Source organism: Plectropomus leopardus, chromosome 10 (genome assembly GCF_026936395.1).
Source record: "Plectropomus leopardus strain MGB_pleo_1.0 chromosome 10, ASM2693639v1, whole genome shotgun sequence".
Taxonomy (NCBI): domain Eukaryota; kingdom Metazoa; phylum Chordata; class Actinopteri; order Perciformes; family Serranidae; genus Plectropomus; species Plectropomus leopardus.
Genome location: NC_142185.1, coordinates 20,959,680 through 21,072,152, shown reverse-complemented (window position 1 = coordinate 21,072,152; position 112,473 = coordinate 20,959,680). Strand labels below are relative to the sequence as shown.

The following is a 112,473-nucleotide window of genomic DNA, read 5'->3' as shown; positions in this document are numbered from 1 at the left end:
GCCACACTTGTTTAGTTCCCCAGTGTGTGTTTATTAAAAGCAAAGTTACAGTTTGAACATGAAATATCTTGTCTTTGTACTGTTTCAGTTAAAATATGTCACTATATGTATTTGTTTTAGACAATGCCCCTGCATTTTTGGAATATATATATATATATATATATGTGTATATGTATAGTTTAAGATACACCTTGTAGCCTGTCTGTGCATCTGGCACCAATTCACCAATTTAGCTAAAACCCCTAAATGACTGTGATTCCAAGGTGTATGAAAATATGTCATTTAAATGCAATAGTTGATTTAAGCATATTGTGGCAGTGTGTATGTTAACTCCTCATCTCAACACGTTTAGCAGAAATTATTTCTAAGTGACCAGAAAAAAGAAAAAAAAAACACCACAAATTGTGTCAGCAAATACCTCACAGCAAGTTTTATTTATACATCCAAAAACAAAAGATCAAATTTCTCACACTATATACAGATATTACATACAGTGTTTGTACACATATTACATAATTTGTACACAAGAAAAATATACATAAAAATGTAAACCTTTGTATACAAAAAATACCTTAGACAAATTAAACAAGGACCGATAACAAAAGGTGACTAGATTAGCTCATCCTATCTTTAAAAACAGTAATACAGTACATTCAATGAGTATAGGAATTTGTCAGCCATCTCTGAATTCAAGCAGTTAAATGTGCCTACAGTACGAGCCCTGTTAATTTTGTTCTACGTGGTTTTTGGGAGAGTAAACTGGTGCCGTGACTAATCTCATGCTATGTGGATACAGCAGTAATGCCTTGCAAACATTTTCATCCAACTTTTTTTGTTGTTTTTAAACTTTTCGGGGCACTGTGTTTATCACTATTATAGTTACAACACTGCAGTCACTGAGAAGCCCAGTTGTCTCTGGTGGAGCTACGGGTTTACACTTCATTTTGTGTTTTCTCTTTGGAAGGGAGAGACAGAACTGGGCCTTCTCACAGCTGGAAATGGGAGAGGGGGGTTCTGGTGCAGGCTCAGAGCTGGTAATGATGGCAGCTGTTCACTTAATGAGCGTCCAAGCAAATATAAAAAAAAAAAAAGAAAAAAAAAAAAAAAAAAGGCAAGACAGACACGGGACATGTGAAACACCACCGGCCTCATCCACTCCTGTGCAAATCTATGTTGAAAAACAACATACTGTAATCTGTTTTTCTCCACATAATGAAATGAAATGAAATGGCGATGCATATATTCCTATGTTCATATACCACCAAGAATCAAGCCAGTGACCATAATCTAGTATTATTATAACGCTCTCACACAAAAGTTTGCCGCCCCATGCAAATCTCAAGACTTCTTCCTGGAGTTTAATAGCTATCAAAAATACTCTCCATCATATTTAAAAAACTGACGGCATACAAACATTGATCCCTTTGACTTACAATCATTTTGATAGCCATTAAAAAACAAGAGACTCATTCTACAAGACACAGGTTCCACTGAATACATTGCAAATAACAATTTCAATCCATTGCTACTCAATAATTCACCAACAAACCCCAAGATAGAGACTCGCTACTCTATATACCTAATACTCAACAATGTCTGACAATCTGTCAAATGTCTAATAATATCTATCAAAAGCCATGGTTGTACTGCCGTATGAGTCGGTCACAGACAGGAGGAGCTCTCGTGTGTTTCTCGTTTTCTCTAAATTAAAAATCAGACCCCAGGTGTGCAGCTTAAAATGACTTTATAAGTGAGTTTTAGAGTAAAACAGACACTGATCATTAAAATGAGTATACATTTAAATTACCACCTAAGCTCTCTCTGGGTAGCAGGGCTGGGTATCATTGAAAAAGTAAATTACCAGTACCGAGAGTACGTCTTTCAACACCCATAATGTGAACAGAGCGGCGTGTAGTTTAGCCAAACATTTGAACGTTTTTATGGCATTTCGTCAAGCACGATGCAGTCAACTCCCCACGTAACAGACTATTTAGGTTTTAGCTGTTGCTGCGGGAGTGTGAGCTCTGTAACCAGGGACTGTAATGTGAGTCTGCCTGGCTGCACACACACAGTAACATGACCACTTGTTAGCATCACAGGGCTAACGAGACATCTGTAAAATCAGTGGATACTTTTTTTTTTAAGTACCTACAAACCCCCTAGAAAATGAATTTATGAACACACCCTCCGGTCCCCCTTCTTAAAAAGAGGGACCAACACCCCGGTCTGCCAGTCCAGAGGCACTGCCCCCGATGTCCACGCAATGTTGCAGAGTCGTGTCAGCACTGTTAGTCCGAACCTCATTTCTTCAAAAGTCCATTAATGCTAAAAATAACCTCTTATTGCACCAAAGTCCCTTTCTCCGAAAATACAAGCACCCTGCAGTTAGACAACCCAATCACAACAGAAAATGTTAGCATTGTACATTTCTGTTAACCACAAATACATTATTTTGTAGCAGAAATAATGCTGTAGTGAATGTTTGGTTGAATTTAGGCACAAAAAACCACTTGGGTTAAAAGGTTACGTTTCCGCTTAAAACAATGTGCAATGTGTATTTTCAGAGGAACAGGACTTTTGAGCAATGGGATTTGTTTTTGTGACAATGGGCTGTTGAAGAAATGACATTTCAGTCCAATGCGACATTTTTCAGACGTTTGGGACTTCGAAATTTTGGCCAGTCGGAACAATGTCATGGTAATCTGGGATTAAACACCAGGCGCGAAAATGAATGCAGGAATCGTTTTATTGGAGACATTTCAATACTATTCGGTACTGGATTATTTCAGTCCTTAAAGGTATCGCGCACTGATACCCAGCCCTACTTGGTAGTCTGTCCATGACGTCTGATAGTGGGTTTCCTTGGAGTCCTGACACTGATTCTGCCTGACATATAAGTCACTTGTGACCATTGTGTATGTGGACCAGAGAGCACCTTTGAGAGTAGACACTTAAAGTCCCTGGATTACGCCATCATCGCCCCAACCATTAACACTGAAACTCATTTATTAGCCTTAAAAATCCACTCAGTGTGACCCCAGAGAAGAAGTTAGGCTGACCTGATCACTGATCTCTATAGTTCTGCGTGAAACTGCTGTAACATAAAAAATAAAAAGTTTACAACAGTTTATAGAGGCCAAAATATATTCCTGATCCAGCCTGGATTCAACAAGTGAAGCTACATGTAATGAGACCAATAAAATACCTTACAATGCTAGAGTTAGGTTAATGTGTTTATTGCTTTAAGAAACTATATTTACCTTCAAGTGTCTACTAGGCCACTCAGAGTCCCACAACCAATGGTGAGGTCAGAGATTTTGACGTCTGAGCAAACCGATAAATGAGCACATATACAGTATACACAATATAAAAACAGCTGTTTAAAAGTATTTTGGTAAATTTTATATGACTGTGAAATCTGACTCGGTAAGATTCTATATCATGATAACAGTTAAATAGCTTTGAAACATAATGGGTCACAAATATCACAACCTGTACTCTTTGTTTTTCAGAGGGTGACAGAAGCAGTGTATGAAACAGGTGGGAAATTAAAAAAAATTGCAATGGCTATCTGAGCAAGGCAGGGTACAGTTGATCATTTAAAGACAGGACTTTAACTGGCAAAGCAAACAAACCGACCACTGATTGAGGCTTCTACGTCAATGAGTTCTGAGCACTGTGACAGATTAATCTCTGCGAAGGTCCGTCCGCCAATTTTCACCCGTTTATTTCATCACAAAATCCGACTGTTACCCCCTGCTGACGAAACCACAAGGCATCAAACAAGTGGACTCACACTGACTTAGAATCCCAGAGACCGCCTGGCTACAGAATAAAAACGAAAATAGAAACTACTGAGGAAAATCTGAGGCTGTGCAAATTCATTATCAAATAGTGCACTATTACCACATTGCACACATGTAGCAGATGAAGAGGGATCATCAATCAGGAGCCAGCCGGCTGGATTGTAAGTGACTGTGAGTCCACTGACCGTCATGCAGCCGCTGCAGGCCGACTGCTCTCATTTACTTTGCGTGAAGGGTGGTGTGGCGCTGTTGGCACTTGCAGCGGTGGCACTAACTATGGAAAAGCCAGCGGGGGGTGCTGTGGAGCTGTGGCTAGGCTGCACGTCTTTCGGGATGCCACTATGGGAGGCCAATTGATGGCCAAAGGCCGCACTGAACTGTGGGAGCTGTTGTTTGGGCTGTGTGGAGGTCAGAAGATCATGTGAGGAGGATGGGAGGGAGGACGAGGGGGCGGAGGAAGTCGTTAAACCTGTCAAGCCACTTTGGGGCATCGCTGAGAGCGCAGCCATAGGCTGCAGCGTCACAGAGTGGGTGGTGGCTGGCGGCGTGGACAGAGACGTTGATATGAGATGACTTTCTGATCCTATGAGATTGCCAAACTGCGTCGGGTCCGTGAGGGGGAGGGGGATATTGTTCCATGATGAGCGCGGGGGTCCTGGTGCCCCGCTGAGAGGGACCTCCAGCAGCAGAGGAGTGTCTGTCTGGAAGGAGCTGGCGTGGGGAGAGGATATGTGGTCGCTGTACGGGGATGGCACATGCTCACTGCTGTAGTGGCTGCCTTGAGGAGATGACGTGGGTGCATCCGACTTGGCCATGACGTGGGACGTGTGTGTCCGGGAAAACGTTCGCTCTGTTATGGAGGTCTGAGTGAGCAGGGAGGTGGTGGCCGGGGCTACTGTGGAGGAGGATGAGGTCAGGTTAGAGCACGATGTCTGGGGCTGGTTCGCAGGTTGAGATGGCGGTGAGGGGGGAAAGTGACTCCCCGTGGACTGCAGTAGATTGTCCTCCAGCTCGAGGCTGGTGAAGTTCTCTGTGGGGATGCGGCTGTTGAGCAGGTCCCCCATACCCCCCGGCTGGACCGGACCAGGGAACACAGTCATGGCTCTGTGGTCCACTCCTTCAGACGGGGCCAGGTCGCCCATGGAGGTCAGGCACACCAAAGAGTCTGGGTAGGAGCCCATCGCCTGCAGCGCACGCACCAGCTCCTCGGCCTCCTCCGTGGTGGGCAACAAATCCCCGTTCTTACCTACAAATACACACAAATTTATCATTATAAGCCCTTATTACACAGAGATCACACTTTAGGGCCACTACAAAGTCCCTTCTTTATGTCTAATTTGCAATTTTACACAGAGCCAAACAACGACGGCATCATTTCTGTCCAGTGTCTGTCCGGCGAATGATCTCATCCTCTGCTCAGAGGATGTTTTCCCTAATTTGCGGACATTATGACCGCTATACTTTACCCGTCCTGCCGGCTGTGCTGTTTATACAGACACCATTCCTGCCTTGATCAGACAGTGTAAAAGTAGCTATAGAATCACAGACAAGGGGAAGTTTGTAAGCTCATAAAATAATACACAAAAAGAGTGACCTTTAATACAACCTTCAAACAAGTCAAAATCCTGCAGGTCATCAGGTAGTCTGGGTAACACATCGATAAAATCCTCCTGGTTTAGCTCCAGGTCATTTGGAATGTCTGCCATTTCATTGGTGATGTCGTCAGGAAGCTCCTCTGTGCTCAGGTCTGGAGTCGAAGGGCTCCTGCCACAAAGACGAGATAACAGAGCTTAGTGAAGAAACGCTCCAGCTGAGTAGGAGCTGTTCAAACACGTGCAACATGAGAGCCTGTGAATAAGGGAATTTCCTGACCAGTGTTCCAGCAGCTAAAGGCGAGGTAGATTTAAGACTTTTTAAGATTTCCCATCAAAAGTTTAAGACCAACTTTCTTATAACCAAAATTGGAGATGGACAATTTTATTTTGCCCAAATGTTTAAATTATTTAACAAAAAAAAATAAAGATGTTCCAAATTACTTTGAGATTTTACAATACAACACCAAAAAAATTCCCAAAACCCTGGTTCATAAAATCCTACTTCCCATGTCTAAGCATTTATAAGGCTTTGAAGAGATTAATTTAAGTCAGTTTAATACCAATTAAGACCTTATTTTTAAATTAATGAATTCAGTGCCTTTTGAGACTTCTTAAGGATCTGCAGGAACCTTGCCTGATACTTGATCCCTCACACTACATTTCTAAGTCAACAGTGTAGAGACCTGATGCTGGCCTGTGAGGGCATCGCTAGGCTTGTAGAAGGCATTCCCAGGTTCCCCTGTGGTAACGCTGGAGGGATGGGTTTCTGAGGCCTCCGTGGGCCTCTCCTCCTCTTTTTCTTGTGTTTTTTGGTGAGCGCCGGTGGTTTGGTCTTTTTACGTGGCTTTCGTTGTTGCTGCTGCTGGTGCTGCACTCGTCGGTTACCATCCCCTCGCAGGAAGTTATCCTGTGTGTTTTGTATGGGAGAGCACTGACTCATCAGAACATTAGCCCATATGAAATCAAATGAAGCAGTCACAAACAATGAAAAGGACATTAAAGAGAAGGTTTGGGATTTTTTTGAAATAGCTTACATGCTTCCTTGCCAAGTTATATGAGGAAAGTGACATCTCTTACATGTCTGTATGCATAATATGAAGCTATTGCCAGCAACCAGGTAGCTTAGCTTAGCTTAGCTTAGCACAAAGAATAAAAACAAGGGTAAATAGCAAGCCTGACTCTGTCCACATGCAGCAGGTTATATCTCCTTTGTTGATCCACTTAAAAAGAAATCCCCACTTAAAATGGGTTATGTTGATGGACTGTTTTTGTTCAGGATCAGTAATTTCTCTGCTGGTTGTCGGGCAACTGGATACAAGCCACAACTTGTTAGTGAGCTTTACAGGTGCTGGTTGGTGGATACTGTTACTTTTGGACAGAGCCAGGCTAGCTGTTTCCCCTTGTTTCCAGTCTTTGTGCCTACTATTTTCAAAATGTTGAAAGTGTCCTTTGAATATTGAACTCACCATTTTTTTGGCATGCTCTTCACAGAGTGGTGTCTGGTGCGTAATATCAAACACGGGGATGGAGCACTGCTGACCATCTGCAAATTTGGCTGTGCAACTTGCAAAGAGCTGCTGGGAACGATTCAACAGAATGTCTGCAGAGAACAATGAAGGAAATAACACAACGCACCAGACAGAGTGCATTTGATCATGGTAAGCTATCATTACAGGATACTGTACATCACAGTATGTGATTTAAAAAAAACCCAACATATTTGCAAATTAGAAAACAGATTTAAAGCCACTCTTCTGTACTTGTAGCGACCAGCTTCACAATCAGTGATGTGGTGGAAAGGATACGCTGAAAGCAGTGTCGAGTGAAGGGCAGAGCCCTGTTGTTGCAGGCCTGGCCCTTTGTGCTGCCAGTGCAGGTCCCCGTATCTGTGTTCTGCTGCCTGGCTGGAGCCTCGCTGTAGAGACACACAGACACAGGACTGACCAAACAGCAATAACACTGACACACACCACATTTGTTGTTTTTTGTAAAATAAAATAATTATAAAATGCCATTTGAAATGAAATTTAAAACCAACTTTATGATAACCAACACTGAAGGAAAAAAAACATGAACCATCATTATTGACTAATGGTTAGGGGAAATTTTGCCTAAATGTTTTTGTAACATAAAGCATGACTTTTTTGTCCCAAAATCCCACTTCAAATGTCTTAAGAGTTTTTAAGACTTTTGAAAGACTGATTTAAGACATTTTCATAACAACAATTAAAGCCTTGTCTTTAGATTAAGTCATTCAATGCCTTTAAAGACTTTTCTATATATCTGCAGGGAACCCTGTTTATTAGTGTTAGTCCTGAGAACTAAGAAAAACTGACCAATATGACACTTGTGAGATTACCTTGAAGAGCTTCGAGAGGCACCGCGTAACTCCTGGATGAGCTGCCCTGCACAATCGGGGTTGTTGCTGGCAGCGTGCAGCAAGGCTTTGCGGAAGGCATAGCGGTATCTCTTTTGGCGGATACTCGCCCTCTCCTGCCTGCACATGTGCTTGTATTTCTCCTGGAGGTACGAGCAAAGCCGAAGTAGCCGTGTTCTCCGTGAGGAACCGCTGTCATCTTCCAACCTATTTAGAAAACAATCAATGGCAGTCATGACGAAAGGCGTCATCCTGTCAAAGTTTTATACTGTGGGGTTAAGTTTTTTGGATACTGACCCATTCTGTGGTCTCCAAGAGCTCTGGAAAGGAACAAATGTCTCTGGCTCCTCCTCTTCATCATCCGCACTATCTTCTGACCAGTCCAGTCCTGGAAGAGAACTTGTTAGAGCAGTTCATCTATCTCAGCAAATCTCAACTACTATCCTATCGTAAGCAATCCCTAAATACTGCACATGAATTTGTAAGTAAGGTAAATGTATTTAAATGAAGCACCTAGATGAGGAAAGAGGTCTCCGTGCTCCTGGTGTCTCTTGGCACAGAGCTGCACCAGATGTTGCAACCTGGCCAGGCAGCTGGCAGAAGGTGAGAAGGCAGCGGGACGCATGACAACCATGTGCCGCTGATTGTTACTGCCACTGTCCTTGCAACTGACAGGCAAGTGAGAAGCAGTGAAAGGCATTTTCCTGCTGAGTGATGGCCCAGAAGGTTGCACTGGACTGGGTGCTGCATTAGGAGGCATCCCTGGAGGCAGAAAGTTGACCGTCTGAGGTGGTGGTGGATTGCATAATAAACCCTGCTGCTGTCCTGGGAAGATGAAAGAAGTCACGCTGGAGTGCTGGGGCGGCTGGAGGAGACCTGACTGCTGCCGTGGGAGATGGGTGTTGAGCGGCGAAGAGGGATGGACACGGGGGGCAGGGGAGGGACTAAAGTGCTCAGGGGGTGGCTGGAAGAGGTCCGTGTCATGGCAGAGTTTCTGGTTGAGCACCAGCCGACTCTGTAGTTTCTTCTTGATGGCGCTGCCCTTCCGAGGCACACCCACCTCCTCCCCATCTGTGTCGTCCTCATAAAAGGCAAAAGGGTCTAGTAGTTCCCCATCGGGGAGGGGTAACAGGCGTGTACAGGGAGGAGATGGCGGAAGTTCATCTAGACCATTGGGAGCTTTTAGAGCTAGAGAGGGCACAGTTATGTTGAGAGCCACTGACTCCAGGTGAGCCCGTGAGCGCATTTCCTCCAAAGCGTCATGTTTCTTTTTCCGTTCCTTCTTGGGGATAAAGCCCAGAACCTGCAGGTGGCTGTTACAGTATCTAAAAAACAAGAACACATCCTCAGCATACTGTGCACTGCATTATGTTTTCTGCACAGCATAGCGAAATATGCTACACATGCACATAGTCATACACACCTGCGGTCCTCAGACTTGGGGATAGGGTTGGTACAGCGCTGGCTGTTGTACTTGGCCACATATTCACATTGCTTGAAGGGGGCCGTCTTATCCTCCAGAACGTGCCGGATACAGAAAGCATAGCCGTTTAGCCTGCGCTGTTTGCAGAGCTTTGGGCTGTACGAGCACAAGGGCTTATTGTCCACCTCTGAGAAGTGTATGTGTTTGCCTTCATACATCACGTGACTCTTGTTCTTGACAACATCAGCTGACGGGATAAAATCAGGGGAAACCAAGAGTTACATCACTAACACTTCATACTGAGGAGGTAACCATGCATGCACATGAGGCAGGGAAATAGTCACTGCTATGACAGGTGACTGTTTAAGTGGCTATTAGCTAATGTAGGTATTTGGAGAAAATCAATATTCAGAAAGCCTATATGCAATATTTTTTGGTGTCATGTTAAAAAGTAAATGACATTCCAAGATTGAATTCATGATTGCTTTTTTGTTAAACTACTATTTGGCTGTCTATTTTGAAAAATGTTAATACTTAGGGACTGTTCATTACTAGAAACGGTGTGGAGATATGTCAAATACTTTTTTAAGCACTGCGGAAGGACTTGTGATTTTTTTATTTCGGCTTAGGGGAGGGATACACAACTTTAAATGGCTGTATTTTGTATTTATTGTAAATACCCACTGAGCCTCAAATCCAGGTGGTAGGTTTAAAAAAACATGCTTTATTTAAGAATCACCAAAATTTAACCAACTATCATAGCCAGAAATTGTTGGATCTTCAAATTTCTACGATGCTTAAACACAATGTGCATACTATAGACTTCTCTTAAAAATCACTTGATTCTATGTCTTATTTAAAGTAGTTCTAAAAATAAACAGTGCACAAACCAGATCCTGTGAAAAACATTACATTTGGTGCCACTGCATGCATAGCAAAAGTGAAAATCCGAGGCTTTTTTACCTATGGCAAATAATATGTTTATTTGTGATGGTGGGAGGGTAATGCATTTTCCCCTGGTCAATAATCGAGGCTCAAAGAAAAAAATATTTGCAGCTTTTAGGAAGGTCAACATTAAAAAAAATAAATTAAAAAAAAGTCAGACCAGAGCTACCCCGCTACTCTGATGATTAAAGTGCAGGCCCTTATTTGAGAAAAATTTAGTCAAGACTAAATGTGCTTTTAACTAGCTGCTTTTACACCTTATCATTTTGAAAATATCTCTTTGTGAAAAGGGTGGAAAACAGAATAGCTATTTTTATAAAACAGTTCATTCAACCACCTGTCAAACTTGCACATACAATATGATATGATGGTGGTAAAACAGTATATTGCATGACAGCGGTTGGCATGACAAAGTTAAAAGCTAGAAAACAGTCACTCGCCAGTGTGTAGGCATCATTTCAAAACTAGCTGTACACTTAAATAACCCCCCCAAAAAAGCCACCGTTCCCAGCTGCAAAAGAAACGCGAACGTTTTTTAATGTGACGCTTCATAGTAAACAAACACATAACCGGGTGCTCAGGGAAACGTTATATCATAATACACTGTAACGATATTTGTAGCGTTAGCTGCCCAGCTTCAGTAGTAGCTTAGCCGCTACATTTAACTTTAATCGTGTATTTTAAAAATATTTTTTAAAGCGCTACGGTACTGACAACAAAGGTATATGTTGGAAGCACAGGGACGGTTTGGATAAGAGTCATTTACAGGAGCCAGAGTAAACATTAACAACTTTAGATGTGGAGAACCGGACAGGCAGCAAACGGTAACTAACTAGCGTAACTACCGTTGGAGCCCGAGGAGCTAGCCTGCCAACATTAGCTTGGAGCCGATGGACAGACATGAAACTTTACGATGTAAAAGTATAAACGCATGTTCGTGTAACAACCTAAAGTGCCCTGGTCCACAATACAAAAATATATCCATGCTCAAGCAGAAATACATTTTATCAAATTAAAGCAGTCACGGAAAGTCCAATTTGCTAGTTAGCCAACTAGCTATCGAAAGCTAAAAACACAAATTGGTAGGCGGTAGCTAACCAGGAAACGGAAACATCAGCAAATGGCAACACTGTAAAATGCCTATTTTCAGATAAGTTTCAATAAGGAAAAAGAGAGCGTAATCACACTTCACAGGGAATAACTGGGCCCAACCGTGGGGTTTATGTGTGTTAAAACGCGATACATTTAGAGCCAAATATTTTCAAACAAAGGGTCTACATACGAGGCTTAAGGCCTATCCCCGAAGGCCTCCGTTAATAATCGATATGAATTATAGCCACTTTCGTTACATAATGTGACAATAGCAGGCCACGGGATTTGAGACTATCAACATTGCACAATTCCCCATACCTACTTAAGCGACTGAGTCAATTGGTAAGTTCACAAGTTATAAAATAAATGAGTCATCAATAGGAGGCCTATTAGCCCGGATAGCACAGCGGCCTCTAGTCGAATGTCTGGCTGCTGGAAGTCTGTGCAAAACGGTACACTCAGAAATCGACACCGAGGCTGTATACGATTTCGCTTACCTTGAATTGGTATGGGCTGTGTAAGGTATTCGCTCCAGATAGACGGCCGAAATGTCTATTAGAATCGGCTAGGCTATTTGTGCATCGATATTCGAGACAGGATAATAACAGTGATCTTCATCGAGCTCGGTATATCTTGATATAAGGATGCATTTAAATATAGGCTATCCAGAGCAAATTACAAGCAGTAGGCAGGCTGAGGATTTTTGTTGGATCCACAGCAGACTCCTCACAGCACCACTACAGGCACTGCGGGGACATGACAACAATCCGTTCAACAACAACAACCTCTCCTACCATATTGGAAATTCAACTTTGTTAAAAGCCCCTACAGTGAGAATTGTCATGTTAATCTCTTTATGACCGAAATCGCAGTTTGTGTGAATGTCAGTGCCGTTTGCATTTTTCACATTTAAAACATTTGCGTTCAATCGTATTGACTGAGAGGTCCTGCAAAGTGTGCACAGTGTAAAATCCACCTGGACCCCGGCTATCGTCCTCCATATGAATGAGTTAACAGCCCTGCTGCCACTGTTGCCGGCTGTTCACTGATGATGGCCCACGTGCCAGGCAGATACAGGAGCTCGAGGCTGGAAAAGTTTGCTCATTTCACACAAACAAGGACAATGTCATCCATGTCACCAGTGCGTATTTTTGATACTTCTGCAATTTTTAATAAGAGCTCAAACTTAAATTTGCAAGATTCATTAGACTTGCTACAGGAAACTACTCACATCACACAAATAGATAAACTTTTCAAACTGTAATCCATATATCTTTAGGAAAATATATCTTAACACTTTTAATTTTACAAGAAGACAAAATACTAGATTTACTAGGGTTTTTTAACCTTTGGTCACAACAACCTAACAGGAGAAAAGAAACTGCCAGGAGTGCATCTTTGGAGATTTGATCAACCCTAAGTTCACATATTCACTCTGCAAATAGCACATACATGTTTCTGCAGGTTAGTAAAGTAGTTAGGTCCACAATGTGCATAGATGATGAGGCATCTACTTAGAATAAAACAGTGCAAATAAATACATTTCTAGGAATGTGCAAATAATATTGTGCGTATAACTTTTTTTTTTCTTCCAAGGACTGGATGGCTATTCACTGTGCTTTAACATATGGCCGGCTCGTCCACAGCTTGTGCTCCCTCTTTGACAGCTTTCACACACTTTGCCATCGTCTGGGAGGCTCGGCTTATTGGATCTGTGAGTAAAGATTGAAAGCAAATTTTAAATCTGCACACCTTATTTAGTGTAAGACTAACATTAACATTATAATGGCTCCAACTGGAAAATTAATTAAAATTGTATTGCTCACAAATATAATGCTGCCATTGCATGAATGGATTTAAAAACCTAATGTTCCAAGTGAAACAATGGTGTTGTTCAGTCTGGTGTTGCAACAGCATTATTTTTCAGGGATAAATATGTCACTTTGTGTTATCATGTGGGTGTGAAACACCAACACAGAGATAACATGGTAATATTTGAGACAGCATGCTGCTTAATTTTTGGTTTTCAGTTAAATTTGACCACCTCTTATCAGCTTCAAACTAACAGGTATTTTGTCCATGTCAAATTCAGAAAAGTACTGCTACAAATTAATTTCTATCACATTTAGCTGTAAATATAAATTGTGATGCTTGTTTTCACTATTATTTTTGGCAAAAAACTCAACACACAGGGTATCTCTTATGAGTGAAATTGCAATAAAATTTACTGAACACATACTATGCTCTTAATGAGATGACATATTTTGAATTCAATTGCCCCATGACCTCATTGCCATTTTCAATGTGATTCCTTCAGCTGCAGTGCTCTAAGATGTTTTTGTTCTCTCTTACTGTACAATAACAATTAGCTGTCTAAATGTTCATGCCATTCTGAAATAAGGGTAATAACATCTGTATCTAAATATAGTACGATAGCTGCATTTAAAAGGAAGCTTTTATTCCTATATTAATAAAAGTAAGAGCTCTATCAGAATACAAATGACAACATGTGAAAAACATTTAATCAGGGTTTCTGTAGCTTTAGGCAAGTTAGAATTAAGACTTTTTAAATGTCACCAGGGATGAAATTTTAGTCCAATTTTGAAAATACTGATTTAAGACATTTTGATACCAATTAAGGCTATATTTTTATATTAATGAATTCAATGCCTTTTAAGACTTTTTAAGGACCCACTGGAATCCTGTCAATTCAAATAAAAAACTCTGGTTCTACACTGCACCCGTTAGGAATTGGAAAAAAAACAAAATTATATGTGACATATAAACACAACAATTACAGCGTGTTGCAAGTGGGTTTCCTTCATAACAACAGAAGTGACAAAACACTTTCTTCAATAGGAGTCACAATAGTGAACACCACTAAATCTTTGTTCAACTTGATATTGTTATTGGAAGAAACCTTCCTCTGATGACTGACATGTATACAAGACACCTTAACTGATTAATTTATTCAGTGATAATTTAACACTTTTGTGGGAATTTGGATTTATTTCATTCGGGGGAAAAATAGCTCATGCAGCTGCAGCTAATAAAGTCAAATAATAGCACATTGCTAATTACATGCAGCTATAACAGCTTTAAAGTATTATTTAAAGTATTATTAGCATTTTCCCTTCTGACACTAACAATGATTATATTAACTTATATTAACATTAAAGAACTGATGCAAAATAGCTGTGTTTCTTGGAGGATTTTGGGATAAAAAATAACATGTAGACTAAATTAGTGAGAGGAGTATTAGAGTATTACTGACCCACCTGTCATATAGAAGTCCTTCACAGTAAGCTGTGGAGGGACTAAAGGTTCAGTAAGGACAGCCTGATTCATTGCCTGAAAGAGATGAGGACAGCACAAAGCAGATAAACCAACTGAATAAAGTAACATTTAAAAAATGCTCTTTTCGTGCCTCCCCTACAATCATCTAAAACACGTGCTGAAGGAAGATAACTGCTGACCTTAGACAGTTCATTAGCCTGCTTAAAGAAGTTGGCCTCCTCAACGTCATCATATCGCACCAGATTTGGGGAAACCTCTGCCAGTCTGTCACGCACTTCATCAAGGGTGTCATATGGCAAAGTCACTCCAGCAAGCTTAAAAAAAATACACAACATTTAGTCCTATTTCTCATTATTTATAATAACATGACAAACTTTTATTGTAGTTCACCTCAGATATGGCTCTGATGATCTTCCAGTCCTCCCTCGCCATGCCTGGGGGAGTCACGGCCACTTTGGTCTGCTGGGCACGGCCCTCAGTGTTCACATAGGTGCTACATTTCTCAGTATACGCAGCTCCAGGAAGTATGATGTCAGCCATTGGTGCGCCAACATCACCATGGTGACCTGGGCAGTTATGGCACAGAAAATTTAAATTTAATGAAAAGTCTGATGCCACTTCGAATAGATTCTGCAAGTCTCTACTGGAGAGATAAATACTATTTTTACCAAAGATATTCCCTTATGTGATATTTTGATGATTGTCGAACACTTTGTGCATTGTATCGATGCACCTTCATTCATTTAGGTTTCTTTACTCAGGTATTTCTTTGTCACTATTCTGTACATGCAAAAAAATATCAGAAATTACACTGCCTCTCTCATATGCCATACATAAATTAGCCCTGATGTAAATGAAAGAGCTTCTGCTGCTGTGCAGTAAAATAGCTGACCTTGATAAATTATGAAGCTGTCCTTGGGGAGATCTTGGCGAGTGATGCAGCCGGCATCAGCTCCAAGCAGAAACAGAACTTTGGGTGGGTTCTTCCTGATAGCCTCCACTCCTGGCTTGTACCCAAGATCGAGCGCAGCCACTTGACTGGCAACTCTAAAGACATGGGCAGAACAGCACACAAATTGCAGTAAACATCCCTCTTGAAACTCCTCCCATTACTGAAAGCTCCCCCTCTTTTTTAAGAGTATGACCTGTGAAGCACATTGAGAACCTTCCAGGTTTCCTCTGCGCCACTGCTGACACGAGCGTTCTGAGCAATCGTTGACACAGCGGCCATTATCGCAGCCCCATCCTCTCTCTGCAGGCAACTGCTTCCAACCACAACAACAGGATGCTTTGCTTTAGCCAAGACCTTCAAGAGGAGATAAAAGACACAAAGTTGGGAGGAGACATTCAAGTCAACTGGCAACATTCACTGCACCACTGAGGGGCGTATGCACAGAGTAGATTGTCGTGGCTGATGGCACCATGAATTGTGCATTACTTGCTGCTGTTATCTGCCCCATCTCAAGGTCCAATTCACGAAAGATATTCTGCTAATGATATCGCAGCACAAACATGCCCTAAAAAGTTTTGCAGCCGCCTGCAGTTAGTCCTTTTTTATTTTTTGCATCTGGTTTCAACACTCTGAGAACGCTAGTAATGTCATTTTAACTGCATGTGGTTGTAAGCGATGATTTTTGTGAATAGGACTGTTTTTCCAATGAAGTTTATTTCCATAAAAGGGCACATTTTTCACCGAATCTATGCATAAAGTCTCATTCAAATACATGCAAATAGTACATTAGCACCGATCTGGTATTTGCTTGGAAACACAGGTAGGGGTGCTTTACACCCTCTGCAGGTGCTTTGAGAGTTAGACAGTGACTTTTTGTCTCATTTGTTCAGGTTTAGTGGCTGGGCAATTCTTTTGTGAATTCACACCCAAGAGTGTTCAGTGTTACCTGGCAGAATGGGTGAGATCCTGATGCAATTTCTTGAAGAATGGTGGCAGACTCCCCAAGGTGGTCATATGTGTAACTTAGGTCCACTTTCATCCCCACAAGAGCCACTTGCAACTCGTTGTGAAGCCAACTGAACCAGAGATACCAAGATCATTAACGAACTTGCATTTTTGTTGTACATAACTCAGATTTACTAGCTCAACATTGAGATAATGTATTTAGAGCATTTAACCTACCCTTTTCTGATTCGTGCATTGAACAGGGGCGCTTCATAGCGCGGGTTAGTGCCAATCAGTAGCAGCAGGTCAGCTTCTTCAATACCAGCGATTCCAGTGTTTAGAAGATAGTTTGAGCGAAGGTCCGATCTACAGAAGCCAAGGTAGAAACATAAACTTTAAGGGCAGCTCTTTTATTTTGTTGTTGTTTTATATCGTTCTGTAGCTTCCCAGTAGTGTTCTTTTTGTAATCAAATGCGAATATATGAATTTGTATGTTGTGTGTGGATGGTGTAGCATCAAACAGCTATTTTTCTGGTGGCTTTGAAGAGGGCAGAAATGGATATATAACGGCATCACTCCCAGGTTGGAAAGGGCTGTATGACTGCAGGTAAATCTGAAAAAAATATTCTAAGTATAGCATACACTAAAACTGATATTGAGTTTTATTTTTAGGTTTTCCTTTCTGAGGTGGATGAAATATGTTTTGTTGCCGCTCCCACCCACAGCAACCAGATTCCTTTGACAAAAAAAGTGATTTTTAATCGAAGAGAACACGAGGAGTTACTGGTATGCCACTTCCTGTGTGTGTTAGTTTGTGTCATTGTGTGACTTTCTGAACTAAATTAATGTGTTGTCCACAATGCTACATTACTTAGCTTCTGTGCTACATTACTTAGCTTCTGTGCCACATTACTCCTGTAATTACTCCTATTAGCTCTATAAATGTGTTTATACAGTGTAAATGCAGTGTGTGGCTAACACTGTCCTTACTCTCTATGTGAAGATCAGAAAATGGCATATGTGGGTGTTGAGAGGGCATTAGTAACCTGTGTCACTGCTTTATGCTCGCTGCTGAGCGGAAGTTTCCATTTGATAAACAGGGAAAAGAACACAGATGGACCTGTCCTTTAACATCAGGGCAAGTTCAGCTGGCTTTGTCCCATCCTCAGTTTTACTCTCTCTGTGGCCTTACCCAGCTCCAGCTATTGGGAACATCTCCTCGGTGCACAGGTTTTCACTATTTAAATGGTTCAGCAAGTCTTTCAAGGAGATGAGAGCCTCTGCATCCACCAAGCCTCCGACAACAGCAGCTACATGATTTCCTTCGACTCCTTGCAACTGTAAAAAAACAAAAACAGATCATACTGAGGACAGCCTAATTTGGCACAACGAATTACAAATTATCATATACTGTTGAAAAAATGTCATTTTATCTTTAATACATACTACTCCAGCAACTCGAGTCAGCGCATCTTCCCAGGTTGTTGTAACCAACTGCCCAGACTCATTTTTCACCATAGGCTGAGTAAGCCTCTGCCTTTTGAGTCCATCATACGCAAACCTGTCAGGACAGAAGGAAGAGTTCAGCAATGATGCAAACATCATACACAAACCTGTCTGTGGAGTAAACTCTGCATGATTAGAAACAAACCTGGTTTTGTCTGAGATCCACTCCTCATTAATGTCCTCATTAAGACGAGGCAGGATTCGCATCACCTCACCCCCACGAGTGCTCACCACAATGTTACTACCCACAGCATCCAGAACATCAATGGACTCTGTCTTCCTGCAGAAAAACAAGAAAGAATAGATGAGGATAAAGACGTATCTTTCAAACTAAAACGGCGATCAAAATGTAGAGCAAAATCCAAAAAACCTGGTCTCCCAAGGGCGAGCAGTGAATGCATATGGTTTAGAGGTGAGGGCCCCCACTGGGCATATATCAATAACATTTCCAGATAACTCAGACATGAACATCTTCTCCACATAGGTCCCAATCTGTAGGTCATTGCCCCTGCCAGTGGTGCCCAGGTCCTCCACACCTGCAATCTCACTGGCAAAGCTGTAGAAGCAAAAAAAAAAAAGGCATTTCTTTTCATAATCTAATTTTACACTGCAACTTAACTAATTCTAGAAATTAACTCACCGCACACAGCGAGTGCACTGGATGCAACGAGTCATGATGGTTTTAATGAGAGGGCCAATGTTTTTGTCTTCCACAGCTCTTTTGCCCTCTGTGAAGCGGGTCCTGTCACTGCCAAACTGCATGGACTGGTCCTTCAGACAGAAAAGGTATTCACTCATATTAGTTAACTTAAATTATAAATGATAAAGAATGTCTGCCATATGCTCAATCAAGTCTATGAATGACACATCTATTGTACACTGGCTGTGATGACCTCTTACCTGTAGGTCACATTCTCCCCCCTGATCACAAATTGGACAGTCTAATGGGTGGTTAGCCAATAAGAACTCCATCACACCCTCTCTGTGTAAAATCAAAGAAAAGTATTATTATTATGCCTGACTTATCATGTAACATCAGTTGAAAAAGGACCACAGACAACTTGCAGAACAATATTAAAGGTCCAATGTAGCATTTACTGTAGTGTCACCTAACAGTAAGGTTGCAGGACTGAAAATTCTCCCATGTACCAAGTATGTAGGAGAACAGTAATGCAAACATAGTTCTCAATATTAAATGCTAAATTTCCCAGGGATGCACAATATTGGATTTTTTGCCGATATTCCATATGTTGACCGCTCATTTGGCCAATATCAATAACCCCCCCCAATTTATCATCAGGTTCCTTCTTTAGTGAAACTGACATATTATGCATACTCTAATTGTGATGGCCCACCAGCAGATGGAGACATAAAATAAAATGCTTTTTAATGCATGTATTATTCATTCATTGAGCAAAATAAATAAAAGCATGTTTGCCGATACCAATGACATACCAATATTATTGTGCATCCTTAATATCTACCAATAGACTCCCGTAAATCCTACACATTGGACCTTTACTCTCAACAAGTGAGTTTGATCATACCTGGCCTTTCTTGTTTTGTCAGAGTTGGTCAAAATGTTCCAGCCCTTCATGACTGGCATAGCGCACGCTGCCACTGGCTACGAGATGAATGAAGAAATGATAACTAATTATTTAAAGAAGGCATAGTCTTGTCTCTGTTAAACTAGACAAATACATACTAAAAAAACATATTTGCTACCAAAACAGAAACAAAGCAAACACATATACAGCCTAAAACATACCTTGGGAACTTTCTCTATCTCCACAAGACACATGCGACAGTTTCCAGCAACTGACAGGCGCTCATGGTAGCAGAAGCGAGGAATCTGCATTCCTACCTTCTCACATGCCTGTGACGAAATTGAGTCACAGTGTTAAATCTGATATTATGGGTCAAAATTTCAAGAATTTTTTTTCTAATATGGCTGCATGCATGAATTGAGCATAATACCTGCAAAACAGTGGTTCCTGGCTCCACCATGACAGGTTTCCCATCCACAAACACCTCCAGGAGGTTGCTGGCAGGTGCAGTTGCTGTTGCTGCAGTGCGAGCTTCAAGCACACAAAGGAAACATTTTTAGGCAAACTCTTCCTTTCATTCAAGTAATGTAACTTTTAATGGAGAAACAGCTGCATAATGTATCATGATCTATATTACATTATATTACAATGAATCCCTGGTAGTCCATAGTACCGTAAATCTTCAAATATAAGCCTAGCCCCAATTAGACACACCTTTTACAAGCCAGGTGTGGCAACACATTTTGACAAATAAATGTCTGTCTCAAGTCGAGACCCAGTTGCCATGCAGTTAATGTTTTATAGAAGTTCTTTGGATGTATAAAACCGGGTTGTTAGCTACCCCCCAGAGATAACATTAGTTAGCTGATTAGATCACACATACAAATATGTATATATCTTATATCTTATATATGTATATATACTTATACTTATACTTATATATACTTTTGTCAATATGGACATGCTACTCGCAATGTTAGCCTAGTAAGATTTTCCACATAGTTAATTTTACTGAAACCATGAGCACCAAAGAAGACAGTATTACTGGCATAATGAAAAAGAGAGAAAAAAAAAGATTAGTCTATGTAGATGTCTATATTTTAAAAAGCAAAGGAAAAATGTCAAGTGAACTATAATAATTCTATATTTAAAATTATTTTATAGAATCATCATAATGTTGAAGCTTTTTACAGTTGATTTCTCGCTTTGGATGTTTTTGTTTTACTATCTCTTTTTTGGGTGCAAATTTTCTGGTAATTTTTTTGCCCTTTTCATTGATTTTTTGCTAACTTCTGGGTCATTTCTTTTTTTTCTTCCCATATTTTGGGGGAAATATATTGATTGTATTTCCCATCTTTGCTGAGCAACAGTTTTGTGCAAAAGGGGTTAAGAGTCCGTCTCGTATAGAAACCTTACCCAAATATAACTCTGTTGAGTTCAATGGTTTCAGCAAATAAAAGCCCGGGCTATTAACTGAAGTTTTACGGTTATAACATATGATTGCCGCTGACTACTAATTGGTTAAATTGGGGCAGCAACGGTCTGGCACCAGATGTGGTAGCTGGCAAATCTGACTGTAATCCTGCCTATAATCCATCAGTGGAAAAAAGTTACAAGGGTACCGGAGCTTGCACACAACAAACAACAAAAACATAGGTGTTCTGCCTAAATACAAGGCACACATTGTAACGCAACCAAAGCACGATCAACTAATCAGCGGATGAAGAGGCATATTGTTACCATTGTTAGTTGCAGCCGCACCCCCTTTAGTAATTGCTGCTGGAAAGAGGCTCCGGCTCACAACAGGCAAACGCAACATGCTGCAAGAGAGGCAACATCACGTGTAAGGTCTTCTGGTTAACACATTTCGCAAGTGTCGATAAAAGATATTCAAAGTTGTTTGCTGGTTTAAACCCTGGAAAACCATTAAAGCTCCCACGCGACTAGCAAAAGAAAACAGAAGTACCAATGTTGGCTTGTGATTTAATGCAGGGGCTGTCACTCAAAGCAGCTAAATGATGCTGCGACATATTACAAAGAAACGTGTAAGTAACATTGACGAGGCTCTGCTGATTAAAGTACATGCCCTAGTAATTTGCCGAATCATCAAACTGTAATGTTAGGTAACGTTTGCCTGGCTAAGTGTGCCAAGCTAACGTTAGCAAACACTGATACAAGTTAGCGTTAGCTGAGTGCGTTAGCTCGCGACATCACCATCATAACATTGCGTCAATAATAAACATCAACTGCAAGCGCGTGAACAGTATTAAAGCGTTTGTTACGTTGCTCCAAACTAACAAATGTAGCAAACAATGCTACAAACAAGCTAACGTAACATGTAATGTCAACCTTATTACCGCTGACAAACTTTACCAGTTTATTCAGTTCTATGGAGCCGTTTATAACGCTAGTTAAGCAGTTGTATACGGAGTATAAATTGTCAACATAGCTAATAATATTTCATAAAGACAACAGTGACCAGTTGCTTACCTTGCCAATAGCCTGCTCGTCCTCATGAGACTGCCTGCGACGCAGATTGCGCACTGTCTTGTTATTCTGCTGCGTCACGGATTAAGTAATCCTGTTCACCATAATCCAAGGTTTCTTTTCTGTAAATACTGACAAATTTAATCGCGCATGTATACAGAACTTGCCATGACAGTGATTTAAACCCTCTCTTTAACAGATGCTCATCATATCCACACCAATTTGTGACTGTGGTGAAGTGACACAGTGGCAGCATTCAGACTTTATCTAATGTGGGTGAGTCGTTTTTCAGCCTGTGAGAACACGCTGTAAAGAGCATATAAGGGACTGTTCGTTATTTATGAGAGGGAAAGGAGTGGTGCTGAATGGGGAAGGCATTTCAAATATTTTTTTAAGGGCTGGGGATGGAGTTAATGTTTTCTGATCTGGCTTTGGGGAGTAACATTCAACTTTAAATGGTTTTATTTTGCAGTGGTGGAGTACCTGAAAGCCAGATTGTAAAAGTACAGATTTCTTACCAGAAAATGAACTTGGTATGCCATAAGTTAGTCACCTGTTACAATATTATTTAAGTAAAAGTTTTAAAATATCAGTTTTTCGTTGTACTTAAGTATCAAAAGTAATTTTATTATATTTAACGTTCTTAAGCATTGAAAGTAAAAGTACAAGTAAATGCTGTTAATAAAAAAACAAGCAGTAGAATTCTGAGGATTATGAAGTTTATTTTTTCATAACATACACCACCTTAAAATGTATTGTACATTACATTTGAAGAAAAAAAGGTCTTTTTACAACTTTAAGGATTTTAGAACAAAATAGTTTTTCCTTCCCTCCCATTCCTTTATTTGTCAGTCCATCCCCTCCTCCCTTCCTTCCCTGCTTTGTAGTAAGTAACAAAGATGCATAGGGGAAATAGTGGAGAAAAAGTTAATTACTGCAACAAAGTATTATTACTTTGTTACATTACACCACTGCTATTTTGCATTATTTTACATACTTCAGAACTCCAACACCCATGGTAGGTTTGAAAATCAGATTTTCTTTAAAAACTCTCAAAAATGACACAATTTGTAATAGACAGAAACTGTGACATATGGTTATTTATTGAGCAGGGATGGTCATGCATTTCCATTTTTGCATTTTCCAGCAGTGTTTCCCACACATTCATTTATTTGTGACTGCCTGCCACAAGCAAAACATCTGTCGCCATTCATTTTATATTTTATATTGTTGGAATATATACACTCTTCGCTGATGCATTGCATCACACTTGGAGCACAGTGCAACTCAAGATACAGACGGCGCAGTGAAAGTGAAACTTATTTGTTAATTGCACTGGTTCTAAAAGTTTGCATTCACTTGCCTCTGCCGCAGCTGCCTCTCTCATCCATCATTCTGATCTGATCCACTCTGATCAGATCAACAGAATAATCATCCTCTCTGCAGCTCAAACTTAACAAACTGGTGTGCAGCTGAGGGAAAGTCAAAACTCATGAAGAGTTCCACCTGCGCTGTGGGGACACAGAATAAAAAGGACGCACTCAAAAAATGGAAAGTTTGTTGATCCCCCATCCCCCTACTGTAATGAGTAAAGTACAGTCGCTAAATGAAAATATGGAGGGTCCTCGTGATTCGCCCATAAAGTGCCATGAGGTCGTACTGATTGTAGTTGTTAGAGAGGGGTAAAATGTTTGCTTCGTTTCCGTATCTTTAGTTATTCCAGGGATTCAAACCAGCAATCTTCTAGTCACAGGCAGGATGGTATCTTTCACAGTGATGTAATCCTTTCAAGACAGAGTTCACCAGAAATAAATAACAGGAAATGGCTTGTAAACAGATCCTCAGGGAATGGAAGGAAATGCACATCTGGATTTGCGTCAGGCTTGTGTATACCGATTTCCACCTGGAAATTCTAGTGTGTCCAGGAAACATCAAAGCCTACTTTTAAATGACAGACTCATCTGACATTAAGTCAAACAATATAAAGAAAGTATTCAAACAAAGAACAGCAGGTGTTCAGAGGAAGACATTTATTTAGAAATATGACATTTACTTTTAATATATTAGATTAAAACATTTATACAACTTTCAGCTACTTTAAAAATCTTACAATACATTAATAAGTAACTAGCAGCTAGTATACAAGTATAAATACGCTAATGTTTAGGTAACACTTTACTTGGATAGTTGGCCTGCAGATGGTTTATGGAGTATGTGTAACATTATTTTTATTTATATTTATTATTTATTTATTTATATATTTATATTTAACATCATTATCAAAAACTTATTATTTGAGTTTCAACAATTCAACTGATTTACTTTACTCTGTAAATGTTATGCTGATTAGCTATAGCCGAGAGTATATAAGAGTATATTTACCACCAGAGGCCCCATGATACCATATAAAGTCAAGACATTACTGTGATTTGAAATGTTTTGCGATAAGATACATTGTAATGTATTACAATTCGTTATCTTTTTTCAACTGCACATTATATACTATATTTTTTTTAAATTATTTTTTGGGGCTTATATTGCCTTTAATGGACAGGACAGTTTAAGCGTGAAAGGGGGAGAGAGAGAGAGAGGGCGACATGCAGTAAAAGGTCAAGGCCGGAATCAAACCCATGACCGCTGCGGTGAGGACACAGCCTCTGTATATGGGGCGCTGCTCTATCCACTGAGCCACCAGGCGCCCCACTTCAGCCATTTTTATTGCAGCAAAATGTATCTAGTCGACTAAAAAAGCAATTCATTTTTTTATTTTAGCAGGTTTCCAAAGGTTTAATTTGTAAAAGTAATATATATAATTTATATAAATAAAAATATTGATTCTTGGCGTCCACGTATCAGTACAACATTGCCATGCAAAATATTATGATACTATGCTTTATCAATTTTATCCCACCCCAAAAGTACATTTGACAGTTAACGAACATGTCTACATAGTCTCAGAATAATGTAGTTGAATTCGGAATATTCTCTCAACCTATGCAGCAAACGTTGCGTAAATCGTTCAACTGTATTATTTTGAGAATATGTTGGGAATTTTCACATATTCTCAGTAGATAAACATCAACAGACAAAGCATAACATTTAAATTGTTACATCTCAACCAATATGTTTATGAAATGCTACAAATATTCTATAAACCATGTGAAGGTGGCCTCTAAATAAAGTGGTACCTAGTGTTAGACTACATATAGATTTATGCAGTATATCTCATCTCTAAGAAACCAAAGATGCCCTGCTTCAGGAGTACAACTATAAAAAAAAATTAAAAACAAAAACAGCAATAAATGAAATGCATTTGATATGAGGCTGCAACTAATGATTACTTTCATTACTGATTAATATGCCAGTTTTCTTCTTGGTCTATAGCCTGACAGAAAACAGCAAAACAAATTCAAACTGCTTGCTTTGTCCAAGCAACAGTCCACAACCCAAAAATATTCAGTGTACTAGCATGGAAGATGAATATATTCAAGCAGCAAATTCTCACAATTGAGAGCCTGTAACAAGAGAATACTTTGTTTCTTTATATTATTTAAATGATTAGTTGATTATCAAAATACTTGCAGATTAATTTTCTGTTGCTCAACCAATCAGCTGTTTCAGATCTGATTTCATCTCACCTTTCTCTGCAAATCACTTATTATGCAAATTAAAAACAATTGGAAAGGTCTGACTCCATGTGCACGATAGACACACTTGAACTCAGCTTTTCCATCGAGAGTTATTATGCCTAACTCTGTCCAAATGAAACAAAACTGGAAAATCTTAACACTACAGCTGGAAAGAACAGCTTCGGTAATCGTCCACATTTACTCTAAAGCAATAGCCAGTCTTACCCTGGTTAATGTTTTTCATAGACGACGACTACGGTCTGAGGATGGTTGTAATCATAGAGTCGACAACTCCACGGGCTCCTCTGGCACACTGTCCTGTTGAACTTCGGGCAAAGACTCCATCTCAGTGGCAGAGATTGACTGGCTTAGCTCTCTCAGTGAACTCTTAGTAATGTCCAGGCATGCACGCTTCAGTATACGCCGCACCTTTTTGCCCAGGAGCATATACAGGAGAGGGTTAATGCAGCTGTTAAAAAAGCCTAAGCTGGTGGCGAGAGGGAAGCCAGCTTTCAGTATGCTGTGAAGGTACAGTGAGGAATGTATAGATAACTCCATCAAGCTGAAAGCATGAAAAGGTGCCCAGCATAAAAAGAAGGCGAGAATTACAGCAGAGACCGTTTTGGAGAAACTGGACAGCCGAACCGAACCACCAGATTGATTCACTTTGATTGTCAGAAGTATACCAGTCACACATATGGCGGTAAAAGGCAAAAGAAAGCCCACAGTGGTTCGAATCACCACTATCATAATGTGTCTCATGGCAGCCGTATGTCCGTCCTGTGTGTGGAAATTGTTGAAGCACACAACCTTGTCGTGTAGACGCATGGTGTCTCGAAAAATCAGCGCGGGGCAGCTCGTGATGGCAGCAAGCACCCATATACAACCACATACACACCAGGCCCTCTGTATGGTGCGATACTTCTGAGACCAGTTGAGGTGGACTAGAGAAACATATCTGTCTATGCTGAGCACGGTGAGAAACAGGACACTGGCGTACATGTTCATCACAGACACAAATGAGTTAATCTTACACATGACCACACCAAAGTCCCAGTGGAAGTCCCGCAGGATGTAATCTATGTAGAAAGGGAGGAAAAGCACAAACACAAAGTCCGCCATGGCGAGATTGAGCAGCCAAGTACTGTTGACTGTCTTTTTGCTTTTAAATGCCGTCACCCAGATGACAGTTCCATTTCCAATCAGACCGAGGACGAAGGAAATAATGTAGATGACCACTGAGATGATGTGCATAGTTTCCTTCTGTCTGTGTTCTACTTTTAGTTCCTCCAGGTCGCCGTACTCCAGGTAGTATTCGTAAGTGTAGTTTCCATAGTCCTCGCCGGAGTCGCCCATTGTTGCACGGATGTAACCTCTGTGGTGAAGCAATCTGTGGGAAGGAAAAGTACATGATAAGATGCATTCCAATCCGTAAACACAGACATTCCCAAGCTTTATAATCAACCTGTCGCCTCCTCACACTCTCTGTGATTATTGCTATTCCCCAGAAGAATACTGTTGTCTGTCCTGTCCCTCTTTCTGATCATCCAGTTCCTGCGTTGGAGCTGAGACTGGGTGTGTCCTGAGTAACCCTGGAACTTAGTGTCAGCATGCCTTTGGATAAACAATGTGGATAGTGAGATGCCCCAGAGATGAGGCAGAAAAAGGCCACATAGTATGATTCATAGTTATTGTTCGCAATTGTTGCATAATTCCCAAGGTTATTACAGTCCAGTCAGTTGGGTGAAAGGTTATTTTTTCACATATCACCAATATCTGTATCTTCATAAAGGCCAGAAAGAGTTCATGGCCACTGCAAATTTCACTCATGTCAGATTAAAAAAAAATTCACCATAATTATTTGGTGTCTAAGAATGAATGGGAAGCTTGTGTGTTGAATGTTTTAGGACTGGCACTGTGAGTAAACAATACAATGAAAAGTAATTTTTAAACTACTGGAACAACTGTAAGAACATGAATTCAATCCTAATCTCAAAGAGAAATAAAGGAAAAGACATAAAGTGTATGCCAAATCATTGCAGTCATCAAAAGAAATAAATAGAATATGTCCTTTAGTAATTACAAATCTTATGGATGTGTTAATATTTTAGTAAACAGTAGAGAAACTTGAACTACAAAGACTAGAAACTAAATGGACAAAATGCTGAATGCAAAATCAATGCTATATTGAGCTATGCTCCATGTTATAAATAAAAAGAAGTACAATGTGTCCTTAAAAATAAGGGCTGTGTAAGGACTGTATTTACATAAAAATCTCAGTTAAGAGCTGACTACTAGACCTGGCATGAAACTGTATGCCAAACCATCGCAGTTGATAAATACATAAGTTCTTAGAAATTAGAAAGCATATGCAGATATTGATAGCCTAAACAAAAGAGAAACTTGTAGCCTAATACAAAGACTAGAAGCTAAATGGACAAAATGCTAAATGCAAAATCAGTGCAAATAACAAACAAAAAAAGTAGAACATGTACTATAAAAATAAGGCCTATATAAGGACTATATATATATATATAAAATATTAGTTAAAAGTTCAAAAACATTAATAACATTATATGAGAGAAATCCAACCTGTTGAGTCGGAAATAACAGTTCATAGTATAGTGAGTGCCACATATACACTATTGGCATACTAATGGGATTGACATGAAGGGGTTTTCCAGTTTAGATTTAAAGAAGAGAGTGCATCGCCTACCTAAAAGTCCAGCGCTCCTTTTTTTAATCACTGTTTGGATCGGAAAACACCGACAGCCCCCGGATGACCGTGACCGCTAACTTTTAGCCGTTTAGCTCCGTTTTGCTGGGCCTTGTCCGTAACTTCCCCAATCGGCTGCAAACCTCTTTGTGCGGCATGTGTAGTCTTTCCGTGAGTCCATCCAAACTCCGCTCCGTGACACTGTGTGCAGAGGAGCTGAGATGTGCAGTGGGCGCGCCTGGCTGACGCGTCAAACATGGACCACAGAATGAAGAAAAGTTATTGGTCACCCGCACTGAAGAATGCTTTCATTCAGAGGAGCTGCGGCTGCTTCTCATAACAGCAAAGTAAAGCCTCAGCTCACGTTTTTCCCCCTCAGTGAATGAACGGAAAAGTTTTGAATGCTGCGGATTTTTTTGAATCGCACAGATTGCTTTAGTCAGTGGGAATGGTCAACTGTTTATTTGGGGCTGTCATCTGCGTTTTCCTTCTGCATTTGTTTTCTTCTTACAAGGCATTTAACGCCTTAATTTAACACCTAGTTGATTGGTGCTCATTAAAAGAGAATAAGCTTGTGGCAGGCATTCACAGTGTGCATCTGGACGTGCAGGCAGGCTTATTACACTGTGAAAAAGGTTGCTTAAACAACTTAGGAGATCCAGTGGTATTTCAACCCTATCTCCAGACATAATATTGATGTTGGACGATTCTGCAAAAGCCGTATTGTGTGCTCTGCCAACAGTTTTGAAATTACATTTATTCCCACAGTATCAGCACATGGCAGCTACAGCACAGTTTAGGCATGGTTACAGTGATCAGAGTTTCTTTTTACATTGTAAGGCAAGTTAGATTTAAGACTTGTAAAGACTTTTTTAATGTCTCTCTGAATGAAATTTAACACCAGTTTTACAAAAACTGAAATGAAGGAAACATGAACTCACATAAATTACTCAGAGTTAGGGACAATTTTGCAGAAATGCTGTTACATAAGTAAATTTAAATAGAAAATATAACAGTCCAAACTGATAGTGTGGGTCACAGTCAGAATCCATCATCCTCGTAAAAAAAATTAAAAAAAAAAAATGAAGCCTCAAACCCTAGCAGAGATAACCCTGATGTCATCACCACAGTCTTTTTTTCTCAGACTCTACAGCTCCTTCAGAGCAACAGAAAACTGTTTTCAAAGGCTGAGTTGCACTCTGATGACAAGTTAACTAATGTTCATGTGTAAAATCATTGAAGTACCACTTTAAATCTTTTATTTCTAATAATAATTAATAATAATCTAATATTTTTATTTCTAATAATACCTATGCATGGCAGAATGATTGAGGTACGTTTAACAATTTAGTAACGGACTTCTGTAGTATTATCCGGGAGGAAGAAATAACAGAAGTGGATGCAACAGAGGCCGAGATATCTTGACTTTTAGGACCTATAGTGTCAGTCAAGATCCCAAACAGATCCAACACTTCCTATAATGCAGCATTCTGCTGAAATTCATTGTACTTGGTACTCGCACAAAAAAAGAGAGATCTGTCTCCGACACAGACAAGTGCAATGGAACAATTGCTCAAGACGGTCTTCAAAGTCAGAAACATGTTTGAGATTCGTCTAGTACAAGTTTGCCAACATAAACACACCTGACGTCAGAGCGGCATGGCGGTGCACAGTATTACAGTGGTGTCCATGTTTTCCAGAGTAGATGCACTGGGATGCGTTTAGATCACAAGTCGGAAATACTGACTTTGTCTTTTCTGCCTTAATCACAAATTAGAGCGAAAAATAGAGATGAAAGTCTTTATCAGTGCCACCAGCCTGCTCTTATTAGGTTTGAACTTGCAGTTTTCAACAAACTTACTGCTGTCCTGGCACCTCTTCAGTCACTGCTGATGTCACAGACACCCAATAAGGACAAAACACCTGCTGTAACATCACTGAAGGAGCCATAGGCTGAGCATTTTTTAACTCGCTGTCCTGTGTGATTCAGGATTCTGGATTTATCTTGTGGAGAAAGTAAATCACATTTAAACCCAGTGACATTGCTTTCCACAGGTCAGACACTTCAGGTAAGATAGCACTAAATTTTACTACAGAAATTTTAATAAGCTGACCTTTGTTGAAAAGAAATTAGTTACTATTAAATTGGTCAAATTTAATAGGAACAAAACTTTTCAACCTGATGCAGGTTGAGCGAACAAAGTCTTGCATTGTTCATGTGGGCTCTGCTGCTTACTCATTCCTTTTTGTTTCAGACAGCCTTGTCTTGATATCCAGCGACCCAAAATGACCATCTCATTCCTCTGTGGACCATTCAGCCCTGAGGGGGGAGCTGTCACATCCTCCTAGAGCTGTGTGTGTGAATGTGTGTGTGTGTGTGTGTGTGTGTGTGTGTGTGTGTGTGTGTTTGCTTGCAGTCTGCAATCTGCATAGCCAACCTACAAGTCACGCCATGCACTCGTAATAGTTCATAGCCCATGTCGCACAGTCTGCCTTGAAGATACTATGCTATCTCAGAAGCAGACTATAGGGCACATTACACGTCCCCACTGGGACTTTAAACTTGAGGAAACTTAAAGTAGCACTTGTCATCACTCTTTAAAACCAGCATTTATGATTTTCCTCACATAGCATCTCAACAAGCTTGGTTCAGATTGCATTTAATTTTACTTGGTTAACTGTGGCATAAAATCACTTTATACCCATGTGTGACACTGACATAGTACCTCAGGATTTTAGTACCTCAAGTTTTATTGACCGGTCAAAGCATCTTTTTGGAATGCTATTGCAAAGACAGTTTTGATCAGTCAACATGCTTGCTGTTGCTCTATTTATTTATAAAATAGTTATTTTTTTGGGGGGGGGGGCTTGACCATCTTAAAGTGGCTAGCTTGGTCAAGTTTTTTTCAGCAGGGTTATTTTTTTTTAAATAATTGATATTGTTTTTACAGAATTGTAGTGCAATCATTTGAAAAACAAAACATTGACAAAATAATCTCGTTAATTCAGAAAAAACGGCGTTTTTGTCTTTAGTGAATACATTATGCTTTCTTAGTTTTTCTCTTAATCATAACAACAACAACAACAACAACAACAACAACAAAATCTCTCCTTTGTGTGATCGTCATTTCAGTGTCACCGGGTCATTTCCTGATGTGATCACACAGCCATGTCGTGGAGGTCACCTGTGTAGGCTTCCTGTTGTCCAGGAGGGAGGAAGGACATGTTTTTTTTTTTTTTTTTTGCTCGCCGAGGAGGAGTCTGCTGGTTGACTTCCAGTAGCTGCCTGGCCACCGCCTTCTTTCTGCTCCCCTCCCCTCCCATCATCCTGCTCACCCTCCTCCTCCTCCTCAGCCGCTACTGCAGCAGCATCCCGGTGCCTCCTGGATCCATGAAGACAGCCCCCCTTCACGGCACGTCCCCCGCCACGATGGGCCGCGAGCTATATACTGCGTTGTTGTGTTGATATTGAGATATTTCAGTTATCAAATATGAATCATGCATTTGATATTTCTGGCCACTTTGCTCGTCAGCATCCTTTCGCCTTGGCTTCATCCATCACTAGCGTCATCCGGTAGGTATCGCACTAGCCTGCTGCCTTCTTTTTTATGGCACTTATGTCTGATTAAATACACCTTTCACTTTATGTTTAATCCAAAATAGTATCTGGCGATGCACTGCAGGTGCACATCATCGCGTTTTTTAACCCCCCGAACGACATTTGATTTAATATGCGGCGTATTCAGCGTGATGGTGCATGAAGCAGACTACAGCATCTTTTGTTCTGCTTATAAAAAATAGTGCTTTTTATTATGTATAAGTGTGATATTTGAATTAACAGTTGCTGGGACTCTTTTCATTTAAAGTGCATGATATTATCTGCCAGAGGCTGTTTGGATGATATTGCATAATTCACACTGTATTTATCTTTATGGTGCAGAGTTTTTCAGTTTGGCAATAGCCACATCAAAAGTGCCTTTTGGTGAAATGTATCTACTCATGTTCTGTATTTTAAACTGGTCATACAAGGTTGTCAGTGTACAAGGACATGTAACCAATCTCTCTGAAGTGTGTCCTCAAGAATCGCAGTGAAGCCACTTGCCTCAGTATTATCAATGCGTTTCATGAATAAAGGATGACAGTTGGCTGTGTACGTGTGTGTTTATGTGTGTGTCAGTTTTTTCATGTCTGTGCGTTGGGAATTGTCTTGCAGATTCTCAAGGAGTGGGGGACAAGGTTGAGAGGGACGCAGTGCCAGCCCTGCTGAAGCAACAGGCAACTGCAGCACCTGCCATAGACAATACAACACAGCATGCAGCAGAGCATGTGATCACCTACCCCTCGCGGTTGATCTACTACCTAAACGAGGACTCGGAGAGTACTTACCATGATCTGGACACCCGGGCCAAGAATCAGGCCACAGAGGGGCAGGTAAGCCAGCAGCTGAGGAGGATGGGTGAGGGAGATTGATAATAGCATGTAGTGAGAAGTTATTTCCTAGAAGTACGCTTGTGATCAATAGCGAAGTGTTTAGTCTCTTAAAAACATGCTGTGTGGTTGAGGCTTTGAAGTCCAGATTATGGCTCGTATTTAACCTTAACCCTGTTTACTGTATTAGACAAAGCAAAGACACACATCACTCACAACACATTAACAGATTTGCTTTAAGAACTGGAATCATGCCAAAGCGACCATGCTGAAGGGAGCCTTTCTTCCAGTATACCCACTGTGCATTACCATCTGCCATTTATCAGCCACATCTGTTATTTGTGCTCTAGAGGATGTTGAAGGTGGACTCTGGAGGATGTTATGTTCATAGATGGCTATAATCGTATTCTTTAAAATGCTTTTTTCTCCATCACAGGCGGTCCACCTCGCCCAAGCCAGTTTCCAGTTAGAGGCGTTTGGCTCCAGATTTGTTCTGGATCTATCTTTGAACAGGTAGGTTCCTCTCATCTCATCTGATTACACTAATTCATTTTAGCTAAAGCAATTGAATTTATACAAAGTAGGGCTGGGTATTGTTTAAGAAATTATGATACAAGTATTAATACCAACACCCTTAAAGTGATACCAATATAGTGCTCAATTTGATTACCTAAATGGAGTTGTGTATTGTATAGCCATACTGTTGAATGTTTTGGTGGCACCTCAGCACACTGAAGTTTAGGCGTGTCGGGCGTGACGTTTAGCACAACAGCGTCTGCCTCTAGTGTGACAAATAACATTTGTGTTGTCATCCCTTTCTTAACAATAACAACTGCATCACATGGCTAGGCAGCTTTATTTGTAGAGGACATTTCACACAACAGGGCAGTTCAGTGTTTTATAGAATATAACAGTCATGTACTGTCCCTGTTATGTGGCGGCTGACCTCGTCCTCTGCACACAGGGTAAGGAGGTCATAGACCTCATTGTTTTCCTGGTTTTAGTATATTAAAATGCATAGACATTTTCAACTGCTGTTCTTCTTCTTTAAGTTAGCTGTTAATTGCTGCTAGCTGCTTTTTAAATCCTCCACGGTGGGTTGCACACATAACGCATTCAAAATGTCCCATTCCTCCCACCTATGTTTCCATCCTGCAGGTTTTAGTAAGATTTTGCTGTTGTTACTACCTACAATGCTGTCTCCAAGGCAAGACAGCTGTGTTCTCCCATTCTGCAGTCGTACCTTTTATAGAGAACAACGAGGCAGCATAATGGCGCGATATTTCTACCAAAATAGGTAGTGTAAAAGGGGTACGAAAAAACTGACTGTCAGCACATGAATATGTCCTTTGTAGAAGCTTTTAATTCTGGGCCTGTGACAGCAACACGACAAACGCGTTTCAACCAACAGTCTTCATCAGCGTCGTGCTGACATTTATGTGAGCTGACAGTCAGTTTTTTCGTATATTACTTTTTGAGTCGTGCACCTGAAAAAGTTTTTCAGTTGCGGTTAAGAGTGTGCTCCTTTTTTCTGTGCAGTGTAGAAGGGACTACAATGACGGGGATAAATGTTAGCATCACACGGGTAACACCTCGTTCCCTCATAGCTTTGTGTACGTATGCAAGTCAAGAGAGAGAACCTCCATGATCTGTGATATGTTTATGACACTTTACCCTGTTTTCCCAGTCTAAAATTTGCCTCTGGAATGTTGAAAAAAATGTACTTATGTGTACTTAAATGTACTACTTTTTATCCATCCATATAAAGTAAGTAAGCTACTGTGGTTATTAAAGGAAAGCTCCAAATAGATCCCTCTTCTTTTAGCTGTATGGCTGCTACAGGGAGCTACTTTTTGTATTTACTACCAGTCAAACTCAGAGACAAGATTGTGAAATGATTCACTTCCCAAATCTCTGCAACAGAGGTGGGGAATGCAATGTTTGCACAACTCATAGAGCCACATAAGCCACATTTAGCAGAAATACACTAGTTTGGAAGAAACGTAATTTCCCTTTAATTAAAGCAAACTTTATGGATAAACTTCCAGTTAGAGGGATCTTGTTGTTTCTGCTGTCAAGGTTGTGTTGAAAGTGTGAAGATTCATCTGGGGTTTGTAGAGAAGCTGCGTAAACCTCCCTGTCACAACACATCCACACAGTCTTTCTCTAGATGCAGATATTATAGAAAAAAAATACTTTAAGTGTACTGTACATTATAGGAAAGCATCAAAGGAAGGATCTGATTCAGGGTTTTATTTTTATAATGCAGTGCTGTTCAGTGGTACTAATTTAAATGTCCAGTGTGGAGGATTTAGAGGCAGAAATGGTATCTAATATTCATTACTATGTTGTCATAAGTTAAAATCACCTGAAAAAAAATGCTGTGTTTTTGTTACCATAGCTTGAACCACTTATATCTACATTCGGAGCAGCTCCTCTCTCAAGGAGTCCGCCATATTTTTTACAGTATCCTAGAGCGGACAAATCAAAAGCCCCTTTTACACTGCCTGTTCTATGCAAGTATATTGCACCGTTATGCTGCCTCGTCATTCTGTATAAAAGGTTCAGTTGAAGTTATCTTGCCTTAAAAACCACCACGGGAGGTAGTAACAGCGCAGAAACAGTGTCTGTGTAGAAGGGACAGCTGGCAGGACAGGACCATGGGCAGGATGGGTGGGACGTTTTGCTGACGTGTTACGTGTGCAACACACCACGGGAAATTTAAGAAACAATTAGCAGCAGTTTGAGGCTAGCACAAAGAGGTAGAACAGCCACTGTAAATGTCTGCAAAAATGGAAAACAATGAGATTTGGGAGCTCCTATCTCTCCGAGCAGAGGACAAGATCAGCTGTCATATAACATGGATTGGTAAATGATTGTTATTAACATGTTATGCCATTGTTATTGTTTAGAAATCCCTGCTCATGCATGTGCTATATTTCACACTATAGGCCGACACTGTTGTGCTAAACGTCATGTCCGTCATGCCTCTTGTGGTGCTGCATGCTATCTAAAGATGATGCCAGCATTATTTGGTTCTATGTAAAAAAGCATATAAAGAAGGGACTCTATAGGGGCCCTGTAGTCATGATCTCTGTGTGAAAATGGCTAAACAGTCGGTTAAGATAGAGCCATTCTTGTTTTCATGTTGCCCACCGTAGTTCTCCTACACGCTTGGCACACAGGAGAAGTTTCAGTTTTGCAACCTCACTGCTAGATGCCACTAAATCCTACACACTGGACCTTTAAGCTGTAATATGTTGGAAAAGTTTCACAAGAATAGAAATTAAATGAATATTTGATTATAGAAAGACACGAAAAACACGCTCAGTGAGTAAACAAGTACAGAAGCAGCATCAAATCCCAAACAGGATCAAAAGCAGTTTGAGTCTCAAAAAACGTTGAACTGGTGTGTCGACAGATTTTGTGACATGACGCAAAGCAGAAGTTGAGTAAGGCTGAATAAAAATGAATTTTACCTCAGCATCATTTAGTTGTATGACTAAATAAACCATCAACGCCCTCACAGTGGAGGTCTGGCTTAGGGCATCAAAATGACCATAAACTGCAAGATACTCACTCTCTGAGCAAGTGATATCTGTCATAGCTGAAACCAAACTGACAACACTTGTGTTTCCTGTCTGCAGATGACTGTTTTTGTAAAGGATATGTGCTATTATATGTCAGATCAGTGATTAATGCAGCGTCAGTCAGCGATAATGTAATCAGGGAAAGTGTAATTGAATAGGTCAGCGCACTAGTTTCCAGAATCCTCCAAGTGCTAAAAGCGGTCTTTGTTCAGCTGCCAGACTACACACAAACTGTTTAAGAAAATGACTTGGAAAGCATGCAGTCTCTAGTTTTAATAAGGTTTGATTGGTTTGCATCAGAATCAGCAGAGAGACAGTCACTCTGCGGTCTGCGATCACATTCAGAGACACGAGGCTCCAGACACTCAATGATATTGATTTACTCCTTTCACAAAGTCGCCATTCTACATGTGTGAAGGCTTAATGTGCATGTGTACAAGGACTTAAAAGTGCGGATTGAATTCCAGGTCCCTTAAAGCGATTTAAAGTTGGATTCTGTCATAAAATATTGTAATTTTATATTCTCTGCATAGCTGAGTTTATGTTCGATGTTAACAGACTGACGTGGATTTTCAGTCTATTTGCTGGTTTTCAGTCCCTGGTTACTTCAGAGAGGGGGATTCCATCAGTTTAGCAAAAAAAAAATAATTATAGAAAGCTTTTACCAGGTTGGTTAAAGATATTTTTATTTACTTTGATAGCTAGATAATGAATTGAAATAACACCGGATGCTCCTCTGTGATTGTAGTAAGTGTGAGCATCACCTCAATGTCACTCTGGAAACCTACAAAGGGCAGATTTCATCAGCTAAATCCACTGAATATTGTGTCTTAGTGTGCAAATGTACAAGGTCAAATAATACAGGAGACACTCCAGGAGTTCTGAATTTACTATTTAGCTCTATTGTGTAAGACCACATATCTGACTATATTTACTAAAGAGTTGATGCCTCGTGCCATGGTTTTTATGATAACTAACAAATGAGTGCCCCAAAAATGACATAAAGTTACATATGTTAGGTTTAGGCAAGTAAAGTTCATATTTTAGGTTTAGGCATGTAACGTTTGGTATGCTATATTTAGGGAGGTAAAGTTACAAAGGTGAGGTTTAGGCAAGTAAAATTATATATGTTAAATTTAGGAAAAGAAACATGGTAATGGCATACCTTAATTAACTCAAATCTGTTTGACCTGTCAACCAATCGAACCGGCCTCCATATGCAGAGTTTCGCTCTTCACTCTGCTTAACTTCAGTCAGCTCAGTCAGTTGTTGTGTGATCTCAGTCTTCCACATTACATGGGTTTTACATGAATTTCTGGCTCATGATTGGGTGTGTTATATGAACTGTCTTGCATTACTTTTTGAAGGTATTCAAACCAGCAGTGCCTGAAAACACCCTGTGCGAGCGAGTCTTCCTCTGCCATGAAATCTTTATTTTTTCTGTTTTTTTATTTACTCTGCTCTAAATAGAAAATATTCAGTATTTTCATTGTATGAAAATGGAAAAAAGCAGAGGTGAATATTGTCTTGTTGACGTGTTTTGTGTACTGGTATTGTTTGTGGCATAATGTCAAGAGACAGACACTTGCACTCTCATCTCGTCATTCTCATCTCACACGATCTAACATCCTGTTTAAACGCAGTTGTCCTGCACATAATCAGACATTGAGGAATCACCACATAACACAACAGCAGCAGAGAGGAAAGCGTGACCTTGATTCCCAGCTGTTTGCTTGTACCGTAGGTTATCTGTGAGATACATGAGCTAACTTCCGTGTGTGCCGTTTTTCTTTTGTGTGGGAACAGGGGTTTGAATTCTGCTTGGTGTTGTAGCTGCAACAGTACTGATCTAAATATAGATAGGTCTGCAACCTGCCAATGGGTGCTACTTTATCTGCTCACCTTTAACTGTACCTCAGACTGCATACCAAAGGAGACGTATTTTTTGCTACTGAAAGTTGATATAAAACATGCATTGGCAGAACTGAATAGTGAGTGAGAAATGTGAATATGTTTAGAGCTGCTTCTCCAGAGCATCCATGTTGTTATACTTAATATCTCTGTTAAGGATGGGTGACATGGAGAAAATCAATTATCACAATATTTTTGACCAAACACCTTGATATTGTGACATTACTGTAGAGCTGACTATTGGTGCTTTCATAAAATATTTACACAATAAGACTTTTCATAAATAACCCAGAAGCCAGAACTAAGTTTTTATGAGATGCTGAACCAAAAAACTGAGCTTTTAAGAAAACAAAAGTGGATGCAAAAGTTAGGGATCAGCAGAGTGAATGAGGGCAAACTGTTGGATCCTGACAGTGAGCATCAAATATTTTTCTAATTTGACCTGACAAACTGAGGAGGTTGAGCCTAGCTATTGCTTTTCCTTACTGGGAGACATAAGGTGCTTAAATATATTTGACTTGCTGATATCTTATGTTTTTAGCTAGCTACAGGCATTTTGTTAGTGTTTAAGCCCTTGTTGGCATATTGTGGTCCCATCAGGCACCCCAGCCTTTACAGCCTTGTTGTGGTGGCGACGTTAAATCATGCGACCACAGTGTAGTTCTTTTATAGCCTAAGGTTAGCTTTTCTTCTGGTGATTGCATTTAGGCTTCAAAAATCCTGAATGTTGTGTTTATTTGTGGAGATTATCTCACTGAGCAAAGCATGTAAGTATCATAAAGTTTTGTTCACCACAGAGCACATTTTCTGCTATAATCCAAAATCTAATTGAAATATTTCATAGTATTTTTTTGATGAGGGAACTAGAATCACTGGGGCACTGTATTTGTATTGTACGGCAACACTTTACGTCATAAAGGGTTATCCCATTTCATTGGGCAACATTTTAACCACTGTCCCTTGTAATACTTTTCTGAGGTGCAAGGAAGCGCTCATAACAAGCGTAGAGGTAAAATGTGATCAGGCCTAAGCAGGTAGAGGTAAAAATATAACAGAACAATTTGGTATGTTTAGATTATCAATCATTTTACTGTAATGCAGCCTTTAAAACCAGGACAAGACAACACCTATGATATCCAAAATCTAAGACAACATCTTGTCTCATATCACAGTATCGATATGATATATTTATTAGCCCTTATTTCAATGTGTTATAGGGACACACAGTAATGACAAGTGTCACTAAAAGATTCAGAGCTTCATTTGATCTGGCGCCAGACGGAAGAACCTCCTGCAGTTTTTTTTGGTCCTCCCTTTCTGCCTCGCCTCTGTCTCGCTTCCCTGCTGCTGCATTGTGGCACTCAGTCTCCTGTGAACTGAGAGACCTCAGGACAAGACTCCCTTCTCATGGTCTCCACACACTTTCACAGCTCACACACATACACATACACACACACATCATTACACTCACAGTGCCTTTACCCCTCCATGCTCTGCAGTGCTGCCCACACACACACACACACACTCTCATACAAACACAAATACACTCTTACTCGTGTGGCGTTCTCTCCTCGCCCTGCCTCATCTGTCACGCTATTAATAGCCCCTCACTCAGGAATCTCTCACAGAAGCCGCTCATGCCTCAACTCTCCCCTCATAATGGTGCACTTCCGGCTCACATGCCGCTGAGCATCACTCAGAAATGTCATGCTGCTGGTGTTAGGAGACTTCCATCTTTTTTTTCTGCTGCGATGCCACTACATGACAGAGGGGAGGATGCTTTTTTTCTTATTTGCAAGGTTATTTGGGAAAAAAAAGCGCCATTGTTGCAGAAAGTCTCTTGAAGTCAGCTGTCAGCTAACAGATTGAGTGTGTGAAACGGTTGAGGGACGCTGACTCAGATAGCGGGAACTGCCGGAAAGACCGTTGTGTTCAAGGTGAAGCCGAAGCCTCGCAATCAGTTATCACATTAGGGCTTCATTGGCAGCTTTTAGGCAACATTAGTTGTTTCTGTTCCTGTTATGTATGCTGTTTCTCAACTACTGATCTAATTTTGGGAGATTTGAGGAAGAGCAATGTTCTGTGCACGAACTTTGTGTAAAATTCAGTTTCAGAATGATGGTTTCAGATCTTTTGTCTTGCTTTGATAAGTAAAGGCCACTTTGCAAAATTAGCATCTCTTTTTGACAGTATTTATTGGAGTAAATGCGTCATCATTTTTCCTGAGGGCAGACATTTAACATATCCGCTGCACTTTTCAGATGCCACAGGAGTGTTTGTGCAGGCTAATCCAGGCACAGTGGTGATGAGTGTTCTTGTTTATCTGCCAACCAAAGCACCACTCACCGCTAGTTAAAAACCACAATATGTGAGTCAGAGAAAGCAAAGGCAGACAGACTTTTGTTTTGTGCATCACATCCGTCCACCCTAACCAACTGCAATGTTTTTTTTTAAATCATTTTTTACAGTGACTTGCTGTCTTCAGATTATGTCGAGATCCACTACGAGGCGGGCAAACCTGTTCTGTCAAAGGTAAAAAATGTTACAGTGCATGCAATCTTTCCTGTTTTTGGTCTTTCCTTCAGCTGCTGCCTTTATTTTGTACAGTCACGCAGGTTGTGAAGGAAGAGGCCCACAAATATGTTTTGTCTCAACTTTAGGAAATAGCTTTTGAAATAAAAGATGGAAACAGATGTGAGTTCCTGCATAATGAGTTTGCTCATCGTCTTTTATCATCAAATCTTCAGTAAATCGGTATTCAAATTAACACTGCAACCCTGCCATCCAGATAAGTGCAGCCAGAAAATCTTCTCAAGAACAAAATGTACAAGACAGACAGATAGACAGACAGATAGATAGATAGATAGATAGATAGATAGATAGATAGATAGATAGATAGATAGATAGATAGATAGATAGATAGATAGATAGATAGATAGATAGATAGATAGATAGATAGATAGATAGATAGATAGATAGATGAGAATGAGAGAGGAGATAGAGAGAGGGAGGAGAAAACTGGTTGGGAATGAGAGCTGGTTCCTGCTGCTGCTGCTGCTGCTGCTGCTGCTGCTGCTGCTGCTGATTCAGGCAGAGGGCTGGGCTGGGCATACTGTAGCTGAATCAGCAGGGTTTTGCACTCCTGCAGCCTCCTGCTGGAGCTCTGGTCACGTGATGGGGGAGAGAAAGCCCTCTGCAGTATGAGTGCAGCGTGGGATGGGTGAAGTAAGAGAGAGCGAGAGACGGGGGGGGGGGGTGAATGTCCTCTGCTCACCCTGGATCTGACAGCTGAGTCACAGATAGTGCCGGGACCCACTTTGCGATTTTATAACTTCACATCTTAACAAGCAAAGACCCCCCTGCAGAGAGGCGTTGCAAACGTACCAAACTGGCATCTGTGAAACAAGCTGTTGCCTCCTCTGAGATGTTGGAAAATTCATAATAATTAAGTAAAAAATATGACACATTCACAGTGTAATGGCGAATCTGAGGCATCATCTGTCAGTGTGTGCTGCCTGTAATGCTGCATTCGTAATGGCTAAGGGTTTGCTGTGATGCTGCAATAGCACTGTGTCTTCTCCCCTCAGGGCGGTGAGCACTGTTACTACCATGGCCAGGTGAGAGGGAACGATAACTCCCATGTGGCCTTATCTACCTGCAACGGGCTGCAGTAAGTGAACAGCAGAGTTGTGTGTAATTCTTGCTGTGTTCAGAATATTTCTAGATACACGCGTCTCTGCTCCTCAGCTCCTATTGACTCAATATTGACTGCCTTCTCTCTCTTCTCTACTCTCTCTGCCTGGCAGCGGGATGTTTGACGATGGAGTGTATGTGTATCTAATTGAGCCCTTACAACAGACTCATTCAATCGTAAGTTATTCCTGTCACAGAGAACCAAAATATGTATCACACAAAGGTTTCACCTCCACCTCACATGCACCACACCCTCTGCTGTTTGCTGCTCTTTGGATTTTCAGCTGAGGATATCCTCATCACTCCAAGGACTTTCACTTTCCTGTTTTTAAAGGAAGGAGATGAGACACTGAAGCTCTGTTAACAATGTAACTGAGCACATTAGCTGATGTACTAGTGCACTCATTTTGGACGTTTTGTAAAGGTTTACTTGATTTTAAAGAAACATTCTTGCAATACTTGATATTTATACTAAGCATGTTAATTCCAGTTTGTCGAGCTGAAAGTGGTAATATAAAAAGGACAGTTTCTATAAAATCAAAAATACAGATTTTCCCTCATGCCTGTGGTGCTGTTTAGCAGTCTAGATTGTATTGTTGTGAGTTTTCAGAGATATCGGCTGTTAAGATGTCTACCTTCTCTCCAATATAATGGATATAGATGGCACTCGGAAAAAAAAAGATAAATACATTTCAAAAACTCAACAGCAAGTCTCATTACAGAAATCATGACCCGGTTATTTAGGATAATCCACAGACCTTGTGAGCAGTTTAATGTTGGAACTATTTTCTTTCTATCAAACTACAACTGTCAGAAAAATGAGATGCACCATCCACTAATGGTTGAGAGGCTTGTGACAGAAAGAGATGTAAACATTAACAGCATCGTTAGCTGAGTGTTGCTAAGTGAGCTAGCAGTAGATGCAGGCTTCCTTCTGGTTAGTTATATGATTGTTTTATATCTCTCTTTAAAAAAACAACAATTTGCTGTTTTACACATTTGTGTATTTACATACAATACGTTTGAATATTTACACAGGTACATTTGATATTTTCAGGGATGCTGTTGTATATAACTTAGATATTTATATATTTTTATACTTTTTTTTTTAGATAAGCAACATTGCATATAACACACTGTGATTTTTTATCTTTATTATACATTACATACAGTTTCTATTGCTTTATCAGTATGATTTGGGTTCCTTTATGAAATTATTTTAGCTTTTGTGCTTCATTTTTTAGATGTGTATGTTTTATGTTTAGCTGGATTCTGTCGTTGTGTTTGATTGTGAATGTAGCTGCCGTGTAAAGTAATTCCCTTTAAGGATCAACAAAGTATCTATTTGAGCTATCTACAGGGCTGTTCTGTGCAGACTATGTCTTGGTCAGGAGCAGTGACTTCCTGGAGCTTGTCATCACCTTGAGGATTTCCAGGCAACTAACAGGAAGTCATTGTGACAAGCCAAAAAATAGCCCGGCCCATTTTCACACTTTCTTTTTTATATGGATTTTGTAAATGAGATACAATTTGGTGAGCGTTAGAACTACTGACAGGTGGATTTTGTTGACTTCAACCAGGCTGGCTGTTTCTCTGTGTTTCCAGTCTTAATGCAAAGCTAAACTAACCAGCTGCTGGCTGTAACTTCATATTCGCATAAGACCACCATAGAAGTGGCATAAACCTGCACAATCTGTTGACATTTGTTTGCTTCTGCAGGACACAGCTGCAAGGCCTCACAAACTAAGAAGAGCAGCCTCCATTCAGTGGAACAATGATTCAGAGGAACAGGGTGAGTGTTTCCATCTCTGTCATCCATCATCTTACATAAAACTTCCTCCATCAGTCCTCCACCTCTGACCACAGCCACACCTTTCTTGACTCTGACATGACCTTCCACTAGTGTGTGTTCACCACAAGGCACGCAAGCATGGCTGCAAGTAGTAGTTCCTGGAATTATAGAAATAAAGCTAAAAGGGGAGCCCCACCTAAATTAAGAACACCAATTTGTTATTTCCATGGAAGAGGAAGGTTTGATCAATTGTAATCAAGAGTTACTGTCTCTCAAAGCCAGAAATGATCAGTAAGTCTCAAACTTGCTATGTCATATGGTATTAAGTCTGGGGGAGACTGATTTTATAACCAAATGAGCTTTATTCTATAGCCAAATGAGCTTTATTCTAATGTAGCGTTCTCGGTTTTAAAACAGAAAATGTACCTATATACCAAGAACATTTCCCTGACTGCTTTCAGTGTCATCTAAAAAATCTTTGCCAATTCATCATTTATGGAGCAGCTCCCGAAGTTATACCCCATGACATCACAAATTAATTTTTTTATTCATCATTTCACTGTAGATTTTGTTTTTGGAAATATTTGCTCATGTTTATTAATATTTTTGGGCTCTCTTAAACCACGAGAATAACATTTATGAGTTTTGAAAATTGGCATAGTTCCCCTTTAAAGAAAACTTTAATTCAGTGGCTGTTACAGGATAACATTTTATATAATTTAATTTGAATAGGTCAGAAAGTGAAAACACCTGAGGTACTGACTGGAATGAATTGTACAGTGTAAGACACTGATGTTATTTAACTTTATTTTCATAAAGCACAAGATGTTTTGCTCCCACTACCATTTTGCCATGTTTAATGTCTGTCCTCTAGTCTAGCATACTCACTGTAATTAAACACAGTACTTAATGGGAAATTCAGAGAATCTATTTTGGATTTTCTGTATAAAAACACGAGAAAAACGCCCTCCCTGTTGGCCTGAACTCATTAAAGAGGCAAACCCAGTTGTAAATATGTGTATTAAAGTGTCACTGTTTCCTCAGTTGAGGAGGAGGAGCAGCTCCTCTCTGAGCTCGATGACTTGTCCTGGCTGAGGCGCAGGAAAAAGCGAGCAGTAAGTCTCTGATCTCACCCATCACTGAAGTAATGCAACAAACTTTAGTTCACCCACCCTTTAATTGTCACACAATACATTCAATCACTTTGCAATAATGTGCATGGTCAAAGTCTAACTGTTGGTTTTTATTTTGCAGATGCCTCGCAGTATATTTGAGGAGATGAAGTATCTGGAGATCATGATTGTCAGTGACCACAGTATGGTATGTAACCGGCCTTTTCTCATGTATTATGTAAAAATAACTCATTCATATTTCATACTTATTCTGCTTTTGTCCCCACAAGAGGGAGCAGTGCCACTGAATGCTGCATACTTAAGTGAGCACCATCAAATCACTGCAGCATATACTTCTTTATTCTTCTTTCTTTGTGCTTGCAGTTTAAACGACACAAGACCAAGCAGCAAACAAGGAATTTTGCAAAGTCTGTCGTGAATTTTGTTGACGCTGTAAGTAAACTCTTTAGTTAACCTGTGTTTGTTTTTATACATTAACTTCAGAATTTACACACATGCAGTGAATTGGTTTTTTTTATTAGCCGCTCTAGCTGTGTGGCTCAAGGAATGGCAGTGTTGGTTGGTTTACCACACTGGTTCAGTCAGAAAAAATTCAACTGCACCAGCAGGTTCTTCATTAAAAAAAGAGAAATAAATGATCCTATTATATTTTTTCTCTTTTCAGTGGTATCGAAAAAAGTATAAAGTTGTTGTTTTTTATTTTAGCAATAATAATTTAATTTAATTTAATTTAATTTAATTTAAAAGGGACGTAGCATATCAATGAATATTAGTATAAAATACAAACGTAAATATGCCAGAGTTATTAGGACTGCTTATTTATATCTGTAGTCCCTTGGCAGGTAACAGACAATAGAAAGAAACCAACACAACAATTCATACAAAGGACAAAAGTGTATTAGCAGTCTTGTCTATGTGCAAAGTGCACATTTATATAGCACCCTTCTAAACACAATTGCAAACTGCCTTTCAATCAAACTAAACACTTTTAAAACCCAAGAAGAATACAGCAAGCTAAAATGTCATGTAACCCAAGTGAAAGATAAAATACAAGAAGGACAAAACTAAAATAAACATAATAAACGAGAATTAAAATTAGAAAGATAGCAATAAAATCAACAGCTCAGATAAAATCAGGATATGCTTTCCAATAAAAGCACATTTTTAAGAGCGTATTAAACAAACACACTGACTCAAACAGCCTTATATCTTCAAGCAGGTCTTTCCAGATCCTTGGGGCCCTGATTTTAAAAGCTCTATTTCCTTTCGGCTCTAACCTGGTCTCTGGAACAGACAAAAGTCTTCTGCCTGAGGCTCTCAAACCACACAAAGTTTTAAACAAATTCTGGTATTTTGACATTGCTTACAAATATGTCCTTACAGTGTGTGTCCTTCGACATATTATTTAGTAAGACACAGCTGCAGACCTCCTCATTTCATAATGGAGTAAAAGCCAGAGTCGACTCTGTAGTTCTCTCATTGTTAGTCTTTATTTTATTGTGCTCTGTGTTCTCGTGACGTGCATTAACAATCCCCTGTTCCTCCTTTTTCCCAGTGTGCTGCATCCCTTTATCATCTGTCCTCTTCAGGCAGCATGGATTTAAATTCATACCCAGTGTTGTTCTCCTCTCCCTGTGCTGTCTCTCTCTCTTTCTCTGCCTTTCTTTATTCCTCCCATTCACTGCGCGCTTCAATGGCAGATCTTCAAAGAGCAGCTACATACACGTGTGGTGCTGGTTGCTGTGGAGGTATGGACAGAGAAGGATCAGATCCCAGTCAGTGTGAGGCCGCTTGAGATGCTGCGGGATTTCTCCAAGTACCGACAGCAGAGCATCAAGCACCATGCCGACACCGTGCACCTCTTCTCGTAAGTTTATTTATAACAACAAGATCTCTCCGTCACCTTTGGTACATCTCTTTATGGAAGTTTATCCAAGACATAAGATTCATTTGCAGTTGTTTAAAATAATAATTGGCCAACAATATAAACATAGTTTTTAATCTTTCAGAGTAGTTTTAGTTTAGTTAGTTTTCAAAATACAGTAATTGTTATAACTGTTATTGTTACAAACTCTGAAATCAGTGTGCCATCATATTTGAGCCAACTTTGTCATCACTTTGATGTCACTTTTTACTTTTTATACTGTAAAACTGAAATGTTGTCCTTCCCTGAAAAAGTTAGTGAGTTTCAAGTGTTCAAGAAAGCAAACATTAACCCCCAGTCTCCCCTGTTATTTAAACTGTCCAACTATGTTCAAGTTAATTTTAATATAACAGTTACATAACTCCATGTAAAATGTAGGTGGCTTCTAGCATTTTTTCCCATTTTATTTATCTTCCTTTCCACCAGATGCCTTTGTTCTGTCATTAGTGTATGATTTTTTTTAACCTCCACACCGGCAATAGCTGTGGCTGGAGACATGTTTTTTTTCCAGGCTGTCCCTCACCGTCTTTTAAATGCAATATCTAAAGAAGGCCTTGAGGGAATTTCTTCAGATTTGGCACAAACATTCACTGGGACTCAAGAATGAACTGATCAGAAAATGGTGGTCGAAGGTCAAAGGTCAAGGTCACTGTGACCTCACAAAACATGTTTTGCCATAATTCAAGAATCCACACAGTATTTATGACAGAATTTTTCACAAATAGGATAAAATTATAAAGTGATTACATTTTATATTTAAAAGGTCAAGGGTCAACTGCACTTGCCATAATGGTCTACAAAAAACACTTCATGGCCATTATTCAGTGTCATAACTCAGGAACAGATGAGGAGATGTTTGGTTAGGTACTGAATTTGTGACACTAATCTTGGGTGCCTACTTTGCTGATTGTATAGATTTTCTCTGCTGCCGGTGGGAAGATGTTTGTGAAGCATCCATGTTTTCACAGACATGGATGTAAACTGTAACTGCAACTTGAGTGATGCACAGAGGCAAACAACCGCATGGTGGTAATTCTAGTTTGTCTCTGTACTGTGTAATCATGGCCTGGAGTCAATACAAATATGACCCTGTATTTTCACTCTCGAGACCCACAGTGCATGGGCTGGATCCAATACAGATAACTGCTGTATAAAATAAGTAACCAAGATGTTAGTTTGGCATCACTTTTATGCAGCCTAATTCATGCTTTGCCCTTGCTCTCAAAGTATTCTCTCAGTCTGTGTAAGAAAAACAACACAGTGTCTTCAGGAGAGGATATTTACTTGTGTTGGGCTCACTTTTTGACTCATCTAATCTGCTGTGATGTTTTTATCTTTCATTCCTTGTTCATTATGTCTGCCTCTTTATCTTCCATCACTCTTGTAGAAATGTGACCTTCCACTACCGCAGAAGCAGCGTAGCATACTTCGGAGGCATGTGTTCTATCAGCCGAGGAGTCGGAGTCAATGAGGTCAGATTTGCTGTCAAACACTGAGTGTCAGTCCGTATCACAGAGAGTTGCAGCAGGTGAATAATCCCCACTCTCTGCTGTGTCCGCAGTACGGCACCACCTGGTCCATGTCAGCGTCTCTGTCCCAGAGCCTGGCACAGAACCTGGGCATACAGTGGGACCCGGCATCCAAGAGAAGTATACATGAAACACACATTGTTATCTCTCAGAGAGTATAAGTGGATTTAAAGAGGGCAAAAAGGCAAAATCTCAATGTTCAGATCGCTCAAATCACAAAAAAACATATATGTCCACTTATCTCCATTGTATCTCACCATGCAAATGGTTTTACTTTTATTGTAAGACATTTTGTATCTGTCAAATGAATGTGATGTAATTTTCTGGGGTTTTGAGATACAGTGCTCTGAGACTTCACCTTTTCTTTTCTAATATTTTTAACATTTGGTAGAAAAATAGTTCTCAGTAAAACTCTCCACAGAGAAGTCCATGGTTCAACCATATTAAAAGAATACCTCACCCACAAAATGACCATCTTTATATCAGTTAATCACACACTGTTACATTGAATTTGTGAATAATCTTTGTTTTTCTTGTATGCTTCAGTATTGAACAAAGAATAAAAAGACTGAGAACATTCTTGATTAATTGAAGTCATAGGGGACCATGTACTGAGCATATGACTTGATAAGTGAGACTTGGATTATACTGGACGAGTTTGGGGGAGTTTGTAAACAGATATTTTGATATAGTGTTGCTGTTTTTAAATGTGGTCCACTATGACTCCATCACGATCAAAATTTTCTCAATAAATTTAAAGCTATACCATGCAAGATTGTCAATTACTGTTTGTTAATGCGCTTGCCAGGAAAAGGGACAGTGTTTCGCCTCACTATATTAGCATTTTTTGGCATTCCTGTTACTTACGGTCTGTCACCTGGTTGCAACTTTTTATTAAGCCTCAACTTCATCTGAGTGCTGTGGAAGTGCTTGCACATAAATATCCTGAACACTGACAATTAGAAGAAAATCAGAAAATACAGGGAGAGTGCTGAGTCTCTGTAGACAAATACAAATACAATGTAAATTGTCATTTTGTGGGTGAAGTATTTATTTAATCTGAGACATAGAAGTTAACAAAGGATGTTTCTTTTGAATTTTTTGCTTTGAGCATCAGAAATTCCATTAGCCTCCACTGCACTGTCATGACAGATTAAATCATTAACTTCAGCAAATAAACCAAAACTACTGGCATGGTCAGGTACCTCTAGGCATAAGTAGGATAAGATGTTGTTATGTGTTTTGGGTCTTAATAATATTTCAAAAGCCTGAATCAAAGAATGTAATTTTATCCGCAATCTACATCTTAAAAAAGTAGGGTTGTCTTGGATTTGAGGTTCAGACACTTACATGTCTTAATCATTTAAAGCAGCAGATGGCGCCTAAAAAACAAAAACATGTCTTTTGACTGGACCAAACTGTCATTTGTCAACTCTCATCTATGAAGTCCAGAAGTGACAGATGGAGAGATGAACTGATTGTCTTGGAGAAACATGGTCAGGCTCGAGACGGATGATTTGTGCCATTAGTTTGAGGATCACAGTGCTTAATGAGCCAAAGTCAGAGCTGAACAGCTGGCATGTTTGAAGCTCAGCCATCACAGAGATTCTTTTTATGGTCCCGAAACTGGACAAGCTTGACAGTAGATTGTGATTATGTTGGTGAAAAATGAAATTATTCAAGTGAAAGCTAATGAAATCAGGTTTAAATCCAGTAATTAATGCTAATTCTCCTTGAAATGATAAATAAATAAATGATCAAATTCCCAGTAAATTACCGGGATAACTTTTAAGGCACTGCTGGCAATTTTCACACACTTGGGGACATTTCTGTCTTGCACTTTTTTTGCACATGCCATAGCAATGCTAGACTATATGAGGCAAGAGGACAGTCCAGCAGATGGCAGTAATTCAACACTTTTGATTTAACCGCTATAAAACCCAACAGAAGAAGGAGATGGGACAAGGCCAGATGTAAAATTTTTAGTCTGGTGATAGTGTTCTCTTATTTTATTTAATATTCAACAAGTATGTGAGCAACAGTGGCATCAATCATAAGCTGTAAACATGTTGCTGATTGAAATACGTCATCAGTGGAGTCTTGTGATTTGTTCACCTGCACCATGTAAAAGCGCCCTTTATCAGATTGACTTAAACCCTCACATGCTCTTACCTGAAATGTCACTGCTTTCTATTCACAACACAGCCAAACCAGAATTTTTCCTGAAATGTTACTAGGTTTTGTCGTGAGTAACTGGCGGTACAGATTTTCCTGAATGTCAATCTCTGCTCCCATTCACACATGACTCCATTCAGGAAATGTTACTGAATATTTCAGGGATGGACTGCATGTGTGAAAGGTGCTTATTACATTCTGTTTTATGTTTATTCTGGTCTCTCACGGTTTGTTTCTGTGGTTTTTCTGCCCTCTCTTCCCTGTTTGCAGAGGAATGCGGTTGTGTTGACTCGTGGACTGGCTGCATAATGGAGGACACTGGGTAATGTCCAAAATACCTCTGAAACACACACACACACACACACACACACACACACACACACACAGGTTATTGTTTGCCTTTTCATGCTTTTATTATAGTGCAGTTACAGAATGACAGGAGAGGAGGAGAGAGAATGGGGAACACAGGCAGCAAGGGGCCACAAGCCAGAATTGAACATGGGCCGCTGTTAAGGATTCAGCCTACATGGGGCAGACGCTCTTGTCACTGAGCTAGAGGCCGCCCCAATGTTCTGTTCTGACCTAGGCTTGGGTGGTAATTAATATTTCATACTTTCATACCTTCCTGAAATTTCGCAGGGGTGCACGGTGTATGACAATATATGTGTACAGGGGTATAGATATACGGCACTAACCCCACCCCATCCCATCCCGAAGGCGAGTGTGCTATTTCCTTTCAGCTTTTCTCACTAAAAAACAACACAATTGAAACCCACAAAATGTTAAGAAAAGTAATATTCTCACACCCATTTTCCTTATTAACTGAGAAATATAACTGTACGCCTTTTGAATTCAACTTTCTCTCTGTCACAGAAGACTAATGAGGCTTAATTGCCTTGTTAACTCATCATAAAAACACACTTCATTCAAACTGGACAGAAACAAAATAAAAGACACCCAAACCGTCTTGGTTTCTCTTGCTAGTAAATTATTTAGTAAGTCCACTGTTCCAACAATTACCAGCTCCAGTTTGGTTGAAATGAATGCTTAACTCACCAAGTTAAAAAACATGCCATGAGTCCTCATAGTCTCTCTCTGCCACTGCTGGCCACCGGCTTTTTACAGTCCTGTAACTTATTCTTCACCACAAAGTGTCGCGATTTCTTTCAGCTCAGCTGCCTGTTCCACCAGTAGAGACCAGAGACAGAGCTCTGGTGGTGCGTGCTGTGCACTACATACAATAAGTTAAATAGAGGAGTGCCTGAGTTTATGACGGCATTTAAAAACATACCTCAGAATTTCTAAATACCCTAGTATACAGTAATATCATTATACCGCCCAAGCCTATTTTGATCTGACTGATATTTCAGAATCTCTGCCTGGTGTCGACCCTTTTGCTCAGCAGTATTGCACAATTTTTTTTACACAAACTCAAATAAAAAGGTGTCATCAACCAAACATGGCACCAGGCAGTGTTTTAATCAATGTGTCCATCCTCACTGGTCAGCAATCACCTGGTATTCTCTCTGTTTAGGGTCCAACACCCACGCAGATTCTCCAAATGCAGCATCTCAGACTACAAGGAGTTCCTCCTGAAAGGTGGAGGCTCCTGTCTGTTTAACAGGCCAACCAAGGTGAGACGCTCACAACTCTGCCCCCCAGTTGTCATGAATCACACACCTCTGCTCCATCCTTTACACTCTCCTGTCTCCTTCTGTTAGCTGTTTGAGTTAACAGATTGCGGTAATGGATTTGTGGAGGTGGGAGAAGAATGCGACTGCGGAGCGAGAGCGGTGAGTTTCTTCTAGTTGAGAATGTCAGGTATGTTTCTTGTCGCCTGTTTGTTCAGGTGTATGATGCTCTTTTCCCTTGTTATTTTTTTAGGAGTGCTATAAGGAATGCTGCAAGAAGTGTTCCCTCGCCAATGGGGCGCACTGCAGTGATGGCCCGTGCTGCAATAACACATGTCTGGTATGAGTTTTATCTTTCCCAAAGATGACCTGTTATGCTCATTTTCACTTTCATACTAGGACATATTAACATGGTTTGATGGTCAAAAACACTTTATTTTCTTCAAACTGTCTGCGCTGGAACACCTGTATTCACTCTCTGTCTGAAACTCTCTGTTTCAGTCCCTGTCTCTTTAAGCCCCCGTCCCGTAAAAAATCCCAGTCTGCTCTTACTGGTTAACATTTTCAGGTCCTCCACATTGCAGATGGCCATTGACTGAAACAGAGAATAGAGTGAAAAATCCCCAATGAAAGCTTCTAGACACAACTGCATGTGTTCCAGCAGGAATACGTTTTGAAATCAGGGAGAAATATACAACATCAACGACCCAGAATACGAGTTTCCCTGAGCAGTGCACTTACAGCCAGTGATTGACTGTTTTGGAGAATAAAAGTTTGAATGTGAAAAATCCCCAATTAAGGTTCTAAACACAACTGGACATGCTTCAGCAGTTATAAGAACCAAACTTTAGTAGAAATAAACGACATTGGCAAATTAACAGAAAGTAGCATGCAGCTTTATGTAGCAACATAGGATATGTAATGTAAACACTTGCAAAGCGTGCCTGGAGCAAATGACCAGAAAAAACCCATACAGTATGCAGCACAGTCGGAAGCCTCACAGTTTACCTCATTATTTTAAAACTTTGGTCGTGTTTAAGATGAATATCCGTCATTGTTATATTAAATTTAATACCAAAAAATGGAAAAGCATAACAGGTCCCCTGTAAAGCAACTTTTATTTTGTCGATTTTGCTTCCCTTGCAGACAAAAGCAATAGTGTTTCCAAGAACCAAGACTGCATTTCTCATGAGCATGCATTTATTTTCGAAGCAATTGAAAGAAAGATGTGTTCTCTTTCACAAATCAAATAGACATATTACATGCCTATCAATGAGGAAGAGGGACAATTCAGAATCAGTTTTGAGGGCTTTCAGATAACACAGTTCTCTCCATCTGTTGACTTATCAGCCAAGGTTGACTCGTGTTTTTGCCGTGCTCTACCAATGTTCCTCTGTGCTCTTTTTATTCATGTTATGTTTTTGGCCATAACCACATAATGTAACTTTAAAAAATAAGATTCTCTACAGAAAAATCCCCTTCTGCCTCCTTTTAACTGGTTATCGTGCTATTCGCTGGGAAAATAAAGACACTCTTGCAGTCTTTGTGCTGTAAATAATTTCATCTGATTTTCTGGGAAACATTAAGAAAAACTATACAGAAATGACCAGTCTTCTCATGATGGTTTCATTTGCTCATGTAGGTCTTATAGAGACATCTGTGTTAAACTGAGACAGTTTCACAACCATTTAATAACTTCTTGTAACTGCTTTAAAGTTTTGCAGCACTAAATATTTATTTATACATTTGACGTTTATCTTTTCTCCTTTTCTTGCCAGTTTTATCCACGAGGTTACAGTTGCCGCTATGCTGTGAACGACTGTGATATCTCAGAGACATGCTCTGGGGACTCTGGACAGGTGTTCTTGAGTTGCATTGTTACATTCTGGTTTCAAACTATTCATTGTTTGCATGTTGAAGATAATGTGCACAGTGAGGAAGAAGAAGTCTTTTGTTTGTGACTGTTTGCAGTGCCCTCCCAATCTTCATAAACAAGATGGTTACCTCTGCCAGGTAAACCAGGTATGCATATTAGAAGAAGGAGAAGTCGTACTTGAGGATAGTAGTTTGGGAGCAGCTGATGAGAGTAAATTTACTGTGTTATTCTCTCTCCGTCTGAAGGGCCGCTGCTATAACGGAGAGTGCAAGACCAGAGAAAACCAGTGTAAATACATCTGGGGGTCAAGTAAGATTAATATTCTTTGGCTCACATTAGCTCGTATTAGCGAAGTGTCAGAGTATCATCGTGCAGAGATACTGAATGAGAAGAGACTTGTGTAGTCGGTGCTGTGCAGTTTACCCCTCCTCTCTCTCCCTCAGAGGCCGGAGGTTCAGAGAAGTTCTGCTATGAGAAGCTGAACACGGAGGGCACAGAAAAGGGTAACTGTGGAAAGGATGGAGACAAGTGGATCCAGTGTAGCAAACAGTGAGTTTCAAAGGAAGAAAAATTAAATTACCCACGGTATTTCCTCAGTACATGTCAGCATGTCAGTGCTTTCTGTTTCTCTTAAGTATTTTTATTGATGGAGATGTAGCTACAAATACAGTCTTCACAAGTTATATATATATTTTCAAGAAAAACAGAAAAAACTGATGAAAAAATATCATGTCTCCGTCGCACCAGACTGACATCGATTTAGTTTGATATGGAAGAGCACTAAACTATAAAAATTCATGAAATACATGAAAAAGTCAGCCAGCCAGCCAAAATTGCAAGGCAAAGGTAAAGTTGAATAATACACAGATGCAGCATAGTTTGTGTAAAGTTAGAGATCTATGGATCTAAGACTGGGTAAATCTAGCCTGGATATACTCAAATAAATTTGATGTAAAACCTGAATGAGTGCCAAGAAAGTACATGTTGAAGAGGAGTTAACCTGTTTTAATACTAGTTAAAACACCAATCTAGTTCCCACCATCTAGTTCCCTCTTCCAGTGTGATTTAATTTCTGGGTTAAATATTTTTTTCTAAGTTTAAGAGATGCTTTCTCTGTCTGCACAGAGACAGAGCTTTGTTTTTTCCTAAAAATTACTGACAAGGATGGAGAGTCATGATATTTTGAAGTCAATCAACAGAGGGCACATTTTTGCAGGAACTTTTATCATCTTTTAAGAACTAGATACCACACCCAAGGAAGGCAGGTGTTCATTTCAATGAAAGTTGTCAGCCATTTTTTTTCTCTGTGTTCAAGTGTTATAATAACACTTAATTGTATGGTCCTCTCCGTATCACTGCCTCGTTCACTGAAATTTCAAGCTCAGACCATAGACATGTGGCTGGAGCTTTCTTATCAACAGTTTGTTTGCAGTAGTGTGTTTTGGCAGCAAAGCTCTTTAAATGCATTTAAATGCTTTAAGTGCATGTTTAAATCCAGGGTCATTTCTGAACATAAGGATGCTTTCCACAACTGAAAGCAAATTTAATGGCTGACTATGATGAGACTATTGAGTCAAGTCAACCGAAAGCAGTTATTTAAAGCTGAATGTTAAGATCGGTTTTAAGAGAAGTGATAGATTGAAAAACAAGTGAAAATATGAATACAATTGGAGGACTGGTGCCTGTACAGACTTCTCTCTCTTGTGTTTTTCAGTGATGTGTTCTGTGGTTACCTTCTGTGTTCCAACATCGGCCGCACCCCACGCATCGGCTTGATGAAAGGAGAAATTACCCCAGCCTCCTTTAACCATCAAGGCAGACTGGTAGATTGCAGGTAAAAACATACCATCATCTGTGGTCCAGTTCTCACACTCGTGGTTTAATCTTCCTTGCATGAGTCACCATCCCCTCATTATTTCTCCCCCTCTTCTTCCCTCCACTCTCTCCTCAAAGTGGTGGCCATGTCCTCTTGGATGATGAGACTGATTTAGGCTACGTGGAGGATGGGACTCCCTGTGGGCCGTCAATGATGTGCCTTGACCGCAAGTGTCTGCCCATCCAGTCACTCAACATGAGCACCTGCCCCAGTGGACCTAATGGACAGGTGTGCTCTGCCCATGGGGTGAGTCCTCCTGTAAACTAACCCATAATTTACACGTTGCTCTTTGTGGTCCAGCAAAGCTTATTAGCATTTCTAATACAGACATCTGTTAGGTAGGCTGTGCATTAAATGATAAACAGGTGTGCTGTGAAATGATTTAACTAGATCTGGAAATGTGTCTTAATCTTTATCAACCTTTTACAGTTTATTATGTTTCTATGTGGAAGTCTTAAAGTTATACTATGCAGGAAGTGTTGGCTCCTCTTTATGAACAGTACCACCAGCAACGCTGGAATTTAATCCCAGTTGTGTCTGCTTGGCGTTTGGCCTTGCTATATTTACTTTGTTTTTGGAACTCCGCAATTTTCTTAGCTTCGTTTTGGATGCGTACTGCTCATAGACTGTTTTAATAATGGACGTAGCTACTGTGACATCACTCACTGGTTTGTGGACTGCCTTTTAAAGCATCGAATTCAGCATGTCAGCAGTTGCTATCTTGTTTGTTTTGAAGCCAGAAGTGACCATATTTAGACGAGAGGTTGGAGCTGTGGAGGAGCGAGGGCTGTATCTGACTCACAGACTACAGCGACGACTTGCAGGCCACCTCTCACTCAAGCAGCCCTGCCCTAAATATATGTAACATTAAGCTCTTTAATAAAATGTAAATGGAATAGTTATATAAAAATTGACCCCTCCATACAGTTGTCATGAATGTTGAAAAAAGCTATAGAGAGCAAAATTTGTACTAGGCTGTAAACCTGTTTATTTCTGCTGTAAAGTTAGGCATTTTAACATGGGGGTCTATGGGGATTTCAGCCTCAAGTGGCAGAAGTAGAGGGAGGAATTGCAGTTTTTGACACTTCCACATTGGTTTAATTTTTCAGCTTCGGAGGTTGCTGCTTGATACTGCTTATGGGTCAGTTGCTACCTTTTTTTTTTAAATAGTGCAATGCGTGTGTAGTTTGGTTGTCAGTGAATAAATGCTACAACTCCTCAAGACCCAAGGAAAGCTCCAGTGCAAATCCTGACATCTGCTGATTACAGTGAAGGAGGTAAGTCCCAAAGTTAAGGTGGACTATTAAGGTGGACCAGCTATTCTCACTGTTGTCACTCCTGTTACTCCAGATAATGGAGAAATGTCTGGTTGCTGAGGGTCTTCTAAGTTATTATTGATTGTGTTAATTTGTTATGTAAATGTTTTTAAAAATTGTATTAATCTATATTTATATATCTAAATGCACTATAAACCGATAGGAGGTATTATATTAAACTTTATGTTCAAATAGGCCTTTGCAATAAATAAGCCACTATTTTACGTCGTTAACCGTGCTTCATTTTGAAAAAAAGTGTCCATTCAGGCACTGTTTAGGCACTAGTACTATTTTTTAAGTATCGTTATGGCATAAATGATGTTTGAGAGGTATTACTTCGGTATGAGTGTATACGTTATTTTTAGGAAAATGTTGTATAGCATACCTTCATCTGTGAATGAACAAGGGCTCCTAAAAAACTAACCCAGTGTGTCAGCACCTTTTATTTACAGCCTCTTCATTCCCCTCATCTCCTTGTCTACATCTGTCTCATCTGTACAGGTGTGCAACAATGAAGCCACATGCACCTGCGACACCACCTGGGCGGGGACAGACTGTAGCATGCCCGACCCACCTAAAGAGCCTGAGGCCACTCAGGACGAAGGACCCAAGGGTCGGTTTCCTCCTCTTTTAACCTCTGGCATCTGATAGAATGAACAACACACGCATTTATGTGCACTGATTAAATATAGCCACGCTGACTTTTGTACTGTATACGTTGTTCTGCAAAACAGCAATGTCATTCTCAGTCACACTGTTAGATCTGAGTCAGCACAGTTTCACAGGTGTACAGGGGATGTAGAGAATTTCCATGTAAAAAGGCGACCAGAGGAGGGTATAAAAGTAGTGTTACATTTGTTTAGTTGCAGATGATGAAAAAATACGTGATACTATGACCACGAGTGGGGGGGTTAAAGGGGGAGGAAAGCGTCACAGAGGGAACCGTGTCACTTCATCCATGACTCTGAGGCAGAAGCCTGCTGTTTGTTTTTGACAGGGTGGTAATAATGCTCCTTTTCCCTCTGCACAGTGAGCGTGGCCACTAACAGGCTGATAGGGGCAGTAGCAGGGACCATTCTGGCCCTGGGGGTGATTTTTGGAGGCACAGGGTGGGGAATAGAGTAAGCATCTTTAACCCTTTCACAGCTCTTCCTCTCATAGTGGTGCCTCAGTGTGCGGGCGGTCTCGTGAGCCGGCCTGAGCCCGTGTGTGCGTCCCGGTGGCTTTGTGTTTTCTTGTGTGTTGGTGATGACCATATAATTGTCATGTGATTGGATGTTTTCAGTGTCGTGTGATTGATTGATGGATTCCCCCTCCTCCTCCTCCTCCTCTTCCTCCTCCTCTTCTTCCTCCTCTCCTGCCACTTCCCGTTGTTCCCCCATTATTATAAGCCTCTTTCTTCATCCTACTCCCTTTACTTCCTCCTTTTCTTCCTCTTATTCTTAGTCATTATGTGGTTGCTCCTGTGATCCTCTCCTTTCTGGGGCATGTGGGGCATTTAGATGGAAAACAGTCCTGAGAAGTGTCCAGTTTAGTGACCTGGCTTGTCAGTCAGTGGTAGGCTGTGTGGTGACTGGGACCCCTAAAAACATTTTCTACTGCTCATACTGCAGGCCACATGTACACATCACCTCTTCTGTTTGATTAAACCTTTATAGTGGTGGATACCCAGAGTCTTCTGCACAACCTTAACCGACAAACCACTGATAATATCTCAACTGACACCAGATAAAAAAAAAATCCCATTATCTTCATGTTACACACTAAAGGGGGCATGCAAATTCTCCGACTCAGTCATTTACTGTTATAGTATACTTCTGGTTATGTTTTCTGTTCCATGTGAAATCGTCATTGTATAGTTACATGTTATTTATACAGTAAGTGAGTATAGAAACTCATGTCTTTTTCCCCATAACCCTTTACAGGTCCTAGTGCCACCAATCTAATAATAGGCTCCATCGCCGGAGCCATCCTTGTGGCAGCCATAGTGCTGGGGGGGACTGGATGGGGCTTTAAGTAAGCAACACGCCGCATGCCTCTCCTGCTGTAACTCTAGCATCCCTGCTGCTTCTAGACACCAGGGTTTGAGCTCCTGCTACAGAGTGTGGACTCCGGGGTGGAGGAAAAACGTGCATGTGTGAACTGCTCAGCTTTGTGTAGTTTGATAGAGGGGGATTTGGACAAAGGGGTCGTCTGATTTGTAGCAGAACCTCAAACTGATTGGACGGGCAGAGCTCAATGCTTGACATGCATGTTCTGTTCTGATAACAGAGAGGAAAGTATACTTTTAATAACTAGATCATTTTATTTAAAAAAAACTTGTGTGTGCTTTTATTGATAAGTTGAAATTCTAAAATCCAAAGATAGGCCTGTACGATATCTCTGTGTAGCAAGGAAATGTACTTTATTGTACAATAGATTAATAATCTACCGCTAATTAGCCTGCTGTCTTGAGCAACAGGGGTGTTACACATCTTAATCTAAATAGGCTTAAGCGTTAACTGAGTAATACAATCCTGCAGCCACCAAAGCATGCCAGGTAGCAAAGCATCATTGTTGTCACCAAAACAAAAAAAGAAAGAAAGAAAACACAATAAGAAACATGTCTGCATGTTGACTTTTTTTTTTTTAATTTGGAGGAGGTCAGTTCATTGCACAAAGGCTGAGCCAAACCCAGTTGTGTGATTTGGTCCAGGGTTGTCTCATCGCCTCCATGATCTTTTTCTCAGTCCGTTACTGTTTGAGGGCGAGACTTTAAATGGAGTGGTGAGACAGCGACACAGAGAGAGAGAGAGCGAGACAGACAGAAGCCAGGACCCTTTTTGTTGGCCGCAGCCTTTGTGCCATGGCTCACCTAAGATGGCCAGGCTCCGCCCTAGAGCAGAGCAGGACTCTCGGACCCCGCCCACACCAGCTGCCATTGCTGCCTGCTTCACAGACCTGGTACAGACACGGCGCATTGCACTGCATGAACCACGCACAGCAATAGTGCCAACTTCAACTGGCCTACTATTGGAACAGGTGCATGACAGAGTGATAGAAGCCCCACAACAAGCCACAGTACGGGGAGGTTATGCATCACTCCTGTTGTCGTATTTGTTGTTGTCCCACCGTTGTGGTAGTAGTTATTGTTGCTGCTGCTGCTGCTGCTGTGGTTGTTGTTTCAGTGGTTGTCTCCTCTTTTCCCTGCTCTATAGAGTATAATTTATGTTAGCTCTTTCCTCCCAGATGGTTATGTTTTGAGTGGAACTAATGTCTTTCCCATCAGTACTGGTAATGAGACATGTCTCCTACACTTCCTCACCTTGTTAACTGATGTTGCACGCACAAGCAGGTCAGTCTGAAGGAGGACAGCAGAGGACATTCATATTCACAGACCTTTAAAATTCAGTTAATCGCTAGTTTGAAATTCGATTTGATTGCTCTTTTGTCAAAGATTTCATTTTGGTCTTGGTTATGTGATACTCGGTGTCACAAAAGCAAAAGAAAATACGAAAAACTTGAAGGGACAGTTCACTTCAAAATCAATATACATAAATTAAATATATGTAAAAGAAAATACATATAAAATACTTTTTTTTTTCTTTTTCCATCAGTCTAGATTGTTTTGGTGTGAGTAACCAAGTATTCAAGATTTCAGCCGTAGAGATGTCTGCCTTCCCTCCAATATAATGGAACTAGATGGCACTTGTTGTGCTCAAAGTGCCAAAAAATACATTTAAAAAAAAATTACCATACTGTCAGTCATAAGTTGGGATGTAGAGGTTTGTGAATATAAATACCTCCGACTGCCTCTTCGTGGCCAAACTGGCTCAACATGGACCAGCCTCTCCTCACTTCACTGTCTTCAGCATTTTGATCCTGAAGAGCATTTTTATTTCCTGCCCTTGGATATAACAATGGTTAAAGACTTGTTTATTGCATATTAATGAGTCTGTTGTCGTAAACTGAAGAGATGAGTGCGGTTGCTTGTCCAGGTTGCACCAGCTGTGTTACAGATTGAGTATTGCACACTCTAACTCCTGTTTCTTGTCTCCACGTAAGAAATGTGAAGAAACGGCGATACGACCCCAATGCCACAGCCATTTAACCTAAGGAGAGATGGCAATCACAGACGGACTCCTCCAAGGCTTCCTTAGTTGGCTACCTGAGAGCTGGACTGCACTTATTGCTGCTGATCTTTGGCATTAGATTTACTTGAAAAAGACATAGTGGACATTTTAACAAATTCCATCGTAGTGACTTTAGAAAATGCAGCCTTTTCAACTCCACTTCACCCATGTAACAAACCCCACACTCCGATCTCTAGAGTGACAGAGCTCCTCTTCCATCCTTTAGTGCCAGTGCACAGGCGTTCAGGCGGAATCCACACCACTCTTTCACCTGGCATGATTATCCGCACAAAAATGTGCTGCTTGCTGGCCCCCTGGCATGAAGAGCCCTCTCTCTGCAGGACTCTGCATGGCTACGAAAGCTACAAATATACCGCAAAAAAAAAAACATACAAAGAGAAAAAAAAAACTTATCTTATGCAGGAGATAACCTCGTTAAAAACCAAACCCAGCGGAGAGCCGGTTAAAGCTCCTATAGTTCATGTTTTAGGTGCTGTAGATGATTAAGGAGGCTGCATGTGAGGACCCATTAGGGCAGTGCAGACCACATAGTGAATGCACACACACAAAATTGTACATAAATAAGGAGTTCAGGTTTGGAATTAACAGCATATTTTACAAGGACATCAATTGCTTTCATTTTTTATCTCAGCATGTTGTATAGCGGGTGTTTTTGGCAATGTTATATAAAAAAAGGGGGGGAGCCAAAATTGTAATTGCACGCTCCTGCGATTGGAGGATTCAGCGGACAGAGCAGCCGTGGTGGTCGAAGAGAAGCATGTCAGTTCTAGAAGGATTCAGACTAATAACACGTCAGATTAATGTCACAAGATCCAACCCCGTCCCCCTTCTTTCCTCCCCGAAGTATCTCAAAAGCCAAAGAATCAATCACCTGAACATATGGATGTTGTTGCACACAGAGCACTTTGCCCCTCTGTCTGCAGCCAGTGGTGCCTCTCCTACTGCTGAGGGCATGAAGTCTGTCCGTGCAGGCGCTCACCTGTCCAGCCAGGTCTCACATAACAGTCCTCATCAACACCCACTATACCGGCTTAACCTTTTGCTCTCATAAACTCTTAGAAATCAAGTTCAGCTCTACTGGTAACGCTGCATGCAATCACTATAGTGGGCTTATAATTCTATATGGGAGTCCCCAGAATCCGCAAGAAAAATATGCTACAAAAGATAGGTGCATGTCAACAACAAAAAACATTTAACTTTTATTTACTATGCAAAGAGAGATATTGCACAAACGTATGGGTAATAATGATATCAATGTAAACATGGAATTTACAAAAAACCTTCTGCTAATCAGCTAACCTTTTGTATTTGGCCACTCCGATGTCTCGTTTCACTTCGCTTCAACATACTCAAACTATGAATGGACGAATAATAAAAAAAAAAAAGGATGAATTAATATTTCCAATGAAAAGCGAGAGAGCACCCTTTTACATTTGTGGAACTGAAAATCATTTTTGTGTGTTTTTCATCCAGTCTGATATTTTTAATCTCACACATGCACACACACATACACACACACAAAAACACACTGTATGGTGCCTGTACATATCGAGGCCTGAACAGTTTCCTTGTGCAGGGCTATTATTTCTAGTCCAGCTGATAGTTGGTGTGTTCCAGGTGCTGCCATAGCACTGGCATCGTTGTAATCCTCCATGTTACTCATCATCTAGTGTCCCTCTCTCACTGCATCATGTACAGTTGGACCGATGAATAAACTACTGACAAATTTTAACTGAGCATGTTAGTGTTTTTCCCTCCAAAATCAGCACTGAAATGATCTTATTTAGGATCTCTAGTATGTGAGAGAATGTGACTGATAAATTTAAGACCGCAACTGAGTGAAGCTGACTGTATGATCTTAACTATATACTTAACAAAATTAGACTTCACAAGCCATATATATGACAAGGAGCAAAGCTTGAAATCCGATCGCAATCCTCCCCATTCCCACTAGCCCCAAAGAACCGCCGTAACATTGTCAATATGACCGATAATCTTAACTTTATGAATTAGTGTAGAAAACACTTATTTGACCCTGCATACTTCACATTGTTAATGGTCTTAGTGCTGAATGAGTCCTAAAACCCAGAAATGATTTAGCATCCCAGTTCCCTCGTCTCATGGTCAACAGATTTTTTGAATGAGTTTTTTGTCAGATGCCAATCTGATCTGTGGTTAACACAAGTTTAAGAGACTTTCACGTTTTGTTGTATGACAAAATATGTAAGTAAATACCCCATAGTGAACTTTGAAGCTTTAATGTGTCTTAAAAAAGACAGTTATTATTAAGTGGCTCATTGAAAAAGAGAACCTCATAACGCCAAACACGGCTTTACAGACTCATTATGGCAAGATTAAGTCGTGTGTAGTTCGTTTATAGGCTGACATTAGCTTTTTACTTCTGGTGACTACATTTAAGCTTCAAAAACCCTAAAAGTGGTGTTCTTATGTGTAGATTATCTTGCCCAACAAACCACATTTGTTTGTCACAGAGCTTACTTTCTGCAATGATCCAAAATCCAATGGAAAAATCCCATAGACAGTTTGAAGAGGGAAACAGGATATAGCTAACTTCCCTGTTGACCTACTACAAAACGTCATCCCAGGGGCATTATTACTCAGGGTATCAGTATTATTTTCACAGAAAAGACTAGTCATTTCTTAAAACACAGAAAATTTTATAAACAAATTTCTAGGTATTAGCTGGGTCCTGCAGAGACAACTGTACTGCTTTAGGAAATTATTTGACATTTTGTGAATTTTTTTTATTGTCTTTCTTGCCAAGACTGATATGACAATACATCAACCTTATATTTGTCAGTTGATTATGAAGCTACAGCAATGCTTGTCTTGGTTTAGCTTAGATTAGACTACTTCAATTTAGCATAGGCCAGCCTAGTTTTTTCTTAACTTAGTTTAGCCTAGATGACCATAGAAAGTCACTGCACCCAGCCAACAGTTTTGTATTTCTCCACTTTGGTTTAATATTTACACAACATAAAGTGTTAGATGTTTAGTTTTAGAGGTGCTAGTTGGCAGATTTTTTTTTTTTCATGGACAGAGCCAGGCTAGCTGTTTCCTGTCTTTGCTCGAAGCTAATGTCTGTGACGTTAGCTGCATGTGTGGACACATTGAGTGGCATTAATCTTGACCTGTAACCCTGACAGACAGTAAATAAGAGATTTCCAAAAATGTCAAACTATCCAGTTAACTTAGTAAAACTACAGGATGTTTTGCTTTCACAGGATTAAAGCTAAGGGATATGATTTTTAAAGCTAAATGATTAACTATATGGCTATCCGGTGAAAGCCACCAGCACTTGACAACTAGACAGTCATTGCTTTACTCTTTGAAAAATCAAAACAATATAGCCTATTCATATAGCCTAAACTAGAAATGTATCAACTTACATTAATTCACTTTTTCAGTGACTATATTGCATATTGTAGTGTCTTTGCATCCTCGACAGTAGGCCTACCATTAGGCTGCTCTACAAGGACCTATGTGTTTGCAGTTTTTGGTGATTGTGGGGTACTAAATTATTTTTTTCTCAAGCATGGCTTTCTAAATTTGTTAACAGAGATCACACTGTATCTTTTCCATAAGGCATGAAGGATTTAAGCCTGCTCTTACAGTTAAACTTGTTGATATATGTTGATGGACCTTAAATTTATTTAACATTTGAAATGGGGGAGTTAAAGTTAAAGATCTTTTGCTCTGTTAAACCAAAAACAATTATGGCAACATGTTACTTTGATTATAACTGACTTTTATTCACACAACATAGCATTATTCAAAAGTAGAAATCATGTGTACTTTTTTCACAGAATGATTTCAAAAAGTTGTCCAATGCACATAAATCACAAATACAAACATTTATTACATTTTTTAATAAAATGAAAGATTAAAGATAAAAGAACAAGTTGCAGATGCAAGTAGTCAACACATCATCTGCTTTTCCTGTCTAGTATGATATAAGTTAGAAAGAGCACACAGTTTTTTGCATTTATGTTTGACATTTAACATCATGACAGTTTGTCACTGACTCATATAGAACAAGATCTTTCCAGGATGATAATCATAACCATTATATATGATGATCCATGAATGAAATACAACTCCTGCATCACGTTAAAGGGGAAAAATCACATGCATAGTCACAAGAATGTAACCCTTTAAAGTCCTCACTAAAGAAAAGCAGTGCAAAAAAAACCCTTTTTTTTCATTTCCTTGGGACTAAAATAACACACACACACATACACACACACACAAATATATATGCATGTATTTATGTGTGTGTATATATATATATATATATATATATATATATATATATATATATATATATATATATATATATATATATTCTATTTTTTTTTATTTCCAATGAAATAATTTCCAATTTTTGTCTAAAGCTTTGGCAAAAAAAAGAAAGGCAAAAAGAGTGGGTTTTTTTATTTTCTTGGTATTGAAATAACAAAAATGAATCTATCTATCTGTCTGTCTATATATAGTCAAAATATATGGCAGTTCATGGTAATGGTAATGGGAAAACAACAACAACAAAAACTATGCAGGCTTACTGTTGACCATGGAATTAGTATTATTACTAACTAGAACTAACTTCTTTCGGGAGGTGAACTAAAAAGTCAGACTATTTAAAAACACAGTCACATCTAGTGGATTGTTTTGACATACCATACCTTAACTAAATGGTAGAGATGGCTCATTCAGTTTGAGTTAAGTTCAAAACATTTATTATTATGATATAGTGCCTCAAAATATACTCATATGGTTAAAAAACGATTATAAATGCATATAACTAAACAAATAAGTATTAAATAAAAAGAAAAGACAATTTAATGTCAAATCAGTTTAAATTGAGGTTAAAAATGTTCATTTTTGCATTTAAATGACAACTTGGTTTCAAATCCTAAATATATGAGCAACAATCAAAGGTTAAGTACAGCAACAAAACATATAAGTAGCCATTATTTTAGAGTTTGATTAGAAGCTGTCATCAGATATTAATTTAAATATTTAGATTTTGATTAAAGGTTTAGTGTAAAAACTATCACATATAAAAATGCAGAGGTTTGTAGATGTAGATCGTACAATTCCAAAGGTGTACTCAAAGTACACCAGCTGGGGTACAAGTACTGTTGGTTGGGAACCACTGATCTGTATGACTGGGATCAGTCGATGTGTGGAAAAAATGTCCTGTCTCAGAAATGCTATTCCTTCATAGTAGATGCTCACTTAACAATTGTTTTTTTCCCAGTGATAATAATAATGTGTGCCTTCCAGCCACTCTTCCAGTCTGGAAGCATCCTAACATCACATTTTGTGTTTCAATATGAATATGAAAATGGTTTTTGTTTAAAAGTTATAATTTAGGCCTTGCAGCGGAAATTGTCATAAAGTCTGCTTCTTTGCATCATCATAAGAATGAATGAGTGAGTAAGAAACCCTTCCAGTACATTTAGTGATGGCCTCTCACTGAGAAAGTAATTACATCTGAGATCAGGATGCATGTGACATTTCAGTAAAAGCATAGAAATGTAACTTGTGCACCACTCTCTGTTCATGACTGAGTTTGTTTTTACAGGAAGCAGACCCCTCCCCCAAGTTTCTTAGGTCAGTTTGCTTATATTTTTTGCTTTTAGTCTTGGACTAAAAACTTGCATCTTGCATATACATTTAGCACAATATGCCATACACGATTTGATTGTCTTAATGCAAAGGAATCAAGCATAATCTGTTTGCTACCTCGTGCTGCAGAAGCTATATTTCAGCTTCAGTTTAACTCTGGAGAGATTTTTGCACAGAACAAGGATAGTAGATTTTGTCCCCCATATCAGAGGTGTAGGGATGGACCTCTTAACAGCCAGTATGGCGTGGAGGATTAATTACTGCAAAAATTAGTTCCCAATATACATACATGTAGAGCAGAAACAAATAGTAATTTAATCGAGAAATCAGTTGACTGAATGACTAAAATTGTTATAACAATATTTTAATGTTTAAAGACATTTTTAAGCAGAAATGTCAAATATTTGCATACCCCAACTTATCAAATGTTATGATTTGATGTTCTTCCTTTTCTTACGTTAAAGTCATTTGATTATCTTCGAGTTTAACATTGTTGACTAAACTAGCTTCACGGCCACTGTGCACCAGTCAATTGTCTCCTCTTCTAGTTATGACGTTGAGTAATGGTCAGAAATACCTTTTTGCAGAACATTAGGATATCACAGTGAAGTTGACCTTTGACATTTTGGAAATTACATGTCATCATATCATCACTAAATTCTAATCAGTTCATCCTTGAGCCCAAGTGGACATTTGTGCCAAATTTAAAGTGTTCTTCATTTTGCATATTCACAAGAATGAGACCAGTGAAGTCACAGTGACCTTGACATTTGACCTATGACCACGAAAATCTAATCAGTTCATCCTTAAGTTCAAGTGGACGTTTGTGCCACATTTATAGAAATTTTCTCAAGGCGTTCTTGAGATATCGTGTGAAGAAGAACAAGAATGAGACAGTAAGGCCACAGTGACCTTTGACCACGAAAATCCAATCACTTCATGGTTGAGTCCAAGTGAACAATTGTGCCAAATTGAAAAAAATCCCTCAAGGTTTTCTTGAGATACTGTGTTCATGAGAATGAGACTGATGCAAGGTCAGAATGACCTTTAACCACCAAAGTCTACTCAGTTCATCTGTGAGCCCTGGTGAACATTTGTGCCAAATTTGAAATTTTACCTCAAGATGTTTTTGATATATCACATTTGCGAGAGTGAGACAAAGTCACAGTGGCCTTGACATTTGACCTATGACCACCAAAGTCTAATCAGTTCATCTGTGAGCCCTGGTGAAGATTTGTGCCAAATTTGAACTTTTACCTCAAGATGTTTTTGATATGTCACGTTTGCGAGAATGAGACAGACAAAGTCACAGTGACCACTGATCTATGACCACCAAAATCTAATCAGTTTATCCTTGAGTGGATGTTTGTGTCAAATTTGAAGAAATCCCCTCAAGATGTTCTTGAGATATCATGTATGCAGGAATGGGAGGGACGGATGGATGGTCAACAGACAACCCGAAAATGTTCAATTAATTGTGAATATAAAAATCAAATTAGAATCTTACACTGAAGTAGGTTTTATTTCAACATTTGGGGCAGGGGAAGATATGAAAGAGGAGGTTTGGGGGTCCTCCACTAGAACATTCTGGGGTTTTTCTTTTATGCACCAATTTGTGGCTTTTTATGCATCAGTTTACAGGGTAAATATTTTACATTTTTGTCAAACTAAAACTCCTCTGCAATTTTAATGTTTTTATTAAGGGAGATAAATGCATATATCCTAAATATTAAGGGGAACATTTTCTCTGTGCCCTCCCTCCAACCCCACTGTTAGTTTACACCTTTGCATTTCTCATTTAATTACAATAATTTGTAAACATGTCAAAGAGAAATTCAGCAGTTACTTTTCCCCAAAATTCACAGGAAATTAATTAATGAGTAATTAGGAAATAATGCAACAAAGACAATAAAAAAATTACTTGGGCTTCTCAGTGATTAAAATCAAACAAGATAACAGAAGAAAAGTCTCAATAGGAATATTGATAATGCCAGCAAAATGTTCTTAACATTAAGGCTACAATTAAGACTGTACATAAAAATCACACAAGTATAGGCAACACAACAAGTAACACAACTGGCGAAGGAGGGAGGGAGGCACTGACGTCAATTTAGACCCAACAGATATTTACCAAACTACAATCAGCACTATACAGTAGTCTTGTTAGTCGGTCGGCTTTGGTGGTAAGTACTTTTTTGTCTTTGCTGCTCTTTTTTTGGGCTACTTTTAAAATTATATTTATATTCGATCCTATATTCTGTTTTTGTTTAATGGTAGGACTAATCTGCATATTTGGATTTGCGGAAAGAATAGGCCTACTTGTTGTTAAAACTGTTGATTGTAGGGTGAATTATTAGCCTGTAATTATGTTTTTACTAAGTTTAATAGACAGAATAGGTGTGTTGATATGTTTCCAAAATCGAGTAATGCATTAAGCTTCCACATGATCTTAACGGTTATATTTGAGAGAAAATTGTGTTTTTGGGTGTTACTGAAACACTCAAAAAGCTATATTAATCATGCAACTCGTTTTTTGTCTTTAATCTTTAATTTTATTAAAAATGTAATAAATGGCTGAATCAATATTGTCAGTAAACTAACTGATAATCAATAAAATCAGCTGTCCTGTGTTGCGTCTTATGTAGATGCTCCCGGTGCTCCTGAACATACCTGTGGCCACAGTGATTGTGCTGAGCTGCATGAGTGCCGTGCAGCTGCAGGACCAGAAGCCGGCTCACGTCGACCCCCTGACGGCCCACCGGTCCAATCCGCAGTGCTGGGACTCCTCCTCGGCTCTGCTGCTGGAGATGCGCTCTCCGAGGATCGCTGACACGGTGCCCGCCTTCTGGGACCTGATGGTGTTCCTCAGGGCGTCAGACAACAGCAAGCACACGGCGCTGTTCTGGGACCTGGCCCGGGTCTTCTGGGACCTCTATCTGGACTGCGTGCTGTCCAGGAGTCACGGCCTGGGGCGGAGACATGTCACCGCTGTGCACTCCCTCATCACTGACAGTAAGTGGTCATGATATTCATCTTAATGTTCGGAGCAGTGGTGGAAGAAGTATTCAGATCAGACTTTTACTTCAGTAAAAGTACTAATACTACCCTGTGAAAATACTCATACTGTAACAAGTTAAAGTCCTGCATTGAAAATAGCACTTAAGTAAAAGTAAGTATGATCAGGAAAATGTAGGCTACTGAAAGTATTAAAAGTACCCAATGCAGAAAAAAACATTTGACAAAAGCAAATCTAAAACACTCAAAATTACAAAATAATGATAATAATAAATAGAGAAAAAATATCTCCAAAGTTAAAATAATAGAAAAGAAAAAAACACCCTCAAAATGATTAAAAACAGATATACTTCTACTACATTACATTTATGTGACATTTTAAGATACATGGTCCAGAATATTAATACAAAATAAATCACCTAATAAATTATGATGCATTAAAATAGCTGGAGCCACTCAGCAGTACATAAAGTAGTTTAAAGCAAACCATGCATAATAACCTATACATAACATCTCCAAATTGTCCCTTTATTTTAGAATAAAGACGCACATCATGTTGAAGGCATTCACTAATTTTTGTAAAACAAATGATCATCAGCCTGAGACGTCTTCAGAAAAATAAGTGAAGTTTCAGTAATGTCTCTGTTTCTCTTCACTGACTCAGTCTACTCACTGTCATTACATGTGCATTTTACAGACATTTCCACTCCTATGCATTAATGCTGGTATCATTACACCAACTAAAGTGGAATCTATTGAGGAAGCAGGTGCCTTACAAACCATTTACATATAAAAGGTTTGGGCAGTGCCTTAGCAAAAAGGGTCCAACAGTATTGATTAACACAGAAGTCTGATACAGATTCTTTTGTACTGAAGCTGCTGATTGACAATAATTTGCAAATGTTCAATATCTTTAAATATGACCACAATAGAGTGCCCCAGGGATGATGCTTTCTGGCCAGTCAATACGATTTTTCCATTGGATTTTGAATTTCTGTAGAAAATGAAAGTTTGATACTTACACCTTTTGTTACAAGATAATCTTAATAAATGAACACCACACTGTAAAAACTGACAAGTTGATTTTACATAAAAACTCTAGGAAACCAGTTGCTTTGAAAAATGTAAGTAAATATAATTTTTAGTCTTAATTTGTGTTTACTTTACATCTAATTTTTAAGTTTACTTAAAATGTAGTCACATTTACTTAATTTTCAAAGTTTTAGCAACTCCAGTAAACCAAGTTTACTGTGCCATATATCTACATTCTGCTGATTGCAAACAGCCATCTTCATGCTTTCTTTAAACATGTTAATAAAACAGATCTTGTAACTTCATCATTGGCTAAATCCTCTCTGTTATGGTCAAGTTAAGTCAGATTAACTTAGTTTACTGAAGTTGCTAAAACTTAGAAAGAGCCAAGTAATTTCAGTTGTCATTTTTATATTGCAACAACTTCACAAAATTAATAAAATACAAAGTAAACAATTAAACATAAAGTAAACACGGATGAAATAATTAGTTGTATTAATTTTACTTTTTCAAGGCAATTAGTTTCCTAGATTATTTTAAGTTCGAGATCAACTTGTAAGATTTTACAGTGCACCTTTATCATTTCTAAAGCCCAAATGTAATCACCAGAAGTAAAAAGCTAATAACAGGCTATAAACAAACCACACCACGGTTGCATGCTTTAACATTGCCGCCACAATGAGGCTTAAAGCTGTGTTCAGTGTGATAACCCTCTGCAGTCTCGTATAGTCCATGTGAGCAACTGCCTTTTTAAGACACATAAAAGCTTTAAAATTCACAAATGCGGTATTACTCTTGTATTTTATGGCATAGAACAAACTGTGAAAGTCTCTTAAACTCATGTGAACTACAGACCTTATTTCAGGCGTCCAACCTAAAAACCATTCGAAAAAACCCACTGACTAAACTTAAGTTGCTAGCTTTACATAGTCAGATGAATAGTACAAAATCAAATTAGTAAATTAAAAAATTTGTCTTATTTCTTCTGAAAACCCGAATAAAACAAAATAACCAAATTGCAAGAAATGTTACCAAACAATTTGTTTGAAAAAAAACAACAAAAAAACAAAAACGGAAAGGATTGTTTGAAAAATAGAAAAGAAAAATATATTTATAATTATAATAAACTTAAAGTAGTTAAAATTCACCGTTACCAGCTGCAACACTTAAATTGTGTGGGTTGCATATTAATGGATAAATAATTGTAATCCAAAAAAATAATACACATTATTCTGAAATGGGTCACTGCATAATCACTACATTTAGTTAAAAAAAAAGTAATGCTTGTAAGAGAGAAGTCTACTTTTTAATAAAGTACAAGATCTGGGTGCTTTATTCACCTCTCATGGTAGTCTTGAATCACTCAAAATATACACCTCATCAAAGTGGTTGTGTGTGTGTGTGCGTGCGTGTGTGTTTGTGTGTGTGTGTTTCCTCTATAGAGTCCTTCAGATTCAACAGCTCAGGAGCAAACTCACGGGCGTGGCTCAGTGTTAGAGTGAGACGCAGAGGACACTTCAAGACCCTGAAGACCAAACCCAAATCAAGCACACACTACCACTAATAATTCGTATTATTTACAGGTTTATTTAATGTTTTCTTCCCCACTGAAAAACTATAATATTTCACTATAATATCATGTCAGGTGGGTTTTGTTGACACACTTTACAAGGCATAAGGTGTCCTGATAAAAAAAATAAAATAAAAAAATAAGGGGCACCTTGAAGTGTGTCATCACTTTATATACAAAATTATCTATTTTTAAAAGTTTGTTAAAAGTTTTACACTTTCGCCGAGAGTTACTGGTGATAGTGCACAAATTATTATTATTATTATTATTATTATTATTATTATTGCTGCCTGCAGTTTAATACACAGCAATTCAAAATAGTATTACACATTTGAACTATGTTTGATGTGCTTTTCGTAGTTTTTTTTGTTGTTGTATTTTGTTTTTATATGCTGCTATATTATATGTCCCAATCAAAGTAATGTTTTAGGCTATGTGATGATGTAGGACTACATGGTCGTTTTTAAGTATAATAAATTTATGCATCATGGCTGCAAGTTGTATAGCCTATCCTTGAATATCCATAATACTATGAGACAGCGCATGTTCTAAAATAAATACATAAATAAATAAATGAGTAAAAACTAAATAAATGATCAAATAGGCTAATCTATCGATAAGTAAGTAAGTAAGTAAGTAAATGAATAATAAATAAATGGCAAAACTAACATAATACACATTTTGTCATGATATAGATATAGGTTAAATTAGCAAAATAGACTAATTTGAGCTAATAAGCTGTTTTTATGACATGCTGACTGTATCTGTGCTTGTTGCTGGTGTCAAAGTCCAGTCAAGGCTCCTTGTCAGGAAGCATGGAACTCCACTTCATGGGGTGAAATTCAAATCAGGGCACGTCTGCCACACAGTCACGTCTCAGATAACAAAAAGAGCCAATAGGAGCTCTGTGACTGATTTGGGATCACGTCAGGCCGCGCACGTTCTCTCTTTTTACTTTCGATTTGTGCTTCCTGCTTCTGAAGACTTGTTTTTAAAAATACTGCGTCCGAACTACTACGTCCTCGTTAAGTTCGTGTAAAGACAGAAATAAGACCTAAATAAATATAGGCTACTGTTTATAGTCGTATGTTTATCAGTGATTTCCAATCACCAGCGGCACTTTAATATGTTGAAGAGGACGACTAATATGCTGTTCGGTCAGACCTGCTGAAAACTTCACACAGGTAACAACACTGCGCAACACGTTTTTAGAGTGGATAAATGTTTTTTTTACTGCTTAAATAGAGCTGAAAACCAAATCAAAGTTTGTCGATGTTGTTTAGTGACTGTGGTGTAGCTGTACGTGTTAATATGATCATGTGTCAACCTGTTGTGTTATAGTTGGAGGTAAGACACGTCTCCTTCTTTTCGTGAGGTTTATTTTCTTGCAGACGAACTTTTTAACTTAACTGCCAGCACTGTTTATAGCACTTAGAAATCTTAAAAAAATAGGATATATATGGATGTTTTCACTTTGCATCATTAACTTTGGATTACTCATTTTTTAATCGATTTATCAGTCCAGATCAATGTACCATTACATCCCTAGTTACAAAAAGGGGTGTTGTGATACATGGGTATTGATGCAGTGTATTCCTTTTAAATGAAACAACAAATTGTTCAAAGGCATGAGCACAAAATAAAAATCCAGTATAAAATAATGCAGCTACATAATATGTGAACATGATGTGCTCTAACGATGTGCTGCTGAAGCATTACATACTATGTCATGACTGGTCAGAGATAAACGTAGAATTTTTTTGAATAGATTAGCTCCATTGTCACTGATACCTAATCCAGCTGTCCTTAAAAGCAAATCACAAAAAATACCATCCAGTATTAACAACATTTATATCTGTGATCAGTGATCAGAAAGAACAGCTGACAAGGCTTTTTATACTGTTACTTGTCAGGAAATAATAATGAAACCAGTGGTTGGATCTGTCCTGTATTCCTCTTTTAGCACACAGAATGGATTTCCAGAAGCTGCTGTTAGAGGTAGGGAGGGCCCTGGGTAAGGACGAGGTGAAAGCTTTAGCATTTCTTTGCACTGACCTCCTGGGCCGAAGCCCGACCTCGGTGGAGTCGGCCAGTGACCTCTTCTCTCGCCTGGCGCATCAAGACCACCTTTCTGCTGAGCGACCACACCTGCTGACTGAGCTTCTCCTCAGCATCCAACGCCCCACCTTGATTCGTGACCTCAAGCTCACAGACCAAGCATCTACAACCACAAACCTCATCTCTCCTTTCAGGTGCAGTGCCTACAGTTTACTGTTTAAGGAAATGATTAGGCATGATTTAGTTCACAGAGAAACCTTTGGAAATACATTCAAATAATTTTGAGCTTGTGAAACAATGTATGCAAATAATTCTGTCTGTTGTGTATCACAATTTGTAAAGAACTCATTTTGCATGAGAAAGTGTGTGACTGTAGAAAAGATGTGTCTCTGCAGAAACAAATTGTAGGATGTTTTTTGCACAACTTTCATCGACAGTGACATTACACAAAATTTTCTGTGAACATGTAAGTACAGATTCAAAGCAGAAATCACAGACACACAGATTTAAGACAAAAGCATTAAGTTTTGCCCTGATTTCACAGCCACAAGCAGAGCCAAAATTTGTTCTTGTAACTTAAATATGAGTTTGCAAGTTCAGCTTTGCGTGCTGAGTTTCATTCACAGTTTTGTTTTAAATCTGCTTTGCAATGTTGACAAAAAATATGCTTTTTTCCTCTTATAGTCTTTGTGTCATCTGCAGAGATATATCCAATAACCTCAGAATAGTGACACACTACAGTGACCTACGTCCAGTAAAGCACAAAGCCTCCTTTGACAACACTGAACATTTTTAATTACTTTTTATGTTTTTCAGGAAGCTGCTGTACGACCTATCTGAGGAGATTACTGATGACGACTTGAAAGATGTGAAGTTCTTGTTAGTCAAAAAGCTGCCTCGTAGAAAACTGGAGGAAAATGTTGTAAGTGTATCTTCAGAGCATCGATGTTTGAAAGCCATGAGTTAGATGGTGTTTTGGGCAACCAAATTATATTTAATTTATAGTACTACAGTGTCACTTGTTTGATTTATCACACACACAGAAATAATAAATAAGTTCTGAAGTTAATTATGTCTGATTTTGAATTCTGCTTCTGCTATAAAATATGCATCATATTACCTCATGGTGATAAAAAGTGTAACTGTAAATCTGCTTTACTCTTCAGACTACACTGGAGGTCTTCCTGGAGATGGAGCACATGGATCTCATCAGTGACACTAATCTAAACTTACTAGAAACCATAATTAAGGCAGTGTGTCCCATGCTGCAAGACAGGATTGTCCAGTTTAAAGCACAGCAGGGTAAGCTACAGAAAAACTGTATATGCACATTCTACTTGTAACGCTAAATGCAGAGATGAGGAACCAAAAGCAGACCGTGGAGACAGCAGGTTTACTTTCAGAGTTTACTTCAGAAGTCAGAGTGGTGAGGTAAGGACAGCAGCACAGGAAACAGCTGAGATACATGGGGAAGGATGTGATGCGTCATGTTTGCAGTGCAGAGCAGGTTGTTTTTACGCACTACACAGACTCTTTGCACGATGTTGCGCCAGCTTCACTTCAGAGTGTCAGTGTGTGAAAAGATTTATGTCCATTAACGTCCAATAATGTACATGTTCACACACATTTGATTACAGTAACAGTTAATCTCTCATTCTTCGTATGATTAATATTTCGCTTCCTTATATTTGCAGATATTTGCACACATTACTATTGATTACCTTGTGTCATTTTTATCCACAGTAACTCAGACCAGCCCTGTCGCTGAAGAAACGGGTCGACCAAGGGCTATGACGTATCCTTTTGAACCAAATCAAGTATGTTCCTTTGAATCCCTGTATGTTTCAGTGACATGTATCTACCCTGATACTATTACCACATCTCTGCAGCATCACGCAACATTTTACTGACACTTTATTCTCTTTGCATAAGCCACTTGTTGCAATGTCCTTTTCTTCTTGTTGTTTATCAGGCCCCCCAGTCTTTAGATCCTGAGAGGACTACCTCATGTGAAATGCCAGGTAAAAAGACAGTGATTCTACAGTATATCTGTATTTCAAATAGGTAAATAAATACTCCATAATGTGCTTTGCTTGTATGAAAGCAATCACTCTGTGAGGTGTACATTTCTTCTTCAAATGAGCAGTATCTTTAAACATTTTTAGGTCCACCTTACTTTTCTTGTCATTATAAAGTATTTTTTTCCTCATAAATATAATTTAGTGTCTCATAATTATGAAATACAAAATTATAAAACAAATAAAAAACTTAGATGATGGACTTTTTTCCTTCAAATGACAGAAATGAGCACCCACACTTACTTTGGGTATCTGAATTTTCTTCTACTCTCAAGTCTCATGTCTAATTATTACTATAAAAATGCCACATTGGCTCACACTGAACATTATGTTTTGTTTTTAATCATTTCGGTGAGAATTATAAACCTGATGTCCCTCTTCTCAGATGAATTCAGACCGTTGGCTGAGGTGAGAATCATGTATTAGAAGTTATATGACAAATAAACGCTGACATTTCTTTGTGCCTTTTAATGAAAACTTCCTCTGTGTCGCACACAGTCTTCCATGAATACCTCCAACACCTCTGTGGGTGAGTCTTGCATCAGGTTGTTTGTCTCACGATTTAAACATTTTAATTGCAGTGCAGCAGCTGAATTTCTCCCAAATTCTCTTTTGTCTTTTCCTAGATTTTCCAAATGTATGTCATGGTGTAGATGAGTTTACGGCTCTGTCACATTCAATGGGGGGTTTAAGCACTGAAAGTGGATATGCCTCCTTGAAAGGTCGTTGTAAGTAGTTTCTGTGTTAAGCTATCAATAAAACAACATGTTGAACTTTTTAATTATTTTATTATATAAATGTTTATTTTTATCTTTGCTGAAAATCATTGCCCTACCACCCTACAATCATCTGTCCCATAGTGAGTATCGAGGTTTCGGAAATGCCGCCTCAAGAAAACAAGGCCTCCCCTGAAAAGCAGATCACAAACACAAACGTGGAGGTGTGTGCTTTATTATTTCTTCTACAATTTCATGTGGGATTTAGTGGCGTCTGACAGTGAGGATTGCAGATTACAACCAGCTGAAACTTCTCCCAGTAAGAATTCCTTTTGTGCTTGTTGTTCACGAGGTTCTTACTAGGAACCAAATTACCAATAGAGGTCTCTTCCTCTCCAAAACAAATGTTCTTGGCGATTTAAACCGATAAAACCACAGAATGAAGCAGTTTTATATTACATATCAGCATTGCTCTTACCTTGTTTGACTATTTGCAGATGGGCTAACCTCGCGCCTGTGCTCACCTTTTTTCACTGATTACTTTAGGGGGTTTTTCCTGGGTGCTGAATTACCCACAGAGGTCTCTTTCTCACCAAAACAAATGGACCTGGTGACTTAAACTGCTAAAAATACTGAATAAAGCAGAGCCATGTCTGTGTTTTTCCCATGCTGCTAACTTTAGTGGCTGATGAGAAAACACAAATGGCCCTATCTAGAGCCAGTGTTTAGTTTGTCAGTTACGGGCTACTGTAGAAACATGGCGATGTCCACAAACAAGGACCTGCTCCTTATGTAGATATAAACTGCTCATTCTGAGGTAACGAAAACACAAAAATTCTTATTTCAGGTGATTATATACTAAAGAGAGCATACTAATCATATTCCATTTCTGCCAACATATCCCCCTAAATCCCACATACTGGACCTGTAATATCTTGTTTGAATGTGTAAATTGTGGCAACATAAAAGTTTTACACTGAATCCTGTGCTGCGTTTCTGATTTATCTCTGTAGGATTTGGGAACATATCCTATGACTGCAGCAAAGAGAGGTATCTGCTTGATAATAAACAACTACAACTTCACTAACTCCATAAACGGTCTCCAGAAGCGGGAGGGGACAGTGCATGATGAAGGTGTGTCTAATTAACTTTTGGAAATCTCAAAATATGAACCGGTGCATGTTTCTCATTCCTGCTCTGGCATGTTGATGCATGTTTCTATTTACAGTCATCTGTGTGTCTTCCAGAGTGTCTGCACAAGGTGTTTAAATGGCTCGGCTTTGAGGTAGAGGTACATAGAGACTGTAAGACTGAGAAGATGCTGTCCCTGATGTGTGAGCTCGGCAGGAGAAACCATAGTCAGATGGACTGTCTCGTATGCTGCATTCTCAGCCACGGCAAGGAGGGAAGTGTGTATGGTGTGGACGGCCAGACAGTCAAGATTAAGGACCTGAAGGAACCTGTCAATGCACTTAAGTGCACCTCTTTGGCAGAAAAACCCAAGCTGTTTTTCATCCAGGCCTGCCAGGGCACCTGTGAGCAGACGGCTGTCTCCATCGAGGCTGATGGTCCTTCGCTTCGTTATGTTTGCAACGATGCTGTCAAAGCTAACGAGTCTATCCCATGTGATGCAGATTTCCTGCTGGGAATGGCCACCGTTCCTTCTTTTGTCTCTTACAGAGAGAGGAAGAATGGCACGTGGTTTATTCAGTCGTTGTGCCAAAATCTTGTCAATATGGTGCCAAGGTCAGTGAAACAAAATATCACCTTTTGTTGCATGATGTGATTTTTTTTTTTCAGTGGAGGAAAGTAAATCTAAATCTAAAAACGAGTACCATTTGAATAGAACTTTAAGGTCCTGAGTTGTCAAGTCAAAGTTTATTATAGCCCAAAATAATAATAATAATAATAATAATAATAATAATAATAATAATAATAATAATAATAACAGCAATGTGCAACATTAACAAAGCTCACAAAAAATCTTTGAAAGTGAGGTAAAGTACATACAAAGTATTACAGTTATAGACTATTTGACACCTGTAATGCATACAATAATGAATGGCATCAGCAAAATGTAAAAAAAAAATAAAGAATTGTTAGTTGAGTATTTACACTTTATACTACCTTTGTACCTCTAATCCACTACGTTAGTGGGAGATATCATACTTTTTACTTACTTTACCCATTTGACTGATTTTACAATAAAATATACAATTAATTTTTATTGATTTGACTACCCAGCACTGTGTAAAATAATTTAAATTAACACCACAGCAACCATTGAGTTTAAATTACAATAATCCAATAATATAAAAATGTACACTGACAGAGGCCATTCAGCAATGTAAAGGCACATTTACTTTTGATAGTTAAAGTACATTTTGTTGCTACTGCTATACTAAAATGATTTTATTTGTATTTTTATTGTTATTGACACTTTTCTTCGTCTACCTCTAATTTTACCAACCTTAACGATATGTATTAGGTTGAAGTTGGAGACTAACAAATTATAATTTTTTTTTGTAATTTTTTAGTTCAGTATCTCATAGTATTCTTTTTTTTCCAGGGGTCATGACCTTCTGTCCATCCTGACCAAAGTGAATTCAGATGTTAGCCAGAAGACTGATTGCCACGGTAAAAAGAAGCAGATGCCTCAACCAGCTTTGACACTCAGGAAGAAAGTGATCTTTCCGAAACCCGAAGCTCTCGCCCCCAGCCTGTCGCACTGCGCACAATAACCTGACGCCTGTTTGATTGACTCACTCATCAGACTCATCCCTGAGACAAAAGTGTTCACAGTTTTAAAACTGCCAGATACACTCCATTAAGGTTTAAAAATATTTTCGTGATGACACATGATGCAAAATGAAGTAGATAAATTTGTCACATTATTTTTTTTTTCTAAGGATATCCTTTGGGGGCTTTATTGGACAGGATAGACATAGCGTGAAAGGGGGAGAGAGAGGGCATGACATGCAGCAAAGGGCCGAGGCTAGACTCGAACCTGTGGCAGCTGCCACAAGGACACAGCGTCTGTTCACGGGGCGCCCGCTCTACCAACTGAGCCACTGGGCACCCCGTTATTTTTATTTTTATACCTGCTATGATACATACAGAGGTCAAACCCATTTGTCCACTGTAGCTGTTATTATATCCTTTCTTTTTCTTTTCTTTAAAGATTTTTTTGGGCATTTGTGGCCATTATTAGATAGGAAAGATGGAGAAATGACAGGAAATGGGGATGACATGCAGCAAAGGGTCGCTGGTCAGAATCCAATCCAGGGCCACTGCAACGAGGACTTATAGCCTCTGTATATGGGGTGCGTGCTCTACCAACAGAGCTTCCCAATTTGTATTAAAGTAGCAAATGTGTATCACCAAATAATGCTAAAAGAGTCAGTCTTCTGACATTTTGCACAAAAAATGATTTATAATTGACAGAATATTTAATAATGGAATTAATTTGCAGACTTTCATTGTTGAGTGATGAGAAATAATCCAGTCTATACATGTGACGTCTTAAAATAAAAGTATTCTCTTGAGAAGGGACAGGCTTGTCCCTGTAATTTTCTGGTCTCACAGCATAGATATTATCTACATACTGTGTGTATGAGGTCCACTCAAGGAATTACAATCTAGAAAAATAATAAATTATTTATTATTACCAATGATAATAATAATGATGATGATAAAAAACAAAAAATTAAAATGAATAACTAATACAAATAAAATTGAATAATATTAAGCAGCCTATTATAAAAGTTATTGTAAAACATTAGTGGGAAGTCAGATTGCTACAGTTGTGTTTCTTGTCTCAAAGGATAGATAATATACACATATTGTGTGTATAAGGCCCCTTTATCAAAACTTAAAAAAAAAAGAAAAAGTTATTGGAAAGCTCATCACGTTAATTTGTTTATTGTATTAGCTGACACCTAGGCAACAAGCTAGTCTTCCTGGGGTCTAAGACAACATAACAGTATATCACAACAGAAACAAATAAAAGTAAACAATAAAATAAATCATTGAAATTAAAATAATTATAATGATAGTTACATGATAACATCATCATCATCATTATTATTATTATTATTATTATTATTATTATTATTATCGCAACAATTACCATTATAATAAAACAAGATAAATAAAGAAAGAAAATAAAAGACTGTATAATACTGCATTAAGCATTTATACTGCTGTGTTTTGAATTATTTTTTGGAATAAATTGAGTGTAATCCAGCAACATAAAACTGCTGTAACTGTGAGGCGCCGCTGAGCTCCAGCACCAGCAGGGGGCGGTAAACAGTTTGTCTCCACATACAGGAGGCTACTGACCCGCTGCTGACCCGGATGTTGATATGACGTTAAACTGTACCGGCCAGGTTACAATGAAGAGTTGTTAGCATTTCAGGCCACTTTATTTTCGGCTTTAAAACAAAACCAGATGCCCAGAAATAAACCTCAAAGTGCTGTCTGAGATATTTTCCAGTTACCCGATTTATAATATTTAATCATCCCGCAAGGAAAACGACAAAAAACTGTAAACATGTCTCAGGAGGGATATCAATCACCAGCAGTGAAAACCACCGCAGACACGAGGTTCGTTCATTTATTGCTAATTTAAACGTATTTGCTGTGAATTAAAATAGACCTGTTGACAATATTTCACAAATTCAGCCAACGCCAAGTGTTTAAATAATAATAATAATGACGCTACGTATGTAGTTATGATAAAATAAACGCTGTAAAGTTTCTTAGGTAACGCTGTTCATTCAATATAACCAATGAAGCTCATCGTCGGTGTCAAATAATGAGTTTATTACTCTTCTGTTGTTTTAGCAAGTAGCGTTAACGTTAGCTATATTGTAAGCGGTTATTTTTTTTGTTAGTTAGCTAATGTTTGCTGGTAACGCTAATGGCAATTAACGGAGGTTGAACTGGGTGTTTATTTAATGTATTTGCCACCAGAATGTACCTCATTTAAGATATATTTCTAAAATAAAACACTCGACGGATAACTTTTCGGAGGGTCACTGTTAGCATTAGAGAAGATGTACTTTTAATTGGATGTCGGAGCTAACTGCGTCAACGGCAGAAAGCTACCGACACACTGATTAGCTTAGCAGGCTAACGAGCAGTGTTTTAGTGTTGATGCTTAAAACTCCGCGTCCAGTTTTTGGTGATTCTTGAGTTAAATGTGCAGAACAATAAGCCACAGTACTCCCATATGTCATCGTATATCTGATGATTTAAAAGACATCTGTCTGTTGTAGCAAAATATAATAACTATGATATCTTACACACTGTCAACGTGAGTTATACTTTTGGCAACCACTATTTTGTCACCAACAAATTTTTATCTCAACCCAAAAACTGCGCTTCGGTGACTTTAATGTATTTTTTTATTGCTACAATTTTTATGACAGACTCTTATTTTCAGCATCATAGCATGACCGTTTTTTTTCTTTTTTTTTTTTTAAATGTTTTTTTTTTTTTTAATAGACCTGTTTTGGGGTCTGAATTGGATTGATTATATCCCCAAACAAACAAAAATAATGGTTGGGAGCAAGTTGACAAATGACAAGTGATGTCGATTCCAAGTGTATAAGTTAGTGCTGCACAATTCATCTAAATAGTATCAAAATTGCAATATTGAGAAGTGTAATATCCAAATTGCAGGAGCTATTTTTTTTTTTTTTTGATAAAGGTAAAATGTTTAACTTACTATGATAAATGAAGCACTGTGGTGCTACAGAGATGCCCTAGCCTACAAATCATATTCCAGACATAGTTGCAAATTGTAAGCGCTTTTCTTTATCGATCATTTGTTTATTTTATTTACATAATAGAAAGCAACAAGTGGTAGAAGTGTAAGTATAGTATATGGTTAACAAATAAAATATGCAAAATCACTGTGAACATGTGATTTGAATGATCAAAGAGGTATCATTCTTGAATCAAGCAAGATATTTTGACAGCCGAGCTTTTTGAAGGCTGTTTCTGTACATGGACAATGACAGAAAAATCCAGTAAATTAACATTTCATCTCATTCCATAAGACCACTCCATGATATTTGACAGAAAACTGACCACGGGAAGTGTTATGTAGAGGAGTATGAACATAACATAATCGATTAATTGTGATTTTTTTTAAAAACAGCATAAAAACATTGCTTATACCTAACAGTATTGTTAAAAAATCCACAATCAAAGCTCACAGCAACATGTATTGTATTGTCTGACAGCATTGCATAGCCTATGAATCATATCAAGATGAAACACTTTGAATATAACTGAATACTACTTGAATATAGCAATAATTACAATATTATTTTATGTTATTGACATTTTGTTCAGCCCAAGTGTAAGTGCAGAGAGCCTGCGGCAGAAGCTTTCTGTTGTTAGAAAAAATCGGCAGCTTACATTTCATATGCGTTTTATTGAAACTGAATGACCTGCTGACCTTTCCAGACCAAAGAGCTAGATGGTGCTCGCTGCTACACTTACATGAAAATCCTTCAATGTTTTGTTTCTTTTAATGCGTATAGACTTCACTTGTCATCCCCATTTTTTAAATCAAACCACCATGAAATGTAGAAAGTTCTTACTAGTCTGCAATATTACAGACATATTTAAAATGAAAAGAAAATGCTTGGAGACCTCGATTATTTGTCAGTTTCACAGTGGGACACCCTTAAGCTCTTGCAAAACGATTTTCACATCTTTGTCAAATCTGGACATTAAACACTAAAGGGAAAGTAGAAGATGTGCAGCCTAGATGTCTTATATTGTGACCAGTAAAATAGAAAGCTCTATATGGTAGGGCTGTACAATTTTTCAAAAATATTATAGCAATATGACAGAGGGCAGGAGCTGCAATTTTTAGATACATTTTCTGGACAATTGAAGCACTGTGGCACTACAGAGATGCCCCGGCCTGAAAATCGTATTCTGAGTGCAAGGGAACATGCTTGCATTGTATGGATCACATAATAACTTTTTTTTCATTAAAAATTAAATGCAAAAATTATCACCCCAAAAATTGTCTCTGCAATATCTGTAAAATAAATAAATAAAAAATGCACTCTAATTTTTTTAAAATTCAGTTAAAAAGACCTGTTATAGATAGTACCTCTATAAAAAATCATTTATAGAGTTTTCTTTTTTTTTTTCTTTTTGATTAGGATGTATTGAAATGTGTTAAAGAGTTTTCGAAATTTATGTTAATTCCATTTACAAGACAGAGATATTATTTACATTTCCAAATTCATTATAGGTTAATTTATGAGGTAGCATTATATTTTGCAAGAGGTTTCATTTTTTCATGGTTACTGAGTGTATCTTGACAACAAATTGAAACCTTTCAGGGTACTGTGATAGATTCATTAGAATAAGCTGCTAGTATCTGTTGACAAAATGAATTATTTGTCTAAAAGTATAAGTATTGACATATCACTTTTATTCTGCAGTAAATTCTCCATTCTGTCAATTGTTTCTTGCATTTGCTTTAATTATTTATGCTCTGTAAACTTTCCGGGTTTGCTGCGTCTTCCCAGTTAACCGTATGTGGACGCTTGTTTAATACATGCAGCTTGAATGCGAATGAATCGCAGAGGACCAACCCCGGGAAGACGCCTATACAAATCCTGCATGAATATGGCACCAAAAGTGGTAACCTCCCCGTGTATGTGATGGAGAAGACTGAAGGAGAGGCTCACCAACCCAGCTTCGTCTTCAGCGTGAAAATTGGAGAAGTTGGCTGCACGGGTGAGTTACAGTCTCACCTCCTGCTGTGCTGATAGCTGCCTGTCACTGGATGAAGCGTTTTTGTTTGAGTTGAAAATCATACACTGATAATTCAGAAAGAGCACTCCAGCCTGCAACATATTATTTGTCACTTCTTTTTTTTTTGTCAGGTGCATCTCTTAACTGCAGCACAGTCCTAAATATATCCTCTATATGCCGTGTTTTTTTTAACTGAGGTGTCTCGTCTCAGGGATAGAACAGTGCAGTTCAAGAGAAGAGGATGAGAAGCATTTGCAAAGCTGTCAGTGTTGAGGTGATGAGAAATAATCCAGTTTTTACATTTGACATCTTGAAATAACAACATGTACTTGAAAAGGGACAGATCTGTCTCCTTTTTTTTATATGTTCTTTCTAGTGTTAACCATTATTTCCTGGAATATAAGACACTATAAGTGACTTGAGGTTATGGGCTTTTTTATTGGATTGTGAAATCATATTTTTAAGACGCCATATCACCTGTAGTGTTTTGTGTGTCCGTTATTGTGTTTTGTTTCAGGGCAGGGTCCCAGTAAAAAGGCTGCTAAACACCAGGCTGCAGAGGCTGCCCTGAATATTCTGCAGATAGACGCTGGGACAGTGTGAGTAGAAGTTAAGTTATTGTTAAAAAACAATTATTGGCAACAATTATTATAATCGAAAAAATCAAATACAAACTTAGAAGGTGCTCTCAATAATAATATATACACAAAAAACAGCTCTCTGCTGTAAGGCACCATTTAAAGGTACCAACGTATTATTTGAGTGGTTCTTGTAACGAATCAAAAAAAAAATTCAAAAGGGGTTTCAATATCTTAATCAAAGTTTATGTTATTATATTAATAATAATAATAATAATAATAATTTGTTTTACTCCTCTTTTGTTTCTTTCTTTTCCTCTCTCCTCTCTTCCCTCTCTTCCTACTTTTATTTGAGTAATTAATACAGTTAATTAATACAGTTTGATGAAGTTATACTGTTTTCCCTCCTTCACCTGGATGTATTTTGTAAACTATGATCCTATAGGTGGGCAGTGTTGGAGTGCAATATATACATCAAATATATCAAATGTGAATACTTTGCATCAATGACAGTAAACTGAATTTATTTGTCATTTAGACTTTTAATTGGGCAAAATTAACCACTATCATATCAACTTAATAACTCCCAATAATAATGACTTTATTGATATAGCACCTTTAAAAACAGAGTTTACAGCCTTTTGACAAACAAAGCAAAGCAGAATTAAGATTCCCCAGAGGCCATGTGAAAATAGAGGCCAAACTGTAATGCTGAACTAAGGCAAGACAAAACTGAGGTAAAACTAGACAGGAGATAAGATGCAGAAACATGGAAGAAAGACGACAGACGAAAAGGAGAAATAGAGATAAAAACTAATAATAGTAATAATAATAATAATGACAATGATAATAATAAGAATCAAGACAGAATAAATAGATAAATAAATTTTAGGGGGTGCCCAGGTGCTCGCCTGGTAGAGCAGTACAGAGGCCATGTCTTCGCCGTAGTGGCCTTAGTTTCAACTCTGACCTGCGGCCCTTTGCTGCATGTCATCCCCCTCTCTCTCTCCCCCTTTCACGCTGAATCTGTTCTATAACTAAAAAAGGTAAAAGCCAAAAAAAAAAAAAAAAAAAAAAAACTGAGGCAAATTGATAAATTATAATGGGCACTGTTCACTGTTTTCTGAGACCATTAATTTTTGAAATTATAATCAGACTAGTAAATAATGAAAATATATATTTTTTTTGCTGCAGCCCTAAGTTGAGTTTGCCAAAACCTTATTAGCCTTTGCCACGCCATGTTGCCATGCATACATCATAATGCTTTTCTGGCGGCCTGCAGTAAGCGTTAATCTGCTGCAGCTGTGGTAACTGCTTTGATGTAATTCCCAACAGAAACGTTCCTGTGAAGTCTGAGAGTAACGGCGTCGCAGCAGAAACAAACAACCATCCCAACTCAGTGGGGATACTGCAGGTGTGAAAATCAGGGCTGTGCTTGTGGTTTTGATTTGCGCTGTGGGTATGTGCGTGTATGTCTTGTCTGTAATTGTATATGAAAAAAAATCATGTGTATATCTATTTGATAATTTTCAGATTAAAGTGTAAAAAATATAAGTAGATAAAGCTTAAAAAAATGTGTCCAAACCGGAGTTAAAAATGGTTTCCATTGACTAAAAGTGTAAATAAAACTGGCATTCAGCAATAGCACTGTGCCCTGTATTATATACACAGTGAGTATTCTGAAGTACAATACAAAGTCTGATTTTTCATTTCAGGAGTTGGCATTGCAGAGAGGATGGCGTCTTCCTGAATACACAGTTTTAATGGAGGCTGGTCCACCACACAAGAGAGAGTTCACTGTTACTTGTCGAATGGAGTCCCTGTCAGAGAAAGGCACGGGCGTTTTTGAGACATTTGTGTTAAATCTTTTAAAGTGACTGCAAGAATTGTTCATCCTGTTCTTACTCTCTTGTCTTGTGTTTCAACAGCTATAGGAAATTCAAAAAAGGCAGCGAAAAAGGCAGCTGCAGAGAAAATGGTTTCAAAGCTTCAAAGTCTGTCAGGCTGCTCTGAAATCACATGGGTACATGAAATATTTCTCGCCTTTGCGAATTGACCGCTGGAGGCATCTGCAACATTTCTGAGTTGAGTGTCTTTTAACTGTGCTGTTTCTCTGTTGCATTTCATTCTCTAGACCCCAAAACCGAGCGTCCGATTTGAGAACTTAAGGAATTCCTCATCTGAGAATATATCTTTACTGAGAAGAAACCCGCTGAGCATTCCCAACACAGATTATATTCAGATGATGTTGGAGCTGTCCATGGAGCAGGGATTTGAGGTCACATACTTCGACATAGGTGAGGCACCTAACACTATAGTGATGTTGCTTTGGTTGCTAAGATACAGGGTGCTACTCATTCAGCTAATGTGGCTCCTCACTTCTCTCACTATAAAAGGAAAATACCTGAGGCTGCTGCTCCGATTCTGACTATAGGTCTATTGTAGTGTAGAAGAAGAAAAAACACCGCCAATAGATAATTAAAATTAGTCTGTAACAAAAAAGAAATTGGACACAAGTGATTAATGAAAGCAGCTACAGTATGGATACTTTAAATTAAGCCTTTAATTTGCATTAAAAGTCTGCAGGTACAGTAAGTTTTTCCTCTTCAGACTCAGACAGATAATATAGGACCTGATTGTAAGCACAGCTTTGAAAAACAAATATTCCAATAGACTTTAATTTTTCTCAGGTTTTTGACAGATTGACTTGGAAGAGAGCAAAAAAGCACAAAGCTGCTTGTTTTGGAGTGTTTTTATCATTTGCTGCAGACAAATAAAAAAGGCCACAAATGACTTTTTTTTTCATGAGTTGCAGAATTTTTTGTACAAATACATTGTGTCTCCTATCACTTTTTTTCCCTTTTTGCCTCTAACGCGATGCAGCGGCAGGAGGACATTTTTGGATTAGCAGTAACCAGAGATGGAAGTAGGTCAGTCCGATGTGGTACTCTGTACCACTAGAAAAATTGAATGCTGGCTGACTTAACCAGCTTGATATTCGATATTCAAATTTCCCAGATCAATAACTCTTAAGTAAAATGTTAATAAAACACAAATGACATTTTCATTTTCATCAAAATAAGCCATCATCCAAGCTGGACTGACATTGCTCTCTAAATGCAGCCAGCTGTGAGACAAGTGCATAGGGACAGTTTATACAGTTCAACACAGAAAAGAGATCCCACAAAAATATTCAGTAACTTTACTCCTAAAGTAAGGGGTTCACAAAATTACTGCAAATATCAATTTCTCCTTTGCGTGTGTGTGTACTTGTACTTTTTGGGAAAATATTCAACAAATTCACTTGAAACAGTGCCCCCAAATATTAGGTAACTACACTCTGATATCAATAAAACAAAAATACAAACAGTAATGCTGGATTGCATGTCACTAACAATGAAAACTACTACACAGAAAGATAATTGCTGACTAGAAATATATTTAATGGGTAATGCAGACAAAATTTGACCATAGTACGAAAAAATGTGGTTCGGAAGATTTTGCTGGAGGATGGGACGAAGCATAGTAAGCTTAATGGAGGCACTCAAAGAGAACGCTGCATCATTATTTTGTGCTGGTGGTGGCGTCTTGTAAAGTGTTACTGTACTTTGCAGACGAGCTGACGGTGAACGGCCAGTACCAGTGCCTGGCAGAGCTGTCCACCTCCCCGGTCACCGTGTGCCACGGCACCGGCATTTCCTGTAGCAACGCTCACAATGACGCAGCACACAGCGCCCTCCAGTACATCAAGATCATGGCCTCCACCAAGTAAAACCCGCACTGTCTGCCTCACCTGTATCGTCACATGTATAAGCTGATGACCAGTCACGATGAGGCTGTAGATCGTTCTTCCCACTAGTCTTCCTGGCCGTGGACAATTTGAGGTCAAGGTATGTTTTTATAATTATGTGTATGACAAAGCAGATCATGCTCAACAATAACTCCACGTACACTGACTCGAAGTAGGCAGCTTTAGAGCAGTCTTTGTGAGAAGACAAACTCTCTCAGTATTAAGAATCAAATATAAATGAATTGTTGTCTTCACAGAACTATCATGTTTTACTTGAACTGTCCGACATATTTAAGAAAAAGTATGCGTGTTAATGAAGTAGGAGCAGTGAATAATATGAAGCACTTCCTTATCATAGTTGTACATGTTTATCCACATTTTTTTGTGTTGCTTTGGTGGAATTTTTTGACTCCTCTTTAGTCAGGGTGCAGATATTTTGAAGTTGCATTTTTTTTTTTATTTCAGTTTTCTCTGTAGCTATATATTGAGCCAATAGAAGATCTTAAACGTTTAATTTGTTTTTATAAATACCTGCCTTTCAGTTAAATCCTAAAATGAAAGTGAATCGAAAGAGAGATTATTTTGTGTTATATTTGAAAGGATAGTCTGTATTTTTATCTACAGATGCGTCAAATTATTTTTTTTCTTCCATGTGTCAGTATGCAACCTACAGTACCACCGCTTTGTTGGACTTAGATTTAATATGTTACTTCATATTCCCATCCTGGTGGTCTGTTGCCATTTTTTTTGCAGTGTGCCTCAAAATACCTTGTTATATATTTAATAAATTTACTGACTGCTGTCCTCTGCTGTATGAAGTGAACTCTGGTAAGAGAATAGCAACATGTGTGTGAACCCATAAAATAAACACTAACTGTTAACAAGTGTCGGTTTGTCATCTACATGTCGAAAAACGCCATACTACAGCATGTGGAAGAAATGGTCGAAAAAGTCATTGTTCCAAATGTCAAAAAACGCCATACTACAGCATGTGGAAGAAGATTATAGAACAGCATGTTGAAAATTGGTCCAAAAAACACATCAATGTTGAAAAAAGTCATAGTATAAAAACGCCATGTGGAAAAAACGGTCCAAAAGGTAATTGTTCCAAATGTCGAAAATATTGTTTCCGAAAGGTTGCCACTGTATCGGCGGTTTGTCACTTGATCTTTGGAGTCAGTCTAATATCTGATGTTTTTATGGGTGCATGAACGAAGTTCTTTTATCTCCTTCACACTCGCACTGTCACTTTTGGGGGAGGATAATTGATCTATTTATATATTCACAGCTGATCAGATCAATAGATAAGAGGAGGTATTTGGGGATCTTTGTAAATGAAAGAGTTTTTGGCCCAGCAGAATGAACGGTTTAGTTTCGCCATTAATGCTCGTGATGTTCTGCTGCTCCTGTCTTCCTCGACTGCACTATGAATACCTCAACGCAGTTTTAATACGGGTCTTAATTAACGGTCTTGAGACAATGGCGGGGCAAATGAGACGATAGACTAGTCTTTGTTATTAATGGAAAACACTGCGCAGTGCTACCTATATTACGCTGACTTGGCTGTTTGTTCAACATTCTGTATTATAACGTGTCTCAATATGCTATTTTATGAGGTTTTCAGCTGGGTTTTCATTGACATGTCATACTCTGACATTTTTCGACGTACTATAGTATGAGGTTTTCGGTCATTTTTTCACTGTGCTGTATTATGATGTGTTTGCACGTTTTTTTCCCTTCATTCTATACTATGACGTGTCTCAACATGCTATAATATAAGGTTTTCAGCTTTTTTTTGGACATGTCATATTTTGACATTTTTCGCCAATATATAGTATGGCGGTTTCTGTGTTTTTTTTTCGACATGCTATATTTTGATGTTTATAGACATCCTTTCCACATTCAATACTATGACATGTCTCGACGTGCTATTAGATGTGGTTTTCAGCTGTTTTTTGGACATGTCTAATTTGACATTTTTCGTCCTACTATAATATGCCATTTTTGGTCGTTTCTGTGCATGCAATATTGTGATGTTTTTAGCAGTTTGTCCGACATTCTATACGATGATGTGTTTCGACACGCTATTTAATGTGGTTTTCATCTGTTTTTTGGACATTTTCTCGAGATCCAATACCATGACATGTCTCGAAATGCTATTTAATGTGGTTTTCAGCTGTTCTTTGGACATGTCATATTTTGTCATTTTTCGCCGTATGGCATTTTCGGTCATGTTTTCGACATGCAATATTTTGATATTTTTGGCTGTTTGATCGTAATTCTATACTATGATGTGTCTCGACATGCTTTCTAATGTGGTTTTCAGTTTTTTTTTTGTTGGACATGTCATATTCTGACATTTTTCAACATACTATACTATGACTTTTTCGGTCATTTTTTCGACATGCTGTATTATGTTGTTTTTGGCCGTGTCTTTACTCATTCTATACGCTGATGTGTTTTGACATGTTATAGAATGTGGTTTTCAGCTATTTTTTGAACATGTCATTTTGACATTTTTCGTCATAATATACTGTGACATTTTTCGGTCATTTTTGTGACATGCTATATTTTGATGATTTTGGATGTTTGTTCGACATTCTATGCTATGATGTGTTTCGACACGCTGTTTTATGTGGTTTTCATCTGTTTTTTGGACATGTCATATTCTGAAATATTTCAACATACTATGCTATGACATTTGGGTCATTTTTGTGACATGCTATATTTTGATGTTTTTGGATGTTTTTTCTTCATTCTATACTATGATGTGGATCAACATGCTAAAATATAAGGTTTTCAGCTGTTTTTGGGACGTGATGTTCTGACATTTTTCGTCATACTCAAGTATGGCATTTGGTCATTTACTGGACATGCTTTTTATAGTGTTTTTTGCCCTTTTTACAACATTCTATGCTATGACGTCTCTCAGCATGCTATTTTATGCAGTTTTCAGTTGTTTTTGGGACATGCCATATTTTGACTTTTTTCATCATACTATAGTATGGCATTTTTGGACATTTTTTGACATTGTCTTGACGTGCTATTTAATGTTGTTTTTTTTTTTACATGCTATATTTTGACGTTTGTGGATGTTTTTTCTTCAGTCTTTACTATGACGTGTCGAAACATGCTATAATGTGAGGTTTTCAGCTGTTCTTTGGACATGTCATATTTTGTCATTTTTCGCCATACTATAGTATAGCGTTTTCTGTATTGTTTTTTCGACATGCTATATTTACATCCTTTCGACATTCAATACTATGACATGTCTCGACGTGCTATTAGATGTGGTTTTCAGCTGTTTTTTGGACGTCTAATTTGACATTTTTCGTCCTACTATAATATGCCATTTTTGGTCGTTTCTGTGCATGCAATATTGTGATGTTTTTGGCAGTTTGTCTGACATTCTATACGATGATGTGTTTCGACACGCTATTTAATGTGGTTTTCATCTGTTTTTTATGGACATGCTATATTATGATAATTTTGGATATCTCGAGATCCAATAATATGACATGTCTCGACATGCTATTTAATGTGGTTTTCAGCTGTTTTTTGGACATTTAATATTTTGACATTTTTTGTCATACTATAGTATGACATTTTCGGTCGTGTTTTCGACGTGCAATATTGTGATATTTTTGGCTGTTTGTTAGTAATTCTATACTATGATGTGTTTCGACACGCTATTTTATGTGGTTTCCAGCTGTTTTTTGGACATGTCATATTCTGACATTTTGCAACACATTCATCACATCTTCGGTCATTTTTACGACATGCTATATTATGATGGTTTTTTTTCCGTTTGTTCAACATTCTATACTATATGTTTCGACAAGTGATGTTCTGACATTTTTCGCCATACTATAGTGTGGCATTTGGTTGTTTATTGGACATGCTTTTTTAGGGTGTTTTTTTGCTGTTTTTGCAACACTTTCTGCTATGACGTGTCTTGGCATGCTGTTTCATGTGGTTTTCAGCTCTCTCTTGGACGTGATATTTTGACATTTTTCACCAGACTATAGTATGGCATTTTCTGTTGTTTTTTCGACATGCTCTATTGTGGTGTTTGTTGCTATTTTTCATCATTCTATACTATGATAGTTATCCACATGCTGTAATATACATTTTTTGCCATATGACCTATCTTGGCACAATATTTAATGCAGTTTTCAGTTGTTTTTGGGACATATTTTGACATTTTTCGCCCTACTATACTATGGCATATTTGGTTGTTTTTGACATGCTATATTAGGGTGTTTTGGGCCGTTTTTGTAACATTCTATGCTATGTTGTGTCTCAGCAGTTATATGCAGTTTATGTTGTTTTTGGGACATGTCATATTATGAGATTTTTCTACATACTATAGTATGGCATTTTCTGTAGTTTTTTCTACATGCTATATTGTGATGTCTTTGGCCATTTTTTTTCATTCTGTGTTATGATGTGTTGGGACATGCCATACTATGCGGTTTTCAGCTGTCTTTTGGAGATTTTTCTTCATACTGTAGTATATCTGAGAGGAAGTTTTATGTCCAAGAAACAGTTGGTGAGGGCTAACACGAAATATGATTGTATTACAGTCAAGGGGGTTAACTTATGGAACAGCTGTAGTGTGGAACTGAAAACAGGTAAAACATTTAATGAGTTGAAACATGTTTTGAAAAATAATATATTAAGGGGACAGAGCTGGTAGGACAGAGAGGAAACAGGCACAGTAAGAAATGATACAAGACGGGTTGGCTGCTTTTCTTAGTGTGACTGTTTTTCTTTTTTGATGTGTTTCTTTGTCTGTGATGTATTTGTTTTTATACAGCTAGATTTGTTCTTTTTGTATACATTTCTGTTTGATTTGATCTAGGTGTGTATGGCTTACATGTATATGTGTATGTAGGTGTATGTATGTATGTATATTTGTATGTATGTGTGTACATATGCAGGTGTGTATATATATATGTATATGTGTATATGAATGTATATGTTTGTAATTGTGTGTGTGTGTGTGTGTGTGTGTGTGTGTGTGTATTAAAGTTGCAAAAAAGGGGGTACGATTTGATTAGATTTGATTAGTAATTACTTTCTCCTGCTCCCCCTCTGACATGAAATACTTCTACTACTGTGTTTTTAGTGAATATGTATGGTAGAAATCTGATGTTTTTTTGCCTTAAGTTCTTATTACATTTTATTTACTGTCTGATTTTGTTTGCAATATTTGAAATAAAGATCCATCTATAGTATGGCGGTTTCCGTCAATTTTTTCAACATGCCATATTATGATGTTTTTGGCTGTTTGTTCAACATTCTTTGCTACAGCATGTCTTAGCATATTTTATGCAATTTTCAGTTTTTTTCAGCTGGTTTTAGCCATACTATAGTATGGCATTTTCAGTCATTTTTTCGACATGCTGTATAAGAGTGTTTTTGAACCATTTTATGCGAATGCATATCGACGCGACTATTTTATGCGATTTTCAGGTTTTTGGGACATCTCATATTTTGACATTATTTCCCACTATATAGTATGACATCTTTAGTCATTTTTTCGACATGCCATATTAGGTTGTTTTTGACTGTTTTTGTAACATTTTATGCTACGGTGTGTCTTGGCATACTACTTAATGCAGTTTTCAGATGTTTTGGGTTATGTCATGTTTTGACATATATGGTCATACTTCAGTGTGGCATTTTCGATTCTTTTTTCGACATGCTATATAGGGGTGTTTTTGGACACTTATGTAACATTCTATGCTCTGGCCTCTCGACAGGCTATTGTATAGGGTTTTTCGCAGTTTTCAGCTATTTTTGGTACATGTCATATTTTGACATTTTTGGTTATACTATAGTGTGGCATTTTCGGTCATTCTTTCAACATGCCATATAAGTTTGTTTTTGCAGTTTTATGTGCGATTTTTAGCTATTTCTGAGAAGTCATATTTTGACATTATTTCCCATACTATAGTTTTGCATTTTTGGTGATTTTTCGACATGTCATATTAGGTTGTTTTTGCAACAATCTATGCTTTGGCATGTCTCGGCTGTTTTTGGGACATGTCATATTTTGACATTATTTGCCATTCTGTATTGTGGCATTTTCGGCTGTTTCAATGTTGTTGTGTTTCAGCATGCCTTGTTATGGTGGTTTGTCTGTTTTTGCAACATTTTATGCTATGTTGTGTCTTGGCAAATATCCCTTTGGGGGATATGTCATATTTTGAATTGTTCACCATACTATAGTATGGCATTTTCTGTACTTTTTTTGAGGTTTTTATAACATTTTCAGCTGTTTTCAGGATATGTCATTTTTTTCACATTTTTCACCACACTATAGCCTTGCCTTTTGGGTAATTTTTTCCAGATGCCATTTTGTGGTGTTTTTGACCCTTTTTGCAACATGCAATACTATGGCTTGTCTATCGCTATTTTACGCAGTGTTCAGCTGTTTGTGGGACATGTCAATTTTTGACATTTTTGCCTTACTATAGCCTTGCATTTTGGGTCATATTTTTCAACATGCTATTTTGTGACGTTTTTGGCCACCAACTTTCTATGCTATGGCGTGTCTTGGGACGCTGTTTTAGGTGGTTTTCAACAGTTTTCAGCTGTTGACGTGTCAATTTTGAACATTTTTGTCTTACTATAGCCTAAAAACGCTGAGACACGCCATAGCATAGAAAGTTGCAAAAATGTCCAAAATTGACACGTCCCAAAAACAGCTGAAAACTGTTGACAACCACCTAAGGCAGCGTGCCGAGACACGCCAGAGCATAGAAAGTTGCAAGAAATGGCCAAAAACGTCACAAAATAGCATGTCGAAAAAAATGACCCAAAAGGCAAGGCTATAGTAAGGCAAAAATGTCCAAAATTGACACGTCCTAAAAACAGCTGAAAACTGTTGAAAACCACCTAAGGCAGCGTGCCGAGACACGCCAGAGCATAGAAAGTTGCAAAAATGGCCAAAACGTCACAAAATAGCATGTCGAAAAAATGACCCAAAAGGCAAGGCTATAGTAAGGCAAAAATGTCCAAAATTGACACGTCCCAAAAACAGCTGAAAACTGTTGAAAACCACCTAAGGCAGCGTGCCGAGACACGCCAGAGCATAGAAAGTTGCAAAAATGGCCAAAAACGTCACAAAATAGCATGTCGAAAAAAATGACCCAAAAGGCAAGGCTATAGTAAGGCAAAAATGTCCAAAATTGACACGTCCCAAAAACAGCTGAAAACTGTTGAAAACCACCTAAGGCAGCGTGCCGAGACATGCCAGAGCATAGAAAGTTGCAAGAAATGGCCAAAAACGTCACAAAATAGCATGTTGAAAAAAATGACCCAAAAGGCAAGGCTATAGTAATGCAAAAATGTCCAAAATTGACACGTCCCAAAAACAGCTGAAAACTGTTGACAACCACCTAAGGCAGCGATGCGAGACACGCCAGAGCATAGAAAGTTGCAAGAAATGGCCAACACGTAACAAAACACCATGTCGACAAGAATGACCCAAGAGGCAAGGCTATAGTAAGGCAAAAATGTCCAAAATTGACACGTCCCAAAAACAGCTGAAAACTGTTGAAAACCACCTAAGGCAGCGTGCGAGACACGCCAGAGCATAGAAAGTTGCAAGAAATGGCCAAAACGTCACAGAACAGCGTGTCGAAAACAATGACCCAAAAGGCAAGGCTATAGTAAGGCAAAAATGTCCAAAATTGACACGTCCCAAAAACAGCTGAAAACTGTTGAAAACCACCTAAGGCAGCGTGCCGAGACACGCCAGAGCATAGAAAGTTGCAAGAAATGGCCAAAACGTCACAAAATAGCATGTCGAAAAAATGACCCAAAAGGCAAGGCTATAGTAAGGCAAAAATGTCCAAAATTGACACGTCCCAAAAACAGCTGAAAACTGTTGAAAACCACCTAAGGCAGCGTGCGAGACACGCCAGAGCATAGAAAGTTGCAAAAATGGCCAAAACGTCACAAAATAGCATGTCGAAAAAATGACCCAAAAGGCAAGGCTATAGTAAGGCAAAAATGTCCAAAATTGACATCGCCCCAAAAACAGCTGAAAACTGTTGAAAACCACCTAAGGCAGCGTGCCGAGACACGCCAGAGCATAGAAAGTTGCAAGAAATGGCCAAAAACGTCACAAAATAGCATGTCGAAAAAAATGACCCAAAAGGCAAGGCTATAGTAAGGCAAAATGGCCAAAATTGACACGTCCCAAAAACAGCTGAAAACTGTTGAAAACCACCTAAGGCAGCGTGCCGAGACACGCCAGAGCATAGAAAGTTGCAAAAATGGCCCAAAACGTCACAAAATAGCATGTCGAAAAAAATGACCCAAAAGGCAAGGCTATAGTAAGGCAAAAATGTCCAAAATTGACACCGCCCCAAAAACAGCTGAAAACTGTTGAAAACCACCTAAGGCAGCGATGCGAGACACGCCAGAGCATAGAAAGTTGCAAAAATGGCCAAAAACGTCACAAAATAGCATGTCGAAAAAAATGACCCAAAAGGCAAGGCTATAGTAAGGCAAAAATGTCCAAAATTGACACGTCCCCAAAAACAGCTGAAACTGTTGAAAACCACCTAAGGCAGCGTGCGAGACACGCCAGAGCATAGAAAGTTGCAAGAAATGGCCAAAAACGCCACAAAATAGCATGTCGAAAAAAATGACCCAAAAGGCAAGGCTATAGTAAGGCAAAATGTCCAAAATTGACACGTCCCAAAAACAGCTGAAAACTGTTGAAAACCACCTAAGGCAGCGTGCCGAGACACGCCAGAGCATAGAAAGTTGCAAAAATGGCCAAAAACGTCACAAAATAGCATGTCGAAAAAATGACCCAAAAGGCAAGGCTATAGTAAGGCAAAAATGTCCAAAATTGACACGTCCCAAAAACAGCTGAAAACTGTTGAAAACCACCTAAGGCAGCGTGCCGAGACACGCCAGAGCATAGAAAGTTGCAAAAATGGCCAAAAACGTCACAAAATAGCATGTCGAAAAAAATGACCCAAAAGGCAAGGCTATAGTAAGGCAAAATGTCCAAAATTGACACGTCCCAAAAACAGCTGAAAACTGTTGAAAACCACCTAAGGCAGCGTGCCGAGACACGCCAGAGCATAGAAAGTTGCAAAAATGGCCAAAAACGTCACAAAATAGCATGTCGAAAAAAATGACCCAAAAGGCAAGGCTATAGTAAGGCAAAATGTCCAAAATTGACACGTCCAAAAACAGCTGAAAACTGTTGAAAACCACCTAAGGCAGCGTGCCGAGACACGCCAGAGCATAGAAAGTTGCAAGAAATGGCCAAAACGCCACAAAATAGCATGTCGAAAAAAATGACCCAAAAGGCAAGGCTATAGTAAGGCAAAATGTCCAAAATTGACATCGTCCCAAAAACAGCTGAAAACTGTTGAAAACCACCTAAGGCAGCGTGCGAGACACGCCAGAGCATAGAAAGTTGCAAGAAATGGCCAAAACGCCACAAAATAGCATGTCGAAAAAAATGACCCAAAAGGCAAGGCTATAGTAAGGCAAAATGTCCAAAATTGACACGTCCCAAAAACAGCTGAAAACTGTTGAAAACCACCTAAGGCAGCGTGCGAGACACGCCAGAGCATAGAAAGTTGCAAGAAATGGCCAAAACGCCACAAAATAGCATGTCGAAAAAAATGACCCAAAAGGCAAGGCTATAGTAAGGCAAAATGTCCAAAATTGACATCGTCCCAAAAACAGCTGAAAACTGTTGAAAACCACCTAAGGCAGCGTGCCGAGACACGCCAGAGCATAGAAAGTTGCAAGAAATGGCCAAAAACGTCACAAAATAGCATGTCGAAAAAAAATGACCCAAAAGGCAAGGCTATAGTAAGGCAAAATGTCCAAAATTGACATCGTCCCAAAAACAGCTGAAAACTGTTGAAAACCACCTAAGGCAGCGTGCCGAGACACGCCAGAGCATAGAAAGTTGCAAGAAATGGCCCAAAACGTCACAAAATAGCATGTCGAAAAAAATGACCCAAAAGGCAAGGCTATAGTAAAGGCAAAATGTCCAAAATTGACACGTCCCAAAAACAGCTGAAAACTGTTGAAAACCACCTAAGGCAGCGTGCGAGACACGCCAGAGCATAGAAAGTTGCAAGAAATGGCCAAAAGCGTCACAAAATAGCATGTCGAAAAAAAATGACCCAAAAGGCAAGGCTATAGTAAGGCAAAAATGTCCAAAATTGACACGTCCCAAAAACAGCTGAAAACTGTTGAAAACCACCTAAGGCAGCGTGCGAGACACGCCAGAGCATAGAAAGTTGCAAGAAATGGCCAAAACGCCACAAAATAGCATGTCGAAAAAATGACCCAAAAGGCAAGGCTATAGTAAGGCAAAATGTCCAAAATTGACACGTCCCAAAAACAGCTGAAAACTGTTGAAAACCACCTAAGGCAGCGTGCGAGACACGCCAGAGCATAGAAAGTTGCAAGAAATGGCCAAAAACGTCACAAAATAGCATGTCGAAAAAAATGACCCAAAAGGCAAGGCTATAGTAAGGCAAAAATGTCCAAAATTGACACGTCCCAAAAACAGCTGAAAACTGTTGAAAACCACCTAAGGCAGCGTGCCGAGACACGCCAGAGCATAGAAAGTTGCAAGAAATGGCCAAAACGCCACAAAATAGCATGTCGAAAAAATGACCCAAAAGGCAAGGCTATAGTAAGGCAAAAATGTCCAAAATTGACATCGTCCCAAAAACAGCTGAAAACTGTTGAAAACCACCTAAGGCAGCGTGCGAGACACGCCAGAGCATAGAAAGTTGCAAGAAATGGCCAAAACGCCACAAAATAGCATGTCGAAAAAATGACCCAAAAGGCAAGGCTATAGTAAGGCAAAAATGTCCAAAATTGACATCGTCCCAAAAACAGCTGAAAACTGTTGAAAACCACCTAAGGCAGCGCGTGCGAGACACGCCAGAGCATAGAAAGTTGCAAGAAATGGCCAAAACGTCACAAAATAGCATGTCGAAAAAATGACCCAAAAGGCAAGGCTATAGTAAGGCAAAAATGTCCAAAATTGACATCGTCCCAAAAACAGCTGAAAACTGTTGAAAACCACCTAAGGCAGCGTGCCGAGACACGCCAGAGCATAGAAAGTTGCAAGAAATGGCCAAAAACGTCACAAAATAGCATGTCGAAAAAAATGACCCAAAAGGCAAGGCTATAGTAAGGCAAAAATGTCCAAAATTGACACGTCCCAAAAACAGCTGAAAACTGTTGAAAACCACCTAAGGCAGCGATGCCGAGACACGCCAGAGCATAGAAAGTTGCAAGAAATGGCCAAAAACGCCACAAAATAGCATGTCGAAAAAATGACCCAAAAGGCAAGGCTATAGTAAGGCAAAAATGTCCAAAATTGACACGTCCCAAAAACAGCTGAAAACTGTTGAAAACCACCTAAGGCAGCGTGCGAGACACGCCAGAGCATAGAAAGTTGCAAGACATGGCCAAAAACGTCACCAAATAGCATGTCGACAAAAATGACCCAAAAGGCAAGGCTATAGTAAGGCAAAATGTCCAAAATTGACACGTCCCAAAAACAGCTGAAAACTGTTGAAAACCACCTAAGGCAGCGTGCGAGACACGCCAGAGCATAGAAAGTTGCAAGAAATGGCCAAAACGCCACAAAATAGCATGTCGAAAAAAATGACCCAAAAGGCAAGGCTATAGTAAGGCAAAAATGTCCAAAATTGACACGTCCCAAAAACAGCTGAAAACTGTTGAAAACCACCTAAGGCAGCGTGCCGAGACACGCCAGAGCATAGAAAGTTGCAAGAAATGGCCAAAAACGTCACAAAATAGCATGGCGAAAAAATGACCCAAAAGGCAAGGCTATAGTAAGGCAAAAATGTCCAAAATTGACACGTCCCAAAAACAGCTGAAAACTGTTGAAAACCACCTAAGGCAGCGATGCGAGACACGCCAGAGCATAGAAAGTTGCAAGAAATGGCCAAAACGTCACAAAATAGCATGTCGAAAAAATGACCCAAAAGGCAAGGCTATAGTAAGGCAAAAATGTCCAAAATTGACACGTCCCAAAAACAGCTGAAAACTGTTGAAAACCACCTAAGGCAGCGTGCGAGACACGCCAGAGCATAGAAAGTTGCAAGAAATGGCCAAAACGTCACAAAATAGCATGTCGAAAAAAATGACCCAAAAGGCAAGGCTATAGTAAGGCAAAATGTCCAAAATTGACCGTCCCAAAAACAGCTGAAAACTGTTGAAAACCACCTAAGGCAGCGTGCGAGACACGCCAGAGCATAGAAAGTTGCAAGAAATGGCCAAAAACGTCACAAAATAGCATGTCGAAAAAAATGACCCAAAAGGCAAGGCTATAGTAAGGCAAAAATGTCCAAAATTGACACGTCCCAAAAACAGCTGAAAACTGTTGAAAACCACCTAAGGCAGCGTGCCGAGACACGCCAGAGCATAGAAAGTTGCAAAAATGGCCAAAAACGTCACAAAATAGCATGTCGAAAAAATGACCCAAAAGGCAAGGCTATAGTAAGGCAAAAATGTCCAAAATTGACATCGTCCCAAAACAGCTGAAAACTGTTGAAAACCACCTAAGGCAGCGTGCCGAGACACGCCAGAGCATAGAAAGTTGCAAGAAATGGCCAAAACGTCACAAAATAGCATGTCGAAAAAATGACCCAAAAGGCAAGGCTATAGTAAGGCAAAAATGTCCAAAATTGACATCGCCCCAAAACAGCTGAAAACTGTTGAAAACCACCTAAGGCAGCGTGCGAGACACGCCAGAGCATAGAAAGTTGCAAGAAATGGCCAAAACGCCACAAAATAGCATGTCGAAAAAATGACCCAAAAGGCAAGGCTATAGTAAGGCAAAAATGTCCAAAATTGACACGTCCCAAAAACAGCTGAAAACTGTTGAAAACCACCTAAGGCAGCGTGCCGAGACACGCCAGAGCATAGAAAGTTGCAAGAAATGGCCAAAAACGTCACAAAATAGCATGTCGAAAAAAATGACCCAAAAGGCAAGGCTATAGTAAGGCAAAAATGTCCAAAATTGACACGTCCCAAAAACAGCTGAAAACTGTTGAAAACCACCTAAGGCAGCGTGCGAGACACGCCAGAGCATAGAAAGTTGCAAGAAATGGCCAAAACGTCACAAAATAGCATGTCGAAAAAATGACCCAAAAGGCAAGGCTATAGTAAGGCAAAAATGTCCAAAATTGACACGTCCAAAAACAGCTGAAAACTGTTGAAAACCACCTAAGGCAGCGCGTCGAGACACGCCAGAGCATAGAAAGTTGCAAGAAATGGCCAAAACGCCACAAAATAGCATGTCGAAAAAAATGACCCAAAAGGCAAGGCTATAGTAAGGCAAAATGTCCAAAATTGACACGTCCCAAAAACAGCTGAAAACTGTTGAAAACCACCTAAGGCAGCGTGCCGAGACACGCCAGAGCATAGAAAGTTGCAAGAAATGGCCAAAACGTCACAAAATAGCATGTCGAAAAAATGACCCAAAAGGCAAGGCTATAGTAAGGCAAAATGTCCAAAATTGACACGTCCCAAAAACAGCTGAAAACTGTTGAAAACCACCTAAGGCAGCGTGCGAGACACGCCAGAGCATAGAAAGTTGCAAGAAATGGCCAAAACGCCACAAAATAGCATGTCGAAAAAATGACCCAAAAGGCAAGGCTATAGTAAGGCAAAATGTCCAAAATTGACACGTCCAAAAACAGCTGAAAACTGTTGAAAACCACCTAAGGCAGCGTGCGAGACACGCCAGAGCATAGAAAGTTGCAAGAAATGGCCAAAAACGTCACAAAATAGCATGTCGAAAAAATGACCCAAAAGGCAAGGCTATAGTAAGGCAAAATGTCCAAAATTGACACGTCCCAAAACAGCTGAAAACTGTTGAAAACCACCTAAGGCAGCGTGCGAGACACGCCAGAGCATAGAAAGTTGCAAGAAATGGCCAAAAACGCCACAAAATAGCATGTCGAAAAAATGACCCAAAAGGCAAGGCTATAGTAAGGCAAAAATGTCCAAAATTGACACGTCCCAAAAACAGCTGAAAACTGTTGAAAACCACCTAAGGCAGCGTGCCGAGACACGCCAGAGCATAGAAAGTTGCAAGAAATGGCCAAAAACGTCACAAAATAGCATGTCGAAAAAAATGACCCAAAAGGCAAGGCTATAGTAAGGCAAAAATGTCCAAAATTGACACGTCCCAAAAACAGCTGAAAACTGTTGAAAACCACCTAAGGCAGCGATGCGAGACACGCCAGAGCATAGAAAGTTGCAAGAAATGGCCAAAACGCCACAAAATAGCATGTCGAAAAAAATGACCCAAAAGGCAAGGCTATAGTAAGGCAAAATGTCCAAAATTGACATCGTCCCAAAAACAGCTGAAAACTGTTGAAAACCACCTAAGGCAGCGTGCCGAGACACGCCAGAGCATAGAAAGTTGCAAGAAAGGCCCAAAACGGCACCAAATAGCATGTCGAAAAAATGACCCAAAAGGCAAGGCTATAGTAAGGCAAAAATGTCCAAAATTGACATCGTCCCAAAAACAGCTGAAAACTGTTGAAAACCACCTAAGGCAGCGTGCGAGACACGCCAGAGCATAGAAAGTTGCAAGAAATGGCCAAAACGCCACAAAATAGCATGTCGAAAAAATGACCCAAAAGGCAAGGCTATAGTAAGGCAAAAATGTCCAAAATTGACACGTCCCAAAAACAGCTGAAAACTGTTGAAAACCACCTAAGGCAGCGATGCGAGACACGCCAGAGCATAGAAAGTTGCAAGAAATGGCCCAAAACGTCACAAAATAGCATGTCGAAAAAAATGACCCAAAAGGCAAGGCTATAGTAAAGGCAAAAATGTCCAAAATTGACACGTCCCAAAAACAGCTGAAAACTGTTGAAAACCACCTAAGGCAGCGTGCGAGACACGCCAGAGCATAGAAAGTTGCAAGAAATGGCCAAAACGCCACAAAATAGCATGTCGAAAAAATGACCCAAAAGGCAAGGCTATAGTAAGGCAAAAATGTCCAAAATTGACATCGTCACAAAAACAGCTGAAAACTGTTGAAAAACACCTAAGGCAGCGTGCCGAGACACGCCAGAGCATAGAAAGTTGCAAGAAATGGCCAAAACGTCACAAAATAGCATGTCGAAAAAATGACCCAAAAGGCAAGGCTATAGTAAGGCAAAATGTCCAAAATTGACACGTCCCAAAAACAGCTGAAAACTGTTGAAAACCACCTAAGGCAGCGTGCCGAGACACGCCAGAGCATAGAAAGTTGCAAGAAATGGCCAAAACGCCACAAAATAGCATGTCGAAAAAATGACCCAAAAGGCAAGGCTATAGTAAGGCAAAAATGTCCAAAATTGACACGTCCCAAAAACAGCTGAAAACTGTTGAAAACCACCTAAGGCAGCGTGCGAGACACGCCAGAGCATAGAAAGTTGCAAGAAATGGCCAAAAACGCCACAAAATAGCATGTCGAAAAAATGACCCAAAAGGCAAGGCTATAGTAAGGCAAAATGTCCAAAATTGACACGTCCCAAAAACAGCTGAAAACTGTTGAAAACCACCTAAGGCAGCGTGTCGAGACACGCCAGAGCATAGAAAGTTGCAAAATGGCCAAAACGCCACAAAATAGCATGTCGAAAAAATGACCCAAAAGGCAAGGCTATAGTAAGGCAAAATGTCCAAAATTGACACGTCCCAAAAACAGCTGAAAACTGTTGAAAACCACCTAAGGCAGCGTGCGAGACACGCCAGAGCATAGAAAGTTGCAAGAAATGGCCAAAACGTCACAAAATAGCATGTCGAAAAAATGACCCAAAAGGCAAGGCTATAGTAAGGCAAAATGTCCAAAATTGACACGTCCCAAAAACAGCTGAAAACTGTTGAAAACCACCTAAGGCAGCGTGCGAGACACGCCAGAGCATAGAAAGTTGCAAGAAATGGCCAAAAACGTCACAAAATAGCATGTCGAAAAAATGAACCAAAAGGCAAGGCCATAGTAAGGCAAAAAAGTCCAAAAATTACACGTCCCAAAAACAACTGAAAACCGTTGAAAACCACCTAAGGCAGCGTGCGAGACACGCCAGAGCATAGAAAGTTGCAAAATGGCCAAAACGCCACAAAATAGCATGTCGAAAAAATGACCCAAAAGGCAAGGCTATAGTAAGGCAAAATGTCCAAAATTGACATCGTCCCAAAAACAGCTGAAAACTGTTGAAAACCACCTAAGGCAGCGTGCGAGACACGCCAGAGCATAGAAAGTTGCAAGAAATGGCCAAAACGTCACAAAATAGCATGTCGAAAAAATGACCCAAAAGGCAAGGCTATAGTAAGGCAAAATGTCCAAAATTGACACGTCCCCAAAAACAGCTGAAAACTGTTGAAAACCACCTAAGGCAGCGTGTCGAGACACGCCAGAGCATAGAAAGTTGCAAGAAATGGCCAAAACGCCACAAAATAGCATGTCGAAAAAAATGACCCAAAAGGCAAGGCTATAGTAAGGCAAAATGTCCAAAATTGACATCGTCCCAAAAACAGCTGAAAACTGTTGAAAACCACCTAAGGCAGCGTGCGAGACACGCCAGAGCATAGAAAGTTGCAAGAAATGGCCAAAACGCCACAAAATAGCATGTCGAAAAAATGACCCAAAAGGCAAGGCTATAGTAAGGCAAAAATGTCCAAAATTGACACGTCCCAAAAACAGCTGAAAACTGTTGAAAACCACCTAAGGCAGCGTGCCGAGACACGCCAGAGCATAGAAAGTTGCAAGAAATGGCCAAAAACGTCACAAAATAGCATGTCGAAAAAAATTACCCAAAAGGCAAGGCTATAGTAAGGCAAAATGTCCAAAATTGACACGTCCCAAAAACAGCTGAAAACTGTTGAAAACCACCTAAGGCAGCGTGCGAGACACGCCAGAGCATAGAAAGTTGCAAGAAATGGCCAAAACGCCACAAAATAGCATGTCGAAAAAAATGACCCAAAAGGCAAGGCTATAGTAAGGCAAAAATGTCCAAAATTGACACGTCCCAAAAACAGCTGAAAACTGTTGAAAACCACCTAAGGCAGCGTGCGAGACACGCCAGAGCATAGAAAGTTGCAAGAAATGGCCAAAACGCCACAAAATAGCATGTCGAAAAAAATGACCCAAAAGGCAAGGCTATAGTAAGGCAAAATGTCCAAAATTGACACGTCCCAAAAACAGCTGAAAACTGTTGAAAACCACCTAAGGCAGCGTGCGAGACACGCCAGAGCATAGAAAGTTGCAAAATGGCCAAAACGCCACAAAATAGCATGTCGAAAAAAATGACCCAAAAGGCAAGGCTATAGTAAGGCAAAATGTCCAAAATTGACACGTCCCAAAAACAGCTGAAAACTGTTGAAAACCACCTAAGGCAGCGTGCCGAGACACGCCAGAGCATAGAAAGTTGCAAGAAATGGCCAAAAACGCCACAAAATAGCATGTCGAAAAAATGACCCAAAAGGCAAGGCTATAGTAAGGCAAAAATGTCCAAAATTGACACGTCCCAAAAACAGCTGAAAACTGTTGAAAACCACCTAAGGCAGCGTGCGAGACACGCCAGAGCATAGAAAGTTGCAAGAAATGGCCAAAACGCCACAAAATAGCATGTCGAAAAAAATGACCCAAAAGGCAAGGCTATAGTAAGGCAAAATGTCCAAAATTGACACGTCCCAAAAACAGCTGAAAACTGTTGAAAACCACCTAAGGCAGCGTGCGAGACACGCCAGAGCATAGAAAGTTGCAAGAAATGGCCAAAACGCCACAAAATAGCATGTCGAAAAAATGACCCAAAAGGCAAGGCTATAGTAAGGCAAAAATGTCCAAAATTGACACGTCCCAAAAACAGCTGAAAACTGTTGAAAACCACCTAAGGCAGCGTGCGAGACACGCCAGAGCATAGAAAGTTGCAAGAAATGGCCAAAAACGTCACAAAATAGCATGTCGAAAAAATGACCCAAAAGGCAAGGCTATAGTAAGGCAAAAATGTCCAAAATTGACACGTCCCAAAAACAGCTGAAAACTGTTGAAAACCACCTAAGGCAGCGTGTCGAGACACGCCAGAGCATAGAAAGTTGCAAGAAATGGCCAAAAACGTCACAAAATAGCATGTCGAAAAAAATGACCCAAAAGGCAAGGCTATAGTAAGGCAAAAATGTCCAAAATTGACACGTCCCAAAAACAGCTGAAAACTGTTGAAAACCACCTAAGGCAGCGTGCGAGACACGCCAAAGCAAAGAAAGTTGCAAGAAATGGCCAAAAACGTCACAAAATAGCATGTCGAAAAAAATGACCCAAAAGGCAAGGCTATAGCAAGGCAAAATGTCCAAAATTGACATCGTCCCAAAAACAGCTGAAAACTGTTGAAAACCACCTAAGGCAGCGTGTCGAGACACGCCAGAGCATAGAAAGTTGCAAGAAATGGCCAAAACGCCACAAAATAGCATGTCGAAAAAATGACCCAAAAGGCAAGGCTATAGTAAGGCAAAAATGTCCAAAATTGACATCGTCCCAAAAACAGCTGAAAACTGTTGAAAACCACCTAAGGCAGCGATGCCGAGACACGCCAGAGCATAGAAAGTTGCAAGAAATGGCCAAAAACGCCACAAAATAGCATGTCGAAAAAATGACCCAAAAGGCAAGGCTATAGTAAGGCAAAAATGTCCAAAATTGACACGTCCCAAAAACAGCTGAGAACTGTTGAGAACCAGCTAAGGCAGGGTGTCGAGACACGCCAGAGCATAGAAAGTTGCAAGAAATGGCCAAAACGTCACAAAATAGCATGTCGAAAAAATGACCCAAAAGGCAAGGCTATAGTAAGGCAAAATGTCCAAAATTGACACGTCCCAAAAACAGCTGAAAACTGTTGAAAACCACCTAAGGCAGCGTGCGAGACACGCCAGAGCATAGAAAGTTGCAAGAAATGGCCAAAAACGCCACAAAATAGCATGTCGAAAAAAATGACCCAAAAGGCAAGGCTATAGTAAGGCAAAATGTCCAAAATTGACACGTCCCAAAAACAGCTGAAAACTGTTGAAAACCACCTAAGGCAGCGTGCCGAGACACGCCAGAGCATAGAAAGTTGCAAGAAATGGCCAAAACGTCACAAAATAGCATGTCGAAAAAATGACCCAAAAGGCAAGGCTATAGTAAGGCAAAATGTCCAAAATTGACACGTCCCCAAAAACAGCTGAAAACTGTTGAAAACCACCTAAGGCAGCGTGCGAGACACGCCAGAGCATAGAAAGTTGCAAAGAAATGGCCAAAAAAGACACAAAATAGCATGTCGAAAAAAATGACCCAAAAGGCAAGGCTATAGTAAGGCAAAAATGTCCAAAATTGACACGTCCCAAAAACAGCTGAAAACTGTTGAAAACCACCTAAGGCAGCGTGCGAGACACGCCAGAGCATAGAAAGTTGCAAGAAATGGCCAAAACGCCACAAAATAGCATGTCGAAAAAAATGACCCAAAAGGCAAGGCTATAGTAAGGCAAAATGTCCAAAATTGACATCGTCCCAAAAACAGCTGAAAACTGTTGAAAACCACCTAAGGCAGCGTGTCGAGACACGCCAGAGCATAGAAAGTTGCAAAAATGGCCAAAAACGTCACAAAATAGCATGTCGAAAAAAATGACCCAAAAGGCAAGGCTATAGTAAGGCAAAAATGTCCAAAATTGACACGTCCCCAAAAACAGCTGAAAACTGTTGAAAACCACCTAAGGCAGCGTGCGAGACACGCCAGAGCATAGAAAGTTGCAAGAAATGGCCAAAACGCCACAAAATAGCATGTCGAAAAAATGACCCAAAAGGCAAGGCTATAGTAAGGCAAAATGTCCAAAATTGACACGCCCCAAAAACAGCTGAAAACTGTTGAAAACCACCTAAGGCAGCGTGCGAGACACGCCAGAGCATAGAAAGTTGCAAGAAATGGCCAAAACGCCACAAAATAGCATGTCGAAAAAATGACCCAAAAGGCAAGGCTATAGTAAGGCAAAATGTCCAAAATTGACACGTCCCAAAAACAGCTGAAAACTGTTGAAAACCACCTAAGGCAGCGATGTCGAGACACGCCAGAGCATAGAAAGTTGCAAAATGGCCAAAACGCCACAAAATAGCATGTCGAAAAATGACCCAAAAGGCAAGGCTATAGTAAGGCAAAAATGTCCAAAATTGACACGTCCCCAAAAACAGCTGAAAACTGTTGAAAACCACCTAAGGCAGCGTGCGAGACACGCCAGAGCATAGAAAGTTGCAAGAAATGGCCAAAACGCCACAAAATAGCATGTCGAAAAAAATGACCCAAAAGGCAAGGCTATAGTAAGGCAAAATGTCCAAAATTGACACGTCCCAAAAACAGCTGAAAACTGTTGAAAACCACCTAAGGCAGCGTGCGAGACACGCCAGAGCATAGAAAGTTGCAAGAAATGGCCAAAACGCCACAAAATAGCATGTCGAAAAAAATGACCCAAAAGGCAAGGCTATAGTAAGGCAAAATGTCCAAAAGTGACACGTCCCAAAAACAGCTGAAAACTGTAGAAAACCACCTAAGGCAGCGTGCCGAGACACGCCAGAGCATAGAAAGTTGCAAAAAATGGCCAAAACGCCACAAAATAGCATGTCGAAAAAATGACCCAAAAGGCAAGGCTATAGTAAGGCAAAATGTCCAAAATTGACACGTCCCAAAAACAGCTGAAAACTGTTGAAAACCACCTAAGGCAGCGTGCGAGACACGCCAGAGCATAGAAAGTTGCAAAATGGCCAAAACGCCACAAAATAGCATGTCGAAAAAATGACCCAAAAGGCAAGGCTATAGTAAGGCAAAATGTCCAAAATTGACACGCCCCAAAAACAGCTGAAAACTGTTGAAAACCACCTAAGGCAGCGTGCCGAGACACGCCAGAGCATAGAAAGTTGCAAGAAATGGCCAAAAACGCCACAAAATAGCATGTCGAAAAAATGACCCAAAAGGCAAGGCTATAGTAAGGCAAAAATGTCCAAAATTGACACGTCCCAAAAACAGCTGAAAACTGTTGAAAACCACCTAAGGCAGCGTGCCGAGACACGCCAGAGCATAGAAAGTTGCAAGAAATGGCCAAAAACGCCACAAAATAGCATGTCGAAAAAAATGACCCAAAAGGCAAGGCTATAGTAAGGCAAAATGTCCAAAATTGACACGTCCCAAAAACAGCTGAAAACTGTTGAAAACCACCTAAGGCAGCGTGCGAGACACGCCAGAGCATAGAAAGTTGCAAGAAATGGCCAAAAACGCCACAAAATAGCATGTCGAAAAAATGACCCAAAAGGCAAGGCTATAGTAAGGCAAAAATGTCCAAAATTGACATCGTCCCAAAAACAGCTGAAAACTGTTGAAAACCACCTAAGGCAGCGTGCCGAGACACGCCAGAGCATAGAAAGTTGCAAGAAATGGCCAAAAACGTCACAAAATAGCATGTCGAAAAAAATGACCCAAAAGGCAAGGCTATAGTAAGGCAAAATGTCCAAAATTGACACGTCCCAAAAACAGCTGAAAACTGTTGAAAACCACCTAAGGCAGCGTGCGAGACACGCCAGAGCATAGAAAGTTGCAAAATGGCCAAAACGCCACAAAATAGCATGTCGAAAAAATGACCCAAAAGGCAAGGCTATAGTAAAGGCAAAATGTCCAAAATTGACACGCCCCAAAAACAGCTGAAAACTGTTGAAAACCACCTAAGGCAGCGTGCGAGACACGCCAGAGCATAGAAAGTTGCAAGAAATGGCCAAAACGCCACAAAATAGCATGTCGAAAAAAATGACCCAAAAGGCAAGGCTATAGTAAGGCAAAAATGTCCAAAATTGACACGTCCCAAAAACAGCTGAAAACTGTTGAAAACCACCTAAGGCAGCGTGTCGAGACACGCCAGAGCATAGAAAGTTGCAAGAAATGGCCAAAACGCCACAAAATAGCATGTCGAAAAAAATGACCCAAAAGGCAAGGCTATAGTAAGGCAAAAATGTCCAAAATTGACACGTCCCAAAAACAGCTGAAAACTGTTGAAAACCACCTAAGGCAGCGTGCCGAGACACGCCAGAGCATAGAAAGTTGCAAAAATGGCCAAAACGCCACAAAATAGCATGTCGAAAAAAATGACCCAAAAGGCAAGGCTATAGTAAGGCAAAAATGTCCAAAATTGACACGTCCCAAAAACAGCTGAAAACTGTTGAAAACCACGGAAGGGAGCGTGTCGAGACACGCCAGAGCATAGAAAGTTGCAAGAAATGGCCAAAACGCCACAAAATAGCATGTCGAAAAAATGACCCAAAAGGCAAGGCTATAGTAAGGCAAAAATGTCCAAAATTGACATCGTCCAAAAACAGCTGAAAACTGTTGAAAACCACCTAAGGCAGCGTGCGAGACACGCCAGAGCATAGAAAGTTGCAAAATGGCCAAAACGTCACAAAATAGCATGTCGAAAAAATGACCCAAAAGGCAAGGCTATAGTAAGGCAAAATGTCCAAAATTGACACGTCCCAAAAACAGCTGAAAACTGTTGAAAACCACCTAAGGCAGCGTGCCGAGACACGCCAGAGCATAGAAAGTTGCAAGAAATGGCCAAAACGCCACAAAATAGCATGTCGAAAAAATGACCCAAAAGGCAAGGCTATAGTAAGGCAAAATGTCCAAAATTGACACGTCCCAAAAACAGCTGAAAACTGTTGAAAACCACCTAAGGCAGCGTGTGTCGAGACACGCCAGAGCATAGAAAGTTGCAAGAAATGGCCAAAACGTCACAAAATAGCATGTCGAAAAAATGACCCAAAAGGCAAGG

The 112,473-nt window shown here is 39.3% G+C and overlaps 7 protein-coding genes across 11 annotated transcripts; 4 read left to right on the top strand and 3 right to left on the bottom strand.

The window, feature by feature from the left end:
• Positions 1-415: 415 nt before the first annotated feature.
• On the bottom strand, positions 416-12,316 carry ino80da (INO80 complex subunit Da). Of its 2 annotated transcripts, none has more exons than XM_088083265.1 (10): positions 12,215-12,316; positions 9,202-9,448; positions 8,292-9,103; positions 8,076-8,166; positions 7,761-7,985; positions 7,207-7,316; positions 6,868-7,001; positions 6,085-6,308; positions 5,413-5,570; positions 416-5,052 (listed from the first exon to the last, which is right to left on the bottom strand). In XM_088083265.1, the coding sequence occupies exons 1-10, from the start codon at positions 12,237-12,239 to the stop codon at positions 4,022-4,024; spliced, it is 3,057 nt and encodes a 1,018-aa protein (XP_087939391.1). In that variant the 5' UTR covers positions 12,240-12,316; the 3' UTR covers positions 416-4,021. The 2 variants fall into 2 exon arrangements, with proteins under 2 accessions (XP_087939391.1, XP_042350295.2); XM_042494361.2 differs by lacking the exon at positions 12,215-12,316 and adding an exon at positions 11,736-12,187.
• Positions 12,317-12,384: 68 nt separating this feature from the next.
• LOC121948903 (NADH-ubiquinone oxidoreductase 75 kDa subunit, mitochondrial) lies at positions 12,385-22,224 on the bottom strand. 2 transcript variants are annotated; one of them, XM_042494439.2, is made up of 19 exons: positions 21,976-22,224; positions 21,226-21,305; positions 19,916-20,016; positions 19,707-19,814; positions 19,486-19,562; positions 18,839-18,920; positions 18,579-18,709; positions 18,309-18,494; positions 18,084-18,218; positions 17,879-17,993; positions 17,625-17,770; positions 16,670-16,798; positions 16,434-16,563; positions 15,681-15,841; positions 15,428-15,582; positions 14,926-15,101; positions 14,715-14,849; positions 14,517-14,589; positions 12,385-12,950 (listed from the first exon to the last, which is right to left on the bottom strand). In XM_042494439.2, the coding sequence occupies exons 1-19, from the start codon at positions 21,999-22,001 to the stop codon at positions 12,859-12,861; spliced, it is 2,238 nt and encodes a 745-aa protein (XP_042350373.2). In that variant the 5' UTR covers positions 22,002-22,224; the 3' UTR covers positions 12,385-12,858. The 2 variants fall into 2 exon arrangements, with proteins under 2 accessions (XP_042350373.2, XP_087939394.1); XM_088083268.1 differs by lacking the exon at positions 21,226-21,305 and having other exon boundaries at positions 21,976-22,223.
• Positions 22,225-23,987: 1,763 nt separating this feature from the next.
• On the bottom strand, positions 23,988-28,699 carry cmklr2 (chemerin chemokine-like receptor 2). The gene is made up of 2 exons (XM_042494440.2): positions 28,318-28,699; positions 23,988-26,991 (listed from the first exon to the last, which is right to left on the bottom strand). Exon 2 carries the CDS (start codon positions 26,955-26,957, stop codon positions 25,878-25,880), a length of 1,080 nt encoding a protein of 359 aa, XP_042350374.1. The 5' UTR covers positions 26,958-26,991; positions 28,318-28,699; the 3' UTR covers positions 23,988-25,877.
• Positions 28,700-31,450: 2,751 nt separating this feature from the next.
• adam23b (ADAM metallopeptidase domain 23b) lies at positions 31,451-63,060 on the top strand. 3 transcript variants are annotated; one of them, XM_042494437.2, is made up of 26 exons: positions 31,451-31,891; positions 32,531-32,748; positions 33,182-33,258; positions 40,715-40,778; positions 41,834-41,916; positions 42,053-42,116; positions 43,659-43,731; positions 44,776-44,846; positions 44,986-45,051; positions 45,228-45,296; positions 46,565-46,731; positions 48,176-48,260; positions 48,350-48,437; positions 50,763-50,814; positions 52,027-52,126; positions 52,214-52,285; positions 52,377-52,463; positions 53,902-53,982; positions 54,095-54,145; positions 54,245-54,308; positions 54,443-54,548; positions 55,714-55,833; positions 55,953-56,121; positions 57,693-57,804; positions 59,117-59,207; positions 61,236-63,060. In XM_042494437.2, the coding sequence occupies exons 1-26, from the start codon at positions 31,816-31,818 to the stop codon at positions 61,279-61,281; spliced, it is 2,352 nt and encodes a 783-aa protein (XP_042350371.2). In that variant the 5' UTR covers positions 31,451-31,815; the 3' UTR covers positions 61,282-63,060. The 3 variants fall into 3 exon arrangements, with proteins under 3 accessions (XP_042350371.2, XP_087939393.1, XP_042350372.2); XM_088083267.1 differs by lacking the exon at positions 59,117-59,207 and adding an exon at positions 58,222-58,312; XM_042494438.2 differs by lacking the exon at positions 59,117-59,207 and having other exon boundaries at positions 31,452-31,891.
• A 5,679-nt stretch (positions 63,061-68,739) lies between these two features.
• On the top strand, positions 68,740-72,972 carry LOC121949144 (protein FAM237A-like). Its single transcript, XM_042494760.2, has 2 exons — positions 68,740-69,988; positions 72,466-72,972. Exons 1-2 carry the CDS (start codon positions 69,622-69,624, stop codon positions 72,585-72,587), a joined length of 489 nt encoding a protein of 162 aa, XP_042350694.2. The 5' UTR covers positions 68,740-69,621; the 3' UTR covers positions 72,588-72,972.
• Positions 72,973-73,545: 573 nt separating this feature from the next.
• On the top strand, positions 73,546-80,997 carry casp10 (caspase 10, apoptosis-related cysteine peptidase). The gene is made up of 13 exons (XM_042495242.2): positions 73,546-73,777; positions 74,557-74,845; positions 75,468-75,573; positions 75,818-75,953; positions 76,395-76,468; positions 76,624-76,672; positions 77,115-77,137; positions 77,228-77,258; positions 77,356-77,457; positions 77,590-77,669; positions 78,459-78,579; positions 78,693-79,191; positions 80,015-80,997. The coding sequence occupies exons 2-13, from the start codon at positions 74,565-74,567 to the stop codon at positions 80,184-80,186; spliced, it is 1,674 nt and encodes a 557-aa protein (XP_042351176.2). The 5' UTR covers positions 73,546-73,777; positions 74,557-74,564; the 3' UTR covers positions 80,187-80,997.
• A 494-nt stretch (positions 80,998-81,491) lies between these two features.
• Positions 81,492-94,844, top strand: prkra (protein kinase, interferon-inducible double stranded RNA dependent activator). The gene is made up of 8 exons (XM_042494780.2): positions 81,492-82,050; positions 85,043-85,218; positions 85,754-85,835; positions 87,150-87,228; positions 87,530-87,647; positions 87,743-87,837; positions 87,949-88,111; positions 89,429-94,844. The coding sequence occupies exons 1-8, from the start codon at positions 81,998-82,000 to the stop codon at positions 89,584-89,586; spliced, it is 924 nt and encodes a 307-aa protein (XP_042350714.1). The 5' UTR covers positions 81,492-81,997; the 3' UTR covers positions 89,587-94,844.
• The last annotated feature ends 17,629 nt before the right edge of the window (positions 94,845-112,473 follow it).

Coding starts and splice junctions, on each gene's coding strand:
- ino80da (XM_088083265.1), bottom strand. CDS start 12,239: ATGGAGGACGATAGCCGGGGTCCAG. Junction 9,449..12,214: donor GGACGATAGCCGGGGTCCAG/GTGGATTTTACA, acceptor TTATCCCGTCAG/CTGATGTTGTCAAGAACAAG. Junction 5,053..5,412: donor GGATTTTGACTTGTTTGAAG/GTTGTATTAAAG, acceptor GTGTATTTGTAG/GTAAGAACGGGGATTTGTTG.
- LOC121948903 (XM_042494439.2), bottom strand. CDS start 22,001: ATGAGGACGAGCAGGCTATTGGCAAG. Junction 18,495..18,578: donor CAGTGCACTCGCTGTGTGCG/GTGAGTTAATTT, acceptor TTGCTTCTACAG/CTTTGCCAGTGAGATTGCAG. Junction 17,994..18,083: donor TGGATCTCAGACAAAACCAG/GTTTGTTTCTAA, acceptor CTGTCCTGACAG/GTTTGCGTATGATGGACTCA.
- prkra (XM_042494780.2), top strand. CDS start 81,998: ATGTCTCAGGAGGGATATCAATCACCAGCAGTGAAAACCACCGCAGAC. Junction 85,219..85,753: donor TGGAGAAGTTGGCTGCACGG/GTGAGTTACAGT, acceptor GTTTTGTTTCAG/GGCAGGGTCCCAGTAAAAAG. Junction 87,229..87,529: donor ACTCAGTGGGGATACTGCAG/GTGTGAAAATCA, acceptor TTTTCATTTCAG/GAGTTGGCATTGCAGAGAGG.
- cmklr2 (XM_042494440.2), bottom strand. CDS start 26,957: ATGGGCGACTCCGGCGAGGACTATGGAAACTACACTTACGAATACTAC.
- LOC121949144 (XM_042494760.2), top strand. CDS start 69,622: ATGCTCCCGGTGCTCCTGAACATACCTGTGGCCACAGTGATTGTGCTG. Junction 69,989..72,465: donor GCACTCCCTCATCACTGACA/GTAAGTGGTCAT, acceptor TTTCCTCTATAG/AGTCCTTCAGATTCAACAGC.
- adam23b (XM_042494437.2), top strand. CDS start 31,816: ATGCATTTGATATTTCTGGCCACTTTGCTCGTCAGCATCCTTTCGCCT. Junction 45,052..45,227: donor TTGTCAGTGACCACAGTATG/GTATGTAACCGG, acceptor TTGTGCTTGCAG/TTTAAACGACACAAGACCAA. Junction 45,297..46,564: donor TCGTGAATTTTGTTGACGCT/GTAAGTAAACTC, acceptor CTTCAATGGCAG/ATCTTCAAAGAGCAGCTACA.
- casp10 (XM_042495242.2), top strand. CDS start 74,565: ATGGATTTCCAGAAGCTGCTGTTAGAGGTAGGGAGGGCCCTGGGTAAG. Junction 75,574..75,817: donor GAAAACTGGAGGAAAATGTT/GTAAGTGTATCT, acceptor TTTACTCTTCAG/ACTACACTGGAGGTCTTCCT. Junction 77,458..77,589: donor TGCCTCCTTGAAAGGTCGTT/GTAAGTAGTTTC, acceptor TCTGTCCCATAG/TGAGTATCGAGGTTTCGGAA.